Below are 144,179 nucleotides of genomic sequence, written 5' to 3'. Positions count from 1 at the left end.
ACTACACCAGGTTATATTCATGATGTTGCCTAGCCAATGTTTTCAATTACTTACCCCATTAACCTCTCAATAGCTACAAAAATAGCTTGATACTTTTCACTTTTGTAATTTATGTCTCAACCCAGGTCTTCCAACGATGCTGGATCTTTCATGTGTGTTTATGTCTGGAATCGCCTACACAACTTTTCACACATGGGCCCTCTCCTGACCTCTTTCAAACTGATGGCAACTCAGGTCTCACCTTTCGTCTCGTGTGCTTCACACTTTAGTGTCTTTCATGGACTGGATTCTATTTTCTCATCGCCCTGCGTTGTTTCCATCCCTCCCTTATATTCGTTTGCTATACTCACGTTGCAAAGATCCCCATAAAAATAGCGCTTCTGGGTTTTTATTTCAAGGTTCTGAAAACATTGGCTTTCTTTGAAATTCAGAGACATTTAATAATTTTTGGGGCACCAAATCTAAACAAGGAGCCAAACAAAAATAATAACTAAGAAACGTCTGAAATACAGTGTTCAGTAGATTTTGTGAATATATTTGATAACGTATAGATGGATATCTTTTTAATCTTTGTGTTTTCATTTTAATAATTATGAATTCTTTTAAAAATATCTTTGTTATGTTTCTGTACCAAAAAAAGCTACTTAGAGGAAAGGACTTATTGTATTTTATACATATACAGGCCATAGTTCATCACAGAGGGAAACCAAGGCAAAAACTCAAGGTAGGAACCTAAAGCAACAACAGTGAGGCTTCCTAGTTCTCTGACTTGCTCAGGTAGGGGTCTTATGTATTCAAGCTCATCTGCCTAAGGATAGTGCCTCCCACAGTGAACTGGCCCCTGATACATTAATCATTCATCAAAAGAGGCTCTCATAGACCAATCTTATGAAGTCAATTTCCTCTTCCCAGGACACATTAAGGTATGTTGATTTGATAATAAAAGTCAATCAGAACAATGTTCCAAATGGTACTAGGCTGCTAAAGTTGTGACTGATGAGTTAACATAGTACAGGAGGCTTCAGCAATCAGATTAAATACAAGCCAAGCTAAAGATAAATAGTAAATTAGTAATAAAATAAAATAGAATCATACAAATATGGTTCAGTTGATGGAACAAAATGATAGAGGATTGGCATTTGTTCTAAAAGTGATAATGGGTGTGAAGGAGGACCAAAATAAAAATGGGAGATAGATCATCAAAGATAACTTGTGGTGTGATTCTTATAATATTAGACTGATTCAATCTGTTTCTTTCTTAATGGAGAATGGTCAAGCTTATGGTGATAATTTTATTAGCTGATTTTTTTATGAATTAACAAAGAACCTCAAATAAGTCAGTGACTGATAACAACTAATTATTTATTCCATAATTCTAAGGTCCAGTGATTTGGGCTTGGCTTGACTGGATTGTTTTCTGGTCTGCTTATCAACTGTGATCAGTTGCTAGCTTGCCAGGAGAAGTGCATCATCTAGAACAGCAATGACTCAAGAATCTTTTCTCTGTTCTCTACTCCATATGGTCATAGTCTCTCATCTAGGAGGCTAGCGAGGTTATTCTTTTAGAGACTGAAGCATTTTTAAAAATAATATAAGCAAGCACATCCCTTTGATGCTTAGATCTAGAACTATCACAACAGACATCTTCTACTTTTCCTCTTTAGCCAGAAGAAAAGTAAATATTCAAATATAACACAATTTATTAGATGGAGAAGTTGCAAAGTCACTTTTTGAAAGATGTGGATATAACAAAGGATGAATGATTGCTTTCAAACATAATATATAATTAGTTGGAGGGTTTGGAATGATTCAATTCTTACAAACTGAAATAGTAAGACAGACTATAGACTTAATTGAAGTCAAGTGAAGTTTGAGACCATAGAAATTATTGGGATCAAGTGATAGTTGAAGCGTGTGGACCACTAATAAAACTAATTTAACAGGTCAGGAGATATAACATAGAGGTAAATTAGTGTGTGCTGAGTAAAAAATGATACTTGCATTGTTGAGAAAGAAGAACCCCAGGACTCAACAGTGGTGACGTTGTAAAAGGATAAATCTCCAGGTGAAGAGCTAGGATGCTAGGATTGTGCTTCTGACCAACCAGTGGGATAATAACACCATTAATTGGGGTGAAAGAATGAGGAAGGAGACTTGGTTGAGATCTGCTTTGGGTAGACGAGTTGACATGCTAATGATATACCATGTATCTGCATCTAGAAGGAAGTTTGAAATTTGTATCTGGAACTCAGTAATCAAATCAGGGTGAATTTATGTGTCGTTCATATACTGGTAAAAAGTTGTTAGCATGGGAGAGCAAGTAGTACTTATGGAACATGTTTCTCAGACTCCCACCAAGGCAAGCTTTTTATATGGTAAGAACCAAGTTGAAAATAGTTCAGACAATAAGCAAACAATGTGCAGTCCACCTGCTATACTTAGGGGCAGCACGTTTCATTTATTGCTAAGCTCCGTGTCACACAAGAAATTATAATGGAAGTCAGCTAGGAGTAGAGGTTAATAATGAAAAATGATTCTCTTTGAAAAACACCTCTGTGACAGTGTCTGATCAAGGTAATTTTCTAGTGTTGGCTCATGAATTATAACAGCCATCTTCTAAACTGAGTATTCTTTCTTCTCCCACATCCCAGAGGAGCACTCTGAGGTTTGTAGAGTATCTTTCCTCTGAGGATTTTCCAGGCCAGAGTTTATGATGCTGATTTAGAGGCTACTACTGTCTAGAAACCATGGATACCAATATCTAGTAATCTCTGTTTATAATCAAGGCTCTCAGTGTCGTAGAAAACCCATGAATGGTGTGTGTCATATTCAATTTCAGTCCATAAGTTTGGAGAGTGTGTGTTAGATATATTTCTATATATAGATGAGGATGAGATAATAGTCAAGCTGTGTTAAGAATTGAGTTATTGATTTAGATTCTCTCTACTGCTTCAAATGGTGGTTCCACCTGGTTTTATAGTGTGGATATGGTTTATCATTTGAACCATACTGATTAATGATACCTTTGCTTTTGCAGTTACAAGACTGATCTGATATTTTAAGACAAACACTAATAACACTTTCCTTTCTTTTCTTTTTAACATGTAGTGTTCAGATATTATAAGATATTAGGCCACAAAATATTGAGAAAATAAGCTATTGACTTTTATTCTCTGTTAAACAGACTCAGAGACACATTTAAATAGCACAGCTATTTTAAGGTCCTTTACAATTATGATATTTTCTCAACCAAGTCTAAATTTCCATGTTCTTTTAACTTCTTGCCTATTACCATGCTCTCTGTTTATCTTTACTTCCTTCAAATATACTGTTGATTGGATATTTGTGTGTGTGTGTGTGTGTGTGTGTGTGTGTGTGTGTGTAAACTCTTGCTTAAAAGTCATGATAGAATCAAATCCCATTTGGGGTCACTTGTCTCCTTATTTGGAACCTAGATCCATGATTTTTGTAATAAGATGATTGGCTAATTGTGTAAACATGGTCCTTCTCTAGTCCTTCCATCCGTTATTATTCTGATGTGCCAGCTACATGCTGTGAAGATATGAACTGTCCGGTTGCATCGGACATGATTCTTCCTGGGTATAAGCACGTGAGAAACCCAGCCTCTGGGTCTGAACCCTGGCCTTTGCCCTTTGTAATCAGTTGCTTTATTATGTTCTTGACAGTCTTGCTTCCTTGGCCGCCTAAGGCTCTGATTTGTTGGGCAGTGACAAATTCCACCCAATTAAGCCCCATGTATTATTTCTGCCAGTACTTTCAAAATATCACTTCACGTACCAGGTCGTTCTGCCAAGGGCCATGCCACTGGCATGAGATGCACCCTTCCCTTTATGGCAGGTCAGAAGGCCAAGGCCCCACAGTCCATAAGTGTAAGCTAGCAGCAATCCCAGGGACCTGTCAGGCTTCCCAGGATTTCTTATAAGGCTGATGTTTGTGCTTGCCTTTCACTTTGGCAGATCTGAGAATTTCCACCCTTGTTGATCCATCTTCCATAGCCGCAAAGCTGACTGAGACCTCTGGGGTCTCTAAAGTGTGTGGGTGACTCTGGAAAACATTTCTGGTACCAAACAGTGGAAAATGTCCCCTGCCAGGATGGGATCTTTTGGGAAGTGCCTACTTTGATCCAATTAAAAGTGTTTTATTGCTCAGGGTCTGCTACTTGCTGAAGCTTTGCTTTCCTCGGCTCGGCTTTGTTAAGTGAATGTTTATTGTGCTCACTAATCTTTAGCTCTGACAGTCTCCTGGCCAATGGAATCACAAGTTCAAACGATGGACACAAAATACATCGTATTTATTATACTCTTAAGATGTTTTCAATAAAGCAGACAGCATCTGCTTTGCCAAGTGGGTGTCATGACTGTTCCGAGGTTTTGGCTAGTTAGCAGTCTGCCAAGGCAAACATGCTGTCCTCAAGCCCTCTTGTGGGTGTCCTCTACCTCAGCGCCTCCTACACAATTATGTTTGGCTTTTAGAGGAGACAGACCCAAGCCCCTTGGACCAAGGAGAGTAGCTCCATACATTCGTAGTGCCTAAGACAATTTTTGTTCCATGCTTTGAACATTTCCATCTTTCCCTTGAGAGTAATCATCTCGTTTCATAGTCATTGAATAATCACCACATGCCAGGGCTGTGCTGAAAAATTTGTCCAGATCATTATGTTTTGCCTTCAAATCACGGATGAGGTAGGTGTTGCTTTTCCTCCAGTTTTATAGATGATGAACTAAGGCATAGAGAAAGTGATGGGCTTTCTTAAGATTACACAGCTACTAAGTGATGGACTGAGGATACGCGTAGTCTTGACAATCACACGAGACCTTTCCTGGAGCAATGCAAAAACAGACTATAGGTGAAGTTTTGATTACGTGAATGGATAGAGATCATTTGAACTTTTTAGCCAAGGAGCCTGTTTTTGAGACTACCCAAAGAATATTCTGTTTTCATCCTTGAAATGCTTATGAAAAGCCTTTCTAGGCAGAGTGTGTAACACAGTTACAACGTTGGTCCTGCATGCAGTTTTAGTGGCTTTCCTCTCTGCTTCCTTACTTTACACCTTTGGTTACCTGATTCAGCCTTACTCATCCCTGCTTAGGATCTGCTTCCATGAAGTGCACTTTCTGGCTCTCTTACATACATAGTATGGTGTTTTAACTTGGGAAACCGTTGGACAAATCTGTTTCTTCAATCACTTGAAAGATGCCAGCTGGTCATGTCTATAGTAAAACAACTGCCTAGATCCCCAGCTTAGAACGCTACAATGAGTTGACTTATTTGCCAGCTATAGGTATCTGTACACAAGGCAGGGAATCACATGCTACAACCACTTGCAAAGGGAATGGAAGGGAAGTTTGGTGAGGAACACAAGGTATTTCTGTGATCTAGCCTTTGGTTGGATGGGTTTGATATAGAAAATTTCCACTCCCTCCTGAGGAATGTATCTACTATTAATTAACATTTCTGGCACCACCTGTGACAAACTAAGCAACTGTATCAAGGCAGAGATCATTTAGATCTAGCAACAGGATCCCAGTGAAGCATCTCAGAGAACACTGATGCCTTTGAGAGACACCGTCAGGCCTCTCCGCAGTGCCCAAACCACCCGTGGTATTGATAGCACAGAGGGAGCAGCATTGTCTCTGGAGCGGATCACCTTACAGAGGAGCACTGCCCTTCTCCCATGGGCATACCCAAGACACTCTCAGAAGAGCTGCACCATTCGAGCCTCGGAGAAGCACTTTGAAGTTGAGTGACCTCAATAAGATTGTGAGAACAGGAAAAGGTGGAGCTGGTATCCAGATAAGAGAACATCAAACGTCTGTGAAAATCAAGATAAAGAAGAGCCAACTGAGAATGAGGTTTCATATTCATTGAAAAATAGTGTCTTAGATAGTGAATATAGAGAGTGTGCTACTTGAGACAGATGCTACCTATCCTGTTCACTGCAAAAGTAGGTTAACAAGAAGGGAAGAAAGAAGGAAAGGAACGGGAAAGAAGGAAGGAGAAGGATGCAGGGAATGACAAGGAAACTAGAGAACATGGGAGTAAAGGATAGAAGGAAGAGGAGGGGGAGAAAAAGGAATGGAAGAAAGGATGGGGAAGGGAAGAAAGAAGGAGAGTGGGAGAAAGTAAGAAGTAAGGGAGAAAAGAGAGGACCCAGATATTGAGGGAGGGAAGAGAGGCCTTACACAATAGGGGGTTCCAAGCCGCATGCACACTTGCAGAATGCAGCTGCAATAGGAAGATGGTAGAGACAATAGTTTGATATAAACACAGCTGTATTCAGATAGTCCAATGTCTGCTAATGTTTGTCTTTCCTTCTCTCTTTGGTGGGCAGGGAGGCCACTTGCTTTTTGCAAGGTCCTGGGACCTCCCTGGTCTTCTGTTATCAAGGAAGGATATGTTTAGGAATGACAGAAGCATTTAGTTCCACCGTTAACACCCTGGGATGCTGGGGCTTTCAGTGGAAAGTAAGGATTTAAATTGAAGGTTTAAGTATTCCATTAGCGTTTCTTGATCTCTGCCACATAATTAAAAAAAAAAACACTTCTGAATCCTGTGAGTTTCTCCCCTCGTGTTTAAATCACGACTCTGAAATGACGCCTTTGTTTGTGACAGTCTGTGGTGAGTGTTGTGAGAGAACCCTACCTTTCCAAGCCCGGCAGGTAACCCCGGGCTCCCCTCTTCTGAGGATCTTGCGGATGCTCAGCAAATATTGCTTGGTTGCCATGAATTAAAAATATAATAATTATTCTCCCAGAGTTCTAGACATATTTTATAGGCAATAGATCTAAATATACTTAAAAGTGCTGCTATTTAAGAGAAAATCATAATCCTAGAACTGGAAAAGAAGTCTACAAGAAAATGCATTTTAGATTTTGGAGGTGCAAGCAAAGACATGATGAAAAAAAGACTATGAAATAAAGTGGTGAGACTCAGGTAAAGTCTATCTTTTATATTGATATAAGAAATTAAAGTGAGAGACTGGAGTGTCTCCATTTCAAAGAAAAACCAGCAGAGCAGGTGTGTTTTATATCTGTAAAAACTCATGATTTCATAAAACTTCACCCTTTGCTCAAAGTCTTGCTGCTAAGTTTACATTTGTTCAAAATCAAACGTACTATTACAGACCATGTGACAGGCAGTGACAAAGGGGAGAAGTGATGAGACATGACAGTCTAAACGGAATGGGACCTAATGAAGGTCTTTCAGGTTATTGTTTCCTTCCCTGCACAGATTAGTGTCAATGGCACTTGTTCTTTATGCATGGAAGACTGAGCAAATGTGTCTGAAGAGTGAGATTGGAGTCACTGCACAGAGACTTGTAGGACCCGTACTGCAAGGGATGGGCAAAACCAAGTGCTTTGTCTCTGTTTGTTTATCCCTAGAAGATTCATTCTCATTGGTGACCCATAGTTACTTATTTCCAGTGGCTGCAAATAACTTTCTAGTGAGGAGAACATCAACGTTCTCAAGGGTTTTGATTAGGTGGGTCAAAGTGTTGTCAACTAGTACAATAGAAGCGAAAGTGAGCTTAAATAAATAGCACATGTAACTGAAACTCTGCCCTTCAGTAAATCACTGCTGGATGGTCTTACTCGAATCCACAGTTTCTCAAGTTTATAAGCTGTCTGGAGAGACATTGCTTAATATTTATTCAATTACTTTAAGTGGAAATAAACATTTGCTCTTTCAACTTATGAAGATTATTCAACCTGTCTTCCCTTGGCAGTTCTGCATTTAACTACTATGTTTTGGTTTTCTCACTGACCATAAAATTGTCCTAGATAACCTAATATTTTTCATTCATGCTGACTTGTACGTGCTTATCTGGAAGCAGTGGGGACGAAGATCCTTAGATCACAGGTTTCATCAGGGGAATTAAAGTTGTGGTGCCATTCTTACACCATATTTCTGTCAAGGCAGAAAAAAAGTGACAATATAATAATAAAAAAAATACAGTGGTTGACTAAACTCAAAATCAGTAAGAAAATAAAGAAGTGAAGAATTGTGGATTGTCATGATTTTTGCACCATATAAAGTTGTGTTCACATGAAAGAACTACTTGGACCCGAGGCTCATTTTCAGAAGTCACAGAGCAGTGGACTACTAGTTGAATGATTTAGCAAATATTTTTCTGTTTTATAATCATTTTTGTTTTTTAAACTAAAATATAACCAAATTATTTTCTCCTTTCCTTTCTTCCCCTACTCCTCTCATAACTCCCTTGCTGCTTGTCGGAATCATGGCTGCTTTTTCTTTAGTTGTTTTTGTTATGTCTAAACATAAATATGTAAATACAACCTGTACTGTTTATTTAGTATTGCTTATATGAATATGAGCAATTGGTATCTGATAGCCAAATAGGGGGTCTTTATAAGTGTTATAAACAAGAATAAAATTTGTCATATGCTGACACGTATGATGAAAAACTATAAGATAAGGGACTGGAGCATGAGGTAAGTGCTGTTTAAATAGTGTGGTGGGGAATGATTTGTTGTAATCCCTTTGGGCTGAGACCTGATATAGTGAAAAGGGAAGACTGTGAGCATGTGGGGCAAGAGGGAAGGGGAACACTCAAAGATCCAAAGCAGAATGTCAGTAAAAGCAGAAATGCTTCAATGAATGGACTGGATAGAGCAAGAAGATGGCCTAGATTAGGGTCCATGAGGTTTTGGTGTCTGTCTTATGTGGAGCCCTGTGGAATTGTTTGTCAAGTATCCTGGAAGGTCACTGGAGTCACTAAATGACTAGATCTGACACCATCCAAGCGTCAGGCTAAGGGGAAGCTCAGAGCTGTGGTAGTTAATCTTCAAGTCCTCACTACATTTCCAACGGAGTTATAGAAGTGCAGTAGGTTTGGATTTTGGAATAACTATGAGCTGGGAATATACATTTCTGAGTCACCACTGTGAAAATATTGACTACAGCCAAAAGATGCAATCAATTAAGCAATTACATAGAGGAGGCAACAGCCAGCGCTTAGTAAGAGTCGAGTATGGATCGATAAAGTTTAATTTCATGGGATAAATACTTTAAAATATCAACAGGGCTACCGTCCTCTTTCAGTGTTTAAGATATTGTTCCTGTGTCCCTTATTACTTCTTTGTAAGAGAAGAAGAGGGGTATAAAGGTGATTTTTTTTCATGCCTAAAATGTTTATTAAAGGTCTTGTTGTAGAATATGAGGGTCAGGATCACTGTGGTTTGACAAGGATCATAAATTTTAGTGTATATTCTACCAATGCTCTTCTATATGGAAGACAGCCTCTTTTGGGCTGATAAACTATACTTATTTCCTCTGTGTTTTTTCTCCCAGGTAGAACCTTGGTCTGAAGATACTGATTCAGCCTTTAGAATGGTAATCTGGGCTACCCCAGTGATGTATATTCTTTTTCATTCAAACCTGGTTGGTGGAGATGATCACCCTCTTTCCTCCTTCAGCTGGGTGGATCTCTGTGCTTTCTTTGGGAAAATGATTATTTTCTATATTTAAGGAAGGAGTTTTGAAGCATGTCAGGCAAGAATTCAGTCTTTCAGTTGATTATCCACATAAAATTGTGTTTTGGACAATGATTACATATTTGCCATGCTTTCCCCCCTTTTATCTGCAATTCACCATGCTTTTTTATAAGGGGAGTAGCAAGAAGAGGAGGAATAGGCATAGGTGGAAGCAGAATTCTTTATGAAACACTGCTAGTGAGCATGGTGGGTAGTAGCTCAGTGGTAGAGTGCTCGCCTAGCATGTGTAAAGGCCTTGGTTTGATCTTCACTTTTAAAAAACTAAGAGAGAGAGAGAGAGAGAGAGAGAGAGAGAGAGAGAGAGAGAGAAGAACAAAGGGAACCCTGCTACAAATTTGTGGATTCCCAAATACGATGAAACACCTAATGCAATGTGGGTTTTGTAAAAGCCTTTGACTCTTCCTACCTGACTAGACTAGTTCCTCCAGGGCAGGGATGGTGCTTTGGTCGCAGAGGTATTCCCAGTGACTAACATGACCTCTGGAACATGGGAAGCATTCTTCAAAGCTTCCTGAATGAGGATCAGAGGTTGTGCTCATGGCATAATCCATCTACTTGGAAAGTGAGGTGATATCATGTTCGCACAATAGGCTATCTCTTCTTCCTTTTTACATGCTCTGAGATCTCACCTCTTCCCCAATGACCCTTTCATTTTTTATCTCTCTTGAGGTGACAGCATTGTGGTTTTGGTCCGAATAAGACAAGTTCCATCAATGAACCTTCTGTCACTTCTTATGTTATTTAATATTCTCTGAGACTGTGATCCATTGTGAAATTATGTTCTCTACTTGACTGTGTAAACCACTGTAAGCCTGCTGTGTTGTCGCCCCAGCACCCAGAGTTACCTATGGATACTCAGCCCTACACACTCCTGATTACACACTTCTTTTTTTGCTAGAATTAGATGTCCATCTTCTTTCTGCTCACTCAGCCTTTTCTCTTTGGAATGGCCTCCATTCAGTGGACTAATGACTTTCTCAGCACATCTTTCCCAATCAGGACCTGTGTTACCTAGTCTGTGCTTGTCACTTGCTTGTATTGTTTGAAGACACTATTTGGAGGTTTTCAAAGTCTATTCTTTACAAGAGATACCTGGACGGCTGTTTATAATGGATGGATGCTTCTTATTCCCCGGTGTCTGATTCACCGGGTATAGTGCAGAGCCTAAAGGTTTGCATTTATAATAACACTGGTGATGTTGATCCTGGGGCCATATTTTGAAAATCACTGGACAAGTAGTGCTCAGTCCTTACAGTACATTAAAAAAAAACAACTGGGAGAATTTTTAATATAGGCAAGGTTCATTCCCTTTCAGAAGACTTTTAAATTAGAATCCTTGGGTAGAGAAATACAGTATTGTCATACAGCAAAGTAACTGCTCTTTTCTCCCCTGAAATTGGCACAGCCCTATAAATTGGCCATACTGGAGACAACCACATCCTTAAGATAGCTGACGTTTTCATAATGTTAGTAGACTGTATAGTTTGTTTGTTTGTTTTTTTTTTTTGTGAATGATTCCTGAAATGTGACCCCAAACTAGTATCTTTGGCATCTCCTGACCCCACATCAGACAGACCCACAGATCACAGGCATGGCCTTTGTTTGTAGTCTAGCACTCTGTATTTCTCAAGCTTTTCTGGTGATTTTGATGTGCTTTCAGATTTCTGAACCACTACGCCATTGGGTGATATTGTGGTCTGGTCTGAAATGTCCGACTCAGGTTTGCATGCTTAAACACTGGGTTCCTAGATAATAGTTCCGTTTGACAAAGCTGTATAGAACCTCTGGGATGTGAGGCCTAGCTCGAGATGGTAGGTCACTAAGGGTGTGTCTTTGAAGGTTGTTCCTCTGCCCCGATTTTGGTTTTCTTATCCTCTAAGATGTTTGGAGCCTCCACCAGCTGCTGCCTTGAACTCTAATATACTTCCACCATGATGAACTGAGGCCAGGATCCAAAAGAAACCTTTCCTTGTCTAATCTGCTTTGCTCGTATCTTGTCATGGTGATGGGAAAAAGCAAGTATGTGGATTGATAGTTACATAGGGCAGTCTCAAAGCTGTGTAGGACGTTTATTAGGGAGCCTTAAATTTATCAGAGCCCACTCCGCAGATATTTGGATTAAATTGTCCTGGGAGGGCACCTGTAGTTTTTAAAGCACTGTAGTTGGTTTTATGGCTTATCTAGTATTGCAACATGATAGAGATAAGCGTTTTGAAACCAATTAATCCAAGCACTTATAATAGCCTAAGCTCAATTTCCACATGGATGAACAGACCTTCTGGCTGAGCAGAAATTTTATAAATGGACACACCGGTCGCAGTTACCATCACTGAGACATAACTCCTTAGACAGAGGAAAGCGAAGCACATAGTAGTAAACATTGTAGGTAGCTGCTACGACTGGAACATGACAGAGAGTTTGGTGAGTCACAGTGTAGAAAGAGACAGCCATCTGATAGGCTGAATGCAAAAAGGGCCGCCTTTCCCTCCTTGGATCTATGCTCCTTTGCCATAAAGACGCCATGGGTATTTCCTGATCTTTGTGTCTGAGCAGACACTGTGCCTTGATTTTATTGAGAACATTTAGCAGAGGTGACATTTGTGCCAATCACAACAAGGCCTTGTGAGCGCCCTTGTACAATTAAGCTCACTTGGAATCCTATTGATATTAGGAGAAAAAGCTTGATTCTGAAGACCCCATGAAGTAACATATCCCAAATCCACAACTCCTTACCAATCCAACAACTGACATCTACTTGAAATCTGAAGAACCAGCTGGATGGCCTTAGCACATGTTTCTGACTGGCAGAACAAGGAGCCAAATGAGCTGCTTGTTTCAAGTCCTTACATTTTAGGCAGTTCATAAGGTAACCAGGCCTAACTGTTACTGATTAATCTAGGTGCCCTTGAACAGCATGGGAGACAATTAATTTAGTGGTGCCCAACCTTTGGGTTCAAGAAGAAGGCAGGGTTACTGAAATCAGACACCATTAGTGATGTTGAAAGCTTAAAAGTCAAAAACAAGGCTTTAGAATGCATGTTATCCAGCAAGATATTTTTAATAAAAACTGTTTTTATCTCCAGGAAAAGGAAGTATTATGATTCACAGGAAACAGGAAGGACCTAGGTTTCTTCTAGAAAACTTGTGGAGGTGATCAGGACAAAAAATGTTAGTGGGCTGTATAGCTTTCTGAAAATGGTTCCTGAGATGTGGCCCAAACTAGTATCTTTTGCATTAGGCAGACCCACAGGATCACAGGCATGGCTTAGTGTACATCACAGAGCTGGTGTGCGAGTCAGAAGGACTTGATTGGGGTCGTGATGTTTAGTGGGGATAAATATCAGGTGACACAGACTCGCCCATGTCAGTCCTTCAGCGTCCTCTCTTCCTGAAGAGCATGCCCCCCCTGAGAGTAATGGCAGCATTTTTTTCACTGATACCCGTATGGCATATTTACATTTTCTTGTCTTTTTTTTCTCTTCTGATTGAGAGGATCTAAGGCTCCTTTTTGTTTCTCAAGGAATTGTTAAAAGTTCTAACTTGAGAAATACTAAAATAGTAGCAATAAAATTCAGAGTACCTATGCAGAATGATAAATATTTAAAACGAGTAAAGGATTTAGAAATGGAATATCGCTCTCAGTCACACATAGCAAATAAAATACCATTTCTCAGCATCATGTGCCACATACTCTTACAGTTCATCTGATGCAACATCTGATGCAAGCTATTAGCTCATGTAATTGAAAAGAGATGATATTAGTTCTGCCTCGATCAGGACTTCCATTCCTTTATCCCGAGATCTCTTTAAGTTCAACTTTTCTCCTTGTTTTGTCTTTCCCTTTCAGTAGCTTCTCTTTTGGTATCTAGAACAGACTCAAGCCTCTCAATTATACACACCTTGTAAGAGAAGGAAATAGTGTATGAAGGGCTTGTAAGAATAAACCCAGGTCATTTGTCTATTTCTGAATTCATCACTGCGGCTGTAAGAAAATTAGAAGCTTTCGGCTTAGTCCTGGGTCATGTCACTCCTAAAAGACACAATAGCAATGCTTTGAAATAACTCTCTTAAATCAGTAAGAATCCTCCCTTGTACAACAGACAGAACCTTCCCATAAAATGGCTGCTAGTCTTCTCACAACTCCACCAATGGAGCCTTTAGCACACCCAGAGTCTCCCACACAGAGAACAGAGGGCGTTACGTGGCTGGTAGGTGTACAAACAGCAGCTGAGCCACTTTTTATTTTATCTTCAACTCTGAACCACATTCATCCCATGCCTTCACTGCCTTCATGGAGGAAGTCAGACTTTGAGCTGGGCCTTCCAAAGCTGGGCAAAAAGAGGTGATCTTAAAATGCCTTAAGTTATGGGAGTTTTTGCGATCCATGAATGAAAAGCACGATTGTATGTGAACACTGAGAATTAACAGTAAGGGCTGTCCTTTCTTCCATTGGGGGACTTGTGAGGAGACTAGCAGTCATTTTGTGCTACTATCCTGACAATTCAGGGAATTTTTATAAGTAGTGATCTTTGTAAAGGAGGGGTTAAAATGACTTCTTAGACATCGGCAGCCCATCTCTAATAGTGCATGATTGCAAAAGGAGGACAAAGCTACGATTCAGCTGCTAGGTCTTGGTGATGTCATAGACACTTATGACAGCAGTAGAACTTTAAGATTGAATTACCTTCTTTGTACCCACTGAAGGGGCAAGCCTTGCTGTGTAGAACACATTGTGTAAGCTAAACAGTGTTTGGTGGTTTTCACATGGGGCATGGGAAGAAGGGAACTTGATCTGTGAACCCAGAAGATCATGAATCCGATCCACAGAGAGACAATTTAACCCCGCAAATTGCTTTGGTCTCTGATATGTAATTTTCAAATTAAATAAATTAATATGTGCTGACATTTCTCTAACCTAATCTTAAAGTATCACAGCTCGATTAGACTAATGACCAGTCCCAACTCAAGCATTTCACTATGCAACTAATAACAGTTCAGTCCGATATCATAAAATCAGTTAATGATTCAAATGCATTGAAATTTGTAAGTGGAGTGCTTTAAACAGGCAAGGAGAACAAAACAAAGTCTGTTTATTTTCTCTCACCAATGCAACATTTTATAGGAATGTCGGCAATCAAATATTCCAGAACCAGAAGACATAGATAGGTTATCCAGATTAAAATTTGTAAAGTTAAAAGCATCAGGTTGAAACTCAGGGCACTGTGGACAATAGAAAATGAGTAATGTCTTCAAAGCCTAGGAGAAAACAGGTATAGGAGAACAAATTATTAAAATATATTTTGAAAAAATCATTAAAGTTTCACTTATTTGGCATTTAATTTTTACTTAACATGAGATATTTAAGAACTTTCTGTAATTACATTTTTTTTCCCAAAAAAATTCAGGGTGAATAGGAAATGGAAAAGCCACAGGCTGTCTTAATTTATGTGCAGTTACAAAGATATAATGTCTTAATTCATTTGTAGTTATGGAGATCTGATGGACACAACAGTAAAACAAAATGTTTGAATTATAATTCTATAAGTTTTATGCTTAATAAAACACCAAGGCTTACAAAATCCTTTTGGCCAACTGTGCTTATTTATTATAGAGCCAAAGACGAAATTAAACCCATATTGATGATGGTTCAAAGACTCGTCAAAGGGACAGCTGAATCTCTGTCAGGTATATTAAAATGGGAAAATAAACACCTCATTTACCCCATATAAATTCAATTGAAACTTCTTCATGACAGATACCTGATCTTGCTTGCCATTTAATTGTTGCAGGTTCCTCAAGGGCTCAATAATGGCAAAGTCTTAGTGGTGGTGGGAGACCTTATCAATGGTTGGAGACCTCTTACTTCACCTGATTAATTCTTATGTATTATAAATAAAACATGTCCAGTCTGGGAAGATGTATACAATGACATTTTTTATGTTTCAACTATGAAAAGAAAAAATGTCATTTGATTAATTATGCCGCTTGTGAGTCTAGTCTATTTACCATGAAATGCATTTGATGAGCCAGTGTGCCCAGCCCAGATCTGAGAGCAATGCAAAACCTTTTAAACCACAGATACATGCTGTTTCACTCTTACTATTTCTGAGACACTTGCTGCTTCTTATGTAAACTACCATCTAATTTTTTTTTTCACAAAGGTAGATCTGTGGGTTAGGGTAAGTTGAACTGGCTTGTCTACGCTTGGAAAAGAAAAATACCAGCCCCAATAGATGGAACCTGTGGATTCTTCTCCAGTCCACAGGTCTTAACTAGTATGGAAGGAATGCAGAGGTCTTCAAAATGCACTTGGTTGCCTGTTGTTCTTGAGGCATTGACTCAAAACCCATCTCTATTTGAGAGAGGTAAGCCCTAGAAAGTTGTTGCACAGACTAAAGGACATGCAGCCAATTATGTGAGATGAGTTGGTGGTTTGAGTCAAGAACTCAGTTGATCAGAGGCCAACCCACAAACCCTCCAGGACGGTTTTTACCCTTGTTGATAGTATCTCAGAGAGGCTGCTGAGTGGCCATCTGGGACTCGTTCCGTGTGACTCCTGTGGCTCCCTAAAGAAAACTTGCTTCTTGTAGAACTCTGACACTGTCCTAGATGAGAAGAAATGATGATGTTCGCTTCCTTGTCAGTAACATTTACTAAATGTAAGGAACTTTATAAAGCACTTCCTGGTCAGAAAAATTCTAGTCAACTTTAGACAGAATTAGTTCATGCTTTGCTTCACACAGATTATCAAATAGTAAACACAGGAGGGGAAATAAAATTTCACATTCATCCCTAAATGGATACCAATCCTTAGAGAACAGGGAGAGAGAACAATTTCTAGAAAAGTCATTTGGAATTTTTAGAGAAGTAGAAAAATGACGTGAAAATAAAGAAATAAACACTTAATCTCAGAGTTTTTTTATTTGCATTTCTCTGATGACTAAGAATGTTGGACATTTCCTTAAGTGTCTTTCAGCCATTTTAGATTCTTCTGTTGAGAGTTCTCTGTTTAGGTCTGTACTCTATTTTTTTTATTGGATTATGTGTTCTTTTGATCACCAATTTCTTGAGTTCTTTCTTTATTTTGGAGATCAGACTTCTGTCTGATATGGGGTTAATGAAGATGTTTGCTCATTTTGCTATCTTTTTGTCTTGTTGACTGTGTCCTTTGCTTTACAGAAACTTTTCAGTTTTAGGAGGTCCCATTTATTAATTGTTTCTCTCAGTGTCTGTGCTGCTGGGGTTATATTTAGGAAGTGGTTTCCTGTGCCAATGCATTCAAGAGATTCCATCTTACACCTGTAAGAATGGCTAAAGTCAAAAACACTGATGACAACTTATGCTGGAGAGGTTTTAGGGAAAAGGGAAACTTCTGCATTGCTGGTGGAAATGTAAGCTGGTACAGGCCCTTTGGATGTAAGTGTGGATAATTCTAATAAGGAAACAACCTTCAAGACCCAGTTATACTACTTTTGGATATATATCCAAGGGATGCTCAATCATGCCACATGGACATGTACTCAACTATGTTCATAACAGCATTGTTTGTCACAGCCAGAACTTGAAAACAACCTAAATTCCCCTCAACTAAAGAATGAAAAAGGAAAATGTGGTACACTTACACAATGGAGTACTACACAGCAGAAAAAAATAATGACATCTTGAATTTTGCAGGAAAATGGATGGAGCTAGAAAACATTATTTTGAGTGAGGTAACCCAGACCCAGAAAGATAATTATCACATGTACATACTCATAGGTGATTTAAAACATAAAACAAAGGAAACCAGCCTACAAACCACAATCCCAGAGAACTTAGACAACAGCGAGGACACTAAGAGGGAGTTACATAGATCTAATCTACATGGAAAATAAAAAAAGACAAGATCTCCTGAGTAAATTGGGAGCATGGGGACCTTGGGGGAAGGTTGAAGAGGAAAGGGGAGAGGCAGGGAGTAGAGCAGAGAAAAATGTAGAGCTCAATAAAAATCAATATAATAAAAGGAATAAATAAATAAACATTTAATCACAATGAGCCTATAAGTCTTTGATTAATTAATTAATTAATTGCATGGGACCACAATATTCCACCATAATGAGTCTTTCTCTGTCATACCAGCCAGCTCGCAAATAATGACATGGAGACTTATATTAATTATGAATGCTGGCCTTTAGCTGAGGCTTGTCTCAACTACCTCTTATAACTCTAATTAACCCTTTGATATTAATATACGTTCTATTGCATGGCATTACCTTTCTTCCATCTTGTGCCTCCTGTTTCCTTTCTGTCTTCTGGCTCCTCCTACATGCCTAGATTCTTCTTCCTCTTCCTTTCTCTCCCGGGAAATCCTGTCTATACCTTCTGTCTCTCCATTGTTCAGTCTTTTATTGGACCAATCACAGCAATACATCTTCACATGGTGTACAAATACACCACAACATGGCACTGTGCTAGTACAGATGTCAGAGGACAACTTTTCAGGGTTGTTTCTTTCTTTCTACCGTGTATGTTCTAGGGACTGAACTCAGGCCATCATGTTGGACAGCAAAAGCCTTTATTCACTGGGCCATCTTGTTGGTCCATTAATTGATTTTATAAATAAAGAATGTAACATCCCAACATATTAGAAACTGAACTAGGGACTCATTGTTTTGTTTTCTATAAGCATATTTTCATGTTTTTATCCATTGTCCTTAACTTCAATCCCAAATTAGAAATAAAGACAAAGTCACAAATGGTAGTGAATGCTTGTAACAATGATCTGGGAATTTGGGCAGGAGGATTGAAGATCTATTTGCACTACATATTGAGAGAATGTCTTTTCAAAAGGGGGTATTGGGTGGGGGAGTTGGGATGATAGATCAGTGCGTAGGAGCATTTTCTTTGCATGCAAATGGGTCTGAGTTTTAATCTTACTACCCATGTGAAATCATGTATAGTCAGGCTTGTCTGTAATCCCAATATTGGGTGATGGAGACAGGTAGATACTATCAGTCTCATTGAATCAGTAAGCTTCAGGCTCAATGAGAGACCCTGTCTAAAAGAGATAACATGGATAGCAAAAAAGAAAGATACAAGACAACCTTCACTGGCCTACCCATTCATTAGTATATGTACTTATAGTTCCATCCATTTTCCTGCAAAATATAAGCTGTCATTATTTTTTTTTCTGCTGTGTAGTACTCCATTGTGTAAATGTGCCACATTTTTCTTATCCATTCTTCAATCGAGGGGCATTTAGGTTGTTTCCACGTTCTGACTATGACAAACAAAGCTGCTATGAATATAGTTGAGCACATGTCCTTGTGGAACGATTGAGCATCTTTTGGGTAACCCAGACACAGAAAGACAATTATCACATGTACTCATTCCTAAGTGGTTTTTAAACATAAAGCAAAGAAAGGCATCCTACAAACCACAATCACAGAGAACTTAGACAACAATGGAGATACTAAGAGAGACTTACATAGATACAATCTACATGGGAAGTAGAAAGTATAAAAAGACAAGATCTCCTGAGTACATTGGGAACATGGGGACCTTGGGGGAAGATTGAAAGGGGGAGGGGAAAGACAGGGAAAAATTTAGAGCTCAATAAATATCAATAAAAAATAAAAAGTATATATACTTATGCACACATATAAACATACCACACACACATGTGCATATAAGCACCACATGAATGAAAGATCTTTTTATAGATTAAAAAGTATGCAAAACTTTAAATTGTACATTTACACAATTAACTCAGAGCATCAAAATTCATTTAAACTGCTTTGAAGATTAGCCAAAAGACACCGAGAGAAATACAAGACTTTCTGAAGATTGAGTTTTGCTACTTAGAGCTTCCTATCAAGTTCAGAGATTGGACCCCAGTTTATGTACAAATGTAGGAGAGAGGAAGAAAGTTTTATAGAAACTACTGAATCAGGTGAAAATCTACCACAGTGTCTTCAGTCTAAGAAACTATCTTGGGCCTGTCCCCTATGAGGGTCTCTAACAGCTCTTTGAGCATGAAGAACACTATGGAGTTTACTATAGGATTGGGATTTTACAAACTGCAGTATAAACAGAAGAATCAAGAAAGGCTTAGACTTGGCCGGGTGGTGGTGGCTCATGCCTTTAATCCCAGCACTTGGGAGGCAGAGGCAGGCGGATCTCTGTGAGTTCGAGACCAGCCTGGTCTACAAGAGCTAGTTCCAGGACAGGCTCCAAAACCACAGAGAAACCCTGTCTCGAAAAGCCAAAAAAAAAAAAAAAAGTTTAGACTGACACTTACAAACCTTTTGTTTTTAACGTCCCCACGTCCACACGCACACGCACACACACACACACACACACGCACGCACACACACACACACACACACCTTCAGGCTGACATCTGCCTCTCACCTTTTTTCTTCTATCTTAAATCCCCAGTGTTCCTATAAGACTTCATAATACCACATGTCTAAGGCAGACATTTTCTGGGCACTTCCTTCTTTGTTATAAATGCTCCCATCTCCCCTGAGGAAAAGGAACACTTGTACTAATAAAATTCCAGAAGCTTAGAGTAGTTGTGGATGGTTTTAGTATGGTGACTGGCTTCTTGCTTAATTAAAAGTAAGATCCACGAAAACATTAGTAAAGTGAGAAATGTTTTACAGGCAGTAGTGACCTATTAGTCAGAGCTCACTTAGAAACAGCAGGCATGCTGATACCAACAAACTCAGTGAAGGTTTATTTACAAAGGGCTTATTTAGAAAAGCATGGGTGGGGTTGAATAACCACCAGGTATTGTGAGTTGCCTGGAATTTATGATCTATTACTATCCTGGTTTTCTTTTCTCTCTCTCTCTCTCTCTCTCTCTCTCTCTCTCTCTCTCTTTCTTTCTTTGGTTTTTCAAGACAGGGTTTCTCTGTGTAAACAGTCCTGGCTGTCCTGAAACTCACTTTGTAGACCAGCCTGACCTCGAACTCATAGAGATCCACCTGCCTTTGCCTCCCAAGTGCTGTGATTAAAGGCATGTGCCACCACTGCCAGGTTTTATTACTCAATGCCCTCCTGAGTGAAGGAGGAAGAAGAAAGAATGACTACCAGTATCCACGAAGAGTAGACTGTAGAGAAGACTGCCATAGCTTATTTTATAAGGGCTGGAGATAGGGACACTTCTGGGTGTTTTGATTTCTTGTTCCCTAAAGCTTTAGTTGAAGCCAGAGGAAAGGACATTTTTCAAGGGCTTTCCTGTGGCTTTAATATGGTGAATTGTTCCTAAGAGCATCGGGACCCCCAGCTGGCAGCAGTTCCATGGTTAGAGAGCTTGGAAACTCAAGTCATGACTGCAAAATGTAATTCCACCTTTGAAAGATGGTTAGTTTTTAATGCATGAAGGTATTAGGCTGTTTGTAAGTTATCTAATTCCCCATTTTTCTTTCATGGTTACCCTCAGTTTCTACTGCTCTTCTGACAAATTGGATGTTTAAAATACAATGTCACTACCAATGCATAGCTATTAAAGATTCCTTTAAAAAGTCTTAGTGTAAAACAACTCTCCAAACCAGAACAGAACGAAAATCCATTTTATCCTATAACAAGCATTTACTATACATTCATCATGAAGTTAGAAGATGTAATATGTATCATGTTACTTGTGTAGATTGTGTTGTCAGTGTTTACTAACATTTGAATGCAGTACTTGAATTTCATGACTTGGAAATGTAATCCTTAAGCATTAAGATAGGTCTCCAGAGGAAAGAGAAATAGAATAGATAGTCATGGATAGATACTGTGGGGGAGGGGAACAGAACATGAATGGCAGGGTCAACCAGGGAGGGGTAGGAAAAAGGTGATAAGGGTGTGAATACTGGCAGAAACAACTAATACTAAGGACCATTTTAGGGGTAGTGTGGAAATCTAATTCAACAGATGCTTCCATATATATATATATATATATGGTAATCTAAGTGAAATAATAAAATAACAGGGGAGGCAGGGCTCCAACGAGACCTCTCTTGTCACCAAATGAAGCTGCCAGTACATGGGTTACAATAGGTTACATCTAATTGAGTTGCTAGCCAAAGGAGTCCCATGGAAATTCCCAAACAACCCAGGCTGTTTCTCTCTATGAACTGATGGCAAGGTCCGTTGTTGAAGCAAACACCTACATGACTCATAAAGAAGCTGAGTTCCTTTGTGCCTATATAGAGCTTCTACCCCTACATACTAGTGTCTTTGGTATAAGAAGTACTCTTCATACCACCAAAAGAGAAAAGGAAACACCAGCCTAGCTACAAACCCTGTGATCTTCAATAGTGTTCTGCCTAAAAGATATACTAATCCAGAGAAGACACTAAGTTTGTCAGAGAAGCCAAAAAATTTCTGATTTGACTTCAGGCCTACTCTAAGAGACAGAACCCATACCAAACAATTCTTGGGTGACCAAGGGTCAGAAGGGTTGAAGGACACTAAGGAAACATGGCCTTATCAACACAGCAGGATGAGCACACATATGATCTCACAGAGACTAAGGCAGCATGCGCAAAGTCTAAACTGGTCTAGACCAGATGGGGTCCTAGCGCTGAAGGGATACATGAACATATGTGCCCATTCCTAACCCAGAAGCAACCTCCAATTGATAACCACATTTATACAAGTTTAGTACTTTCCAAGGGATTCTCACTGAGGAAACAAGCTACTATGAAGGGTAGGCACATGCGCAACAGTAGATGGTCACCAGAAAATGAACTCAATAGCATCTTTGGAGATTCCTTGTCTCATAAGGTATTGACAGAGCCTTCTCCCTCTCTTTTAAATTTTATCTTTCTTTTTATATATCTTCCCCCAACATGTCCCTTGTGTATATCTTATGCTTCCAGTTTTGTGTTATGGGGTGCATGAGTGTGGCAGTGAGTGGATCTCTATGTCTATATTTCTTGTACTCCTTCCTTTCCTTTCTTTCTTTCTTTCTTTCTTCTTTCTTTCTTTCGGTCATATTCAGATGTGTTAGTTTTTGTTCTCTTGTATTTTATTTTATTATTACCCCTTAGAAGGCTATTTGTTTTCTAATGAGAGACAAGAAGGGAGTGGATCTGAATAGTGTGATTTCTAACTGTTTTCTAAATGCTTATCCTTTATTCTCATGGTAACTGTAACTCTTCAAAGAAATTATTTTTGCTGCAGATAGAAACCATAACAGAAAGTCACAACTTGTGACGGTCACCCTCGTCCTGCAAGGAATGACGTGACTACCGGAGCTCTTCTCACTGCAGTTTATTCCAGGACTTTATTCACTTTCTCTCTCTCTTCTCCTCCCTCCTCTCTCTTTGGGCAAACCTCTCTCTTTCCCTCTCTCTCCTCTTTTTCCTCCCCCCCCCTCTCTCTCCCCGCTCTCTCCTCTCTCAGCCCTTAAGTAGGCATGGGCTGCCAATCCCGGATTGCCAGGTGGGCACTGCCCATAGGTTCACGCATATGCAGGCAGCTGATAATCATTGCGTTATCAGGCAAAAGTCAGACTTTAGCCATAGGAGTTGATTATACATCTCCATCAGGTGTGATTCCACGCAGCTCGCTGCAACAACTGGTCAAAATACAGAGAACAGCTGACTGTGGGGTACACAAGGCATACATCTACAATGCAAGCTCTACGTTGAAAAATCAGGGGATATCATGGTAGAGGGTGCAGAAGGATTACAAGACTGAGAGGATGAGGCATCTGCTGTGATATAGAGCCTTCTGTATATGACAGGGAAGCTGCACCCATGAAATTTCAATTTCACGAGGTTTTAATCAGTTGAGAATCACTGTTCATTGAATGTCAGAAGAAATGGACAAATCCATCCTGTTTTCATATGATATAACTGGTAGCTTCAGGAGCCAGTCGCTGAAGTGCGAAGAAACAGGAGGCACAAGTTTGGGGAGGACAAGGAAGAATAACAGATGGCACTTGGCATGCAGAGGGAGATGTCCGGGATATGAGATAATATGGTCTGGATACAAGATGGGGATTATGGACGGCACTGTGGTCTTCATTTTTCATGGCTATGCCTGAATAGCTGCTATCATGGTAACCCTGAGATATGTATCAAACTTAGCAGTGGCAAGATGCAGTTCAATTGCAAAGTTTCATAGTTTAATTCTCCTTTGGCCAAGGTACAAAGTCTTCTCACACATTTACAGGCTTACAGGGCAATGGAAGGGAAGAAACCATATGGAAGGCAAAAGGGCACATTGCATTCTTTTGGCAAATCAGACCAGGAATGGCACGGAAGTAAAAACATAGAATGGATGAATGATCTAAGATCAGATGTTAGCGCTGGGTATCACAACTCACACATGTAATCCCAGCACTCTGGAAGCTGAAGCAGGAGAACTGTTGTGAGTTAGAGTCTAACCTGGGATAGAGGGCGAGACTGTGTTTCAGAAAACAAAACAAAGCAAAATAAAACAACTCACAAAATCCTACCTGATAATAGAGTGTGCACAGTTTTAAGACAATAGGTCATTATTTACTTTTAAGGAGTTGGGGAAATAATATTAGCTTTTGTGGACCAAATAATGAATATAAATCAGGACAAGGGCTCACTCATTAGAAGACAGAAGTCAAATAAGTAAGTAAATAGATAAATAAATAAATGCATTTATTAGTTAATTTGGAGCATGTATTAGGGAATGTAAGTAGTGGCTAAAAGCCATATTCAAGTACTAGGTAAAGTTCAGAGAACTTGCCAAACATCCAATTGTTAATAAACTGCTTTAGAAATGCAAGATGCAATAATATAGGATGTGCAATGCTCATAGTTGAGCTTGGGTTGTTCTACACAAATGACTACGTGCTGCTGATTCTAATTAGTACCTTGACTGTGAAATAAAATAATCTTAGAAATTTGGCCATTAAGCCAATTCAACTTGATAGGTCAAAGCTTGAGTCTTGCCCATATGTTTCTGTCATGCATTTTAGTTCTCAGTGCTGTGCATTTATGAACTCTCCTTGACTTTCTTTAATCTTATTGTGGGTGAATGACTAATCAACTGGCTTCATAGGCTTACATTTATAATCAAGGATATGTTGCAAAGAAACCACCTGATATGCGATGTTACCAAGAAAGCCAGCTGCTTTTGCTTTGCCGATATCCTTCATAATAACCAAACAAATCATGCCGACGTTAAGGGCCACCATAACCTGTTGTGTAAAGTGTCTATTATTTTGGCAAGCCTATACTAATGTTATTAACATGTGATGTTGTAATGGGCACCACAGAATTCCTCTCAGCTGAATGCTTAATGTTTGTAGCCATGCCAACTGGAAAAACATTCGTTGTCACTACTGCTATAAGATTCCCAGGTGGGGAAAAGGTCAAGGCTTTGATACTAAATAAAAGTGGGATGGGAAATTCCCCAATTCTATCATATGTTCTCACTGGTGATTTTGTGTGTTGTGCTGTGAGTGCAAAATAATTTCAAGAACTATCTATTATTAAAAAGAAAAGATTGATTTCATCTACAAAACACTTTCTATTTGTTTGATGAGGTGTTAAGCAGGTTATTTCAGTATGATAAAAACATAAGGCCTGAAAAATACGTTGTCTAACACTTTAGTGCTCACATGTTCCAAAGAAATTTTCATGTCTTTGTTCAATAGATTCTCTGTTCTGGCTGGTCCACAAGGATAAGATTTTAAAATCCATGCAACTCCCCCATCATATGTCCAAACTGCACTTATCTCAATGATTAATCATTGAAAATGAATGATAAGTTCAGTTTTTCTACCATAGTTGAGGTAACTGTAATAAGTTTAGTGCTGAGAAAGTAAAGCTGTGACATTTTTGAACAGTAAGAAGAAAGGACGGAAGGAAGGAAGGAAGGAAGGAAGAAAGGAAGGAAGGAAATATCCAACCACTACAATATAGAAGAAAATGTTATTAAAACCCATATAACTAAATAATCCAGTAGAAAATACTGATTTATTTTTCTCTGGGATTTAACTGAATTTCTGACAGTTTTAAGTCAGGGATGGCTTTATCTTTAGAACTTCCATTAGAAAACTTCTCTTCTTGAAGTGTATCCATTATGTCAACTTTTTTCTGTTTTTCTGGTGTTATCTGATAGACAATTAATAACCAGGATTGTCTCCAGTTTCTGAAGATGATTGATATTGATTTTTTTTGCTTTTGTGCATGCTCCCAAATGGAGACGTTGTGTTTCTGCTCGTGATTTTTCTTGCTGTTAAAGACTTCTCCCATTCTGCAGCTTTTTCCCCTCCATATATATCTGTATTCTTCCTCCCTCCCTCCTTTCCTTTCTCTTCCCTTCCTCTTTTTCCCCTTACTTCCCATCCTGTTTACTATCAAAAGCTTTGGGGAGTAGATTTATTAGTTACAGAATCACTAAAAATGAACAAGAGGAAAAATTTTCAACTTTCTATAGTCACGTGACACAATGTTATCCAGATCACAGCAAAGAATGGTCACTAGCTGAAGAGTGAAGTGCTGTGAATTGCAAAGACTAGGCTGGGTGCCAGACCATGTGTGTGTGTGTGCTTTCCTCAAAGTGGGTGTCTTAGTGGAGGAGTAACCAATTAACTTCCACCCAGGTGCCTCCTGGGTGGTTGACCTCCTAAGCCCAACTGTTTTTGAAAGATTTTTAATTTTATTTTTGAGATGTTAATATAGTAACATCATTTCTCCCTTCCCTTTCTTCCCTTCACCACCTTTCATATATGGCCTCTCTTTCTCTTTCAAATTCATGGTCTCATTTTTCATTAACTGTTGTTACATTCATAAATATGCATATGTAGATATATATGTACTTCTAAATATAATGCACAGTCTGTATGATGTTACTTTACATGTTTGCAGCATTGACCACTTGGTACTGGACAATCAAATGATATGCTCTTCCTTGGGAAACCTATTTCTCCCGCCTTCAACATTCCTTTGTTGCCTGTAGTGTTGAGGCAAACTTTTAAGGGTAAACAGCAAGTTACATTCCTGGAGCACAGTATTATTTACCAAACAGCTTTGATTTGTTGACCCTTTTCAAGATGATCTCAAAGATAGGAGTCATCACCTTTCCCATTATAGAAATGAGTGAGAAAGTTTTCCTGAGAGCAAGAAAGTAACTGTTTATACTTTAGCTACTCATATTGTATTCTCTCTCTCTCTCTCTCTCTCTCTCTCTCTCTCTCTCACACACACACACACACACACACACACACATACACACACACAAACACACATACAGTCAATGGACTTTTAAGGGAGTAAAAGCTGGCTCTTATGTAATTGCAACATGCAATTACAAAACTAAACATGACAAAATAACCTTCCTGTCTGGCTGAAGCATCTCTTGAAGACTTAGCTTAAAGGAAAGCTTCCACACATGAGTTATTCCATCCAAGGAAACAGCACTCCTTTCACTTAGTACTGAGGAGAGGTATTGTGTGCTAGATCTTAAAGTAGAGAACAGAGGAAACAAGGTTTCCAGAGGTGGTTGTTCATTCCACACGTGGTCTATGTAAAAGATCCTTTGGGGGGATATTAGGTGTATGTGCTCATACTCATGAACATATTTTAAAGCTTTCAACTTGCTTAAATAATTTTCTTTCTACACATGTTTATAAAACATTAAAAATATCCATTTGGAATTTTTTTAAAAGGCAAGCCTAACAGTAGGTGTGCTGCTTGTGCAGATGTTCACTGTCACAGTGGTGTGCACCTGACTTGAGTCTGCCCGCACATAGAAGATGCTCACAATACCACCTGGAGTCCAAGTTCAAGTTAAAGAGTCAGGAAGGTGATATATTTTAAACATGTCCAATTATTAACTACCATGGTATAAATTAGTACCAATTTTTCTCACCAGAATTGTTCTACTCAGTAAATCAGGTAATTTAGCTTGAACAAAAATGTTGCCCACATTAGACTGTAGATATTTTAATTTAAACTGAAAAAAATGAATATTCATGATTACTTTTTGTTGTCCTAATTTAGTCTTTGTTAATAAAACACTGCTTCACATTGATAACTTAAACGAGAGACAGAATTTTGCCCTGCAGTTGCGTGTCTTGGCAATACCTACACACAAAACATCATTTCCCTGCTGCATATAGAAATGACAAGATTATTTTGTTTGAAAAATGGGGAAATAAACTTCTGTTTTGACCTTCTTTTTGTTGTTCCAGCTGTGTGTCATTGACACTGGCATGACTGGCCATGGGAAGGTGTAATGAGGCAAAACCAGGACTGTAGCAATTATTAACCTCCAAATATGCTATGGCAAGGCCAGTACCACACAGAGTGACACCTCTAACCAGCACAGGAAATAGTCTCGTGTCTGAACCACTCGTCTCCTTACAGAGTTTTGATGAATATAGGAGAAATTAATAGCTTTTCAGTATAAAGTGACCTAATGTCATTAATTGGGTGTTTCTCCCAGACCGGCAGTCTGACCCCCACTTTGGTGGTAATTTATTTAGCTGGGAAAGCTTGGGTTCTGTGGAGCATCTGGTTTTCAGTGATATCCTGCTGGTCTTATCCAATTTTCCAGCTGGGAGCATGAGGCACAGGGAGGTCGAATGACTTGCCTAAAGGTCACCGGTAGCTCAACTGGGATTATAACTCAAAATCTTTCTGATTTTCCCATCCTTTGCTCACTGGACCACAAAACTCCCTTGATCTCATCTTCTCAAGCTTGCCTGAGCAGGAAGCAAGTGTAGACGCAGAAAAAAAAAATCTCAAATTAAATGCTGGCCTCCAGCATCTTAAAACAGTTCCTTTGTTCCAACTGTGAAGGGTGTCTTATCATTCTAAGACCTGAACATCTTAGGACTGCTCTGTGTTCTTACAAGTGTCCACATGGTATAGCTGTTTCTTATTGCTCAGATTCTAATTCTGACCAAAAAATACTGGCCTCCAGTGACTTGATGTTTGGGGAGGAAGAAGAAAGCTATTTTGGTATATAATGGGTGATGCTCACTTTGTCCTCAGGTTCATGGTACTTGACCCTACCGAGTACTGTGCTCACCTGACTCATCTTCTCTTAGAACGTTTGTGATTACTCTTCCTTTAGCATAGGAAACTATTGCCCACTGTTTTGTTGATTTTTATCATTGATTTTTAAAGACAGTGATCTTTGTCAGCTCCTGGATACAGCAGTTTTTCTTTACCTGACACTCCCATTTTCCCTTCATTTTATTTTGTCATGATTTTATTTATTTATTTTTTGATATTTTTTGTTTCGTTCTTCTTCTCTGGTTCCCTCAGAGTAGGACTCTAATTTTGTTGTTTTCTAGCGTATTCTAAATAATGTTTGCTATACAAGTTCAATGAACATTTGTTGAAAGAGTGACTATCTACTGATGAGGATATGTTCTCTCTCCCTTTTTGATTATCATTCAAGGAGTTTCAAAGGGGATGCCCATGGGGTAGCAAGGTCGGATGGAGATGACCTTTACCCAGCCAGCCAGATCAGGTGAATTAACCTCAAGGTCAATGGGATGACGGATGACAGCTGTCCCGTCAGGTCGACCTCTCATCCGAAGCTTCCCCCTTGCAACTGGCTTCAGGCTCTTGTGAACAGTACATGGAAAGCAGTTCTGCTATATTTATAGTCAAATGTCATCTTTTATCTAAATTTGCACTGTCTCCTTTCATCACCCACTCTGTACATTTGATATATAATGTCCTATCTTCATTTTTAAAAGCCATATGGTAAGGCTTTCTAGTATGTAGGTTATTGAAGAAAGTATCTCACACTGAAAACTAATTGTCAAGATTTTCTATTAATGAAAAAAAATGTTCTGGAAACCTCCTAGATGAACGACTTTTAGTAATTTTTGCTAAAATGTTTAAGATCATTAGCATCTTAAAATAGTAAGCCTGATTTTTTTTCAAGATTTTCATGATATATCCTCATTTATGGCTTCTGAGAGGGAAATAAAACTTTATGCGTCATAAAGTCCTTATGCTGGTAATTTTATCCCTAAGCTGCTGCATTTTTAACCAGAGTCTAGCCACAATCACATACAAGGACTACAGTGAGACTTTCTGGAGAGCAGCTGCTGAGCTGTTCAGGTGTCCCCTTCACCTACTAGACATTCAGTTGATGTCTACCTGCAGGTCCTGTGGCAGAGACCTTCCATACACAGTTACTTTTTTGTTCCAGTCATGAACTCCCTTTACAAGCAACATCTATAGAGACGGTGCCAACCATTAAGAAAATTATAGAAAACGTGGTGTTATGATCCATGTGGAGGGGTTGAAAAGGCAGCTGGCAATGAATTTAGAGAGAGAACAGATAGACCCCCTTTTTATTGAGCAAAGGGTTCCTAGGTACATGTTCAGATTAATGGGTGCAAGGAGGTCAGCATGCTGACTAAAGGCACCCATGAAACTATCATTGGGCCTCTTTTTGTTTCTACAAAATAGCTGTTTCATTCTTTTATTGATTCAAGTTGACCTGGCTATCCTGACTAAGATATACCCAGACCCGAGATACAGAAAAATCTGATTTTTTTCTATTACCCTTGTCTCTGAGCTCCTGTGATAATCCATAGTTATTTGGTGGAGTGAAATTAAACCCCAAATCCATGTTTGAGTAAAACAAAGCACCAAAATATTAGAACTGAAATCAACACAGCCATTGACTTTTTTCTTTATTTGCAGAATCCAAGACTGATTCCTTAGAAGCACTTGCCTGATGGCTAGCTGCATCCCCCTTTTAAAAAACCTAATGGAGAACAATGGATTCTTGAGTGATCTAGTCATATTGGCAACCAACCATCACTTTCTTTTATCATGGAGAAAGAAATAGGTCACACTCAGACTTTTCATAGAGGAGGAACTCTGGTTTCTTAAGTTTCAGTTTCTAGTATTGTTAATTGGATATCAAAGTTAGTAATTTTTCTCTGAGAGATAAGCCTGTGATATTTTCTAATTGTTTCATAAACTGTACTTTTGGAGAATGAACTGATAATTTCTCATATAACTCACAACTATCCCTTCCAGTTAGATCAATAACATTGAAGACCAATTTTCTCTTACTGATCATGTTGGTATGAGCCAGAATCTCAGACTGAAAAAAAGGGTTTTGAGAAAAGTTACTGAAAGACAGCCAGGTCATGACATGAAGTGTGTATAGATGGCCAACAACTCATTGAAGATACTTTGAAACACAGTGTCAGGAGGATACCCTGGGAGTAGCTTTTAGAGGTAAGCAGTGTGACTCCTTGAGACATCTTTAATGTTATTAACCTGTAAAGAAATAAACTTTTAGGCAGGCATGGTGGTACAAACTTGTAATCCCAGCTCCTTGTGAGACTAAGGACAAGAGAATCACAAGTTCAAGGAGAACCTGGACAACTGAACGCAGTTATGGATCAAGTAAAAGGAAGAAAAGAAAATGACTGTGAATGTCACTAAGTGGTGACAGCAGTTGCTCAGCACCCATGAGGTGCTGGCCAAAACAAACCGAAACATCTAAAATAAAAACAAAGACAGTTTTTAATTCTATTAAGAACAGTTTTAGAGTCACATCAATATTTGAAAATTATTCATGGATATAATTAAAATTAAAAAAATATAAGATTAAAGTTCCTGCTTGTTTGACTCTTCATTTATTTATTAATTAATCTATCAATATTTATCAATTGCCTACTCTGTGTCACTGTGTGAGATATGGTATTATTTTTCTTATTGCAAGTGGTAGGACCAGAAATTATTTGGAGATTGTATTCTCTCTCTCTCTCTCTCTCTCTCTCTCTCTCTCTCTCTCTCTCTTTTGAAAAACAAGCAACAGTTGTGATACAGGCATTGTTTTATATTGAATATTTTTCTAAAATTTATTTGGAGGATCTACCCTCACGAATGGGATTAACATCCTCAGAAAATGGGGAGAATCATCTTTTTGAGTCACTTTGTTCTTCTGCCTACTGTCCTGTAAGGACACTATTAATATTTTTCATGGGAAGTGGAACAAAGAACTACATTAGCAGACTCCAGGCCTTCATTAGACACCAAACCTACTAGAATCTAGACCTGGGGCTTCTCAGTTTCTTGAATTGTGAGGACTTTCTAATTCATAAATTAGTCAGTCTCAGGTAATTTGCTGCACCAGAATAGGCAGACTAAACAGTTTTAATTAGAATTTTGATTTGTATTGTACTACTTTACTAGTTCCAAATTTGGAATTTAATAAATATAATGACCCCAATGAATAATCACCTTTTCTAGGGTGTGTGTGTGTAGGGCGGGGGGGGGAGAAACAAGTAATGAGTCCCAATATGTTTGTAAATACTGATATTTCATCTTGCTTTAAATTCTCATGTGAGAAGTATTTGGGGAATCTAATTTATCTCTTTTCACAAATGATGTGAATATTAATTATGGATAATGATCCTTCACTTCCCGGAGAGCTTAAAATGCTGAGAAAGCAAGTGTGAGAGCAAAAGGGAGAAAGAGAGCGGGAGAGTGAGGGGGGACTCAGAAGGGGGTAGCAAAATGGGGTGGGTAAACTCAAAGTCACTGGGGAATAGAATTTCTCTAGCACCAGTCACAATACACATGTTTGTTAAAAAGCAAGAGGCGGGGAAGACATGCATGCCTGGCGTTGAAGAAAAGCCTGTTTGTGTCCCACACACTGGAGAAATTGTTCAAGAACAGTCCATCGATGTGAAAATATGACCCATGTCATTTTGCCAGGGTAGTTAAGACACTGAGAAGCTGAGTAAGGCCTGATTGGATAAATTCATGGTCTTGGTGGTGTACATACTTCATAGTGTCCAGTTTTTCTAAGATACACAAAAAAATGTCAGTGGAAATAAGGTTACAGAGTGCCACATGCGTGGGCGAGACAAGGTCTCCATAGGGTGGGAACCAGGCGGATCCAGACATGGCCCATTCTTTTAGTTTCTTCCCCAATTTTAGTGGTCCAAATGAGAAACAAAGGATAAATGCCCAGCATTAGTAGAAGGGAAAGAACTGTGGTATTTAGAGATGGGGAGGAGGGGAAGGTTATTGACTGGCACTGAACCGAGTTTCTCCTTCTCTTTTGCTATTGTCATATTCATCTTTCACAAACTGCCAGTGTGTCTAGAGCTAAAACCACAATATCTGTTGTGGGGGTGAGGGGCGCTGGGTTTTTCAAGGAGATCCAAGGATGTGAAGTCCGAAGGTAGGAAGTGACTATTCAAAGATATGCAAGACATATTGAATAATAGGTAAGATTCCTTTCCTTTTAACATGTTGAGAAAGTTGCATGGAACTTGAAGACAGTCTACACCAACCTCAAAAGACTGACTAAGAAATGAACACAGTAACGCATCCTTTGGCTGCTGTGGATTAAGCAATTAATTCAATGTCACTGTTAACATTCTAAAACTTGCTTTGATGATTATTGCTTTGCTAGCTTTTTCCATTGCCCCAAGCACTCATGTTCATGACAACGATGGAGCAATTGTTTAATTCATTCAAAAAACACTAGCAGAGTCTTAATAATTTTTGAAAAAGTCCTTTAGTCTCTTTGACCCTCCATTTCCTAATCATAAAATTGATAGCATGACATGATAAGCTGATTACTAAATTTTGTTCTTTACACTGTGTGGTGTTTTCCATCTCCAAAAGTTCAGTGAAAGGTTCTCGCAATTTGGTTGCCGTTTTTGAAATTTTTTATCCATAAAAGAAAATAAAAGCAACAAAGTAGTCTCTTTATGGACTTTCTGTAATATCATCTGAATATATAGGCAGGATATGGGTTTTACCTTACTAATTGTGACCTATATTCAGGCCCAAATCAATAATCTTAATTTATCAAGGTCTCACTTTCTTTCTTTTCTTTTTTTGTCTTAAATCAGTGAAGCAGTTAGACAGCATGAAGCTTGTATTGAGCCTAAGTGGTCCATTCGATTTTACGTTGCAAAATCTCACTAATTGAAGACAGTCTTTTGATGGATGCTTTAAGAGATACCCTTCTCTGCCTTTCCTGAGGCCCCATGAGCATGTTACTTAGGTTAAACAGCTTAGAAATATCTAGTCACAAAGGATGCTTCCTCTACCAAAACGAGATATGGTGTTTAGATCAAACAAGCAGGTACAGAACCAGGGACTCTGAATAAAACAGTGGGAACCGGAACTTCTTAGAATGATGACAGTGACAAGCAACTCTTGAGACACTGGTGTCATCCCACTGATGCGTTATAAAGCAGTCACTATTTCTACCATTGGCAGCGTTAGCTCGTGGATCGGTCAGAACTGCTGGGTTGTCATAAGGAAACATGTGTTTCAAAAATGAATTAAAGGAAAAGTTGACCTCAGGTTACTCGGGTCTGTCAATGAGGTCAGGGGAAGGAAGGTTCAAAACCTAGTAGGACAAAGGTCAGTCTGACAGTGGCTGCAAAAGTTCACAAGTCGGCATTATAAATAATATGTGTAGGAAATGAGTGTTTACGCCTCTCTAATGTTAGCAAACTGGACGGATAAGATGTCTTCCTTTTGACGCGAAAAACATCTAAATGTGCGATGCTATTTTAAACAATGAACGGCTGTTTCATCTTGAACAAAAAAGAACAAAGAAATCACCACAAGGCTACATGGCATATATCGTACTTTCCGGTGTGTGAGAGAGTATGTGTGTTCCCTCTTCTCTTTTAACTTAGGGTAATTGAAATGTCATTTTATCCTAGGATGTTTTCTTTTCCAACCATGGATGTGAAAAGTTAAAATACTGAAGAATTTCCTTTTCATTATTTTGAACAAAAACAAGTTTTCGTGAGTGTTTTCTTTGTTAATCCAACAGAGATTAATGACTGGAATGTTCAATTCTGAGCTGTGGGGAAAAATTATGATGATCCATGAGTAATATATTTTAGAGAAGACTAAAGTTAAGAGCTTAGCTTGATCTGGAGAACAGTTGTAAACATACAAGGGAGCCCAGTCACTGACTGAAGATTTCAGTTATGCAATTATTGCCAGGAAGTGATAGAATTAAATAAAAATTAGCTACTCAACTTTAGATTTTGAAGGAACTAAAGTTCTGATTTTTAGATAAAATTATTGGAAACTTAGTTAGAGAGACTTTTGTATTAATCTATAAAACAATTTGTCTTTGCATTTTATATTAGAGGTCTAGGGCTGTAGCAGGCAGACGTTAAGTTAACAAATCAAACAGACATATTTAGAAGTTTAGGTGTTTACTCACCTGTTTATAAAAGGTTGAGATGGAAATTTGTGACTTTAAGAATATCTTTATTCTTTGAAAATTTCATACACAGATTCAATATTTTCTGATAACAACTACTGTGTCTTCTTTAGATATCATTGGCTATATAGTTACAAAACTTACGTCTGAAATTTTATATTGCTCTTGATCTTTCTTTTAACCTGATACATACTTTTATTAAGCTTTTTAATGAAGATTAATTCATTTGATTTTTTTAAAATTAAAGGTAGATTTTTTTTTAAATTAAGAAAAAGACATTCTTAACTAGAAACTATTCCTTTTTCCCCAGAAACAGAGTCAAGGATAGTAATGTTGTTAAAACGTTGAAGAAAAAAATGAAGGAAAAGGGAAAAAATGCACAATATATATATTTTAAATCCTGATGTAGTTGTAGATAATAAATTATCCTGTCAACCTTTGGAACACAGGTTCAACTCCAATTGCTTTAATGGCCACAAATGTTTCCTTAGACAATTCCGGATTTCTGGGTACAGAAAGAATGTCAGGGATCCTTAGGGCAGGCTTGGGAGCCCCTCACCCAGAAGGTGGTCTTGGGCCATAATCACACTCTGTTGATAGGATCTGGCAGTTAAAATAGATGGAGGGCAGCCTGTCATTTTGTCTATTTAAATAAGTCACTTGTGATTAAGGGTGAGTGGCAAGTTTTCTTTCTCTTGTACCTTAGAGTCCTTAACTCACATCTACGTCTCTTGGTGTTTCTTTTCTGGGCATTTCCCCTCTCCTTTTGCATGGCCTTTCATAGGGAAAATATTTGTGTTCCCTCTACCTTTTCCCACTTGGACACATGTAGTAGGCAATTTAGCTCCTTCATAGAAACTAATGGAAATTTATGGAGCAAACATGGCCCTCGAGGCTGAGGCTTTTTGCTTCACAAGATAATTTGCAACATTTGGAAAGTAGAAAGAGTCTCCACCATTTCTTCCTTGCTTAGGAAAGTCACCGTATCTGCTCTCTGCAACAAGCACACTGGTATTTCTGTATTGGCTCAGGTCCCTTGATATCTTGTCTTATTTTAAGCCTAATTTGTAAATTTTTTGTCCAATAATCTTATACAGACATGCACACGGGTTGCTGTTGAGTGTATTTTTCATAAAGGCGTGTTCACTCTGTCACTGGGTGGGGTTAGTGGTATAGAATTAGAATTTACATGTGTCAGCTGCTTTGCTGAAAGTACTTGTCCAAAGATTCTTCTCGGATTCTTTCCCGCTATTTGTGCTTTGAAGGAAAGGCTTGCAAAGGGGCATCACCACGTTACGTGCAAGTGAAACAGAAGCTTTGAAAAGAGTCTCTTCTTGGGGCCTCTCTTGTGTTCTCTGTCTGCTCTTGTCTTTTGTCCAGATGCAGTCTGATGACAATTAGTTCAGGTGCCTTCTGAGTTTCTTGCTTTTTGCCCTACAGGAAGAACCTCAAGGGGTACACCATGGGTGTCCCCTCAGCAACAAGGGACAAGAAGTTTGCATTCTCTGAGCAGGACATGCTAAAACTCAAATAATGCTCTTCAATATTTCTTAATGAGTTTGAGCAGGGGCCAGTGTGGTGATCCAAAGGTGTGGTTTTGGTCTCCTTCTTGGCGTGGTTTCCTCAAATAAACATTTCCCACCCAGGCTCTTGATTTGCGCTCTGCATTCTGTATCAAACCACCACAAAGCAAAACTCTTTTTTTTTTTTTGATTTTTCGAGACAGGGTTTCTCCGTAGCTTTTGGTTCCTGTCCTGGAACTAGCTCTTGTAGAGCAGGCTGGCCTCGAACTCACAGAGATCCGACTGCCTCTGCCTCCCAAGTGCTGGGATTAAAGGCGTGCACCACCGCCCGGCAAAGCAAAACTCTTAAGAGATCTTTCTTCTAACACAACTTCATGAAGATTACCATGCTTGTTTAGGTGTCGTCAGTTCTTTCTCTCCTAGATGTAGTTGGTTTGCCATACTGGAAACAAAATGTTCTTAGATCCAGGGCTGAAGAGATGGCTCAGCAGTTAAGAGCATTGGCTACTATTCTAGAGGATCAAGGTTTAATTCCCAGTACTCACAGAGGGACTAACAACCATCTGCTAACTCCAGCTCAGGAAATCTTATGCCCTCTTCTGGCTTCCAAGGGCTCCTCCACGTTTGCGGTACAGAGACAACACATGCAGGCAAAACACCTCTGCACATTAAAGGAAAACAAAATAAATCTTTAAAAATATTTCCCTACCTTCTGTTTTATGCCCACCCATTTTCTAGAGCTCAGGGATACATTATTGGATAGGATGCTTCTACTCGTCATTAAGTGTCTAAGGTCAAGTGGGGTCATTTGTATGGAGTATTAGAGTGAGGAACTATACTACATACATGTTAGATAATGAATCTATGGGTTAATATTCTTGTACTAAGGGAGTTATACAGTTTGATGTTGAAAAATGATGGAGGGTGAAAGTTAGTATATTTTAACCTTATTAAACCAAGAGATGAAAGTACAGGAAAGTTAGTAGCCATGTCCATGTGATTTCAGTCTAATTAAATTTAGTCCTAAGCTCATTGTTTGTAGTTAATAAACTTTGGCTACATAGATAGGATGTAAATGTACCATTGTTATTGTTACAAAAAATTAATTTAATAATATTGCATAAATATAAATCTATTTGTACTTATTTACAATTATATATATGCAAAACAATAAAAAATAACAAACAGGTACAACTTTCTCTTAAGAAGCTTTTGGGGGTCGAGTGGGAGAGCATATGGAGCATGCACAGGCAAGCTTTCCTGAAAGGTTTTACTAGAGAGCTAATGCAGAGAACAGTTGAGTTGATGGAGGTGGGCTAGTGAGGAGATGGAGGAAAAATAACATGTGTTCTCTTGCCAGCATAGAAACTGGAGTGTGTGAGACCATAGTCCATGCTAAGGAGCATTTGAGCATACCCTTGACACGCTTGGACCAGTGGGATGTAGGGAAGTCATTCTTTCTCCCAAAGCCTTTCTACTACTGTCTTATATCATCATCATTACTGTTGTTATTATTGGAGATAGGGTCTTGCCATGTAGCCCAAACTGACCTTGACAGAATCCTCTTACCTTCTGATGTAGTAAAATTTCCATGTGTGAGTGTGTGTGTATGTGTGTGTGTGTGTGTGTGTGTGTGTGTGTGTGTGCGTGCGCGCATGTACAGCAGATGCACATGAGTATGTGGATGTGAATGCAAGTGAATTAAACAAACGCCAAAGCAAAATGGTGGATGTCTTTTTCTGCTGCTCTCTCCTTTATTGCCTTGAGATAAGAGCTTTCACTGAACGTGAAGCTCACCATTTTAGTTAAGCTAGCTGGTCAAAGAGTTCTGGGAATCTGGGTATTTCTATTCATCACATACGGCCCTGATTGTTATTTCACAGGAATGCTGGACATTTGAACCCAGGGCTTCATGACTACAGAATAAACTAAGTATTCTTAGTGACTGAGCCATCTGGTCAGCCCTAAACTTTACATTTTGTTGTGAGAGCCTAGAGATTTTGCTGAGAGGAAGATTTAAGTTTTATATACTATATTAAGATATCTTATATTAAAGCAGTTCTTACTCCCAATCTTAGGATTTCAAAATATATACTGTTCATATCAGCATCAAACAGCAAAGTTAGAATTTTAATTCCTTATATGCCCCTTTTTATTTTTTATCAGTGCCTAATCTAGTCTTAATACAGATCTATCCCGAACAACAAAATGTTTTACATGACAAAACAGAAGTCATGATATTTTTGATTGTGTTTCATGTTTTTCTTAGAAAGACTTAGGTGGAGAGGGTTTTCACATTATAACCCACACAAATCCCAAGTGTGACAAACAAGGTTTTATTAGATAAAATGCATAGCACTGACTGCCTCTCTCAAAACATCACATCTCCTTGTGAATACTTTATAAGAAGACAGAATGCATTAGTTCTTTAGTGTTAGGATTCGAGACCTTTTAATGCGGAGACAATATTGCCATGAGTTTCAGGCAGCCTAGATTTCAAAGCAAGAGTTCAAGCTAGGTTCAGCTACAACGTGAGGCACTGTTTTGAGAGCAAAGAAGGAAAAGATGACACAAAGATATATAATCATTTTGTTTTGTAGATGCACATTCTTCTAAGGTCCCCAGAATTAATTGATTACAGACACAAGCAGACAGATTTGTAAGGAACATCCGAAAGTGAAATAGCCTTTCTGGTTAATGTGCTTTCTGTCAGCATGTTGTTATTTTAATTATCATGACCTTAAAAGGATAAAACATAATTTTTCACATTTGTGATTTGTTTTATAGTACATAAAACCTTTTTATGAATTTTATGTAGAATTATCTTCACGTGTCAGAGGCTAAGGTATTTACCTAAAAATACCTAGAGCTATGAAGAAAGCATTTAACTCAAGTGTTTTGTAAACAAATGATAGTGGTGCCTAATTCCATCCTTTCACTGTTGTTCTCAAAACATACCAGTCCCCTTTTCTTCTTTCCCCTTCAAACAGAACAGAGGTTACTCTAGATAGAGAGCTGAGATTACAAAGGGGATTTAATTTAAGCAATACAAAGTGATCTTGAGGCAAGAAACTTCCCTGAAATTTTATATTTTGAAAAAAAATAATCTTTCAGAAACAACTTAATTATGACACAGCATGGTTTTAAAAAGAAAATTTTAGCAGCTTTTAATTTATTATGTGCAAAAAGCACATATCAGAAAAATTCTCTATTTCAGCTCAAGTTCTTTGTAAAAAGAAGTCAATCGTCTGTACTATTTCTTATATGTACACACATAGAGGGGGGGAAACAACTTGACAATTTCTTATGATGAAGAACAGATTAGTTTGCCACTTGGGGATGTAGTTATACTCAGGGATTTAAAAAAGCCAGAGTCTCTAAAGACTGTAATTGGAGCATTGCATTGATCTCTCATTGCATATTTGTATTTTAAAATAAGAAAAATATGTTTAGGCAAGGCATGCAAATCTTAAATAGGTGGTTTTACATGTGCAAACTTTATTTTTTAACCCAAGATTTTCAAAGCATTTTAAGGGGCAGATTTACTATTTTGCAGCTGACAATCGCCACATGGTTAAAACTTCCTAAATTACCTAAAGTAGCTTAGACATCAGATCTCGCTGGAAAATACATTGAATCTTACTATCACTCTGACATGTTATGAGAATGAGAGAGGTCGAAGGGATTGGTACTAAGAGGGAAGTTCTAACACGATGATTGAATGGCTTGCTCATCTGACAGAAAAAAAAACATTAATAAAATCTGAAAAGGTGTGTTAGATCTTACCATAATTGGCAATTGAAAGAAAGAAAAAGGCTAAATATAGGGACTGAGAATTAAACAACATAAAAATAGGTTTGACCTGCCATATGGAAGCCATTAAAGTTTAGAGGTTAAAAAAGCCAAGGAGGATAAAAATCAAATCAAATATTATTACATATTAAGTACACTGCCTAGAAACATAGTTGGTAAATTCTGTGTGGGTTTCATCTCCCATCCAGAACAATTATCCATAAGAAAATCTAAAAAGGAGTGATCATTTCCCAGCCTAGCAAAGAACATTTCCTGGGATAGGTAATTTTGGTTCCAATCCAAAGTCTCCTTTGATTTAAACCGTATCTTTCATGCTATTGACAGGATGTGTGCTTCTTTCCTAAGGGATAAACAGCGTGTTTAAATTGCTCTAAGAAGACTATGCAAAGGAGGAGATTCACAACCAACTATACGATTTCCTCAATTTTTATTGTTAGTCCAGTAAGGTCAAAAAGAGTTATTACCATCGCCATCAAGGGCGCTTATAATTATTGGCCTTTTATGTCCTTCTAGTGTCTTCCATTTCTTGTGGGCCTCGTTGCGTACAGGTACGGGAGGAACCTTACTTTCACTCTCTGAGGTTTTTGACACCTAAGTTTTCAATGCGGGGGTCTGAAGATGTGAACTGTAACAGAACAGTGTCACTTGGGCAGGAGCACAGGTGTTATGTCAGCTATTGAGACCTGGGTCAGAAACCAGGCTCTGCCAAGTGTCAGCTTTATGACCACGGACAAGGAGTTTATTTATCTATCCTCCAGAGCTCCATGGGTCTTGTCTGCAAAGTGGAAATAATGGCCTCTTGGCATTTATATTGGCTATTGTAAGAATCTTATGTAGACACATGTATAGAACCTTCAGACAGACAGCATCTTGGCATACAACAACTGCCTAATAGATGAGAGTAATTACTGATATTGATGTATTAACTTAATCCTATAAGGGGTTTCAAACTACACACACTTAGGATATTAGTAGACAGCTATTAGAAAGTTCTCCTAAAAGCAGGAAACTTCGTATATAAGAATTGTGTTTTTCTAGTTTATATTTACTTCATTCAAATGTCAGCAGTGTTTCTTGATTTCTCTTCTGATTTTAGGCAGGAATTCTAAAAGTGAGCATAAAAATAAATTCTTTATAAGAAGTTGATTATAAAGCAAATTCCTCATGAGAAATGTTGGTTCATTTCTTGAGAATGTTCCCCTGCTGTGCTCGTAAAATCTGTTATATCCTGAGTGTTTACTGCCTGCGAATATGGAAGCTCTCACAGTCTCTCTCAGTCCACTCTCCTGCATGGAGCCATCTTTTCAAGTGAATGTACGGGACTCACCTGACATCTGTCACATCTAATAATTTTACCTCCCCGTTTTCCCTTTTCAACTTTGAGGGGCTATTTTTCCTCTTTATATTGCCCTCCCACGTCTATGATAATGACAGATACCACTGCCCTTTTCCTGGTGTTTTAGAACATGTCTCTCCTGGTTTTGTGGTAAGTATGATGGTGGCTTCTTGTTAAAGAGAATTTACTGGTACAAGTAAGGAGGGAATCCTTTCTTCCATTGTTAGGCTACTGAGCACGTTTACAAGAAAATACCTTGATTCTGCCACTGTAAGCTATATTACTGTCTGCCCATTCTCTTTTTGACATGAATTTCCATAATTGTACTTTCTGTCATTTTGAAATAGCAGACAGTGTTCATGTTTTGTTTTGTATCTTTAGCCAATAGTTCTCTGCCTTGCTGGTGAGTTGGAAACCCATTTAACCAAGCTTATAATGTAATTGTGATCATTGTAGATTTGAATAATGGGTTGTGATCACAAGAGTCTTAAGCTCATTGAAAATTGTTCTTTGGAGAATATGATTAGTGACAAGAACTAATAACCACCCACTATATGTGAAATTTAATGTTTCGATCTATGCCAACATGTAAAGATATTTTGACTCATTTTCATATTTATGTTAATACCATTTTCTTCTTTATCCCCCCATACTTGTTTTGGGCCTTTGTCTTTTACCATGAAGCAAATTACATTCTGGGGATGGAGAGATGGCTCTGTGACTAAGAATACTTATTGCTATTCTAGAGGACCTGGATTCGGTTCTTAGTATCAACATGTTAACTCAAAGCCATTTGAAACTCTAACCTTTTCTTATAACCTCGAAGGGCACAAGGCACACATATATACATGCAAAAAAATACCCTCAAAAAAACAAAAGACACTCATATGTATAGAATCTTTTTAAATTATAAAAATTGCATTTTATTCCTAAAATTCAAACCTCTCCATAGAGCATGCCCATGGCAACACTGCTGAATCGTCTTGGAGAAAAGCTGGTTTCTATGCTTCTTTTTTATGTTCCAATGAGACTACAACTGTGCGAAATCCAGAATCATATTTCCTAGAAATCTAAATTTGTAAAAGGAAGCTAGTATCTTTCAGTTTCTCTCTTACTCATTTTACAGGGACATGTGTCTGCATTATCTAACATTGTTGCATAGATATATGGAACAATTCAAACATATGATTTTTTTTTCTGTGAGCAGATCTGTGAATATGTGTGCAGTGTTTGGGACACACTGGAAAAGAAATAGATGGAGCCCCCGTCTTTGTGAAGCTCCCTGTTTTAAAGGAACATGATGTGGGATGTTTCATTTTTGCCCGAGGAAATTAAGACAAATGAAAGGGCTGAGGGAAAAAAGTCAAAATATATTTTATAGCTGTGTATAAATTCAAACATGAAAGCAGTTACTCACCCATATTAAAGGCTGGAAAAGGTCCTCTGGCCTGGCATTAGAAGAAGAAATTGTATGTCTTAATTATCTTGTGGGCCTTATTAAAACTGTGAGCCTGTTCCTCTCTGCCATGTGTGCTGAGAACCATTTCTCACAGCCCAATAAATAATAATGGCATAATCATTGAGAGATGGACACTTAGAAGTTTCATGAGAAAAGATCTCAGGGGAAGGGCTATCTATACTTCGGTCAAGGCTTCCTTCTCCTTGCCTTCCAACAAAGTCGGCTGTGTGAGCAGACAGTATTCTACCTCTTTCAGAGGTGGATTGGAAAGTTTAAATGCTTGTGTTGCAGTTACATATGAGTGATGACAGAAACAGCTCAGGAATATCTGACTTTATTTTGTAAACTGTCCAATTATCTTTGAATGTGAATGCATTGTGAAGATGTTTAAATAAGCCAGCTAGAGCCACGTGGAGGATAGGCATGGGCAAATGTTTGCTTAACAGATTAGAAGGAATCAAGAATTATTAAGCATAAGTTCTTATCTTGTAGATATGAAGAGAATGATAGACACATGAAGGGGAAAAGCCACTCTCTGCACTCTTACATTACTCATTGTATAACATGTGCTTGTGTGATGGAGACTTTATAGAGCACGTGTCACCTGCCATTCAGCAGTGAACGGGTTCTACTGAGCAGAGGGAGACAATGCCCGAAACAGCCATACCTTTGATACCTTAGAAGCCAGCCCCAAACCAGGATACTTACACTAAATAACCACAGACCACCCACTCTCAATGTTTCCCTGGATAGAATGCAGTCAACTTGTAGTTTGGAACAGTAAGAAATTATATTTTTATTCTCACTTCAATCAGGGTATTTGTTTCAGTAATGGATGTAGATATCAATGAGACATAGATTTTCATAATGAATGACAGTCATTGCAATATCTTACAATATTACAGTAATTATCTAAGTTTAATAAGTACATAATAATTCATTGATATATTATATAGCACCATGAATCTTATTTTAAAATTATTTTCATAGAAATTTATTTATTTACATCCTTAAGCATTTTATTTCTAGCTTTTCATAACATTCTGAGAAGTTCCATAAGCTTCAATAGATCACCAAAGGTCTCACAACATAGAAAGATTTGCAAACCCCAGTTAATAGTACCTCTTAAATTAGATTTCATTTCTAGATTATTCTTATTTATATCCAGATAGGTACCTCTAAAGTTAGTTAACAATGTTATTTTCTTAATTAAAGTTATGATTCTTGTAAACATTGGTGTCTATTGTAGCCTTTATTTTAAACAGATTAAATTGGCATTTTTTGTAGCAAATTTTACAACTACTCCTTCCAATATAAATATAATGTTGGCTTCTCTGGTGAGATGGACATTAGTTGTAAATAACGAATCATAAATATAGATATCCAGGTGTGCTTCAAAAGCTATAGATTTGCTACAGCTTTATTTTCTGACTTTCTCAAATATTGATGATGACCTGATGAAGCAAAGAGGTTATACAACACTAAATGTGGAAAAAATACATACATTTTATAGTTTGTATTTAACAGACCATGAAATTTTGGCTATTGTTGAATCATGCCTACATCATGCGTTGATTGTAAAGTATCTTAATATCGCATAGGTACAGGCTGTTATTTGATCCAGAATTTTTTTTCTTAATTTAAAACACAATGAAGAAGGCTAGGAAATTGTTGACATGAATTTTGATTTAGTCTTAGCTAATAATAGGTAGCATGTTATGAATTTAAAAGTAAAGTCTTAAAAATGAAGAACACATTCTCAACCGCCAGATCTGTACTGATTTACAATTGTCTTGTCTTAACGTAGGTTTATCTAGGCTTATGGAGAATGTCATGGTCTGGGAAATATATAATACAGCACAAACGAAAATAAAACACTCCAGCCAAGCAACACTCACACTCGGAACACTGCTCACTTCTAACTCCTGGTGATGAGTGAAGGTTGAGGGTTTCACACAAATTTCCCAGAGTAAATAAGGCAAAGTGTAGCTGCCAGGGCTTCGACTCTCTAAATCTTGATTTGCAAAAAAACTCACAAGGGCTTTTGTCTTCTGTCCTTGCTGATGGTCTTCTTAACATGCAGAATCGGTGGCACAGTGGTGGCCAAAGAATCACACGTCATTCATGATTATTTATGGCTTCTCAACCACATTGTAAGTTACAAGCAATTATTTTTCTGTCTCCTCAATGTAATTGCACAGTAATCTTTAGGGACGCTTAACTACAGTGACCATTTCCCTGCAGATGTTTCCACTGAATTATGTAACTTGCTACGACTATGTGAGAGTTCGGGGCTCTTTTAAGACGTAGTCTGGTGCTCTCTCTGTGAGCACCAAGTGTCTAAGTGTAAAGGTTTTCTACAGGTTGATTTCCAACTGAGATGTGATGTTGGACCACCAAACAAACTCTCTAATATCCTAACCTCAGTCGATGGCCCTTAATTTCCTTTTCTCCCCTTATAAAATATCTGTGAAAGAAAAGGAATAAAAGATTTTTAAAGATTTGATTATTTTTTATTTTCTATATGCGTGCTTGCCTCCATAATATATATTTGTGCCATCTGTGAGCCTGGTGCCCATGGAAGCCAGAAGTGAGCGTCGGATCCCTTGGAACTAGCTGGTTGTATGCTGCAACATGGCTTTGTAAGAACATCTGTGCCCTTCAATGTGGGGTGTCTTTCTAGACCTGAGGCAAAACTGTCAGTGTCAGAAATCTTCTAGAACAGCCAAGAGTCTTCTCTTTGTTTTGAAGATCAGACCTTTGTCAGTTGCGGGGTTGGTGAAGATCTTCTCCCAGTCAGTGGGTTGCCTTTTTGTCTTAGTGACAGTGTGCTTTGCTTTACAGAAGTTTCTCAGTCTCAGGAGGTCCCATTTATTCAATGATGCCCTTAGTGTCTGTGCTGCTGGGGTTATACGTAGGAAGTAGTCTCCTGTGCCCATGTGTTGTAGAGTCCTTCCCACTTTCTCTTCTATCAGGTTCAGTGTGTTCAGACTGATATTGAGGTCTCTAATCCATTTGGACTTGAGTTTTGTGCAAGCTGAACATAGCAGACAATGAGGACTACTGAGAACTCAAGAACAATGGCACTGGGCTTTGATCCTACTGCACGTACCTGCTTTGTGGGAGCCTAGGCAGTTTGGATGCTCACCTTACTAGACCTGGATGGAGGTGGGTGGTCCTTGGACTTCCCACAGGGCAGGGAACCCTGATTGCTCTTCGGGCTGACGAGGGAGGGGGACTTGACTGGGGGAGGGGGAGGGAAATGGGAGGTGGTGGTGGGGAGGAGGCAGAAATCTTTAATAAATAGATAAATTGATTAAAAAAAAGAGTCGTCTATTTGCCACTTTTAGGATCTATCCATCTAATAAAACCCCTAAGTAAAAATTTTACAGCTTTGTATTAATATGTGTACTTAAAGAAAACAATGATTTGGTTTACCTTAAGAAAACTCAAAACAAACATTACAAGTTTATTTTTTATAGCAAGGCACAATCAAATATGAATATGTCATGTTAAGGGCATAAGCTACTATAGGGTTTTGTTATCAAATCTAGAAAGAAACAATTTTACTTCTCTGTTTATCTGATGCTGTCTAAATGACTTTTCTGTTGCTACGATGAAAGGCCATGTTCAAATGCCTTGTGATAAAGAGAGTCCTTTTGGGCTTATGGTCCTAAAGGGTGAATGTACATGGTGGCAGGAACAGGTAGCAGACAGCAGGCATGGCAGCTAGATCAGTAAACTGGGAGTTCCCATCTTGAATTACTAGCATACAGAAGAGGGCATGAAGTGAAAGTGGTGTGTCTTAAACTCACAAAGCCTACCTCCAGAGATAAACTTCTGCCAAGAAGGCCACACCTCCTAAACCACCCCAGAAGGTGCCATCAATTGGGAACTGTTCCAATGCCTGAGACTATGGGGGGCATTTCTCATTCAAAGAACCACAGATACTCTCTGAGATAGTCTGTAGTGTCATGGTATGTCCAAGTGGGAGACAGAGAATTTTTTGGAAAAAGCACTTTTAAAACATGAACAGTCTGATATATAAGGGAGCAAAGATGAAATGGGTGTGGGTCATTTGCCGTGTCTCACTGGCCAGTGTCCTGATGAGAGAGTCATGGTTTGTGATTGTTACTCTTTGACTTGGCTTCCTATGCAGCTTCATGGATCCTGATGTGCCACTGTGGGTCTTCATCCTTCTTGTGGGATGTCTTTTTCACTCTTCCTGTAAGCCAAATGAATTTGTTTATAATGAGAAGATCTTCAAACAAGCCTGGGGGAAGCCCGGGGGATTATAACAAAAGCATGATAACATATTGAGTCATATAAACTAAAGGTGAAATTCTTCCTTGATTAGCTTCCAGTGTGAATGTCAAGTAAGTATGTGGTTGCATAGTTCATTGTAGGCCTTCCTCATGAATGTGCAGTTTTGGGAATTATGTCTATGTGTAAAATGAGTTTCTAATACATTTTGAAACTAGTCTTTTCCCCAAAGACGAATATTTTGAAAATTTGTCTTTCAAATGAGTTATTATTTTGCAGTGGGGTATTTTTCTATATTACTATCATATATTAATATTTTTCTATTTATCAATATGCCTTTCTTTGGAAAATTCTTAATGACTTGTTCCTCTAGAGATGAATAGATATAAGTAGGTATGAAGGTGAATAAATGGTTAGACATGCAGTTATAATTAAAGGCCTTTCTTGAGTTTCGTTGCAGTATATTTACAGGGCCATCTCTTCTAAACTGGCTACTATTTTTATACATCATATCAACCATCTATCTATGGATTAATTTTAAATTTAGGAACAATTATCAAAGAATTCTCTGAACTAGCTGATGGCTCCACATATAAGATAGCATTTAAGCTCCTTTAATTTTTACCTATTCTCAATATTCCCCAGTCAGTCATTGTCATTCATTTGTCTGTAATTTTTTGATATGTAATATTTTAACCAACCACAAAGTCATTCACTATGGAGCTTGGGTTGCTTCTGTCAAACACAGTTTCATTTGTCTCATTCTGGACTCATCACAGTGACATATATGGGATATAGACTAGAGTCATATTCTATGATTAAGGGAATGCTGGATTGTGTACTTTAGGCTTGGATGTTAAGCTCAGTTTTTAGGTGGAGATGGTTTGGGGGTTGATGAAATACTGTGAGATTCACATCTCTTCTTTAATGCCAATGCAGTTCAGGGATCTTCAGTCAAGTAAACTGGTACTTTAGATGTCTCTGCTTTTGTATTGCATGGTAAGGAAAGGCAAGAGTGCCCCCTCCCATGAAGGAAATCAAGTATGTTCTAATTAGATAAGAGACAATGCTTTGTACTTAGATTCATACCACAAGGAACTGAGTTAAATGCAGAATATTTCTCTCCTTGCAAGTATATTAGTCTCTGGGTAGATTTATAGAATTTATCAAATTGTCAACAGATAAAAAAAGATATTTTTAAGTATTCAACTGTTACCAATACTGAAAACCATAGCTCTACAGTTCTTCTAACACAGTCAAATGTTTGTCTGCTTACCTACTGCATACTCATTCAAAACATTATTAAAACATTTCAGTTATAGTAACTTTAATTCAATGTAGTTTGTATTCTTGACTTAAATGTGCAGGGTATTTGTTTTGCTTTTAACTCGTATTTTAGGTATTCATTTGACATTCCAAGGCCTTAATTCAGGATGTGAGTTTGAGTTAATTCCAATAACCATAACCAAAGTAATAATAAATCAATTGAAGATATTTCATAGACAATAAGAGGCAGGGGCATGTCTTATCCCAGGTATCTAGTGGGAGGAGGGTGGGGTAATGAGAGGAGAACCAGGGTCTAGAGTCCCAGAATCTAGGGGCCGGTTGATTCTTATAGCAAGCACCAGCGAACACTTGCACACGCAGTATTTGAAATATAGCCAGCTTGAATTGAAATGCACTAACCGTGATGATTAATGCGAACTCAGAATGTAAACTAGCTAATTAATAATGTTTTAAAAAAGTATTCTTTGTTGGAACTATATTTTCTATGCAATGGCATAAATAGAATCTATTATTAAAAAGTAATCTATCTGCTTGGGATTACTTTCTTGACAACCTGAAAAACCACAGGTCATTCACATCTTACCCCTATTGGACAGCACAGGTCTGGGAGTTAAGGGGCTTGGTTTTACTGGAAGTCCTTCTTTCTCTTGCCAGTGCTGTTTGGCTCTGGATGAGACATTTGATCATGAAAGTCCTCAGTTTCTTCATCTGTGAAATGGGGATAATAACACTTCCCACTTGCTGACGTCATAGGGAGCCTCTATAAGAATTAATGACCCAGAGCTTGTAAAATGCCAAGTTATTTGGATCTTCTGTAGTGAAACTAATTTTTTTTCCTCTTAATTTCCCTAGGGACCGGACTCTGTGAATAAACAAATAGAGGGCATGGGAAAACACCCACACACTCACATACTTTTGCCCAATTTTCCCTTTGGTGAGTTTATAGCAGCTACAAACAACAGAGGGAAAAAGGCATCATGAACTCAAAAATGCCAAACACACCCGCTGCCAGGCTCAGCTAAACTTTGCACGGCTTAATCTAAAACACCAAAAGTCCGCAGTGTGTTGGCAATGGACGGTGATTGTTAAAGGTATAGTAGTTCTTTAATCTGTGGAATTTCGTTCTCATGTTGAAATGTTCACTGAAAAAAAAAATGTTTTTCATAAGTAACTACTGATCATTACTGAGCATTTAATTCTTTTTCTATTTCATGTGTACTTTTTGATTCCATATATATAGTCTTAGTTACAATAAATTGTGTAAACTATATTCATAAAGACATCCTGAAAAAGTTTGCTTTAAACTCCAGGGAGGTGTAAACTTCACTTCAGAAACAAACATATAAACAAATTTTAAAAAAACTATTAATTTACTAGCAAATGAACCAAGATGAATCTATGAGTGAAGCTGAGAAGAGGACCCAGGATAGGTTAGTTAAAACCATCCTAACGCCTGCTTCCTAAGCTTGATGCATTTATTTCTTTTGCATTTTCTTTTCTTTTCTTTCTCTTTCCTCCTCCTTTATTTTTTTTCAACATGGAACATTGTGTTGCCAAGTGGACCCGGGTTCTTCCTGGAACACAGGAAGCACAGAGCATGTTCATCCTCTGAAGCAGCAGCCCCTTGACCCACTGGAGTCGGTGCCCTCATGCTGGGTGCTCTAGGTTTTCCTGTTCTGTTGGAAGTCTTGTTTGCTGTCTAAATATGAGGTTACTGGAACCCCTGCAAGCCTAAACCTGAATCTATATCCATGATTGTCATATCCTTTATTAGGAGGCACACATTTGTAACATCGTGATATACTTTTTGGGGAACAAATCAAGGTCAACAATTATATTTATGTATCTATCACTGGCACATGGCTGCAATTTCTCTCAGAGAATAACAGCATGGGACAGCAGAATTACATTGATTGTATGTGTATGTGGGGAGCTATTTTTAGTATAAAACTAGAATTATAGCTTGAAGTCATATAACTAGACTGTGATAATTGTTTGTCCTAGCCAAACTGCTAAGAAGAGGTAATTTGTGTCCACTGTTTTCTAGCAGGCTGGAAATAAAACTCCAAAGCCTGGGGAAGTTAAGTGATTCCTTTGAGCTCTATAGGTTCCTGACAACACAAATTTGGGGTACAGTACTGGATTTACATGGGAAAGAAAGCATTAATTATCTAAGGACATTAGAAGAGCAGTGATTTCATACAGGAAAGGGTAGCTATTGGCTGAGACATCCTTTGTCTAAATAAACCTTGGGCTGAAAAATGTCTTAGAGCATTTAAAATGGAGTCAGTGTCTTACCGAATGTGGACGCAATGGAGGTTAAGCAGTGTCCATAAGCACCTTGTATTGGAGTAGGCTAGAGGCTCAGGGTTTGATCAGCATGCTTCTAGAACCATAAGCTTCACTGTCTGGCAAGCAGAGCCTGGGGATAATCAAGCCTTGAAGAGGAAGCTTAGGTCACTGCCATTGTCAGAGATCTTCATTGTGCTCATGGAACAGCACAGTGACATCAAAGATTCCAAAATACTACATCAAATGAGCCAAAAAAGGTGTCAAAGACGTAAACATATTTGAGTTCTGTGGCATTCCAGCTTGGGTTTTGCAGATAGCTGGGGAGATACAGGGAATATATGTGTCACCAATTTTATATCAGCTTCTGTGGTGAAGCAACCAAGGTGTATACAAAATTGAATAGTAGAAATAGAAAGAACAGGAATACCTCAGTTTCTATGAGTCTGAGGGTTGTTGAGGACAAAACTAATCTACATATACACTGATGTTTATAAATGTAAATATTACAAGGTATTTTGGCAAGTGTTCATTAGCAAGACATATAGCAGTAGCTTCTTTATACATTTTATTTTTTTGAAAATTATTTTCATTTATTTATTTATTTATTTATTTATTTGAGATTTCTGCCTCCTCCCCGCCACTGCCTCCCATTTCCCTCCACCTCCCCCAATTAATTCCCCCTCCCTCATCAGCCCAAAGAGCAGTCAGGGTTCCCTGCCCTGTGGGAAGTCCAAGGACCTCCCACCTCTTTCCAGTCTACTAAGGTGAGCATCCAAACAGCCTAGGCTCCCACAAAGCTAGTACTTGCAGTAGGATCAAAACCTAGTGCCGTTGTTCTTGACTTCTCAGTAGTCCTCATTGTCCTCTATGTTCAGCGAGTCTGGTTTTGACCCATGTTTTTTCAGACCCAGTCCAGCTGTCCTTGGTGAGAACCCGATAGAACATCCCCATTGTCTCAGTGTGTGGGTGCACCCCTCGCGGTCCTGAGTTCCTTGCTTGTGCTCTCTCTCCTTCTGCTCCTGATTTGGACCTTGAGATTTCAGTCCAGTGCTCCAATGTGGGACTCTATCTCTGTCTCCTTTCATCGCCTGATGAAGGTTAATATCCAGCAGGATGACTATATGTTTTTCTTTGGGTTCACCTTCTTATTTAGCTTCTCTAGGATCATGAATTATAGGCTCAATGTCCTTTGTTTATGGCTAGAAACCAATTATGAGTGAGTACATTCCATGTTCCTCTTTTTGGGTCTGGCTTACCTCACTCAGGATAATGTTTTCTATTTCCGTCCATTTGCATGCAAAATTCAAGAAGTCATTGTTTTTTACTGCTGAGTAGTACTCTAATATGTATATATTCCATACTTTCTTCATCCATTCTTCCACTGAAGGGCGTCTAGGTTGTTTCCAGGTTCTGGCTATTACAAACAATGCTGCTATGAACATAGTTGAATAAACACCTGAAATAGGTATTGATTTGGAATATAGTTTAAGAAATACTCCTAAAGGACCAGTCACTACGGATGGTTCTGGAATATGCATAGAATAATGTGTGTGCAGCTAAGTATAAATGTTGGCTAATGATGAAGATAATTCCTGATAATTGGACAGATTTTTTTAAAAGATTTATTTGTTTTATTTTTAGACCCGAGTTTGGTCTATCTGCATGTACACCTGCATGCCATTGGATTTCTGGAAGAGCGGCTAGTACTCTTAACTGCTGAACCATTTCTCCAGCCCAATAATTAAAAAAAATACTGCATAGAGTACAGTCTTTCTGTTCTCTCCTTTTTCTGGTTTAACTGCCACAGATCAGTAAAATCTGACCATGATAGGACAAGGGACACTTATACATCTCTGGTCTTCTTTCTGATAGTGAAAAAAGAAGATCCGGTGGATCTACAGGATCAGAATAGAGGTGCCAGGGACTAGGAAACTAATAGAATTCTCTCCCTCTCTCTCCCTCTCTCTTCCTCTCTGTCTTTCTCCCCTTTTTCTCTTGTTCGGTATGGGAAAAGTTGGAACTTGTTTAAAACTGTTCATTTCATTGAAAAATATTCTAAAAGGCATTAATTCAAACAAGTGAGTTCAAGAGAACTCAGTTTTCACTCTTGATTGCTTCATACTTTCTATGATGTAAATCAACTAAATACTAAAGATGGGTAAATGAAGTGAGGAATAGAAAGTGTTAGAAAGAACAAGAAAGGCCATTAAGAACACCACATACTCAGTCCAGGCTGGAGAGATGACTTGGCAGTTAAGAGTTCTTCCAGAGGACCCAAGTTTGGTTCTCAGATCCTACACTCACAAGAAAACTTAAGAATAATAAAACTTAAAGATAATAAAATAAGTGTTTAAAACTACTTAAAACTCACGGATTAAACAGCTATAACTATTTGGAGGAATCTTGTCCTGGTAATCTGTTGGGTTCCTTTCAAACACTTATTGTGTATGAAGGTATATGCTTTTCTAAATATAAAAACGGTTAAAGTTCCCCAGTTGAATAAGCTTCTCCAAACACTGTAATAAAGATCTGTTTACTTACTCTGTAGACTGGTCTTGCAAATTTTGTAAACACCTTTTCTCTACACTTTAAATGACATTCATTATTTGAATGTTAACAATATAAACATAAAATAATTCTTTAAAATAGTTGAGGGGCACAAATTTATTCGTAGAGATCCACCTGCCTCTGCCTCCCGAGTGCTGGGATTAAAGGCTTGCACCATCACCACCGGGCGACAAGCCTATTCTTGAACCTTGCATGTGAAATGGTCCTGTGATGAATTAATCTTTTAATGGGATTGATATGTAAACAAACTGGCTTAGATATCACGGGTACTATGTGTCATCTAAAAAATTCTTGGAAAAGTTAGAGAGGATTTTTCTTAATAAAGACTAGTATTTGAGCTGATGTTTCAAGAGTGAACAGCAAATGCTTCAAGAAGAGAAGAGGGGGAAAACCTGTGTGAAAGAACAGAAGTTAAGTCATCTGTTAGTTGTCAGGATGTGGATGCCAGCCAGTGTGTATGCAGCATAAAACTGAGGAGGGAGAGAAACAAAAGCTGAGTTCTACAATAAGTATGGCTAGACTCCAAAATGAGCATATTCCAAGGGTTTAAGTGAAAGTACTGAATTGCAAGCATAAGACATGGCATCCCAGGGAGGAACTACAAATAGGAGTGGAGATATTTGAAAAAGGATGCTGATGTAATGAATGGGTAGAATAAGTCCACTGGGATTGGGAAACCAACCTGACAGTTTCTAAAGCGTTGCTGTCACAGTAACAGAAGATTCTACAGCACCAAGCTCTTCTGAAAGTGGTCCACACATCTGAACCATCCGGGAGCTTGCTGTAAGCACAGGATCTCAAGGTCCCTGCATATTTATCATCTTGGACATTCAGGACATCACAGTCAACATTCTTCAAGTCCTCTACGAAATTCTCTGTAAACTAACACTTGAGAAGCCTGAACCTGGAACTTTAGTTGGTATTTTGTTTGTTTGTTTGTTTGTTTTTATTTTGGTATTTTGCTGGTCTGGCTGATAGCATGTCACAGATATCCTTCTCTGTCATCCAGAATTCTAGAACTCTGGAATTTAGGCACCCTCGCTCCAATTTCTTAAGTGGAATTTGGGATCCAAATTCAGATTCTCTTGGCTGTTCAGGAAAAGCTCTAATAACTGAAGCATTTCTCCTCCCTGTTATAATTTTTCATAGTAAATTTATTCACTTATATCTCTATATTTTATTATTTTGATTTTTTAACTTCCTTTATTTTTTAAAAATATGTCTGCAATTTATTTTAGAAATAATGGACTAACTCTGACTCTAAGTTCATATGTTCTTCCCCCAAAAGCCGGTTCCTTCTGCTTATTTACCTACAACTCATAATTTTATGAATGCTACGGCCTTGACCATATGCTAAATTCTTATAAGCACTACCTGCCCTTTACTCTGACAGATAGTCAGTTAACAATTTTTCTATTCATTTCATTTCATGTGTGTGTATATGGTGTGCATATCTTGTATGTGTGTGAGGGCATGTGTGTGCATGTGCACATGTGTGCGTGTGAATGTTTAAAACTGATGTCAGAAATCATCTTTTATCACTCTTCCACTTCATTCATGGAAGCAGGATCTCTCAGTCAAACCCAGAGAAGATCATCAGTATGACTCATTTTGTTAACCCACTTCTTCTGGATGACCTTGTCTTCATCTTTCTTGGCTTGAATTATAGGCAGGCCATCATACCAACTAGACTTTCCCCTTGGTCCTGGGATCAGTACTCACAGTTTCCCAGCTCCATTTTAACCACGTCAACATCTTTCCATTCTATAGTTCTTTTTTTTTATTGAGAAAAGGAAAAAAAAGTTTCAGCCTCCTCCCAGCCTCCCATTTCCCTCCCCCTCCACCCACCCTTCTTCCCTTCCCCCCACTCCTCTCCCCCTCCCTCTCCAGTCCAAAGAGCAGTCAGGGTTCCCTGCCCTGTGGAAAGTCCAAGGTCCTCCCCCCTCCGTCCAGGTCTAGGAAGGTGAACATCCAAACTGGCTAGGCTCCCACACAGCCAGAACATGAAGTAGGATCAAAACTCCGTCGAATTGTTTAAAGAATTATTCTTTAAAATTGCCACGCATGTGCATATTTTGATCATATTCTTTTGCACCCCTGCCTCTTTTTATCTCCCTCCAGCCGTCCCTATTCCCCACCTAAGTAACTTTACGTGTTCCCTTTTGATTGTTAACAATATCTGAGTCAATTAGCACTGTCCATACATGATCCATCAGGGCACCCACAACCTACAAGTGGTCATGGCCCCCAAAGAGTGGGATTATCCCTTCTCATCAGCTACCGAGTACCAACATCTATACCTCTAAAGGGAAGACTTCAGGGTCTTTTCACTCATCCAGGCTGAAATTTTAATTGCCTTGCTATTTGAGTTAATGTGTTCATCGGATGTGTCATGTTCTGAAGTCAACATTTCATGGCCTTCTTCCTCATCTGCCAGATCTTAGGTTCTTTCCACCTCTCTGTCATGATTTTCTTTGAGGCTTAGATAAATTGTGATTAATACAGTTGATTCAATCACCACAAAACATTCTTAATTTCTTATTCTTGAAATTTTGGCTAGTTATGAACCTGTGCATTAACCACTATAAAATAAGTTTTCTCTGACCAAAATAGACAGCAATAAAATCTATGGGAACAAACATGATATTTCAAGGGAAATTTGACAGCAAGAACATTTAGTAAAACAGTAGCAGTAGGTTTTCTTATAGGGCTTATGACATCCCCAATTATGGCTGTTCACTGATGTTTATAGTAACACAGGTCAATTCACTTCAGGTTTAAAAATATAATGAAAGAAAGGCTAGCTATATGTGTGTGTTGATCTTCAGTAGTGACTGTCAATATAGAGAGTAGTGAACTCATAAAATAAGATTATGGCTAAAACTTATAACTCTCAATACCAGCCACACAGAGGAAAATATAATGTCAAAACTCTTACAACTTTGTCCTCTCCTGAATGTTGAACATGCCTTCACTGAGAGAAGAAAAGTGATTTAAACAAAAAGAAAAAAGCAAACCAATGAAGCTTTTCAGACAGGCAAGTTATGGCACAGAAAAGTAACAACAACAAAGACAAAATATCCAGGACAACATGCCCCTTTCCTGACAAATGACTAATCCTATAGCAATGACTCATAATGAAGGAGGATGGCCTGGAAGAACTTCCTTATAAACAATCCAAAAGAATTATTATAACTTTATTTAAATAACTCAAAGTAGATACCAATATACTTTAAGAGAACAAAAGCAAAGCACTGAATGAAGAAAAAACATTAACCCAAGATGTGGAAATAGAATTCAATAAATAAAGAAAACTGCTGAAGAAAACTCAAACTGAAATTATGATAGAAATAAAAAAGAAAAAACTTAATAAGCCAAAATAAAAGCACAGCAGAGTTTTTACTGATGATGGTGGTACAAGTATTAGAATACCAACACTTGGGAGGCAGAGGAAGGATGGTGTTTGAGTTTGAGGTCAACCTGATCTAGAGAACATGTTCCAAGAGAGCCAGGGCTACACAGACATACCCTGTCTCAATAAACTATAAACAAACAAATAAACAAATATTACACACTCAGCAGAAATCTTCATCAATAAAATGGATTAGGTAGAAAATAGTGTGTCAGGTCTAGAAGACAAAGTAGGGGAAATGGATCCCTTAAAAAAAGTCAACAGTAAATTGAAAAATGAAGCAAGAGAGAATTGTGGGATACCACTAAAAAAAAACATAACCTTTAAATCTTAGGTATAGTAAAGTTAAATTAAAACTCTTTCCTAAAAGCATAGAAAATACTTTCCTTTATTGCATATACGAAAATATCCCAAATTGAAAAGAATACCTATCCAGGCACAAGAGGCCTTCAGAAGAACAAACAGACATGACCAAAATAGAATGCAATTCTAATAGGAATGCTTATGCTACTATGTTACTAGATAAAAAGAAAAAAAAACAGAAATTTCACATTAAGAAATTAATGATATACCTGATGGCCTTGGCAAAATAAGAACAAACTGAAACCCAAAGCAGTAGATAGGAAGAAATAACCAAATTAGGGCAGAGATTAATGAAATACAAATAAGCAATGAATAAACCAAGAAAATGGTGAAATAAAAAGTTGGTTCTTTGAAAAGATAAAGTGATTGACAAACCCTTAAATAATTAAACAAAGGGGAACGATCCAAATCAACATAATTAGAAATGAAAATGTAAACATTAAAACAGGTGCCAAAGAAATCCAGAAAAATCACAAGAATATATTTCAATTTTTTCCCATGTAACTAAACTGGAAAATTTAAAAGAAATGGATAATTTTTTTTTTTGGATTTTTCGAGACAGGGTTTCTCTGTAGCTTAATAAATTTCTATATACAGCATAAAATAGATAAATTATGGACAATTTCAGGGTAGGATTCAGTATTTTCAGTGATTCTCAGACAATGACCCAAACCTCATCCTACTGTGAGGAGACTGGACTGCTAGATCTTTGGGTAATTTTATTACTCACCAAAGTTTGGGACTACTGCTTGAAAATGTTGTGGAGATGAGTTACTTTTGTCTAATTCTGTGTCGTAATTTGAGTAATAAAGTTTGGTCCCAAGTGACCTCCAAGTATACTGTATTGTATCTTATCTGGATGTAATAAACAAATTGTAAACTAGTTAAGAGCATTTACCCTTGAAGTCAAGCAACTGAAAGCCAGGTAATTATAGCTGCTAACCCTCAGTTAATACTAGGCAGAAGCCTGCCAAAATAGGCTCACATAACCCAAACATGCAACCATACCAACAGATAATCTCAGCGCATCATTTCCTGTTTTCTGGTTATAAATACAGATTACCATGTTGGAGGCCAGCATTGTGAGGCATCTATGTTTTGAAATTCTGTACCATTTGAGAACTATTCTTGCACAAACAAACTGTGTTAAATTTAACTAGCCTAGGGTTTATTTATTTTTCCCACCAGTGCTTCCAGATTTCATTTTTTTTTTTTTGTAGTTCCTAAGAACTCCTTAATGTAGTTGGATTGGTGAGACCAGCATTCAGATGATTTAGGAGCTAGACATACACAGAAACACCCTATTCACCTTAGTTGGTGGGGTAATAATGAAAGACATGATGGTTCTTGTACAGAATTACCTACTTATGCATCAGTTTTTTTATCTCTTCATATTAATAACTTCCCCAAGTTATTCTAACAGTTTTCTTACTTTGAAGTAACAAGCAATTGCACACCAAAGAATTGTATTAAGTGGTTTTTATTTGCTTCTGATGCTTATGTGTTAAAAGATGAATACAATTTGAACTTGCATCTATGTTCTAAATTTTTTTAATTCAAATTGTCTTAAACACAGGGATGAAACACTGTCTATCCTGATCCCGTAGCTCAGCGGGTTTCTATCAAATCTATGTTTACTTCCAATGATTACTGTATAGTGTACACAAGATATTTGATTTAAATTCTTATTTATGTGCTAATGGCTAGCATTTTCTTTGCTTCTTTTATAAACTATTCTATAGGAGAAAATTTAATTGCTATAAGCAGGCATTGATTTAGCTTTGTAGGTGTGTGCATGTGTGTTTATGTTTGTGAGTATGTGTTTAAGTATGTGTGTATATATGTATATTCATGCATGTATGTGTATGCACATGGTTGTATGTATGTGTGCATGTATGTGTTTGGGGGTATATATTTCTTTGTGAATATGTGAATATGTGTCTGTGTTTGTGTGTATATATGTGTGTTTATGTGAGAGAGCAAATCCAAACTCTTACACATACTACATAGCTGCTTTACATAGCAAACCCTGCAGAATACTTTTAAACCATATATATATCTGAAGGGAAAAAATTAACCCATCTGTTTCTGATTTCTTTCCATGAACCTAATAAAAGTGCCATTTTAAAGGGCCATTTAATAACCTCCGAAATCCTTTGAGAATTTTTAAATGAGAAAGTTAAAAAGACCTTTGAACCAAATATTGATAGTAAATAAAACATAAATATTAGGTTCTGTACTTTGGATCTTAGAAACCAGGGTAATAACTAACATCTAAACATAAGGCAGTGCTGGAGCTAGGAAACCGCTTTACCCAGCTTCTGGAGGATGGCCAGGCCCTGCCTCATCACTATATGGCATCTGCAGTGGTTATTTTCAGACAGAGTTTCTCATCATCTAACCATTATCTTAGGTTTTTAATGGAAGCATTCCTTCTTCTTCTCTAGCATGTCTTGCATTCACAATAAAATCTTCTGCAGAGTCACCCTATCACACACACACACACACACACACACACACACACACACTTACCTCCCTCTGTGTTAGCATTTTGAAATTTTGCTACAAAGAGGGGGCCATTTAGGGGTTGGTTTGCTAGTATATAGAAAGGCAAATGTAGAATTCCTAAATTTACAATCATATTGAGAATGTGAATAAAAGACAGAGTCATCCCTTGTGTTTCTGAAGTGTGGTAGATGGCTTTGAGATAGAGAGACTCTGATGATCAATGGTGGCGTGATTAAGGCTGGGGAGAGCTGACCCAACCACTGACCATCTGATGATGGCTCTGTGCCTTGGCCTGTCGTCGTAGTATTTCACTCTCAAGCTGCACAAGTAGCTCTGAAGCTGCTATAGCAAAGTGAGCATCCAGTGTGCCTTCAACAACACTGCTCTGTTTGATGTTGATATCCTTCATCTCAGAAATCTGTGCAGCTTCATGGTGATCTCGGGCTGAAAGCACGGAATTCATGAATTCTTGACTTATGAACGCTAGTCTGTGCAAAAGCATCATTTTTGAATCATAAAATTGGATTTTATTCAATTGAAAGAACATTTCATAGGTGGCAGGTACAACTTAATTTTATTAGTTTTATCTATCATCTATCTATCTATCTGTCTACTATCTATCTATTTTTTTGTGAGAAAGAGTTTCTCTGTGCAACAGCTCTGGCTATCCTTGAACTTGCTTTGCAGTTAAGGCTGGTCTTGAACTTATAGAGATCCACCTGCTTCTGCCCCTCAAGTGTTACAATTAAAGATGAGTGCTACCACCACCACCATCAGGCTTTATTTTTTAATGTTTAATTTTTAAATTTATAGTTATTTTTAAGTTTTATTGAGAATAGTTTCTTCTTTCATACAAAACATCCTGACCACAGTCCCCCCTACCCTCACTCCTCCTTCTTCCCTCCTGCTCCCTCCCACATCTCCTTCCCTCCCAGATACACTCCCCATATATTTTCTCTTCAGAAAAGAGCAAGGCTCCAAGAAACAACAGCCAAACAGGATAAAATAAGATACAACAGACATGGCAAAAGCCTTCCTATCAAGGCTGGACAAGGCAATACAATAAGCAGGAAAATGTTCCAAGAGAAGGCAAAAGAGAGAAACACCTACTCCCACTGTTAGGAATCCCACAAAAACACAAAGCTACCAGCTGTAACATATATGCAGAGGATCTGGTGCAGACCCAGGCAGGTCCCGTGTTTCCTGCTTCAATCTCTGTAAACCCATGGTAGTCCTGCTTTGTTGATTTGGTGGGCCAGTTTTTCCTGGTATCCTTCATTCCTTCTGATTCCTAACGTCTTACCTGACCCTCTTCCGCAGGGCTCCAATTTAGACTCTCTTTCTGCTCAGTATCTGGCTGTGGTTCTCTGCACCCACTCCCATCTCTGCTTCTGGAGGAGGCATCTCTGATGATGACTGAACCCAACACACGATCTGTGAGTACAGCAGAAAATCATTAGGAACCATTTCACTGATCCTTTGAATAATAATGTTTGGTTCTGGTGGGTACAATTTTAACTGGACATCTGCTATCATTTATACCTAAATTATGCAGTGTTTCAGAAATTAACATTTTCTATTATAATGACAAAATTCATGATTTGTGCCTTGATGTGCTTCTGATAAATAAGACTATATTTTGACTTTCTAGACAGAAATTCTTCCTTAGAGCCCTAGTAATTCAGTAGTCCAATATGCACTGTAGTCATTTTATTATTCTAAACGTTTTTTAGTGAATAAAATATCTTAGTTGAACGAGGAAGGACACTGAAAATATACATCACTCTCTTGTCATTATTCATTACATCACATTGCTTGAAAGACAGTAAACAGCAAAATGATGTATTCAGATAATAGTGTTAAGGCTGAAGCCAAGGAGTAAACCAACTACTCTTGATGATGATATATTACAATTCCAGGAGGTGTTTGATGGACTGACACATTTACTTCATTGTTTTCCTCTGAGTATAAAGACACAGTATGGATGCTGGGAACTGAAACAAAGACTTCTGCAAGAGCCCGGCAGTGGTGCGCACACCTTTAATCCCAGCACTCGGGAGGCAGAGACAGGCTGATCTCTGTGAGTTCGAGGCCAGCCTGGTCTACAAGAGCTAGTTCCAGGACAGGAACCAAAAGCTACGGAGAAACCCTGTCTCGAAAAATCAAAAAAAAAAAAAAAAAAAAAGACTTCTGCAAGGACAGTAAACACTTTAACCACTAAACCATATCTTCAGTCCCTATTTTACTTTTAAAAAGTGATAAGCACTTGTGTGTGTGCGGGGGCGAGGTTTGTGGGTGTGTGGGTGTGTATGTATGTGGGAATGTTTACGTAGCTGAAAAGTAAGATACTTGATAATTTAATTGACTGGTCAGGTGTTAAACCAGTATTGCCTCCCCCCAAAGCATTAACTTTTACTGTAAATGAAAAATCAATTCAATTAGTATTTATTGGGTATCAACCATGTGAGAAGCTCGGCGCTGAATTTTAGGCTACGCTTGTAAACAGAGGTCCTTTGAACTTCAGTATTTTTAGTCTGAAAAGAGGGAAAGAGGAAACACGACAAGTAGGATAAACACAGAAGATAAAGTCTAGATGAGAAAAATTAAGTAGGAAGGGACAATAGGTTCTGTGGGAGAAGGATTACAATTTCAGATACCAGGGTCAAGGGAACACCCAGAGAAGACATTTGGGTGAGGGCGTGAGGAAGGGACGGGAGAAAATATTCAAAGAAGCAACTGGCGCAATGCTGAACTGTTGACAAAGCAGGGGGGAAAAACGCAACAAGAGCAGGCGGTGGGGGCAAGCAGGTCACATTCATTCTTGAGAGGACTTTGACTTTTATTCTGAAAGGAGGAAGCAGCTTTTGGAAGTGCTGTAATAGCGAACTGCTGTTATTATCGATGATTTAAAGCAATCACTACAATTGCAGTGTTGAAATTGAACTGCAGGTAGGTAGGGACGACAGAAATGAAAACAGTTATGAACCAATTGCAATAATTCTGATTGGGAGAATATGGATGAAACTAGGAAGAAGACCAAGGCCCCAATAGCATGCATGTGGCACATTAAATTTTTTGAGAACTGAAGTTTACTTTTTTAATACAAAGTTAATTACAAAGTGTTGGTGGAATGCAGAGGAAACACAAGGGATATTATAGTAATCCAGGGTGAGTCACTCTTACTCTCATAATACTCAAAGGGTCAGAGAAGACAGGCAGAAGGTATGTAGAAAAGTTCCCTGGAGATGAGCAGGGACACAGCTGTCTCAGATGACTTCACAGAGTGAGCACAAACACTTGACACCACAACTTCAACCATTTCCTCCTTCCATCCCAACTTCAGTCAGTCAGACCCCTTGACCAAACCCAAGCAGGAGCCAGAGGCAAGAGTATCATGACGTTTGTTCAATGGTCAGCTTTTTCTTTCCTCCTTTCTCCATTTTTCTTCCACTTGGGTGAAAAGCATATGCTTTTCACACTTCAGGGCAGGCTCCATGCTCAACAAACTCCAGGATTTATGCTCTTTTTTTTTGTGTGTGTGTGTGTCTGGGGGGGGGGGGGGGCTTTTAATTTTGTTTTGTTTTGTTTTGGGCATTTTTAAACTTATTGATTCTTTGTTTTAATATCTTTTTGGTTTTTTTCTTGGTGGATTTTTTTTTTAAGAGACAGAGTTTCTCTGGTAGCCCTGACAGTCCTGAACTCTCTCTCTGAAGAACAGGCTGGCCTTGAACTTACAGAGACCCACTTGCCTCTGCCTACTCTGCCTGGTGGAAGTGTTTTTGAGAGAGATAATGTAAAGTTAGGTTCATAGAGAGATAGAATGGATCTGGAATGGTTTGGGGGAAGAGTATGATCAAAATAAACTGTATGGAAAAAAAAGCTTAAATCAAGCAGAAAACATGGATGGAAAAGACCTGTATCAGACAGCACAGAAAGGACAGTTTTTGCTTCTGTTTCCAGTCATGTCCTGAAATTTGTAATCATAGTTGCCTTCTACAGATCCCTACTGTTTTCCCTTACACTTGGCTAACAGCATACTTTAGTTTTCTTTGTCACATAGGATGACCCTAAACTTTACTGTGTGAGTGTAGACCTGCAGCGGTCTTGTATAATGAAGGTTGTCACAGGTTTTTACTGGGTAGTGATGTAAGGTCAGAGAGATGCTATCGTGTGCTGCAGGAGATGAGTATGCAATCCAATTGCACCCACTGTACAGTAACATCTCATTTGATTCCAGGTGATCAGGTGAAGTCAATCACCTTGGATACTTTGGAGCTCCATTTTCTGCTTGATTTTTTAATACAAAAAATCAACTGACTGGGGTGTAGTTTCTGTTGTAATTCATTGCATTCTGTTTCTTGCATGCATTCTCTAAATAGTGAGACTTCTAAGGATACTGAACCTTAGGTTGTGGGGATGAGAAGTAAACTTTTTCAACTGATTTATTGGATATCAGAACTGTTTAAATAAAATACAAAATGTGTTAACCAGATGCTGAAGTCATATTTCATCTACGATATAGCTTTCATAAAGTCAACTACTTCTGTGTGACAGGCCATATGGTGATTCCATGGGAATGAACACATTGTCCTCTGATCCTTGCTGCAAGATGAATGTCCTCATTGAAAGCAATGTCTTTCACAATGTCATGACAACATATAAACGGAGACTGCTCTTTTATTCCTGGCCACCCAGACCTGAATAATCACACAGAAACTATATTAATAAAAACAATGGTTGACCAATAGCTTAGGCATATTCTTGGCTAACTCTTATATCTTAAATTAACTCATTTCTATTACTCTGTGTATCACTACGAGGTTGTGGCATACCAGTAAGGTTCCAAGGTTCTGCATCTTTCTCCTTCTAGTAGCTACATGGCTCTGTTTGACTCTGCCTACTCTCCTTATATATCTCTTCCAGTCTTGCTATTTTCTGCCCTGCCATAGGTCAAAGCAGCCTCTTTATTAACCAATGATAATAAAACATATTGATAGCATACAGAGGGGAAATCCCACAATAGCAACAGATATGTTGCATAGCAATTCCACAATTGCTGGTATGTGCAGTTTTGCACGACTGTCAAAGCAAGTCAGCATCCTGAATATATGTGTATTCCTTTGAGGTTATATTTCTTGCACAAGGAGCCAATAGGCTTCAGGCTGAGTTCTCCTGGGAAATAGTGGACTGTTAGATTATTTGCATTTGTTTTTGATGTGGACCATACCTCGCATGACAGTACACAGGTATGTTTTGGTGAGAAAAATCATAACTATTGTGTCGGTTTTCCATTTGCACCTACCTATGATCTAACAGCAACATTTAAGTAGAATCTGGCTATCAGAAAAAAAAAGACATTTCTTCACTCCAGTTCCCTTAGACTCAGCAGCTCTTCTATGGGTTAATCAACTATCTGTTGGGGAATAGGTCCAAATAATAAGGGAGCTTATCCGAAGCCTTAATTACTTGGAATTCTTCCTAGTAGTTTGAGTCCATTGAAAATGGGTGATGTGAGTAAATGGTTCAACACATCACATTTAAAGATTCAATATTTTACCTTCAAAAGTCAAAGAAATTTCTCAAATATTGCTTGTCTCATTGAGATGAGTAGTCATAAGTTGAAGAATTTTGACCCTTATTTTAAAGAATGTGAGGGTTTTCTTAGTCTGTGAACAAGAGATTCCTTTCTTGGTAGAAAATGAAAGAAGATATTTACTAGATCAAAATTACATATCAGGTATTAGACTTCATGTCATATTACTGCAATAGATATTTACTATTCAATAATTTATGTTTTTCCCAACTTTTTATTTAATGGTCTATTATTCCTGACTACCATCTACTTGTCAGATATAAATTAAGCTTTTTTATTAGAAGGTGTTATCTCTGTGTTTCAGATGATTTGGTAGTTGAATACCTCCGTGATATTTTTTGGAATATGGTAGATATTTTGGTTTATTCATTTACTAATTTTTCATTTTTTGTTTGTTTTTTGAAGGGTTTGGAATTTCAATGAAATTGGAAATATCAAGTGTTGTAGCTTTATCTATAATCTAACTTACAAAATTTTTCTCACACCACGCCTCAGGATTTTAACTCAGTATTATCATTGTCTTAGCATGGATGGTTTTGTTGGGTTAAACATTTAAAAGGCAAGGGAGCACTTCATTCCTTCTAACCCTCAGTCATATCTGCCTTGTGACCAAGAAAGATCAAGGATCCCTTTGTATCTATGATAAGAGTTTTCAGATTCCTTGGCTGTCCTTAACTCTATGTACATAATTTTAAATTTCATTTCCCATGTTCCTCTAGGGGCACATGAAGAGAAGAGAATGAACAGTTCTCATACTCACTAGCATTGGCACAGTGGTAGACCATACAAAGCTTCCTTCTCAATGCCTTGCCTTACACATGCTCTTCAGTCTACTTGAAAGCGAATGATTGGGAAGCTCTGGATGTCCCTTGTCCCATTTCCTCACTTCATACATGGTTAAATCTTTCAGGTTTTTAGGGGTAGTTACTGTCACTCATGTCATCAATCAGCAAACAGGTGACAGAGCAGGGCAATTAAAGAAAGGGCTGTTACCAAAGTAAATGTTTACAAAACTATAGTGGGGCATACGAGAACTCTGAATGGTAGTTGTCATAACTTACTGTTAACATCAGCAGAGTCATTCTCTAGGACAGAATAACAGGGAGTGAGGGTTTTCTAGCACCCGGAAAGAGAAATTTCTATCAAGGCAGCTGAACTGAGAAAAATGTGGTACATTAGCTTAAGAGGACTAGAGTATGGGAGTATATATAACACAAAGAAATAGGCAGAATGGGAAAAGCAAAGAAATTTTTTTTTGCTTTAATTCTTTAATAATTGTAGGACAATTTTAAGTTGTCATTCATCAAATTGCAGAAGGATTTTATGTAATAAAAGTGAGACAATTTTATTTCTTCTGTTTTAGACCATTAAGTTTGCACATTTGATTTAATTTTTCAAAGTGGAAGGTTTCAGCTTAGTATCACACAAATGAGATGGATGAAGAATGGGTTTATATTTCCCATAGTTTGCTATTATGGGTACGAAATTCAGGTCTCATTCTAAGGGATGATCCAAGTACTTAAGTTTCTAGTCACTCTCCAGTATACACAACCTCCTAGAAAATATTAAATGTAGCGTCTACCATTCATGAGGAATAATAATACACCTTTTGGTCTTGCTGTTACTCTTTTCTGGCTTATTTTATATTGACCTGAAAAGAACATATCTTGACCCTCTGGAACATATGTCATATGAGTTTTGATTAAAAGGGTAGGTAACTAAGAAGGAATTTGTTTTCACAATAGGCCATAGTGAGGTCTAGTTCTGTTTCCCAAAAGATGTGGTTGTATGGGTTTCAGCCATTGGGCAAGGAAAAGGCTCCATTGAGAGACATGTGTGGGTAAACAGAAGATGCAGCTTATTGACTTTGTAATACGTGTAAGAGCTGCTGTAACCCTGGTGTCTGGTCATAGTTTTCCGAATAATAATTTTATCTTCCATATCAAAATAGTTAATGAGATAAAGTTTATTTAATTGTAACCTTCTGTGTTGGGGGTAACGTGCTGGGGCTTTTATACATGTATCTTTTACAAAGTCTAGCAATATCATTTGAACTATGTTTTCTAGATGAACAAACTGATTTGTGGGAAGTTTAAATAACTTACTCAAAGCCATAAAACTAGTGAATCATCTAGGTGTAAATTCAGAAAAATCATCTCCCTGACTACTACAAAATAGTCCACATGATCAGTCATTTTCCTTACAGCTTTGTGTCCTTTCGAGTATCTTCTACAGTTTACTCCAGAAATGCATTCACCATCCTCAGTCTAAGGACCTTCCCTTTTGGGCTTGTGTGACTCGTCTGACGATTGCGAATAGAAGTGAGCCATTGAGAAGCTCCCCACAGTGAAGAAGCACTCCTGTTCATTAAGACCAAACTAAAACCTCATTATGCTTCCATTCAGTTAGTCTGATAGTTGAGGCTAAAATGCTGTCTGCCAAGAAATAACACAGACTCATTCCCTATCTCGCACAATGCACATTTCTTTTTCTGTTGTGTGGCTCTAAAGAAGCATGCAGGTATGTTTTCGTTGGAGACATCTTTTGACAAAATTCTCTTGGTAAATCCCCTAATCTTTATATTCTTCAAGGCAGTCATGTGAAAGCTAAAACCATCTTATGCAGGCGTCTGGCTGCATTCTGATAACTGTTTCTACTGTGAGAAATTCCATCTGAAGTGCCAACAACTGGAAACATCAGCTCAAAGGGGGAAAGCTTGCTGGGTGCAAATCTCTTTTCAAGAATGTAAAATAAGATGTGTTTTGTGGTTGAGAATCAGGAGCATTGATCTGAAAATATGCCTGCACTGCAGAAGAACTGACTGAGGACACTTTTGATAAATGACTCTTTTTAATTTCTACTCAATTCAAAGGGTTCTGGGTAAAATCTATGGAAGGAAATTCATGCAGGAAAGAGGGTGGGGATGGAAAATAAAAGTTCAGGCTTAACTCCCAGTCTATGGATAAGAAGGAATTTGAATATTAATGCACAACCTTGAGAATGAAACGCTCTGACCAGCAACCTTAAGAATTGGCAGCTGGCTAGGGACTGATAAGGAATGCTGGGTGGGGGGGCAGATCCTGGGAGTGACTTGTTCCCAGGCAGGCCTCTCATCTCTGGCTGGCATTAGAAAGAATTACAAAGCATGATTCAGAATCTAATTTTGTCAGCTGGCGATTGGCTCCCACGAGGCTCTGGCCTCACAATGTTCTATTAAGTAATGGGAATTGGGCTGGGCTCTTATTCTCTGCTGCATGCCTGCCACCCCGTTTTCCTTCACAGCTCGGCCCATGTCACCCATATGTGCAGAGGGGTGCTGCTGTTTACGCTTACATTACAAAAGAGATCTGTAAATATTTCAGCAGAGTCTGGAAGCGAAGCGCCTGGGATACCAGCATCACAATGGCTTTGAATTTTTATTTTCATTTTTTGAGTCAGTTCGTACTGAACATATCACCTTGTCAGGATGGGCAAATTACAGATGAGAACAGGGACATTTAAATTAAACCCCATCTACTTTCTTAACCCTGTTTATGATGGGCTTTTACATACAGGCTTTTATTACAGGCAAAGGACAAACTTCTATGCAGAGAAGCCAGGTAAACACAAAGAGAGAGAGAAATCATTTGGTTTATGTTAACTTCACAGAAACAGCACTGAATGAAAACTGACTTTTAACACACTTTTTTTTCTGATGTGTTTGAACGAATGCCTGATATGTATCAAAACATCTGTTTGTCCTATATAAAATGATGGATATCATCAGTGATGAAATTCATTTTTTTAAAGCTAGTAATTTTCACTTCTACAAAAGGTGGCATTATGAGTTCAGAGGGCCTACAATATGGATTTCATTATCCTCTTACATAACTCAACAGGAGTTAGTTTCTCAAAGAGTTATGAAACATGACCATTTCCCCTCTGTTTTAAGACTTTGGGAACTTTGTTATTCTCTCTGGTTTCCAGAATGTACAGAAAATATAATTAATGAACAACGGTAATGTATTCACTGGACAGAATCTAAAGCTGAAAAGAAAACATTTCAAAGAATATTTGTTTTGCCAAAATAAAATCACAAAGTCTATTCTTGTCCATGGGAGCAAGTTCCCTCAGAGAGTTTTGAGGACTCCCCAGTAGAAAGATCTGCAATCTTCTCTGTTAGCCTTTCCTGGTCTCCTGGCTCGGCCTGTGTCAGGTAGAAAATGGCAGCAGCCTCTTGCTGATGAAAAAGTCTCATAAAGGCGATCAGAAGACCCAGCTCTGGTTTTGTTCTGGCATTGACTAGCCCTAGCAAAGCGAGTGTGCAATCACACTCTGGACCAATCTTCTCATTGTAGGCATAAGAGGGATGGGTTGTTCAGAAGGCAAACAGTCACCTGGCAGGCAGTGTGCTGTGATATTTCAGATGGCCTGTGGGGTTTCTTAAAACTTGTATTTGGCTTATTTAACATATCTCAGTTTTCTACAGTCCTTGGCTTTTCAATTTTCTCTGACTGTGTGTGTGTGTGTGTGTGTGTGTGTGTGTGTGTATACACATGGATATCAGTCAGCTCTTGTCACATGAGAAACAACCGTAACACTTCTGCTTAACTGTTGTAAACATAGGTTTGATGATTATTAGCTTAGTTTAGCATCGTAGGGTCGGTAATTTGATGAACATAGTTAGACAAACCTGTTGGTCTTGCCTAGGCTCATTTATTTGTGGTCAGCTGTCATTAGCAACGCAACTGTGTTTCTAGGCCTGAACATCTGTCCCCTAGGGCAATAGACATTTCCAAGCAAACTCATTCTTTAGAATATTAGCTTGATCATCCTATGGCAGCCCCTGGGTCTTTGCGCTATTGTTGTGATAACTGAACAGCATTACTTCTCTTGTATTCTGTCACCCAAGGCAAGTGACAAGGATGGATTGTGAGTCAAAGTGTGGAAACAGACTCCAGCTCCGGAAGGGACAATTAAATAGTATTTTCCTTTTCTGTTCTAATCTACTATATTCTATCTATCATCAGCCCTTATTCTTGAAGTCTTGTCTTATGTGACATTAAATTCATTCCTTGGTTTCTGAAAGGGAAGACAAGCCTACACAGAATAAACAAATGAACACTTCTATACTAGAGGCATGACTGCGGCACTCAACAATTTGTCTCAAAATATAATCATTTTAAAGAACCACTGGCAAGTTAATATCACACTGACCACAATTCACCAGATATTTGGACACTTCTGTCCCAAGTGACTAGATCATTGTGCAATAAACTGCAGGCAGCTTCTGAATTTGAGTTATGCTCTTGTTATATAATGGCCCTTCTATGCAATGGTGGTTAGCATGAGGACAGAGGATGTTGACCCAGACGATATAAGCCACAACTCTGTGCCTGTATGTCCCCAAAGACAAAACAAAACCTGAATCATTTTCAAGGTTTGAAACTCATTTCTAGACTTTTTTTTTTTGTTTGGCTTTTCTCTAACTACTCATAGTTGGAAGTATGATTTGTGAGACATTCCCTTTAGATAGGAAAGTTGACTAACCATCTCCTGTTTGCACATAAGAGGAATCCAGAGCAGCTATTGATATTCTGTGGGACATAAGTCCAGAGGAAAATAAGAACTTTATGGTAAAATAAAGTAGAAAAAGAATGTGTGAAACAGCATGAAGAGTCCCACAAATGCCTGAAATTCCAGAGTTACAAGCAGTTAACAGCAGTCAAATGAAAGCAACGAGATGTTATTTACCTTCTCCACTTCCTATAACGACAATTGCACTATCCCTGAATGGAGCTAAGTAAGTACATTAGAGTTGTCTGGAGATGAGATTTAGAAAGGTGTGGTTTAACAACCTCTCCAGGTGATTCTGACATCTTTAAATTGAAACATCGGCACTTACAGAGGCCTGGGAGTTATTTCAGGGTTTTGGAAATTGAGAATAATTTAATTTACAATAGCATCGAAATATCTAAGATTTCTGGCTTTATAAAACTCATGCATAGGAAGGAAAATTTCAAGATAAAGGCAAGAGGACAAGGATCTTTATAGCAACTTTGACATACATACAAAACCCCCAAACTAATAGAAGTATAACAAAATTATTGAAAGAATTTTTTTAATATTAGGGAAGAAGATTTAAAATATCACTTGATTTTACTTGATAAGGGAAAGTTCAATAATTATTTTCTCTGGAAAAAATAAGAAGAACCAAGGCACACAGAAATCTGCAAATATGACTCCATTTCCATAAAGTATTAATGAGAGGTATGGATTTTTTTGTACTTGAAGAGGAAGAGGAGAGACAGGGAGGATACAAATACAGAAGACAAAGTACCCACTTTAGAAGAGAGTCTAACATAGAAAGCAAAAGTAAAATAAGGCAATAAAATAACAAGATAAACATACAGGACTAAAAGGTGAACAGACAAGACTGTATTGCTATAAAATGACAGGGCTGGAGTTCAAAGACAATTTCACCCCCAAACCATCTGTATCTGCCTGACGTTACATGATTACTTAACCCCATGCCGTCTTGAATGATTATTTTAAATTCTCATTATATTTTGGATTTTTTCCTATCATCTTATATTTCATAGTTGCCCACGAAACACATCTATTTGAAGAACAGAGACGCAGCACAGATACAGCGTGTTTCAGCAGGCAGAGTTAACTCTTTTACTTATGGTTAGGACATCTTGAAAGGGTCCTTTCTGCCACCGCGTTCAAATTCCAACAGTTTTGTTCAACACAGTTGAATCTCAGGTATTATCTCAGTAGCCCTTGTGGGTCCCCACTCAGTTTTAGAGTTTTAGTCACTGCAGCAGGCCCTGGTCTCATGAAACATCTTCTTCAACGACCCCTTCATGTCTTTCATGAGAAGTCGTCCTCTGTCTCTTCCTTGGTCCTGCTTATAGGTCAACACTTAGTTTCATTTTGTTTTGGTGCAATTTGATTTAGGTTATCAAATGCTGTGTCAGGAGACTCTAACCTCCCTTGTTCACCCCACAAAACCTTTCTTATACTTTGCACATAGGAGGAGTCTTTCAAATGTTAGTCTGTGCTTCAAACTTTTGCTCTGTGTAAATAGGAATATTTACTACAAGTCAGTGGCAGCCTTCATGTCACTCGTCTTGATAGCATCTGAAGACCAGATGTTCTGAATGGAATTAATTAGAGTCTCTCCATGATTCCATTTCTCTTGCTGTATTTTCTGTCCTAGTTACTGACAAAAATATCAATTCATGTCTAAAACCGTCTGAATTTAAATCATTATTATTTTTACCTCCTACGGTTAATTGGCTACTTGAAGTTTAATATATGTTTCCGTGGCCACTCAGTGACAATTTCTGAATCTTTTTCATCCTTTCCAATTGCAGAGGTTTTTCTTCTTATCCTGGTGCTCTGTGCTTTCGTCCTGGTACCTCTTCCTTCTCACTCATAAAGCTTTTTGTGCTCCAAATCGTCTGCAGAGTTGACCTTGGCGAGTGTCATTTCTTTATGTTCTTTTTAAAAACCACTGACAATGAGAATGTCATTTGATGGCTATTAAATCCCTTTGCTTTTCCTCCATCTGCCTCACCTTTGTTCTATCCCCCAGACTCCCAAAGACACAGTTAAGAACTTGCAAGCATTCTCCTTCTATTTCCTGTTTTGGCCTAGTTTAAAATTCTTTCTCTCTGTATCTTTGCTAACCTTTATGTATCAGGGAAGACACATGACAGTATACCCTCTATTGTCATCATTATTTCTGTTAAAGACTAAGATCAAATACTTAGTTTCTCTATAACTTTGCCTTGATCTCCCAATGAATAGTAATAAATAATTTCTCATCTTTAATTTTGCTAACAAATCTCCATTAAAAATTTAATGGTTTATATTACAGTTAACTGTTTCCTTATCTTTCTTTTCAACTCATTTGCATATTTTACCTGAAGCTCATACTTGCCCTACACGTCACTCACATATTCCAGCATGGTAATAGCTTCTTCTAAGTATCAGAAAACAAAAGGTTTCTCTTACATAATTGTGCTCAGGAAGTAATATAATAAAGAATTGATATTATCCCATTTCTTACTTCAGCCCATAGTGGCAAACATAGCTGTGTGATTTATTATTGAATATGTTTATTAAGTGACATGTATATACATGTGAACACATTTTTTAAAAAAATATTAATAGAGGTCAGTGTTTATTTTCAGTCCCTTTAGTGAAACTGTCATTTTCAAGTTTTTAAACTGATTATACTTTTCAAGTCCTATGTTTCTAAATTACACATAAATGTAATAATTATTGAACATGTGAAATGAATGACTTTATCCACTTTATACATTAAATGTTGAATTGCAATTATTTTTATTGTACTAATATTTAGTTCCTTTGAATAGAGAGGACTGTGAACTGAGGTCAAACCATAGAGCCTTGTCTGTTAGCATCAGCTGACTCTCAGGGCAGTGCTGGTGACTATGCTAGCTTCTGGCTTTATCCCTCTGAGATACCTGACTTCTTAGCAGGCACAGATGTGATACTGAATCTTGCAATTGATAAAATATACTTGAATTCTCTGCTTTCCTCCAAAGTTTTCAGTTAGTGCCTCTTTTAAACCATGGTCTAAGATTAATTTCTTGTTCTTGCATTTACTTAGTGCAATAAAGTTCCAGTAGACTTTGGCAAACACCACATATAACCCTACTTTTACTTCCATTCATTCAGCAGCAGAGTTTTAGAAATATCACTCTCATCTCCTACTTGGAGATAGATGGACATTCATGTAATATAGACATGAACATTTTTTTAAAGTTTCTCAGCAAAGTCTCATGGCCTTTTAATTATCAGGAAAAACTACCCGAGAATTTACTACCTCTTTAACAGAAGACTTGTTCAAAATAGAGTTTGCTATCTCTTGCCATCCTTGCTACCCAGAAGGGAAACAGTGTGAAGCAAACAGAAGCTATGTGTGCCCTCGACCTGTGCATTTAGTCCGAAGAAGGCAGTCAAAGATTTTAAGATGCTCACGGGGTTTCTCATCCTACACGGGAAAGAAATGTACAAAAAGAGACAGAACAAAGGAAGCAAAAGTCCCTGCAATCTGGTTCTAGATGGTTTGTTCCAAGAAAGAACCAAGTACCTTTTATGATTAAAGTGTAGAGGCAGGTAATGCTTCCTATGATTAACAAGTTGCTGTCATCATCAGCATCATTGTGTCTGAGCCATGTAGGTCCAGCCTAGGCATGACTCACAATGAGATCATCAGTGTGGGCCAGGGGGTTCTGGCAAAGACAAAGGCTGAGGCCAGTCAGGGAAGTGGCAAGGAAAGTTGGCATTTGAGTCAACTCTAATCTCTACAGAATCTGAACTGGGGAAAACCCAGCCTGTCTCCAAGTCCAATGTTAAACAAGTCAAATATTGAGTAGTTTAAAATCTTGATTGAATAAAGGGGTTCTTATACAAGTTTGAAAGTGAGAAGAAAAAAAAGAATAAAATAAAATAACCCAACACTTAAGCTGAAGCTATTTCTGGGTCTTCATCAGGTATAGCTTCAGAGAGTGATGATTTTTATCTGGTATGTCTTTGTCTACCGCTCTGTGGGTTTGGTGAGCTAAAGAGAGACAGACGTTACTCAGAATGAGACAGGAAACTGTCTTCTAGCAACAAAGCTTTATTTCAAATGTCTTCTTTGCTCTCATTTCTTAAATAAAGATTCAAAAAAAAATCTTAGGATATCCATAGACATACTACAAATGTTTTCCAGATCCAGAGAGAAAGATTTGGGGTTCTTCTGTTCCTATAAGAAAGACATGGGCTAGAAGGAGTCTCACAGATCAAAGGTAGCAAACAGCTGCCTAACTTTCTGACGCCTAGATTTGAATCTCTCCTTTCAGAATTAAAGCATTTAAACTCTTTTAAATTATTGTTTGTTATTGATAAGTCACATGTTACAAGCAAAACACTATCATTTTTTTTGTGTGAGTTCATTGCATACAAAACACAGCCAAGGACATGCTGTTTTATCTTCTTTTTGTATTTGCAGTACCTGCTTATATAAGATGATAGCTCTACAATTAGCTGAAACAAAACAATTCAGTTAATTTTAAATTACTTCCCCCATGGACATAGAGAAGAATAAAAGTGTTCTAATGGGATACAAAAGGAAAGAAGTTCTTTGCACCTGGAGTCTTGTGTGAATCATAGAAAAAATATTAATTTGACTCATTTGAAAAGCTTTACTCTGCACTGAGTGGAAAATTACTTCTCTATATACTGTCTCAGACTTGTTACCCTTGAGTCTGATGGTTTATTTTTCCTTCTTGTCTTCTCCAAATGTAGTTTTAAAATGCATTTTGATGTCCGGTATGACGTAATATGGAGGGCCGAGGCATAAATCAAGAAGCCAGCATTTGTGCTTTATTTTGGCCATGGATTTGCTATGTGGTTTTCATTCTAATCACATAATCTTCATAGGCGTCAAGATCAGCACCTAAAGGAATCTACAGGGGATTGAACACAGGGATGTCTAAACTCGCGTTGGCATGAACATTAGGCAAAAGCCTTTAGTCCGTGTTGGCATGCATTTTACATTGGCCATCCGAAGTTTCGATGGGATATGCTTCAAAACAGCCATGTGTAAGAAAAGCCTGCATAATGCTCTTTCTTCCCCCAAATCAAGCTGTTTTCAGATTCGCTTGCAGTTATAAATGAAGAGCCTGCACTACAGAGGCAGGTGTGTTCTGTTGGAAAAGCAGCTCCATAAGGCCACCCTTTAAATCAGGCAGCTTCACCTGGCTTTGAACTTGACAGCCCTGCAAACAAAACAATGCTTCCAAACTGTTCCAAGTGACAGAATGTGCTGCCATCCTCGATAGGCTGGTGTGTGAATCTCTATTTCTATTTTCCTTTTATTGGAAGTGACATGTAGTATGTCTGCATTAAATTAAATCTGGCCCACATGGAGCTCTTTTGCCCAGAAAATGCGAGAACATGGGTAGTTGGCAAGTGTAAGGTAAATATAGACCCTCTGATGGTTCTCGGGTGCTGTGAAGCTTATGCAAAGCCGCAGACCAGCGCTGCACACATCATTCACAAGGGACAAGGCTATGATAGAGTAGTCCAAGCCATCCAAGAGACGTGCAATTGAACTTTATGCTAATTCTCCTATTGCCAATTTTATTCAGGTCCTTGTATCTAATTGTGTTAACTTTTATGGGCCCTTTCACATCTTTCCATTTCTTTTTGGTTACTATGGAAAGACTTGGCTCACTAGTCTGGGTGGAGAAAGACATGATGGCAGTCAGTCTTGAGTTTAAAATGCATGCTGGCTCTGAAAAAAATGGGATTCAAAATGAGTCTCGGCTCATTGGAATATATTCAACAGTTTAAGCAAAACTATAGTGACCTATCTCATAGATCGACAGACCACGAACTTCAAGACAAGTTAGTGCTTTGTGTTACAATATACTTATGACTCCTGGCAGTTGAAAATGTGATTAGTTTTATTTTGTGCAAGACTTAGTAAACTCTGTAATGACATGACATATTGAAACATAATTTGATTTAAGATTTATTGTTCTGAGTTCATATTGCTGTCTTGGAAGCTCCTCAACTTATACATGCTGCTCCCTGATATGTGAGGCTTACCCAGGAGAAGAAACAACACTTACAATGTGTTGGGCACTTTACCAGGTCTTGGCAGTATAAATTTAGCTTAAAGTTGACTGAACTTCTAGGAGATATCGTGATATGATGTTATTTGTCATCTATGAATTTCCAGGAAATAGTTGTGATTTGCATTCACAATGAAATGTACTCCTCATGCTGGCTCCCAAGATCTCCCTTGATCTAGGCTCTCCCTGCTGTTCAACGTTATCTCACACCCAGATCATTGGTATCTTTTTAAGTTTTCTTCTTTTTGCTCCTTTGTTTTGCTTTATTTTATTTCTTTCAGTGCTAGAGATTAGGCCTTGTGCCAAGCAGGAACTCTGCCACTTGGCTAAACTCTAGCATTACACTTGTGTTTGGGGGGTAGGATCTTCCTAATTTTCCGAAGTAGTTCTCACACCTGTTAGCATACCCCCTAAACGTCTAGAGTAGATGAGGTTCTAGAATTGTACCACCGCACCTGACCTTTTGTTACTGTATCTTTCTTGGCCTGCCTTTTTGTCTGTTTGTTTGTCATTTTTTTGAGACAGATTCTCTCTCTCTAGCTAAGCCTGGGTTTGAATTTCCCATGCTCTTGTGGTGGGATCTCTGTTACTAAGGTGGCAGGTACACAATAAATCATGTGACCTTGTTTGCTTGCTCCAACATCAGCTACATGGTTGTTTACATTTCCTCCCTCTCTCCCTTCTTCCCTCCCTCCCTTCCTCCCTCCCTCCCTCCCTCCCTCCTTCCCTCCCTCCCTCCCTAATTTTTATTTTATTTTTTTTGCTTTTATTGATTCTTCATGGATTTTGCCTCATGCATTCCAATCCCACTAATCTCTCTATCTCCTTGTGTCTGCCCTCGGCCCTTACAACCTTCCCCTCAAATCAAAACCAAACTTAAAATAAAAACCCAAAACCAAACAAACCAAAGAAACAAAACAAAAGAAGAAGAAGAATCTTTTTCTGGAAGCTGTAGTGTAGCCCATCGAGACCCACAGTCTACCCTCTCGTCCATTATTCTTTCACAAGGTTTTGGTCTGGCTTTAGGCTTCTGGTTTCTGCTACACCATGGATAATGACTCTTACTGGAGCTTCTCTTCGATATCCTGTTGTCCTGTGTCAACTGTTTTGGGATCTATAAATTCATTGCCTCCATGTGCTCCAACTGTTCATAGATTCAGTGGAAACTTGTCTGGGTCAGCTCATAGTCCTGGTTCTGGGCCTGAGTAGTAGCTGCATTAGTTGGCTCACTGGCTTTTCCTCAACTTCAGTCAACTGGCACGTGCTCCAAAACCACCTCAGCACGCTCATCCACTGCAGCTTACAGCAAGGAGCAGGGCCAGGTCTTCTGCTCTGGAACCCTCAGCTCTGGGTCCCCCTCACTCTTATGGGCAAAGCCAGTTCTATTGTTTTGTCCAGGCAAGTGCAGGGCTAGATTGCTGTAGGGGACATATCGAGGAGGGAGGGTCAGTTCTCTGGCTCTCATAGACTCAGGGGTGGCTTGCCTGTGCCCCTGACAACAGGGTCAGTCTAGTAAGCTGCCGAGGCAGGGTGCAGGGCCTGTTCTCCTTTTGGCTCATGTTAGCACTGTGGTCATTGCTGTGCTGAGCCAGCCCTACCCTTCACTGGCCCTGGGATGGCTGACTGGCTTTGCCCCTCTCTGGATACTACACCAGGCCAACTGGCCCTACCCCTCAGGGAGGAGCTTACATCCTCCCTAACACTTGAGAAATATGGTACCACCCCTGACCATAGACAAGCATCATCTCACTTGGGAAGCACACTAGAGCTGACCCTGGAGTGGGGGACACAGGTGAGTAGACCCTGAAGGCATGAGAGTAGGCGAGTTGACCCAACTCCTCTTCTCGGGCATGTTGTGGCATGGGCAAAAGAACGATGGTCTCCCTCCACTCACCCATTACTAGCAGAGACAGGCAAGAGAGCTGGCCCTGGCGTCACAAGAGTGAGAGAGCTAGCCCTGACTTCCACTGGCAGCAGTGCATTAGAAAGCAGCCTCTGCTTCCCATCTGGGAAACACAATGGAGCTGACCTGGTTATTGAGTTCACAGGTGAGTCAGCCCTGAGGGATTGAGAGCAGCCTAGCTGACCTTGGTCACCTGCGTCTGCCATACAGTGGCATGGGCAAGGGAAAGACACCACCCAACTTTAGCACCTTGCTACCTGTGGCAGGCTAGAGAGCTTGCCCAGGGTCACCAGTGAGAGAGCTAGCCCTGCCCCACATCATTTACTTTTTTTTTTTTAAAAAAAAAAACAGGAGTTATTTCTTTCCCATTTTTTTTTAAAAAGTGGATCCTTCTCACATATTATGTATCAGAGTATTTCTCTAGAAGTCATTCTGTTTTTCTGCTCTTTTTTCCTGAGCTGAGTCATTTCCATCCTCCAGGTAGCCACCTAAATAACACATTATGTGAGTTTCCTATATTGTGTTCTATAAGTATAAATATAGTGAAACAAAAGGAAACTGAGGAAGTCAATAGTCAGGTAATGCTTTGGGAAGGTGTGACCTAGAGTAGGAGCAGCCCTTGAGTTCAGTGCTAATTCTGGTTGTGGAAGATGCCAAGACTCACCAGCAAGGCAAATCATCTGGGGAGAGAGATGGTATGGCCTCATTGTTAAGAAGCTGGACAGAGCCAGGCGGTGTAGGCACATGCCTTTAATCCCAGGACTGGAGAGGTAGAAGCAGATGGATCTCTGTGAGTTAGAGGCCAGCCTGGTCTACAAGAGCTAGTTCCAGGACAGGCCCCAAAGCTACAGAGAAACCCTGTCTCGAAAAACAAAAGCAAAAACAAAAACAAAAACAAAAACAAAACAAAAAAGAAGCTGGACAGGAGGTAAGTGTTTATATTTGACCTAGAGATGGGAGAAGGAAGAGCAATGTGACGAAAGCACCAGTTAAGGTAGATTAAGCTGATGGTATTGGGGATTGGCATAAGGGCTAGGATGCTTGACTTAGTAAGGCCATCATGGAGCCTTCTCTGTGATCCAGGCATGAGGTGACCTGGGCTAGGCAAGGCTGATGACAGCTAAGATGGAAGGGGTGTGGATTTCAAAGGCAGCTTGTCAAGAATTGGTGATGGACAAGAGAGAAAGGATTAAGATGACAAATGAGTCAACGATGCCCCCAAGGTTTTGTGTGCCTGGAAGGCTGGTAGGTGGGGAAGGAAGAGAGGCCACGCCCTTGCCACACTTACCTGTTGGTATCTGAGTTGAGGCAACTTGCATGGGAATAGAATTGCACTGGAGGAAGTGGAAAACGGGGCAGTTTTGCCTTGAAAGAAGATGCGACTGCAATGTGGTGATTGGCACCACTCTCCCAGAAGTCAAGAGATGTCTTTGCAGAGCCCCACTCCCTCCCAAGTCAGCATGGAGACAGACTGAAACCACAATGTCTGGCCTTAGAATGTATACACAAGGGCCAGCAGGCTCACTGTGCTCGTCTGTTTCTTGACTTCCTTTTTCTGTGAGAAGATAACACAAGTTTTGCTGACCATGAGAGAGATAAAGAGAGGTCACATTTTAGAATTCGCTTGCTACAATTTTTTTCTTTCTCTTAAATATATTGGGCTTATAAAACCCTAAGTGTGCTTTTCCCCCAAGAACTTCTCTTGTTTTTTAAACCCATATGTATTTTGAAGTCAATTTAACTCATATGTTTCTGATTAATTTATGCTTAGCTCATCAAAATGTTGTTTTAAGAAGAAAAGCTCATAATAAAAACAGAGTCATGCTTCAGCAGCCACTGATGAAATCAACTCCAGAAGACTGTAGCTTAGTCAGAAACTCAGACAGACTAAGGGCACCAGCGCTTCCCTGTAGCTCTTTTAAAACTAAATGTGCTCAGCTCCATGAGAAAAAGCCATTTCAGTTTTCTGATGTGCGTTATTTGTTCGTTGGATGCACTGGTTTGTTATTTCAATTAGCTGTCATTCCTTTACTAAGCTGTTTAGTTTTTCAGTTGTTTTTCAGGTTTCTCATAGAATTAAGAGGTGAGGAGGCTAGGTTATGGCAGAGAAGGATTAGTGTCCATGGACAAGAGGCATGTGTCAATTTGTCTCTGCAGAATGGACAATAGGAGTTTGACAGTGGTCTATAGATTTACCTCCTTGGTCCATAAAGGTATAAATAGAATATGTATACATATTGTAAGTATAAAAGTGTGGTGTCCATCTCTTCCATTGCGATCAAGATTTAGAAACAAAATAATCCTTTAATAAGGCATTGTTGGAGGAAGTTAATATAACAGTAAGAATGCTGAAAGTCACATGGAATCACATTATTAAATACTTATCTAAAAATTTATAAATCACTCAGTTCTATATAGATACATGTAATTTTGTGCCTAAATATATAAATATAGATTAAAAAATATCTTCCACCTAATAACTGCCCCCACCCTCCCGCAGTAAAAGGCTTGAGAAGCTCTATTGAGTTTTTGGTCATGGTTGCCCAATAGACTTCTCAAATCTACAGACCACTGATATTGCCTTTGGTTTCCTCTGCAAGGTGGAAAGTAAGTCCCTATTGTTGAAGACTCCTTGCACTCAGACACAGTATCCAGAGCCCTTTGAACTGGAATGGGGGTGATTCCTCTTCCCTGAGGTCCAGCTTCTACGGCACCAGAAGGCACCACACAAGCTTCCAAAGGAGGGAGATAACCAAGTGTCCTATCCAACTATAATACCCATGAACTACAACAATAACCAGAATGGCACAATAATTCTAAGGATGCATTAGTGGCACTTATACCTTGGCAGCAACCAACAGCTTTCCAATTGAGAATAAAACCTGATCAATAAGAGGAAAACCATGCCTGCCATTAAAAGCTCAGCCTACTACTCTGAAGTCATGGATATTGGTGGAGAACCTACAACACCACTTTCTATAACAGCATAATCCTTAACAGCAATCTAAGCATTTATCCACCGGTATGTATAACCTTTACCCTTTGTCAAAAAAAAAAAAAACTTTACTTTGCTACAGGTAAAGACTATACAAAAAAAAAAAAAACTACAACCAATAAAAATTTCAAGTTGTAGAGCTCAGTCTCAATGGATACATCTTAAAACACTCCCATATCTAAGGCTTAGGGAACAGAATGGAAGAAAGGGCAGAAAGATTATAAGAGCCAGAGATCAGGGAGCTTATTGTGAGATTGTTTTCTCCAGTAGTAACAGAAGCTGCATGCACAGCCATTTCACCAATACAGCTGCCTAAGCATGAGCTGAAAAAGTACAAGAGCAATAGATAGGCTAATGCAGACAGGAGAAAGCCCAAGAGGTCTCAACCATACACAAAGAACTATTAGCAACTAGGGAATTTCGAGTGAGAGAAGTAGTCTTTATTTTGAGAGTGAGCAAAATTGTCTTTTCCAGGAAAAGCACAACAATTAGTCATCTAATATCATATATGAATAGCGTTATTTGTATGTATGTTTTCACAACTGATTATTATCTCATATATATATATATATACATATATATATTTATATACATGAGATATACACTCACAAGTGTGTAAATTTGAAAGAGAGGAAGGAGTGATATAAGGGAAGAGAGAAACAATGTAATTATATTATAATTGCCCACAAAAATTTGAAAAATTAAAAAAAAAGCAGTGTACACCATCACACCCAGCATGTAGTTCTACTTTTAAGGCTAATTTTATAGAGCCAACACTTAAAATGTTAATGTCTTTTCTTGAAGTAATAAGGGTGGCGGCGGGGCTGGCTAGGCTAATTCTCACATATTAATTTAGCCCATTTCTAATCATCTGTGTGTAGCACCCCAAGGTGCGCTTACCGGGAAGATTCTAGCCTATGTCCATCCTGGGTCGGATCTTCATCCCGGGAGCAGGGCATGGTGTGTCTCTCAGGCGTCTGCTCCTGAGAGCAGAGCTGTTGTGACTCTGACCTCACTTCCTCTTCCTCCCAGCATTTTGTTCTGTTTATTCCACCCACAGGGCCAAGCAGTTTCTTTATTGGCCAATGACCTTCCTCCATCATTTCCCCTTTTTCGGTTTAAACAAAAAAAAAAAAAAAGGCTTTAACTTTAACATAGCAAAATTACATATAACAAAACAGTTATCAAGTAAAAGTTACAATAATCTTTATCATAACTAAGGAAAACTATAACTATAACTAACTATTCTTAACTCCATCAAAGACTCCAGAAAGATACAATACTACCTAAGCAAACAAGAAAAAAGCAACTTTTAAAACTCTAGAATTGACAGAGATATCTCGCTGCCTGGACAGTCACCCAAAGTTCCTCTGTACTGTTGGGGCATCCATCTTCAGCCTTTAGGCCCATGGTATCCAGCAGACATTTCCATAAAGCAGGAAAATTCAAAGTCAGTTCAGTCACTATCTGTTGTGTCCTGCAGAATGTCTCGCAGACTCTTTCATGAATCAGGAACCCCGAAAGATCATCTCACCTTAGGCAAGTTCAGTAGTCCTCTCTCTGCGGGTTCTCTGTGTCCAGTTTATGCAATAGTCCAGGCAAGAGCAGTTTCTTGCCCAAATGGCTATCAAACTCCGTAACGAGCATCTTTGATGCCCATTTTCCTCTTGAAGTTGATTGGTGCTGCCAGGAGCAGAGTGTCTCATTGTCATGAAAAGTCCTAAGTTATTAAAACATTTAAAATGCCATATTCTATAATCTTTGAAAGACATGAAGAATGTCTATCTAAAATATATCTCTATATATCTAGAAAATCTAACTAACATGACTACAAGCTTTACTATTATCGATGATTATCCATTAACAACCTATATATATATTACATTTTTGAATGAACTACACAATCACAATACCTTAATCAAAATCAGAAAAACTTATACAAAATTGACCTTAAATCTCTATCAATAAAGCAAAATCTATACTAATGTAAATTATTCATATCTATATCATATCCCCCTTTAAATGTAAAAGGATGTTTATAAACCATATTTGGGAACATGGGCGCAGTTTTTTCTCTCCAAACTGCTTCCTGCTGAATGGGGGCGTCGTTAATTAGGTCTTTCATGGTATAACCTGTGTGCTAGTTTCATCTCAGTTGGCAGTTGAGCGAAGCAATTTTCTGAAGGTGTTCACACTAACCCTTCAGGAGGGCGTGGTCCATCATACCAAATCGGAATAGAAGAAATGAACAGCGTCTCATCCTCTGTGAAAACAAAATAAGAAACTCCTTTCCAAAGTGTCATATCCTTAGATCCAAATTTAAAATATCTATGTTGGATTAGTTCAGCATTATTTATAAACAAATATCTTTTAGTAGCTTTTGCTCTTTCCTCAGCATTCAAATAATTCAAAGAGAGCATAATAGCATACAGTATCAAAATTCTCTGTGTATTTTCCATCTTTGTGCAGCTTTGTTTTAACCTCTATTTCGTTTATTTTTACTTTTAACTTTTTGCTTTTTGAGACAGGTTCTCTGTATCTTTGACCTGAAGTAACTCTGTAGACAAGGCTGTCTTTGAACTCTCAGAGATCCGCCTGTCTCTGCCTCCTAGGCATTGGGATTAAAGGCGTGTGCTACCACACCTGGAAGTCACAGAGGTCTATCTCCCTCTGCCTACCAAGTGTTGGGATTAAAGGTGTGTACCACACACAACAACTCTCTTCCTTTTTTTTTGTTTTTTTACTTTAAGAACTTCAACTTTTAGTCTGCATATATTTTTAACATACTTTAAACCATTTAGAAATTTTCTTTGTCTTTGAATCTCTCTTTACTGTATATCTCTCTTTTTCTGATCACATGAGTCTTTAATTTACCAAGCAATCTCAGTAGGACTAAAGGCGTGGCTTTGCCAGCTAGATCCAGTCCATTTCTTAGCTTTCCAGCCTCATGGCTGAGGTACCGGCCAGAGCCGCATTCAGTGCCACAAGCCTACAGGGTTTCAATGTCCCTGTCAGCAGGCGAGCTTAAGCAGCCTGTGCTTGCAAACCACATGAACTGCCTATGTAAAAGAGTCAGAGTTTGCCCTGGCAGGACAGCCCAGAAAGCCGGCATTTTTAAAAGGCGCAGCTTTTTTCCTGCTACGGCTGAAAACCGAAAAGCATGCGTTCAGCTTTTCGTCAACACCGTTTAAGTGTTTCGTGGCAGGACCTCTTAATGAGCTGCAGGCTTTGCAGCTAAAGCTGAGTCAGGAAACCTCTCTTAGATGAGGCGCTTGCTTGCCTCTAGCAAGCAGAGTAGAACCGAGAAATTGCTGCTACCAAGAAACCAGGCACAATGCTTTCCTTTTGTTCTAGAATTACTTCCCAAGCTGTCTCAGGCTTTATGTGGAAGCAGTTGTCCACGTGGGCGCCATATGAAGTAATTGGGGCGGCAGCGGGGCTGCGTCCCCAACACCCGAGCCGCCTGCCCGGCTAGCTTATGCCCCGAAATAATTACACGGAAACTGTATTCTTTTAATCACTGCTTGGCCCATTCTCTTCTAGGCTAATTCTCACATATTAATTTAGCCCATTTCTAATCATCTGTGTGTAGCACCCCAAGGTGCGCTTACCGGGAAGATTCTAGCCTATGTCCATCCTGGGTCGGATCTTCATCCCGGGAGCAGGGCATGGTGTGTCTCTCAGGCGTCTGCTCCTGAGAGCAGAGCTGTTGTGACTCTGACCTCACTTCCTCTTCCTCCCAGCATTTTGTTCTGTTTACTCCACCCACAGGGCCAAGCAGTTTCTTTATTGGCCAATGACCTTCCTCCATCATTTTCTTCTTTAAAAAATCATTATGATTATTTTAAACAAACACTTCAGGAAAATCTTCTGAGGTAGGAACTATTGTGTGCATTCCAGAGGCAGAATTTAGATAGCAGTTTCTTTTCAGGGCCAAAATGCTGCCTGGACATTATAAACCACTTCCATTAACATGCAATTTTGTCTGTTTCCTTTGAGAAGCTCAGTAATATCACCAATAGATTAAAATCACTAATGATAGCTCTGTAGGCATTTCTTCTTTCTAGTCATTATTATTTCTCCTACCTGTTCCTTTAGGGTTGACTTTAGTTCATGTTTATATTTGATTTCCCATAAGCTTAGATACCCATATTTTAAACCATATTTTCAAACACTTTAATTTAAATGGTCAATGTAATTAAAGGTAATTATGCCCCAAAGAGAATGTAACTTCATTTCTCACTTTCACCTGTCTCTTTCTCCTCTGGGTCCTTAGTCCTTCTATGACTAATGGCGCTGTCATCTACCTGATGATTCAAGCTTGTGTACATGGTGCCAGCCAGGACTCTTCCTTCTGCTCATAGCCCACATCTAATTGTTCATCAGTTCTGTCTCAGAGAATTTCACATGCTTTCTATTTTCTTTACTTTGGGAAGGCAAGAATTTCCCAGTTACTGTGACCTTTTCTAATTTTAATACTATCTAATAAAATATTGTTTCTGCCACTGCCTCCTTGAAAAAATGCAAATATGCCCATTTTTCTCAGGTGATTATAACTGTGAATATACTCTGCTGCTTGTAGGATGACGTTGAATGACCATACACTGTTCAGCATCACTGATCATCATGGTACTTCATGGACATTTGCTTCCCAAAGTCCATGTTCATCCTCGTTCACTCTTTGACACTGCTTTCCTATTGTGTATCTGTAACTCTTTACTGTCCAGGAGCACTTCCTAAAATATCAAGTCCTTCTTAAAAATTAATCCTGCTTGCCTTGCCTATTCCAACATGGCAGAGCTGCTCATTGCTTCCCTTCTAAGAGCCATGCATACTACCCCATCTCTAGGCACACAGCCAGCCCAAGTTGCCATCAAGCAAGCCACAGTACACTTCTCACAAACCCCATCCAAATACTAGGTCTCCTGAAAGAGTCAGAGGTAGCCCAGGCAGCATGGCCCAGGAAGCCTGTATTTCAAAACTGTGTGGGAAGACCTCTCTTAAAGGAGCTACAGCATGCTACCAGCAAACAGCAAGAAGCTGTGTTAAACTCTGTATTTTTTGTGTCTAGAATTCCTTCCCAAGCCCTCTCAGGTTTTAAGTGGAATTTAGTCAACCATGTTGGGTTTGTAGGAGGAAGGCCACTAGTTAGTTCCCGACTGCCCAGACCCCCAAAATGACCACATAGGAACTGTATTGATTAAATCACTGCATGGCCCTTTAGTTCTAGCTTCTTATTGGCCAACACATATACTAATTTAACCCATTTCTATTAATATGTGTATTGCCATGTGGCTGTTGCTTACCAGGTAAAGTTCACAACATCTGTCTCCGGCAGATCCATGGCTTCTCTCTGACTCTGCCCTCTTTCTCCCAGCATACAGTCTAGCTTTTCCTGCCTAGTTCTGATCTGCCCTTGCCATAGGCTAAAACAGTTCTTTATTCATGAACCCATAAAAGTAACACATAGACAGAAAGGACCTCCCACAGCCAATCATTCAAAGTGACAAGCTTTTTGAAGGAAAGTTTATTATCTCCCCTTCTTACTTTTGAATTTAACTTAGAACAAGAACAATTGGCATCTGCACACAGAAAGTAGGCAAGCAACATTTGTTGAAGCAAAGTTAAAAGTTAAAAGGTTTACTATCTCTATTTTCAAGCCAGTTTTTCTTCTAAATTTAAAATGCTCTTAGTTTTCTTTTATCTTTTATGGTTTTAAATTTTTATGCAATTTGTGTTTACTTCTTTTTAATTTTTAATTGGAAAATAGATTCTTCTCTCATACAATACATCCCAACCACATTTATCCCTTCCTTCACTCTTCCCAAGAAACTCCCCAAATTTCCCTCTCCCCCAAATTAACTCCTCCCTTTTTCTTCTTCAGAAAAGAGCAGGCCTCCAAAATGACAGTCAAATTGGACAAAATAAGATAAAATAAGACAAGGCAAAAGCCCTCATATGAAGTCTGGACAAGGAAACCCAATGGGAGGAAAAAAGTCCCAAGAGCAGGCAAAAGAGTCAAAGATAAGCCTGCTCCCACTGTTAGGGATTCCACAAAATACCAAGCTAACAGCTGTAACATACTATGCAGAGGACCTGTTGTATACCCAGGCAGGCTCCTTGCTTGTGCTTCAGTCTCTTTGAGCCCATGTGAGCCCTGCTTAGATGATTTGGTGGCCACATATTCCTGGTATCCTCCATCCTCTCTGACTCTGCTTCATTCTACCACAAGGACACTTGCTCAATTATGTTCATTGTGGTTTTATTCATAATAGCCAGAAACTAGAAACATCCTAGATGTCCCTCAAATAAAGAATGGATAAAGAAAACATGCCACATTTGCATGTTGGAGTACTGCTCAAATGTTTAAAAAAATAACTTCATGAAATTTTCAGGGAAATGGATGCAACAAGGAAAAACATTATCCTGAGTATGCCCTCGAGTGTTCTTGATTACTGATTGAATTCCTGTCTTTGCTTTGATAATTTCCTAACATTTAACAGAGGTAATATCTGTAGTGAACCTCTCATAAATGCTATTCCAGTAGTCCTCCATTTTTTTCACAAGTAAATGGTGATCAGAAAAATAGTTGCTGAGGGTCAGACAGCTGGCTATCATGGAGAACCAGAGAGAAGTATGTTGCCATTTGTTCTAGCTAGTTATAATAAACAAAATACAATCAATTTGCACCTTGATTTCATTTGTAAAATAAAAGGCTTTTCCATTTTTCTGTGGCTTAAAGCCATTTCTCTGTCTTCTACAGCTAACAAATGCGCATCCTGTTGGTCTCCTTTTGACTCAGAAGAAGAGTGAAATGGTGAGGGGAGAGAGCTTCTGTGTCATTTAAATGGGAGAATGAGAACATTAACAAAAGGATGACGTGGGCTGTGCTTTCTGAGTACATTTTTTCCACAGTAATAAAATGATCAGGGCTGCACATCATCAGAGTTTGGTCTTTCTTTGGGATTTCTGTGTTTATTTTAACCAACACTTTTCGAAAGTATGTTGCTCCTCCCTAAAGATGTAAAGTCTCCCCATTTATTAAATCTTCTTGGCTGTGCTGAGTACTGTAGCATCCACATTCTCATATGTAAAATATTTCCTAATCATAGTAAACGTTTCACATCTGCTCTGAATAAATGGATCAAATCCAAGAAATTGAAGCATTCATAGAGGATCGTTGGTCCTCAGCCAGCCTTAACTCTGTTGAGGACTACAGTGAAATGACCTTCTTTTCCTTCCTACTTTCATTTCCCAAGTTTGTTTTATATATTTATTATTATAATTTTTTGTTACTTGATGACACCTCTCTATACTGCATACACACCCCTCTATGCTAATATTTAGGAACTGAGCCAGAGTTCTAGTTATGTTTTTGGTCCTGTCTATTCTTTCCACACCCATTGGAAAGCCAAGAACAGCTCTGTGTGACTTCCATTTGCTCCTTGGCTTCCCTAGACTCACTTTTACCACATGGAAATTCTTTGCACATTATAATCAAACTTAACTCCAACACTTAATAAACACTCAAGGAGTGATTTGCAAAGATCCAGAAAATATTAATTTATTGTTCTACTCATTGATTGGAATTATTTTCTGTAGCAGTCTCAACCACATAGTCTTTTTTTTCTCTTGTGTTTTGGCTAACCTATCAGGGCAAATGAGAAGAGACTCTTTGTCTGTCTCCAGAGTGAAGAGGAATGGAGTTGTCCCAGAGATTATTATTCACATTGGAAATGATCTTCATTGTGCTTTGATTGGGAGCCAACTCTCTGTACTTGTTGGAAGCTAAAGTTCAAATAACACTGCATCCCTTAGGGTATGAACCATTCTCATTTCTATCACCTGGTTTCCAGGCAAACTTCTAAGTGACAAAGTGAGAACATTACTGATAAAGACTGGATGGAATGATGTCTTGGCACAGAATGGAAGATTTTCAAACAGAATGAAATTGGTGGCAAGTGAAAGAATGTCTTAGGGGGCTCAAATTATATAATTCAAAACATTAAGTCAAGAAAAAGGATGTACCAGTTTGGGTCTTAAAAGATCCAAGGAAGTTTTGGCTCTAGGCATGGCAGGAGCCGAAGTCTGAAACAAAAGCAGCAGGATTCAGTCTCCCATGCTTACCTGTTTTCTTCCCTGTTGGCACCGTTTTCTCAGAGATTGTTCTTCTAGAGGCAGATGGATTCTAGCACCTCTGTGTGTACTATCTCATGCTTTAATCAATTTCAGTATAGTGTTTAATTCATGAATTCTCAACAAAACTAATAAGATTCACATTAGTGGGACTGCCCTTAATCACATGTTCTTGAACTAGTAAAAGTGGTTTGTGTGGAAGATTCTAATTGGCCAGACTTGAAACAAACTGCTTTTCCAAGCTTGATGGAATAAGATGAGGACTGAGATTATTTTACACAATATTCTCAAAATTCTATTACCTTAAAAACATAGAGAAGCTGGGCCTGGTAATACGAGCCTGTGATTCTTAGGTACTTGTGAGACAGGCAGGAGAAACACAAGTTCAAGGCATCCTGGGAAACTTGATAATACATTGTCTCCAAATTAATAAAACAAACCAAACCTGGATATATCTCAGTGTTGGGGAGTTTGTCAAGGATACAGCAAGTCCTAGATTCATTCCCCAGTACTACAAAATGGGGGGACCATATGCTTTGCATAAAATTCCAATTAATACCCACTGAGATCTCATCACTCTACTGATGTATATTAAAATTTAAAACCTACAAGCCATATAGGAAAAGAACATGAATAAGAGCACCCTGGCAAAAGACTGTAATCTGTTTATAAGACTGTCGCTACCGGATAAAAACCTGATAGCTTCATAGTAAGACTGTGGAACATTAGAGACACTTGGAAGGAGATGCTTGGAAGAAAATAGAAACAACTCTGTTCATAGATAGATTTGGGAGAAACTTAGCCCTATGCACAATCAGAGGTAGAGTTTGCCATTACCTGTGACAACAAAGAAAAATAATGACTTGTTATTTATCATGAAATAAAACCACCTTGGTTTCCTCTTTTTATTTTTAGTTTTGCAGAAGGCATACCTGGGGATTTCCAACAGGATTTAAGGTGAGCCAAGCAACTGCTAATGTGTTTCCTGAGACTAGGTAGAAATAAGACACATGGCCTACTTCTACTCAGGGCATCAGGAAATGGTATGCTGGTAATGGGAGGCTATCCTAGGGCAGTCCCTTGGGAGAGAAGGACGATAGTCACAGTACAATTCACTTCCTTTTAATCCTCTAGATTTTCTATCAATGAACGGCATGAATAAAATAGATTAGAAATTTAAAATAAAATAGATTAGAAACCATACGGTCATATGATCCAGAAGAGGCATATCCACGTTGAATGACAATGTGTTTAGATTGTGTTTCAAGTTATGTTGCTTGAGTTTACATTGTTATCCCAGAACTTCAAGCAAGTGATGAACTTACTGTGTCTGTGAACCTAGGGATTTTTAGCTACAACCAGAAAGACGGTCTTTTCTTTACTTCCTAGTTCACTTTAGACTTCCTGTTTCTAGAACTTTGGACAATTTTGCCATATCTGTTCCCAAGAGCAAGCTCACTCACAGGCAGCCAGAAGATCCTACTTTCCTTGAAAGACTAACTGAATGGGACAGCAGGAAATTGGACAAGATGACCCCGCTAAATGATCTAAAAGAAGCAGATCTGAGTGAACTGAAATGGAACCTGTAGTCATTGTTGCAAGTGCTCATTGGTAAGAGGAGCCCTGTCTATAAACAAAACTGTCGTACCAGAGGCTTTATGAAGAAATGGGGGTGCTCCTTCCTATGTCATGTCTTTGGATGGGGTGAGGAACTGCTGAGTTTCACCAATATGCTTTCTTCTCTCCTTCAATCCTTTCTTTGGCTTCGTCCAAGCTTGTTCCCAACTGCTTACTTCGTTACTTTTTCCTTGGATTATTTTATTTCTGCCTTGGTTCTCTGAGTTAAGGAAATGCTTCTCTTTTCTGGAAAGCTGTAGACTCCCTTGCTGGCTCATTCTAGGCAATTTGTCTTTGAAAACACTCAGCTTCATTTTGTGTTGTGTATGAGCACATTGTGTAGGGGCTTCCACGTGTGTTTATGCCTGTGAGAACTGGAAAGGACAACATCCGGTATTAGTCTTTGTGATGCTGCATGTCTTGGATTTTTAAATAGTTTCTTACTAGCCCAGGAAGGACCAATTAGAACAGACCAAGAGACATGCAGAAAAACCCCAGAATCTGCTTATCTTCTTGTTCCCAGCACTGGGTAGCAAGATGAAGACTCTAATCAATCTTTCTGCTTCTCTGTCTCTCTTTCTAAATCTCTCTCTCTCTCTCTCTCTCTCTCTATATATATATATATATATATATATATATAATATAAATTATATATATATATAATTTGGAGGTCTATTTGACCTCCATGGCTAACAAGGTAAGACAAATTATTCCTAGCACACTGTGATGAAGAGTGGAAGCATTGTTGCCCTATTATAAAGTAACTCAATTTTAATACATATTCTCTCTCTCCCTCCTCTCTCTCTCTCTCTCTCTCTCTCTCTCTCTCTCTCTCTCTCTCTGGTATAAATATAGATATGGATGGTTCTTTAGTTGTAGATTTTCATAAGATTTCCATGTGACTTTTTCAATAGAAGCTTGAGTCCTATTTTTCCCTCCTTATACTCACTTTGCCCTGCCTTCCCACCCAATTTAATCCTTCCTGTTCTATTATTCCCATTTAACTCTTTCCACCATTGTGTTCTGTCTCCCCACCTTTGAAAGCCCGTTTTACCACTGACATGCACAATCCCTTACTAATTTTTTAATCTCTATAGATAATCCAAACAAAACACATGTTTGAAGACTTGAAGCTAACATCCACAAATGAGAGAAACATATGGGATTTGTCCTTTTGGTTCTGGGTTACCTCACTCAGAATGACTTCTTTTTCTAGCTCCATAAAATGCTTTTTTATGTTTAATAATATTCATTTGTGTAAATATATCACATTTCACCATTCATTTATCAGTTGATGGACATTTGGTTTCTTTTTCTTAAGTATTATAAATAGAACAGCAAGAAGATGAGCATAAATAAGTCGGTATCTCTATCACAGGTTATAGAATCTTTCGGGTATATGCCCAACAGGAGTATAACTGAATCATATGGAATATCTACATCTATATTTTTGAGAAACCTCCAACTCATAATTGTTGCACTCATACTAGAAATGAATAATTCTTCCCTTTTGTCCATATCCATGCCAGCAATATATGCTATCATTAAAAAAAATAGCCATTCTGACAGTTGTAAGGTGAACTCTCAGAGGAAATTTAATTTCCATTTTATCAATGGTTAAGGATGTTTAACATTTTCTTAAGCATTTCTCAGCCATTTGTATTTCATATTTTGAGAAATTTCTACTTAATTCCATGCCCCATTTCTAATTGGGTTGTTTCCTTGATGTTTTGTTTTTTAAGTTTCTGAATTATGTGTATATTCTGTATACTAATCTTAAGTCAAATGCATAGCTAGTCAATCTTTATCACATTCTTTAGGATACCTCTTTACAGGAATTGTGCTGTCCTATGCTGTACAGAAGCATTTTATTTCATTTATATATTGTTGATATTAATGCCTGTGCTTTCAGGGCAATGTTCAAAAAGTCATTTTCTATGACAATGAGTTTAAATGTATTCTCTATTTTTTTAATCTATCACACAATTACCAGGTCTTATGTTGAAGTATGTAATTCATTCAGAGTTGAGTTTTATTCAGGATGAGAGATTCAGATCCATTTCATTTTTCTTCACATTCTTATCCATATTATTATTGAATAAATACTATCTTTTGTTGAAGATGCTGTCCTTTAGCCATTGTGTGGTTTTTGCCTCTTTGTTAAAAATCAGGTGGTTGTAGGAGCTTTCATGTGGGTCATCCATTCTATCCCATTGAGCACTATTACCTAACTATTGTTCCTATAGCAGAAATGAACACGAATAGGCAAATTACTCTCTAGTAACACAGAGTCCTTTGAGTAATTCTCAGGGAGTAGAATGGCTTACACATAGAGTAGTTCTAGTTGTGGCTTTCTGAGAGAACATCACACTGATCTCCATAGTTACTACACGACTTTGAACTTCTACTAGCAGTGAATAAAGGTTCCATTTCCCCCATGTCCATACTCACATTAGTTGTCAGTTGATTTCTTGATGATAATCATTTGGGTTGGGGTGAGAGGGAATATAAAATTAGTTTTTATCTTTTATTTCCATGATGGCTAATGGTGTTGCCCACATTAAAAACAACATTTGTTAGCCATTTATATTTCTTCTCTTATAAATTATCTATCCATATCTGTAGCCCATTTTTGGATTGTTTATTCTCTGGATATCTGAGGGTTTTTTGTTCACTGTATTTTCTAGATATTAATCTTTTGTTAGATGTGTATCTGGAATGTTTTTAGACTCCCCTTTTATGCATATAGCATTTGCTTTGCTGGACAGAAACTTTTTAGTTACGACTGCACATTTGCCAATTTTTGGTTTTATTTTTTGAGCTATCAGAATCTAATTAGGAAAATGCTTACCTGTGCTTTTACATTGCAGCATATTTCCTATCTTCCCTTACAGCTGCTTCAGAATTTCATGTTTTATGTTGAGGTCTAATTTCTTCCTTAATATTCAGGAGTAAAAAATATGAGTAAAGGAAGTAAGAGTACTATAAAATATCCCTGAGGATTATTTTACTTGGGTTATAGAAATGAACAAGTAAATGAAAAATGAAAAGTAAGGAAAAGGCACACTGTGTCTATTACAATATTCTATACCTCTGGGCTTCATTTTCATAGAGAAAAAAAGACTCATTACAGAAACACTACACCTAGGTCCCAGTTATCAGCAGAGTTAAGTTTTTCCTTTAGTGTCAGTGTCTCAGGATTGACAGCTGACATCCTTATGTTTGTCCTCCTGATGCTGCTAAAATTGTATCATGGTGATGTTGTCAACCCTGGCCTGTTTGGAAACAGTGAAAGAGATGGAACTTCAAATCTCCTTTGAATATTCATTTCTTTGTTTCAGTGTGAACTGGCTGGAATATTCCAGAACTCTCTTATAGGAGACACAGTATTCTTTCCTAGTGACCAAATGCTGCCATTCAATGAGAAGATGCTTTATTCATTGACATTCCATGTAAGTTGTATGAAGTAGCTTGGGAATGTTCAAGTCTCTGAGTTCAAAGCTATGAAGTTATACTGGTTGGTCCAAATCATAGTTATTTCATCAGTCTATTTTGTCATCACGGGTAAATCCATAAACACTTTTGTATTTTAATTTCCTCTCAGTCATCAAAGAAGATACTAGTGTTTTCTTGGCAAAGTTGTTAAAGGTGAAGCCCTACTATGTCCTCTGAAGTCCAGGACTGTATTTGCAGTGTTTAGCAGGGTCTCAGAGAAAAGCTAGGGAAAACTTTCTTAGATATTTCTCTTGAAGATGTCTTTTATTGTCCCCAAATGTCTTACATATGGTTTCTTAATAGCTTTCTGGAGCCAAGTGAAATTGGTGACTGTTTATAAATATTAGTCATCAGATTAGGCTAGAGCTCACAAGTAACTGATAAAGTTTGTCATGTTAACTTGTCTGTCATTCAGATTGATGGGGAGAAGTTTCAGCTAATTAACAAGTATAAGTCCTTCTTCATTACTTAAAATTAGAACCAGAGCCCAGAAGCCAAGAAATGTGAGATGTTGTTGCAATTGTCAACATTATTTTTTATTAACAGGCATGGCATATTGGCATTCCAGTAGCCGATAAATCAACTGCCACTAGAATAAAACAGGGACACATGTTCCATGCATGCCTAGTCTACTGACTTTACTAATTGCCAAGAGTAGAGCTTTTAAGCCAACAGTGCTAAAATCACCATCTCTCATTTTTTGTAAGAGTGAAAACACCAATTTTAAATATCTTGAAACATTTCTGCGTACTACTTTTTATTTCCATTAGTATATTTTCTACAGTATTTTAGGCCATAAATCATGCATCTCATTTTGTCCTGCATGGTGAGAACAAGATGGGAACTTGTGTTAATTAAAAGAAAAAATTTACCAGGTAAGAAAATCACTGTACAAAAAGTAGCATAAAAGCATTAACCAATACTCCAGATTTAGAAGCCATCTTGTTTCTTTGCTAATGTTTACAGCATGATATAATCAATTGCCATCTATTTGATATATTTCTTACTCTACATGGGCTAAAGTTCTGTTGTTTAATCCTAGTATTTTCTGACAAAATTCAAAATAGATGGATATTTAGTTGCCTGATTGATGTGCTTTCTTTTCGTTTTTTTTTTTTTTTTTTTTTTTTTTTTTTTTTTTTTAAAGAGAGGTGTTTTAAAGTAAATTCTCTTAAATCATCTTCCCATATTTGCTAACAGCAATAGTAAAGTCAAAGGTGAGTCTGGATAGATGCTTGTAATGTAAGATTACTAAAAAGACCAAGTCACAGCTTTGGGGTCCAAATTTCTTGGGAGAGATAACATTCATTTCCAATTTCTTTGCTTCATGAGCAAACAAATCTTTTACATATACTTACCATTAGAAACCATTATCGCAGGTCAGTTCTCATGCTTTGGTTTTCCTGTTTTGCTTTTTTTCAATATGTAAAACTCCTTGAGATAAAAATCTTCTCCCCTGCTTCATTATTTGGAGCATTTTCCAAGACTCGCTGACCACTCCATATTTTCAGGCTTGAGTGAGATGGATAGAATGGATAGAGGGCTCTGCCAAGGGCAATGATCTACTGTGTAAATATCATGTCTTTAAGGAAAGGGGTGTTTGGTTTTTTGCTCAGATAATGTTAAGAATTTCAGAAGCTATGTATCTCTCTATTAAAGGAGATATGGACTTGGAAGTCCTTCAGACATAACGTTGAACCTGAGTCTCTGATTTTGGAAAATTACTTTACCCTATTAACACAATTTCCCATCTGTGAAATGGAGGCCTAGTCCAGTGTTTCCTATAGGCATCCATTGGAATGATACAAGCATTCTGTCAGGGCTGGCACACAGTAGGCACGCTGTGTCTCTTCAAGGAGGGCTCCTTTTAGAAATCTCAAGTGAATTCTGTAATGCTTGTGTGCACACAAAATGAAAAACAGAAAAGATTTCTTCTCACCCGTGGGTGGGGTGTTGCTCCTCTATATTCTAATTCTTTTTCCTAGGAGAAGGGCGTCTTGAATGTGGTGGGAAAGGCCAGCCCACATGGCTGAAAGTCATGGAACACAAGATACGCTTTATTATATGGCTTTTTTCTGTACCACAGATGTGCACACAGATGTGGTCATCACCAGAGATAACTAGTTTACAAGCACTCCCTGGAAACTGCTCAGAGTTCTTAGTAGAAAAGTGATTTTTCAGCCAAGTCCTGCACTGAAGCTCAGCTCATGATTAAAACATTTCCAACTGTTCCACACTGAAAAGAATTAGAAAGGAAAAATGACCAGCCAGGGTGCAGGACTCGAGGTCACCTAGAAGGCTAAATTCTCGTAAAACAAAAATCTGACTTTCTTTCCTTCCCTCCTTTCCTACTCTCTTACTCCCTTGTATTTCTTCTGTTTGTTTCCTCTTTCTTTTCTTCTCTTATTCCCCTCTCTTTCTTTATTCCCAATAGAAAGCCAACACATTATGTTAAGAACATACTGTGGACTGTCCTGTTTGTAACTAATGCATTATCATGATCAGGTGCATGTGTTGACGATATTCTGGAAACATCTAAGTTTTTTCTCCAAAGAAATTTCGTTGGCCCAGTGGGGGATATTTGCCCAGTAGGTCGTATTTTCACTCCACTCCAGGGCAGATTACTGCCAAGGACTGAGTGACAGGAAAATATAAAAGTTGAATCAATCATCTCATGGTAAAGAGACAGTTCAGGGGAATAGACTTCAGGTAAAAGTCATGAAAAGCCTAGACTCAGACATACTATCTGCTATTTGTAATTTTATGGCTTTCCCAAGTGGAGTAGTCCTCATCATTAATGATATGTACCCCACATACACATGCATCTATGATATATATATATATATATATATATATATATATATATATATGTTATATATATATATATGAAACATATGTGTCTGTATATAGTGCTTGGCTCTAAAAGTGGGGTCTGAAGAAGGGATTCAGGTAAATTTGATCCATTGTGTTTGAGCTCTCAGGAGAAATAGGAGTGAAGGAAACCTGGAGCCGTGGAATGAGTGAGGCGCAGATACTACCTCTCTAAAAATAGAATTTTGCATCATCCCATGAAGAGATCTAGAGAGTAACTTACACCCCAGTGTTGTTCTTACCTTGAGATGGTAACTCTATATTCTTCCTATCAGTCAGTCCTTGGCAGCAATCTTCCCCAGAGTAGAACGAGACTACGACTTACAAGACAATATCCTTCATTTCTCTGGAGAAGGAATGATATAGGAGTCCCCTCTGTGTTCTGTGGTTGCCATTAATGAATAAAGAGACTGCCTTGTCCTGTTGATTGGGCAGAACTTAGGTAGGTGGGTAGGACTGGACTGAATGCTGGGAGAACAAAAGGGTGAAGTGAGGGGATGCCATGGATCCACAGCTGGAGATAGATGTGCTGAAAATTTGCTGGTAGGGCACGAACTCATAGTGATACACAGATTAATGGAGATGGGTTAAATTAATATGTAAGAGTTAGCCAACAAGAAGTTAGAGCTAATGGACCAAGCAGTGATTTAATTAATATAGTTGCTGTGTGGTTATTTTTGTTCTGGGCGGCCAGGAGGAACAAGTGGGCCCCCTCCATGCAACAGAGGAAGTACTATGAATTGTTCTCTTCTGTTCCTTCAAATGGCAGAAGAATCTTTTTCTATTCTGATGGAACTTCAAGATTATACTTATTTTCTTTAGCATAACAATGATATTGCTTTCCTATTTTTCATGGTACCATTCAAATCAGAAAAAGTAAAATGTAAATTAGTTCTCATAAAAATACATCACAGTATCCCTCTCTCTGAGGACTGACTTTCATGGAACCAGAATCTATCATACAAGCTTCCAAAGGAAGGAGGTAATGGTCGTACCTAGTTATGACACCTATGAACCACATCAACTACCAACATGGCACAATAGCTCTAAGGGTGTGGTAGCAGGATACATAGCTTTGGTGGTAACCAACAGCTTGCTAATTAGACTTAAGACCCAATCTACAGGAGATAGAGCATTCCAGGTACTAGAAATCTAGATAACTATTTAATGCTAGTGAAATCATGGTTATTGGAGGAGAATCTATAGCCACTAATTTACCAAACAAGTGTTACTCCTCATATTAATCTGTAAACACTTAAACACTTATCCTTATACCCACAAATAAGTCTAGTCTTTACCTCTCATGAAGGAAACCTTTCTTTGAAACAGATGGAGGCAATTACAGAAATCCACAACCAACGAAAAACTGAGTGGTGGAGCCCGGTTCCAGTGAATTATCTACAAAACAGTCCTACATCTAAGGCTCAGAGAACACTGTGGGAGAAGGAACAGAAAGATTTTAAGAGCCAGGAGGCTCACAGAGTTTGCTAGGAGACTGTGTGTCTTAGTAAGCTACTCCCATGACTCACCAACATGAATGTCTACATGTGAATTGAAAAGAAGGGCACTGATAAACATGAAAGAGTGAAGGGGAAAAGTCTACAAAGACTCAACCCTCACAAACATCTATAGGCAACTGGGGAAAGTTAAAAACAGAAAAAATAAAGGCCTTCCATAGGGAAGAGCATACCAATTATTTGGTCTGGGGTCAAATGGTCTGCAGTGGCATTATATGGACTAAACAGATTATATTTGAGAATATGTATGTTTATACATACACATATATGCATTTCTTGATATTTGTTTTAAAGTATGTTATCAATTTGGAGTAGGGAGATTTATGTGGAAGGGTTTGGAAGGGAGAAAGGGAAGAGAGCAGTGTCATAATAAAATTATAATTTCAAAAATAAATGAGTAAAAATTTAAAAAACATACATCATGTGTACCTCATTAATTTTTATCTGTTCAAGTCTAGAGAGACACAGTATTTTTATCAGACTTATAGAAAATGTAAGTGATTATGTGGACAGTTAATACTTAATATTGAGATTGTACTTCATTCCAGTTATTTTTGGTATGCCTTTTTTATTTGTAAACATTTTATCTTCTTTTTTCTGGATCATAGATGGTAGTTGACCTTTAAAATTATTAAACTGTTAGGTTAGATAATGGTCTGATTTGCCTTAGTGCATTGACTTATTCACAAAAACAGTATTTTTACTAGCTAATCAAATATTCTTTTGATTCACAATTACTTTGGCAAAATGGCCATTGTCTTCTGGATGTTAGATAACTACAATGTTAGCTTTTACATTGTTGTTATTCCTGAATAAGAAACACTCCTAACTATCTCTGCCTTGTTCTTACATAAGTGAAATGAGTTAACACTAAAGTAATGCTCAAGAAATCAAAATGATGACAAAGCCAAGAGCATGAAATGACTAAGGCTTTGTTGCTTGTGGCTTGAGGGGGTGGGAGGTGCCGCCCTCTGAGGTGTCTGAGTGGGTCACCCAACAGACTTGCCAAGGGCTGGGAGGGAGAGAAAAATAAGTTGGATTGCTTTTCTCTTGGGATAAAGCCCAGAGTTACGTGGTCTGTAGTGATGAGAACTGGGTGGGCATACAATTAAAAGGAAAAAAAAAAGATGAGTTGAAGTAGAATAGGCATAGAGAAGATAGTAAGCTAAAAGTAATGACTCTTTGGTGGGCTCTGCAATGTACATTCCTCACCTTTATAAAGAGGTAGCATCTCCTTTTCTAATTAACTTTACTATAAGATACATAAAATATCTATATCACAGCAAGGCATAAATACTGAATAATACCTATGTTAATTTTGGTGAAAAGATATTAGTAGAAACAAAATTATATGGTAATCAATTTTGTATATGATTTACTCTCAACACATAAACATTTTTCTTTGCTCTCTACTCTGAATATTATGATAAGGTACTGGAAATGGAGAGGATAAAAGTTTCTAATTCAAACCACAGGTAAACCTTATTTTGGTTCTTTCCTCCAGCACTACATATTATTTGACTCTAAAAGTATACTATATTGTCAGTCAAAAAACTGACCCCCATAAATTGAAGTTCATTCTACTGACATTCATCAGAACAGGGCTCTGATTCTTGACAATGCATATGTGATACTGCATACATAGATATCGCACTGGGCATTAGAAGAGCCACTAGCTTTCTCAACTTTCCCTCTTTATTCCTCCAGTATTTTCTATACCCTTCAGCCAACACACTTTATCTGTAGTCAATGGATAATCCTTGTCTTTCACCTGATTAAAACCATTGGCTACTTTTATGACTAAACTGTGTTCCCCAAATTCTTATGTCAAAATACCTTAAGCGCAGCAACTTATTTTGCAATTAGGTCATTGCAGGTATGCTTAATGAGAAGAGATCATTAATACAGGTTCTAATCTAATATGACTGATCTTCTTACAAGAAGAAAGTTTCACACACAGTGACACATTTAAGGAGAATTCCATGTGAACATGAAGATGACAAGTCTGGGAGAGGAACATATCTTTCTCCCCTATCTCCTAGAAGGGATGATCCTTACCAGAACATTGTTTTCAGACTTCTACCTCTATAATTACAAAACAATTAATTTTTGTTGCTTAAGTTACTCAAATCTGTGGGCTTCTATTACATTGAACTAACAACGTAATATACATACTTTTCCATTATAATTAGATGCCCAACATCTTATATTCTGGAAAAGGAGTAGAATGTAAAACAAAGAGCAAATATAACCTAATCTAAGAACAATAAGATTTTTGGAATTATGAATGAGCTGAGAAAAAATACACTGAGTAGAGTAACTATTGTAATCTTGCATGTCGGGAATTGTTGCATTTACACAATACAGGAAGGAATCTTACCAGGTGCCAGGAATTGCTGAGTATTTAGACTGGAATTAAATTGACATATTACCTGTTCTCAGGGAGCTTACACTGAAGCAGGCAACTGATTACCCAAGCTGTTAATTACAGTAAGAGCTAAGAGTATGAGTTGATGTCTTTAAAAAGAAGAAAGAAAGGAGAACTGATTCAAGGACTCAAACAATCAGGGAGGGCTTTGAGGAAATCATGGTAAACTTCTGTGTAAATGATAAGTCAGCAAAGGGAAACAAGTACTAAGAGAAGTGACTGCAATGTAAAATGGATAGAAGATATTAAGATTCGAGTGCCGAAAGGATTGTGACATTATCCAGAATCCGGAAGACGAAAGTGTAGGCAGAGCAGGAAAAGTGAGGTAGAACGAAGCGTTGATGGGGCGGAGCCTAGAAGAGTCAAGGAAAAGTGAGGTAGAACGAAGCGTTGATGGGGCAGAGCCTAGAAGAGTCAAGGAAAAGTGAGGTAGAACGAAGCGTTGATGGGGCAGAGCCTAGAAGAGTCAAGGAAAAGTGAGGTAGAACGAAGCGTTGATGGGGCGGAGCCTAGAAGAGTCAAGGAAAAGTGAGGTAGAACGAAGCGTTGATGGGGCAGAGCCTAGAAGAGTCAAGGAAAAGTGAGGTAGAACGAAGCGTTGATGGGGCAGAGCCTAGAAGAGTCAAGGAAAAGTGAGGTAGAACGAAGCGTTGATGGGGCGGAGCCTAGAAGAGTCAAATGTTGCAAGCATTGATATCATCAGAGTTACAAATTCATTCTGAATAATAGTGAAAAACTGATGTGAAGAGAACATTTGGTAAAATATGGGTGATGGAAAGGAATCAATAGACTTAATATAAATCTACTGATGGGACACAGTTGATAAAGTAAGATGGATAGCATGGGGGCAGGAGATAGAGATGTGACGTCAAGGTGGACTATAGTTTTTAAGTCAGGCTACCTGGATGGAATGTGTTATTCATAGACATAAGAAGTGTTAAGCCATTTTTGTGAATTCTATGAGAAGAAACTGGTATTCAGTTCTGCCTGTTGAATTTGAAGTAATTGTGAGATGATAGGCATCACGTGAGCCCTCAAGCTCACTTGTCAAGAGTTCTGGACCATCAGAGATACAAGTTTGTACATGATGTGATAGGGTTAGAAAGTAACTTGAGCTTTAACAACAGATGAGCTCATCTAGCAAGGCCTCTGTACAATAAAGGCTTCTACCCTTCCAAGTTTGGCTGCAGGAAGATGGAGCAGCACAATGAAAAGGAGTGGCGGCAGAAAAAGGAGTGGGCCCGGGAGGATGTGTTGTCATGAGAGCCCGAGACACAAGAGTTCAGGAAAGAGGCAAATCATGGCTAATAACCTTTAAACAACTAATGTGGGGTAATTTCTGGAGAAGACTCTGAGTGTTGGCTGCATTGGTGCTCAGTAGGAACTCCTGTGGGGTCTGGAGTGGAGAATTGAAAATGAGATGGAGAAGGTACTATGCATCTTGCCCTATCCCTTTAATGGCTATGTCCATATACCAGAGGATGTTTAATTATGAACACCTATACCTAAAAATAATTTTATTTATTTATTTATTTATTTATTTATTAACTTTTTTTTATTGAGAAAAGAAAAAAAAAACAAATTTCCTCCTCCTCCCAGCCTCCCATTTCCCTCCCCCTCCTCCCACCCTTCTCCCCCTCCCCCCACTCCTCTCTCCCTCCCTCTCCAGCCCAAAGAGCAGTCAGATTTCCCTGCCCTGTGGTAAGTCCTAGGTCCTCCCCCCTCCGTGCATTTCTAGGAAGGTGAACATCCAAACAGGCTAGGCTCCCACAAAGCCAGCACATTACGTAGGTTCAAAACCCCGTGCCATTGTCCTTGGGTTCTCATCAGCCCTCATTGTTTGCCATGCTCAGAGAGTCCAGTTTTATCCCATGGTTTTTCAGTCACAGTTCAGCTGGCCTTGGTGAGCTCCCAATAGATCAGCTCCACTGTCTCAGTGGGTGGGTGCTCCCCTCGTGGTCCCGACTTCTTTGCTCATGTTCTCCCTCCTTCTGCTCCTCATTGGGACCTTGGGAGCTCAGTCCAGTGCTCCAGTGTGGGTCTCTGTCTCTGTCTCCATCCATCACCAGATGAAGGTTCTATGATGATATGCAAGATATTCGTCAGTATTGCTCTAGGATAGGGTCATTTCAGGTTCCCCATCCTCAGCTGCCCAAGGAACTAACTGGGGACCTCGGCTTGGGTATCTGGGAGCCACTCTAGGTTCAAGTCTCTTGCCAACCCTAAGGTGGCTCCCTTAACTAAGAACCGTGCTTCCGTGCTCCCCCATCCAATCTTCCTTCATCCCAATCCTCCCCCTTCCCCAAGCTCCCCCCATTCTCCCTCTCTCCCCCTCTCTCCCCATCTCCCCTTACCCCCATCCCACCCCACCCCCAAGATCTCAATTTTCTCCCCGGCAATTTTGTCTACTTCCCATAGCCAAGAGGGCAACTATATGCTTTTCCTTTGGTTCACCTTCTTACTTAGCTTCTTTGGGATCACCAAGTGTAGACTCCGTGACCCTTGTTTATGGCTAGAAACCAATTATGAGTGAGTACATCCCATGTTCATCTTTTTGGGTCTGGGATACCTCACTCAGGATAGTGTTTTCTATTTCCATCCATTTACATGCAAAATTTGAGAAGTCATTGTTTTTTAACGCAGCATAGTACTCTAATGTGTAGATATTCCACACTTTCTTCATCCATTCTTCCATTGAAGGGCATCTAGGTTGTTTCCAGGTTCTGGCTATTACAAATAATACTGCTATGAACATAGTTGAACAAATTCTCTTGTCATGTGATAGGGCATCTCTTGGGTATATTCCCAGGAGTGGTATTGCTGGGTCCAGGGGTAATAATTTTATAGTATTTTTTTTTTGTTTTACTACCCTTTAGTCTAAGCATAGTTTGAGTGACAGTAAGAAGTGTACCCAGAAGTAGCTCTCAAACAATGGCTGTCAGGGACTTGGAAGCTAAATACCCCAGACCCTTGGCTCTCAGATGACAGAACAGAAAATAATATCTCATATAATCTCTTAGAGTCATCGACTGGCTTGGTAATAGAATTATCACGAACTTTCTCCGCTTCCCTAGCTTAACTCCACAACTTCCTCAGCATTTTGCAGAATCGCCTATGACACCACTACCTTTCTGTCCTTTCCTCAGAATCTGCTTCTGGAGAGCAAGAAATTTGTAAAAGATTAGGCAAGATGAGGCAATAAATGCATATTATAGAGGATAGCTGAATATGTGTATCAGGAGAACAACGTTACAAAATTATGAAACATACTAGGCCTGTGTGAATATTGGTGAGGGATATAGGGGAATGGAAAGAATGGATTTTATAGAAATCTCTGTGCACAAATATATGCAATTTCCCCCTGATACTGTTGGTTAAAAGGAGAGAAAAGTAAAATATAAAAATTAAGAAAATATAGTAGAGTTTACATTAAAAAACCTCAGGAAGCCACATACTGGATGTAACAGAAGTACAAAAGTTTCATCTCAAAAAGAATGAAGCAGGCTCCATAGTTCTTGGAGCTAAGTATGCATAAGAATTCCCAACATCTGTAGAATTCACTTAGTCACTGCAGGACATATTTTCCCTCCAGATGTGCAGGCTGAAGAGTCAGTTGTCAGTCAAATATAGTTGTACTCTTTTCTCAGCAATTATTTTAAGGAATGCATTTGAATAAAATGCATTTTTGGCATCATTTTTCAGAATGGGTGATGATTTATGGTTTTCTTGCAGGGACAAGATGGCTCTGGGCATGAGTCATGACTGTATGCTGGGAAGGTTCCGATGGGAACCTTTTTCTTGCAGGCTGATCCCTACCTTACATGGACTTGAGGCCGTGCATGGCTTTTATTAACTTGAGGACGTTGCTTGTTAAGGCGTAGGATTCATCTTTTCCTTCACAGCACAAGCCGTGCTCATGGTTCACACGCACCTGATTCAGAATCTGCGCTGGGGACTCTGAGTGGTTTGGGAATAGTGATTTGGAAAGTCTCTGATTAATTGTTAGCTATGATGGGATGATGTATTCCCTGGTGCAGCTGGGAAGTGGGCTAGTCCTCTGCAGGGGAGCAGATTAAAATGGAAGACAAAGTTCTGATTCTGTGGTACAAGTTAAGTGCAAATAAAGTTTGTCCCTGGGCCAATAAAGCTACAAACAGTAGCACTGATCTATGCTTCTCTTGGTTGCAAAAATAGAAGAGTGAATGAATGAATGAATAAATGAATAAAATGCAGTTTTATATACTGTCTTCAGATGTAAATTTTCCTTGAGAAAAATCCCTGGTCCACAGCAGATGTTCTTGGGGAAAAAAAGCAAAGAATGCTGAGGTCTTTCATAGGCCAGGGTGAACGAACTGTAAAACTGATGCCTGAAATTTTCCAGGTTAAAAATGTTGCTGCCATTGTTCTTGGCTCTGGTTTTCAAAATATATTCTGTAACACTGCTTGAAAGATGTTAATATGCATACAAATCATCTGGAGGCTTTGCTATACTACAGATTCCTCTTCAGTAGTTTGTGGCTGGACTAGAGACTGATTTTTTTCTTTCTTTCTCTTGTGGTCCCAGGAGGTTGAAGATTCTGATCAGTCTTGATCACAGACTACTTTAGATCAGGTGATCAGAGGCAAGTCCTGGAAGATGCTACCTGTGACAGTGATTCTCTGGTCTTTTTAGTTTGAGAAGAACATAATTTAAAACATTTGCATCTTATCTTCCCATTCTTAATTCTACTTGTGAATAAGTTGACAGTCCATGAAGGATCTGTAGTGATACAGGCTGGTTGCAAATTAATTGGTTATATAATATGGCATCTCTTTCCTTGCCCAAAGGATTTCTCTATTTTCTTTTGTTTTTAACAATATTTTCTCATTTTACATATCAATCCCAGTTTCCACTCTCTCTCCTTCTCCCACTCCCCTAACCTTCCACCCTCCCCACTCCCTATCCACTTCTCAGAGAGGGTGAGGCTTCCCATTGAGAGTCAACAAAGTCTGGCTCATCACTTTGAGGCAGGACCAAGCGCCTCCCCCCCCCCATCTAGTCTGAGCAAGGTATCCCTCCATAAAGTATTCAACATTTCTTAACAGCCTTGAGGGGTTGATTTATATAAAAGAATAGGATAATGTGTGGTATCCACTCCAACAATTATTCATATATTTAAGCAGACACAAGAAGGACCTTAGAATATGTTCAGCCCTCTTTATAGTGATTCTTACAGAGATGGATTCTCACCCATCTCTGGTGAATACCACATTTTCCCCGAATGAGCAAGGTTCTAATTGGAACAGTCAAGAGTCTTCTTAGAATAATAACTAGAGCTTCTGTATTCCAAACATTCCAAACACCAGTTGGCTCTAAATTTTGCTAGTAGTTTAGCTACTAGTAGACTTCTGTTGAAAAGCTAGTTAGTAAAATTACTATGTATTTATAGCCGTGCAGGTGAATATAATCCAAACACATTTTGTGGATTTCTCAAGGAATTAATAAAACTACTTTTTAGAAAGGTGCTATGTAGGAAAGCATACTCTTCAAACATTCAAAATTGTTTGCCATGTTTACTTGTCTAATGTGTCTATGTAGCAATTTTTTTTTTCCTCCTAAGTGCTGGGATTAAAGGCATGTGCTACCGTGGCCTGGCTTGAATAAATCATATATATATATATATATATATATATATATATATATATATATTGAGAAAAGGAAAAAAAAAGTTTCAGCCTCCCTCCTCCCAGCCTCCCATTTCCCTCCCCCTCCTCCCACCCTTCTTCCCCTCCCCCCACTCCTCTCCCCCTCCCTCTCCAGTCCAAAGAGTAACAGTTCCTTAATGAGTTCTCACGAAGCTTCCATTTCAGAAGTGATTGCTCTTTGAGTTGTCGATAAGCATCTTTATTTTAATCAGCATTCTCAGGTCTTACCAAGGCAAGTGTTCTGAGGGCTCAAAAGTGTAATGGAACAATCAACAACTGGGCTTTCCAAATATGAATCTTGCGAGTCCTATTTTAGTATCCCATTCTGGCTTTGAATGAAGAATAAATGTGGTCGCATGAGAAAGTCACTGGTATTGAAAATATTGTCGTTAGTGAAAGCAAAAAAGCACTTTAGAGGCTTATTGGCAGAGAAGCTCAACTTTGCTCCTATAATTGAAGGAATAGGCTTAACAAAATAGAACACTTCTTAACATGTTTTGCTATAAGGGTAAATACACATTTGCTCTTTCATAAGACTTGTATTGTCATCATCACTTTAAACATGTAAGCTTATGTAAAAATTTCCAGAAATTGTTAACTTGATCTTCTAAGTCATTTGTGGTTTATGTACATGTAGATGTAATACCATTCTCCCGGGGGTATTTATGCTATGGTTTGAGAAATATAACATTATAACTTGATTAGGTTTTTTAAAAAAGAATAAACTCCCTTTATGCCTTTTTCTAAGAAATAAAAGTATTTCTTACAGAAATTTTTATATTGAGGTATTTTATAATGAGAGTTCTGCTATTTTTACTATTAAAATTTTAACATGATTGTTGAAATTAGAGCAAAATTAAACACTGAAATATGATTAATTCTATTAGACTAGTTGTTAGTAAACATAGCTAAATATGATTAATTCTATTAGACTAGTTGTTAGTAAACATTGCTAAAATTTCCAAACATGTATGTAAAATTTCATGTTTAAGGTAATTTCACATTATTTGTTATTTAAAACAAAGAAACTTACATTATTCAAATTAATAGAATGTAAATTACTGTGTTTCATATTTGACATAAATTCTCCTGACCACTGATAGCCTCTTAAATTTTTTTAAAATAAGAAGTACTCATCAACATTATTATTTTTTAGTTCATTCATTCTCTTTGAGAATTACCATCTTAATATTCTCGCACAATTCTATCTACTCTATGGAATCTCAGATGTTTTATGGAAGTATTCTGGTATCTGTACATAGTGGTTGTTTTTCTACACACCTTCTGTGGCTTCAGCCCTGTTGTTCCACAGGATACTGTGAGATCCAAACCATTGCTACCTTAAAGACTGGAAACTGAGGCTTAAGACATCTAATAACTTGTCCAGTGTCAACCAAGCAGGAAGCAAAACTGGCTTTGGAATTTGTTCTTCAAATGATCAGTTCCACAATGGCTTCCCTTGGAATCTGGTCATCACCTTTCAATCACTGGAAGACATAAGAGAAGTATGAAAAGCCTCATTTGTCACAGCCTGTGGCTCTGCCATCTGTTCAAATGGAAAAGTACTTGTCTAAATAATACTAAATAAAAGGTAGGCATAAGAGAGCAAAAGAAAACATGTTTGTTTTAAGAAAACAACATGTCAGAGTTTGCCAAAGTGCTGATTAAATACTTCTCTTTTGTTCTAAGATATTTGGGTTGGTCTTAAAATGAGATATAGAGATGACTTTAGCGCAAAGGAATCTTTTTTTTAAAAAAAAATCCAATTTGTTAACTAAAGAATCTTATTTTAATAGGAATGACGTCTGCACGAGTATTGCATACACAGATAAGTTTCTCATCAACAAAGCACATTTTCCCCATGACTAAGTGATGTCCTGGACTGAAAACTAAATGACATTCACAGAATATTATGGCAACCCAGATAACAAAGAAAGCAAAATGGTGGAACCACAACCAACAGCAAATATTCCATTAATCTGCTTGTTGTATCACATTATATCAGACATCTACTTTGATTTTTAATCTCTTAATTGTCCCCTTCCTTTGTTGATTAAATGCCAAGTTGTGGGCCATTTAGAGTGGCATTCCAGTGGGAGCTATTTAAGTTAAACTGACAGTATAATCTACAGTCTATCTGCCTCTCTCTCTCTCTGTCTCTCTCTCTCAGACACACACACACACACAGAATCAAGAACAACAATTGTTATAAGCATAGTCATAGCATTAGTACTTGTTAAATAATTCCTGAAGAAAAAGAAGGGCGGTGTTTCGTCCAGATCACCTTCACTGTATTCACTAATGACACACACTGACTACTGACCGACCATTGTGCAATAGAAGCCACCTTTTCTTCTTTGAAATGGTAAAACCCATGGAAAGACCACTGTGTCCACAAGACATGGACTGTTCCTTGCTGAGGACTTTGCAAATGTTCTCTGCTGCACACTTTATGTATCATAGTGTAGGACGTCTGGAAGATTCACATGAAGAGTCTCTGGCATAAGTGTGTGATAGAGAGCTAACATTAGCTTCTCTCATTTACTATGAATGATAAGCAATTCCTAAAATATTCATGAAACATTTATTTGTTCCAGTTTTATTATGTATTCATTATCTAATTAGAAATAAGCACCTCAAAGAGAAATTGTATGAAATGCAACATCGTAGTAATTTAGAGAAAAACATTACACCATGGAGCTTACTCTCCTTCACAGGCAACTTCTTCTCTGTTCCTAGAGGAACTGCAAACTTTGACCTAAAGAAAATGTTAAAACAAACCCTGCTCATATCCAGCTGGTTGCCAGCGAGAGGGCCCACAGCCTGAGCACAGGAACTGAACACAGGAAATTCAATATTTGTTTTGCACTGTAAGGATATTAGAGCCATAAAGAGTTTTAAAATTTTTGATTATTAGAGATTCAAACAATGTTTATATACAAGATACCAGTGTATATGACACTGCGAGCTGGCCCAGTGCCCACCTATATACATACAGCTCCCATTGTGTGCAGCAGACAGTGGCCATTGGGCTTTGACTTTTATAAATTGAATTAACAAATGTTTAATATGAACCAGCTTTAACAAATAGCTTGGCCAGATTTAAGAGGAAGTTTTTATTGTTAGTAGTGTTTTGCTTTTATTTTTTTAATTCATTCTTACTGATAATTGTTGACAGAACCAGATAAACATTAACTCTTCATCTCGCCTGCAAAAGTTATTTATATCTATTTTATTTATTGGTTGATTTTACATAAGTCTGGATTATCCTCCCCAATCACTCATTTACACACTCATTTGCCTTCAAACACTGGACTCAGATATAGGAGTCCTCGGCTTCGCAGATGGAGGTCCTAAAGAGTGCATAACACTTAATCTACTCAGTATCGTCTCCTTGCCAGTAGAACGTTCTGAAAGACTTGAGAAGAAATGGCTGGTACCACAGGTCTGTGTGTGTCTGTTACATACTTGATTTAAGGCAGCCCTTCCCTGAGAGCTGTGAGAAACTAAGTTATTGCTCTATTCTCACTTTTTAGTTGTGCAGATGCTCACCATAGTTTCCAGAATTTGGGTGACTTCATGGATATTTAAAAATTCATTTCTTAATCCCTGAGGCCTTAGAAGGGAAGTAATTACCTTATATGTACATTAAGGAACTCTATGGGAAAGTTGGTTTTGAAAATGTTAATTGATATATATCAAACTCTTCATTACAAAATTGATAACTTTATTTTTAATACAGCAATTCTCTGGAAAACACCATTGATGATGCATTATTTTCATATGTATTTTCAAGTCAGTCATTGTTAGTAATGGTTTCTTAAATCTTCTAGCAGTTTAGGGTTGCCAGATAAAATAGAGTATACATTTGCATTTTGAGAAGTTATGACTTTTTGTATAAAAGGCACAGGACACACTTAAAGCTTTAGTCTTTGGTTTTAAAATGTAGATTTATTTGGGTATCTTGTGTTTTTATTTGCTAAATCTGGTAACTTTAAGTGCCTAGATATCACAATTTATGCTGCTCTCCTTCCAGCCATTGCCTGGCCTGAATTAGGCTCTTTAATACCATAAAATCTTAAGTCCTAAAACATCAGAAGAGAATAAAGTTTTTTTTATGTCAGGTTCAAAGCTGTTCAAATATATTTTATATAGTATTCTTGGATCCTATTTTATAGAATACAGGTTATACTTTGCAATACTGATGTTGGCCATCGGCTATCTTACTTGTCATTTCATTGGTCTTTGATCAAATAAATGCCATGGTTATTGTACAAAAAAATAAAGCCCTATGTCCGGAGACCAGTGTTCTAGTTTTTCCTTCTATTCTTCCTCTGCTTCTCAGTGTTGTCATCTGTGACTGGGAGTGCTCATGTGACTGGGAGTGCTCCTGTGACTGGGAGGAGTGCTCCTGTGACTGGGAGGAGTGCTCCTGTGACTGGGAGGAGTGCTCCTGTGACTGGGAGTGCTCCTGTGACTGGGAGGAGTGCTCCTGTGACTGGGAGGAGTGCTCCTGTGACTGGGGGGAGTGCTCCTGTGACTGGGAGGAGTGCTCCTGTGACTGGGGGGAGTGCTCCCGTGACTGGGAGTGCTCCTGTGACTGGGAGTGCTCCTGTGACTGGGGGAGTGCTCCTGTGACTGGGGGGAGTGCTCCTGTGACTGGGAGTGCTCCTGTGACTGGGGGAGTGCTCCTGTGACTGGGAGGAGTGCTCCTGTGACTGGGAGTGCTCCTGTGACTGGGGGGAGTGCTCCTGTGACTGGGAGTGCTCCTGTGACTGGGAGGAGTGCTCCTGTGACTGGGGGGAGTGCTCCTGTGACTGGGAGGAGTGCTCCTGTGACTGGGGGGAGTGCTCCTGTGACTGGGAGGAGTGCTCCTGTGACTGGGAGGAGTGCTCCTGTGACTGGGAGTGCTCCTGTGACTGGGGGGAGTGCTCCTGTGACTGGCATTCACTGCATTCAAGGCAAACCATAGGAACTCTCCTGCCACTGGGCAGGGATGCAGCCATTCTAAAAGCACTGTGAAAGTCAGTATTTGTGTTTAGGCTGTGTCCAAAAAGTTAATAATAAAGCACTAATTTCTTCTAAAACTAGGTGAAAATGCCACGGAGAGAGTAATTTGACCCCTTACTTACTAGTTATTGGACTATCTCTTTCTACCTGAACCTCATTGAGGTTCTGTCAGTATCACAGCCAGCTGGACAAGCCTTATGCCAGCACTGAACACTCCAAGGACTTCTTGAGACACTACATAAAAATTACAGACAATTGCCTTGTCTCCAAGAGGCACAGCCCCAGCCTTTGCTCTTTGAAGCAATTTATAGTTGACATTTTTTTTTTAGCCATCCCAAATCTAGATGCCCTGTGTCTACCTTTGCTGGAGAGGGAATATTTTTTTTTTCATTGTTAAGGAACTACTATGACTAGTGATAAGGATCAGGGATGTCACTGATCCAAAGCACAACATTTAATGACTGTGATTAGCGCTAAGAGTAAAGGGTGTGAGTGATTGTCTTAACCAAGTGGTTGTGATTGGATACTCCTAAAAGACTGTGATTGGTTCAGATAAATGACAGAGTTTTCCAAAGCCTCCGACTCCTATTCACACAGGCTTCTTATATTTACCGAAAGAGTCAGGTAGGAAATTCTCTCCTGCGCTACCTATACCAGTGCAATATTTGATTGGAGGAAAACTTCTCTCCAGGGTGACCTCCATTGCTTTCTTTCAGCACCTGGGATTTAGCAAGCAACAGAAAGATCACAAGAGCAAATGGATTGGCATTTAAAAAAGTGAAAGCTTTGAACCGAAATGAAGATGCTGAAGGCATTACATGGGTCAAATATGTCTCAGCACTGTCTGGGTCTCATGCTACTTGGCTTTCGATCCTGTCTTTCCAAACAGCCATCAATCACTCATTACCAGTTGGCAGGTTTTGAGTTACCCAACTTCTAAAAATCCTGTCTGCCTGACATCCTACCTGCAGTCAACACCTGTGACTGATTGATCCTGATCTATCACTGCCCAGGTTTTGAAGCAGCAGGAAGAAAGAAAATAAAGACTATTAGAAAGCAGAGAGGTGATTAAAAATATAAGAAGCCAAAGAAGAGATTCCAAAGGCCAAAGACCTCATTACATAAGATCTACACAAAGGCAGCAACCCTGGTTGAGACAAAGGTCCTCATACCCTAGATCCACATGAAGACTCTAATACTTGGAGGCTATTCCTTGCTGCTCTCTCCACATGCCTGCTGCTGCTGCTACTGTTGCTGCTAGCACCTGCCAAATACTGAGGAAGCAAGAACTGCCAGAGTTCACCATTTGGTGAGTTCACCATCTTGCTTACTTATTATTTCTCTCCAGACAGAGCAAGAAAGCCTTCAGCTAGCTGACTGGTAGCACATTAGTGACCCCAAATCTTTCCCTTCCTTGCATCAATACTCTTTGACATATAAGGTGATGGAGCTGATTGTTTCCTCCTTGGTTCTGACTATATTCCTCCGGACTGGTATTAGCCAATAAGATGTTGAAAATCAACTCTGCTTGTGTGTTTCCATTCCTAATGACACAACTCTGCCTATGCTATGAGAACATGCCCTGGCTAGCATGGAATGGAAGAATGAGGTGGAGAAGAACGTTCAACTTCTGTGCATTCCTATCTCTCACGTAGGAGAAGAAATAATCAGATTGACAGGTTTTTATTTCCCCCCAAGAATCCTTACTCATTATTTATGTATAGATATTGGCAAAGGTTCAAGAAAACATATTTTATGCATGTATGTAGCAGTCTTAACAGAATTCTGATCTAGCACTAGGATTCTAAGCATACCAAAGACCTATAGGTAAATTTTATTTTTGTGTTGCCTCACCCCTTTAAAATTAAAAAAAAAATAAAGAGAAACAGTGAAACAAGAAGAAGAAAAAAAAAACGAAGGACATCTACTGAAGCCTACGTGAACCACATGGCAAGAGTTTTGTGACTACTGATCTTGAATATTGTGAGAGTGTTAGGATGTTTGGTATGTGGGCATGGTCCTGACCTAGGCTGGGAATGGTACTGTACTCCTAAATTCTTCACTGAGATTTGCTCTATGCGATCATCAATGGAAATAGCATGATTGTGTCTCTGGGCCATGCTTGACAGAATGCAGAATCATCCTCTTAGGTCCCATGTTACCAACTGGACTTTACTTGACAGTGATTTATAAGCAAATAATCTGATTTGTTTATTCCAGATTAACTAAAAAGATAGAGTTTTCCAGATCACATTAGCTGGTGTCTAATGACTCCTTTTGTTTCTGAATAGCTAAGTACTGTGAGGAAGAGGAGGAAAGGAAGGGTTAGAGGTGTTTTATTTCAGGCCTGAAGATTTCCAATTTCTTCATACACTTTTAAACAAGCAAATACACTCAGCTGTTACTGAAGGCTGTAACTGTCCTCAGATAAATCCTGCAAAGTATGGCAGGTCAGAATTTTTAATCAACCTTCGACAAAAGTTCAGAAACTTGTGCTAGTAAAAGAAATATAATCATTTCACTTTCTAAACACTCCTAGTCTCAAAGGCACCAGAACTCTGTAATGAAAGCAGATAAAACTGATGTGAATTTTTTTTCAGCTTTTATGTTTGGAAGGCATTCCTCGATATAATAGGTATGTGGGAAAAATTATGTTGACAGCACAACAATCCATGCACTTCCTAACATGACTAGTCATGTACTGTACTTCAGTCCAAACAATGGAGTTATTGTTCAGAAGGGAAAACAAGGAATTTGTTGAAGGCGAAAAGGTGAAGCTGTTGTATAACTTGATTTTGTTTTCGCGGGCTGAATGCTATTTTCTCATCATCTTAAAAAGTGCACTTAAAAGACGTGTCTAAAGTGTCTCACTTTTAGCAAAAGTGAGAATTCCTTTAAGTTTTCTCACTTTTTCTTTAACATACTTATTTAGATTTTTATGGCTCTGCTTTCTCATTAAGTAAGGGAGGAAGGATGGTTGGTTTCACCACCGGATTTTTTCGAAGTTGCTAGAATTGTAGGGTGCTGGCTAGACATCCTTCAAAGATGACAGACCAATCAGTGTTGGAATGAATGAAGCTGGTGGGAAATATACTTTATGGTTCAAAAAGGGACTTTTAGCAGCCTGGTTCTTTGAATGCTCTCCTTTCTTTATTTGATATCACCATTTGTTTTTATCAGCTCTTGTCCCGTGAGCTATAGAGTAGGGAAGAAAGAAGAAAGAAATCAATACATTGAGAGAGAAAACACAGTTGGGTAGCTCTGCGCAATGCCTATTTCCATACTTCTGAAATCCACACATCTATTTAGTTCTATAATGAATGTTTGCATATTTGTAAAGTGGAATTTGGAGTCTTCCTTGATCTTCCAATAGATACTATTAATGTAATGTTTAGAATTTTAGCTTAATTTATTTTATATAGTGTCATAATATACTATTCAGGCTGATATTGATCTGAATGTCCCTGCCTCAGGCTCACTAGTGGTAGAGTTACAAGCTTGTACCACCACATGAAGTTTAGAGATTTCTTAAAGCCATGTCCTGGCCTGAGGAGACACCTCAGTTCATAAAGTAGCTACCTCACAAACATGGGGACTTAGTTTGGATACCTGGTATGCGCATAAAAAGCTGGGTGTGGTGAACAGCTTTCGCCCTAGCACTGTGGAAAGAGGAGAGTCCTTGGAGCTGTCTGGCCAGCTAATCTAGATGAACTGCTGAACTCCAGGTCAGTGAATATAAGACGTTCTCAGAACATAAATTAGAAACAAAATGAGTAAGATTTTTAACATTGATTTCTAGCCTCCATGGACACATGGACATACATGTATCTTGTACCTACATACACTTGCATATACATGAACACATACATAGAAACATGCCACATACACTCATACTTCCTTTCTTGATTAAAATGCAATTTAAATTCGGTTGATAGTTTCGTGAAGTTTCTAGACTAAGGGCCTATTTTCTTTTCTTTTTTGTTTGACCTTTAAAGCAGGAAAAACAAAGAAATGGTAATTTATCATTTCTCTAAGTATAATGGGAAATAATGGTTTGTAAAGACTCCAGAAAGGAAACCCTCTGGACATATACCTATTTATGAAAATCCTATTAATAAGCTTCTTTTGAACATCCTGCGCTAGGTGTCCACTCTTCTATCTCAGCAGAAGATAGTAAAACAGTTAAAAAGATTTAGGCAAGTTCTCAACTAGTAGGGATCAGATTCCCAGCCTCTTCTATTCTGTCTCAGAAGCTTTTGTGGGCGCCATGGTCAGACTGGATACTTCTTCCTACATTTGTTTATGGGTTCCTCCCAAGTATTTGGATCTCTCTGGTTTCCACTGAATGTCTGCGGCTGAGAACAACCATGTGAGCAAAAATAGTCCTGGGGCAAAACAAACTCAGACAGGCAGTAGTGAGCAGGGAGCTGCAGCCTGGAATATCTGCATCGTCATCAGTCAGTGTTAAAAGGAGGTCAGGGGATGTTTCTGGATTGGAGGCATAAGCAGGATATGGAATTTTGGAAGGCTTCGTTGTATTGATATCCATGTGATTTGGAGGTTTTTGCTCATAGCTCTTGCTGCTAACTCTTAGTGCCAGAGTAAATAATCATGGTCAGGGGGAAAAAAGCCCTCTGGAGCTCATTTAAAGGAAACTGAAAGGAGGGATTTTTCCTGCCAAGCTGGGCTTCGCCTTTGAACCCACAATTGAAAGAGATGGAGACAGAGTCAGATGAGCTGCAGTCTGGTAGACGGTTTACGGAGGAGGAGTTGCCATTTTGAATTTCACATTATGGTCTCAATTACTTATCCAATTATTGCCATATCATTTGGTGTTTGCTATGTGTTCCTCATGGAATGATATTAGTTTATCTTCCCTATGTAATACATAGGTACCTGCTATTCCTGGCATTGGTTTATATATGGGAAAACTGATATATAGTAGGGATGGTAGTTAATCATCTTGACTGTATTTGGAATTACATAAGGAATCCACATTTGGGTGTTTCTGTGAGGATGAGACAGGTTGCTTGAAGAGAAAGACTTATCCTGTATGTAGGGTGTGCCATTCTGCAGACTGAAGTCTCAGACTAAATAAAAAAGAGAAAGTGAACTGAGGATTAGCATTTGCCTCTCTGCATCCTGACTTTGGACTGACTGGATGGGATTAGATGCGTCATACTCTGGCTACCATGCTTTCCCTGCCAAGGTAGACTGCATCCTTGTGTTCACTAGTTTTATCAGTGACACAAGTCAGAATCATTTGGGAATAAAGAACTTCAGTTGAGAAAAATCCTCACCAGCCTGGCCCTTTGGTAAGCCTATGGTGAATTTTCTTGAGCTTGTTTGATATGGGAGGGCCAACTCACTGTGAGTGGGGCCATCCCTGGACCGGTGTCCTGGGTTCTATAAGAAAGCAGGTTGAGCAAGTCCTGAGGGGCAAGCCAGTAAGTTCACTGCTCCATGGTATCGGCATCAGCTCTGCCTCCAAGTTGCTGCCCTGTTTGAGCTCTGATCCTGACTTCTGTCATCAATGCAGCTGCAAGCTGTGAGCTGAAATAAACCATGAATTCATCCCGAAGTTGTTTACTTTTATCACAGCAAAAGACACCCCTCAAATGATGGCATAAGACAAATCCTCAAATCCTTATTTCCTTAAGTTGCTTTTGCCAGATTTTCACAAGAGCCAATGAGAAAAGGGAAAGTATGAAGGGCAAGAAGAAACAAAGAGAGGATAATTATGATGTTGACTGTAGTAAACTTGATACTCGGATACATCTTTCCTTGTTGAGATTTGTCTTTTGTCCTCACTAGCTAGCTGTTTGTATTATGCAAATTACAACCCATTATATTAGTTACTGTCACAGAGACAATTTTTAACAATCTCTGGATTTATATCAGAGAATCAGTCAATAGAATGATTCATCACTGAATCACTATTATTATATTATTATTATGGGTTATTATAGGAAGTCAGTCCTCTCTGTTAACACTATTACCTATTAGAACAGAAGACCAAGAGTCAGTCTCACCACAATATATAATACCCTGCTGCTATTTACAAGTAAAAAATTTTAAATAACTTTTTATTCATAAAAATGATTTCTGAGACTGAAGATGTTTCAGTGGTTTGCAAATGTACTTGTCTCTAAGCCTCCCAAACAGAATTCTATGCTTGGGACCCAGAGAGTAGAAGGATATCATTGATTGCTCTAAGTGGCTTCTGACACCTACAGAAACATGTTGGTAGATGGACCTTTGTGTCGCCTTCCCCCATGATGAACTTAAATCAAATTTGCTATCATAATATTTTATTTTAAAATAATGATAATGATTTCTGAGTTAGAGACTTGGCCAGAAGGAACAGAATAATATTGCATGTCATATTTTCTATACATAAAATTTAGGTACGTATTTGAACTTAGTAATATCTTGGAGGTTAGACAGTGGGATGAAGATGTGAGTAGAGAGAAGAGGCACAGCCCAGTCTACTAGTTATGTTTGTTCACTCTGCTGTCATCAAACAGTGCTACATTTTGGCCTTGACACTGACTTTTGCCTGGTGGGATTAAATTACCTAAAAATGATCCAGTCTCTTCACTGTAAAAAGGAAATTAAGAAGTCTGCCTGACCTAGTTATGAGGTTCGTGATAGGTATTTAAGAAATGTTAAATCATTTTTACTTCATAAAATGTTTGGTAAACACCTTTTATTTATTCTTAAAGGCATGGCATTCAAGAAATACTAATATTGCCAGTTTTAGCTTGGGCGCCATTGCTGAATAAAGCATTCTAGCAATGCAAGGTTTTCTAAGGTCTGTAGATTTAAATTTTTACACAGTTGGAACCATCTTAAGGCTGTTTTGTGATTTATAAATAAAAAATATAGTTTTTAGCATCTTCTTTCTTTTTCCCAAAATGTATCACCCAAACTTCTACATCTTCTTTCTATCATGGGACATACATTGACTTCTTTTTATACCAGAAGTTGGAACTACTTGGCAGCCAGCACAAGTATTTCCTCCCAAGCCTGTATCTTTCATTCCTTTGTAGACCCTCTTGTCACAGCCTTGCTACAACTACACTATAGCTTCTTTTTCTCTTGGACACTCTAATTCGCCTCCAGTCCAGATGTGCTTGCATAGTATTGAGAAGTTCTTGTTTTTCAATAGTATAAACAATATAAGCATGTAAGTATTTGAACAGTCCCTGCTATCAGAGTTTCTCTCTATCTTACACTAATTTTAGGTTTCCTCTGCTCTTTCCCCAAAGCACTGGGCCAGTCTAAGCTCTTGGATATCTAGTCTTCTTTAGACCTAAGGTCTCCACCTTGCTAAGAAGTAGACATGCAACATTTTCAATCTGAGGTTAGTGCTTTTATCTGCTAAGGATCTCAATAAACAAGACATTCTAAGTTAGTGGGTCAGTAAAGGTCCTGGAATTCTGTAGTTTCAACAAACTGGCATTGCTGGTGCTGCTTTGAATAAAAAGCCTGCAGATGTCTGCAAGACTCTCTCAGTTCTTCTCTCTGCCTTTCATCTTCATTTTCCCAGCCACCCCTACTACCATAGCTCTTCCTAGAAACAATGCTGGCTATTTACCATTAACGACCCCTTATAGCTTTTAGAAAAACTCCAAACATGTGTACCCAGTACTTAAGGCACCTTATTTAAAATCCTGGTAGATATTTTCCCAAATTCTCTTGGACTTCTTGTAGCATTAACTACCCCTCTCTCTGTAGCATACCATATTGTGCCTTTGATCACCCTTTCATCCATTTGCTTTCTTGAATGTTTGGTATTTGAGTATCCCTTGCTCTAAAGAATGCAACCCCATAGTCCAGCCTGAGAATGGAACCCAGGGTATTAATTATCAATCCTCACTAAATGCCAAAACATGTGACCTCTTTGGGACACTGCTTTGGTGTCTAATTCTAGGGTGTGTAGACACAGGAATATAATGTATAGCTCATTTGAGGGTGGGGTAAGGGAGGTGGATATACTGATCTATTAAGGTGCCATTATTATCAATTATTATTATCAATAATTATTATTCAAGTATTGATCTATTCAGATTCAAAATAGAGAAAACAGGATTCAGCATCAGTATTAACCTTTAAGAAGTAAACAGCAGCTTAAAGACTATTGTCAGTCTTCCTTACTTGAAGGCAATATTGCATAAAGTGTTTCTGTGAAGTCCTCATGTGCTTGTTCTCATAGCATGGATCTAAGAGCAATCAATGTAGTGTCTAAGTGTTAGTGCCTGAAGGCTGTGATTATACCGAGTGTGACACCTTTGTGGCTCTGTGGTGCTGTTTGCACGAGAGTTTTCAATCTCTTTATCTTTGAGGAGTCCGTAGAACCAATATGTCCACTACAATTAGTTTAAATTATTGACTTAGCTGTGTTTATAAAAATTGAAACTCATAATCATATTAAAGCATCAGTTATTTGCATTGGGCCTAGTTATTATATTAATAATTCTGAATCATTGGGTGACTGGTTCCTAATCATTTCTTCTGGTGAATTCATAATGACAGTATCCACTATCTAGATTAGGAAGTCAAGGATTAAATAAGCTTTTCTTTTCCAATACACTTTAGATAAATTCTTGGGAAGATAGAGTCTTATAATTCAGAATTTGGTATATAGACTTTTAAAACAAAGTCAATAGTGGTTCTGAAAATCTTATTTCAATATCTAGTTCCATGACTGGTATATGATCTTGACTGCTGATTTCATCTTTCTGAATGTCAGTTTTCTCAGTCATAATATGCTAAAACTAGAAGAAATGTGTTCAACCAGAAACATGTATGCGAATCTACGTTGCAGTGGGAAATGGGATGGAAACACAGATACTCCCTGATTTATGATGTAGTCATGACCTGATAAGCCCATCTTAAACTGAAAATATGATAGTTGAAAATGTATTGAATACACCCAAAAATCTACAACTTTGTGCACTTTTGAGTATCTGTAGTCTACTCTTGTGATTGTGGGATTGGTTGGGAAGTGTGACTTGTTGTCTGGTCCCAGTATCATTGCATAAAACTAGCCTAGGGAAAGTGAAAATTCAATTTGAAGTATGATTCTACAAAATCCATGTAGATTTTGTACCATAGTAAGACTGAAAATATCATATGTCAAATAATCCATAAAACTGATCATTTTATGATTGTATGTGTCTATAAAGATGCAGGGGCTCATGACTTATGGGTGTAGATGAGAAAACATGGAATGGTAACATGAGTTTCATGTACTCCTTGTTCATTTCATTTCAAACATGGGGAATTCTCTCACCTCAGAAGCGTCTTTCCCATCATTCACCTAATGAGCCCAACCACTCTGTCTCTTGTGCTCTCACTTTTGCTTACTTTCTCTTTCCTAGCTATCAATTTTCCTGTTTCTCCTGTAAGACTTAAGCTCAGGAGTTACTTCACATGATTAATTCTGACTTGGCAGAGGATACATTAACCATACCCTTAAATTTTATGTTAGTGTTCTATATGATGCCTATTTGTCTGTGTATAAGTCCACTAGGTAAACTGCTTGAGGCAAGATTGTATGTGTGTGTGTGTGTTTCTTTGTTTGTGGCAAAGCTGTGTATTTCTTGATCATAAAGAAAAATAGAATTTTCTCTCCATTGTAACCATTACTCAAGTAGAAAGAGGTTTGACATGATGATCTATTCTTGAATCATAGATGTCCTTTCCCTGTCTCTCATTACATCGTCTAAGTTTTTATCTAGAGCATTGTCTAAATATAATTGACTCTTATGTGATCCTTTTTATTCTGTTTTGATTTTCATTCCTTTTACACTGTTTAAGGATATCTGCCAAATGCTGCATGATATCTTAAAAGGTTATAGTTGAAAGGCTTTATTAGAAATACATAACACCCACAAATAAGAAACTATTTATTGGATGGTTGTAGCCATTCAAATGGGCAAATGTGATACAGTGCAATAGTAATATTTTGGGTAAAACTGGACAATTTTTGTGAATATGGTTATTTGCTACTAATTTTTTGTTATATAATTGTGTGGAGATGATCATGGCAAGAAAGAATGGAGAAAGCCTCCCATAGAGGTACAGTGGATCAGGATTAGTCTTTTCTTACCAGACTTCTGTCAGAATCATCTATAAATTTAAAAAGCACCCAGATACCAAGACATTATAGCCCATTTTTCTGACTTGAGAGGGTGTGGTGATGAGCCACAATAGTGTAGTAGTTAAAAGTCTTCCACAGGAGGAATTTAAAAAAAGCCAGGCTTGGGAGTATCTGGAGCCAACATAAGACAATTAGGAAATATTTATCCCAACAATTTTGTGATTCTCTTAAGGGGCTATTGCTTTTGAATATTTACCCTCAAACCTCAATTACCTTAGCTCCTGAGAATATTTCTTGATTTTAGGCCTGTTTGTGTAAGCTAATAGATTTTAGTGAACACAGAAAGAATGCATTAATTAAAATCAACCATTTAATTGGAGCAGAAACACCAACAATCTATTGGTGATTGTCGACAGATTGGAGTAAAGGGATCTGAGCCAGTTCATATTCTATATGTTGAACCAACAGGGAGTAAATGAGTTGATCGTTAAAAGTGCTATAACAGGTGGATGTATTCATAGAGTCTCTCAGAAGGTCTGGAAAACAAGGAGACTGTGTGGTCTAGAAAAGGAGGGATCAAGACCTTGGATCTCCTCCCAGAATTTCTACTAACCACATGTGTGACCTTGGGCCAATCATTTAACCTTCTGAGGTTAGTTTTCTTATCTGCAAATGCGTGGCTATGTTAACTATTCTCAGAGTCTGCTCTTAACTTAAAACTTTCTATTTTATTATAACATATGTGATTTCCTTATAGCTCTAAAATGTCGAAGGAGGCAGTGTTTCTCCAGGAGCTGAGTGAACCAGAACAAAACCTTTGCTGTTGTATTTCCTGCCGAATCTCATTGATCAATGACAGATCATCTGTATAGCTTCACAACTGCTTCCTACTGTCATCTCCAAGAAGCTTCCTGCTAACACTAAGTACCAAATTTAAGTACTTAGTATTTGATTGTCAGCATTCAGATATGAAAGTTACTTTCAAATTACTCGAAATAATGGATTTTCCAATTCAGTTGCATAAGCTACTCCTTTCATAACTATTTAATGAATAACATACGGAGGAGCACAAAAATTTTACATTTATTTTAATTAATTTTTCCAGGTGAACCCACCCAGTGAACACTTCCATGGAATTAGGGTCCGAATCCATAACCAGACTATTATGAGTTGGAGATCGACCTGAGCACATTTATTTCAATTCTGTTCTACTCCTTCAGTGATAAATGACTACCCATACTAGTAATGCTACAGACTATTTTTTGCTTTTTGTTTCTCTTCATTTAAACAACATTATATTTGGAATCTACTCATATGGTAATATGAGTGGAAACTGTTCAATCTTAGCTCTGTAATCTTCTGTACATGTATAAATAATTTAATGCTGATTACCATTTGTCTACTTCCATGCTCTTGCAAATAACACTTTTATGAACATGCTTATTCATGCTTTTTGTTGACTTATATTTTGGTCACGTATTTCTAAGAGTGGTATTGTAGAGTCATGAGGTACAGCCCATCATCCTGCATACTTCAAAATATGACCTATTGTTTTAGGGTTGGGGACACAGCCTTGCTTCTAGGATTAGAATTGTATTAAGAATTCATGGATACATGCCTGAGCTACAAATTCATTTTCTGCAAAGGTCAACTTCAGCTGATGTTAAAACACAATTTTGTTCACTGAACACTAATTCTTTAGTGACAGAGAGAGAGAGAGAGAGAGAGAGTTCACATTACCCTTAGTAGGAGCAACAGCATCTCAAATATCACCAGGAGTTTGAAATGGAATGCTTTATAGAAAATAAAAAGTAAAATAAAGAACAGCATGTCCTGTTAACAACCCCATGTGAAGTTATCTGGTATTTGGCATGGTGTGACTGTGCTTTATTTTGAGTTTAACAGAGGATGAAGATACCTAGAGCAAGGGCCTCTCAGATGTTAATCACTGCCATTAATCCTGAGACTCAGTATATAAAAAACTCTATGGTTTTTTCCTTCCCAAGCTTTCCCGAGGATCCAATTTTAGGCCTCTCAGAAAAGGCACCTGATCATTATTTCCTCCACATTTGGGTGGGGGAATTCTGACCCAAATTACAACTCCAATGCCTTTGTGCTACTGTACCTGAGGTTTGTTTCTGCCAGAGGTCACATCCACCTTATTAGCCAGTGGTTTGTCAGCTCTTAAGTGGATGGAGCCACTTTAGGCAGTACATTGCGCTTAGATTAATAGAAGATCCTGACAAAGTCTGATGGGGAATGGGTGGAGTTCTTTAAGAAAGTGAAAAATCCCTACTTGCTATCTAGAATTAATTATAATCTGAGAAGGCTGATGGGAGTCAACCTACTACTTTTCCTGGGGACTTACGAAACTATTTCCCTCCCTTTGTTTATACAGGGTCTCCCATACCTTTTTTGTTTTTTTTTTTGTTTGTTTGTTTTTTTGTTTTTGTTTTTGTTTTTCGAGACAAGGTTTCTCTGTGGTTTTGGAGCCTGTCCTGGAACTAGCTCTTGTAGACCAGGCTGGTCTCGAACTCACAGAGATCTGCCTGCCTCTGCCTCCCAAGTGCTGGGATTAAAGGCGTGCGCCACCACCGCCCAGCTTCCCATACCTTTTTGTAGTAATAAGGGCGGCGTGGGGCTGCGTCCCCAACACCCCAGCCTCCTGCTCGGCTAGCTTATGCCCGAAATAACAACACACAAACTGTATTCATTTAAACAATGCTTGGCCCATTCTCTTCAAAGCTAATTCTCACATATTAATTTAGCCCATTCCTAATCATCTGTGTATGGCACCCCAAGGAGCGCTTACCAGGAAGATTCTAGCCTATGTCCATCCTGGGTCGGAGCTTCATCCTGGGAGCGGGGCATGGCGTCTCTCTCAGGTGTCTGCTCCCGAGAGGACAGAGGTCGAGTCTGACCTCACTTCCTCTTCCTCCCAGCGTCCTGTTCTGTTTACTCCACCTACCTATGTCCTAACCAATAAAATGGGCCAAGGCAGTTCCTTTATTAGCCAATGACCTTCCTCCATCACCTTTTCTTATCCATCATTTGAAGGCATGTGTCTTACTGAGACTCTATTTTCATGAGAAAGTGGAGGGAAGAAAGGAAAGCTGGTAGGAGACACTAAACAACATATTGCTCTGCTTGGTCCTATGGAAGTCCTAGAATAGAAGTTGTACTATTCTTGGGAAATCCTGCATTTTGTACCCATTCCCTGTTCATGTAATTTTGTCACTAGTTGTAGGCTGTCCAGGAACGATCTCAGAGGGAACAAGCTGCCACTCAGAAAAGTATACTTGTTCAGAAAAATGGGATCTAAGAGCCAGTGGCTGCAGGTAGAGGAGGGAATGGATGTCAGTATAAGAAATAATGGAACTGGTTATTTCCTGTGAGCTATTCTGGCCAGGTAGAAATAAAAGTATCGATTTTATGCAAACTGGGATTAATTGATTTATTTTAGAGAATTGGAGATAAAAAGATCATTTTTCAATGGAAAAATAATGAATAAAATTTAGAGTGAGAAATTGGGGTTCAATCTAAAGATCTGAAAAGCAAAACAGGCTACCACTGGCTTTTCCTTAGCCTCAGTCTAAACTGGCAATCCTGCCTTCATGAAACCTCAGAATGAGACTGTGACTGAGTGTAGATGGATGGCTGACCCCTCCTGTCTTCCTCCTTCTCTGGCTACTTCTCCTTCACCTCCTTCTCCCAGTTATCTCCTTCTATATATTTCTCTCTGCCTGCCAGCCCCGCCTATTCTTGCTCCTGCCTCACTATTGGCCAATTAGTTCTTTATTAGACCATCAGGCGCTCTAAATAAGCAAAGTATCACAGCTTCGCAGAGTTAAACAAGTGCAATATAAACAAAAGTAACACGCCTTAACATATTATTCCCAACACTTACTATATTTGGGGGACTGAGAATTCTGCATAGTGGAGAACACCTACCACAAAGATGGGTTCTACATTCATCCTCTAGCTTTCCTGAGACTTGCAATCTTCATACACTTTTTTCTATCTGATGGATTTTCCAGTTTTGTCCAATGTTAAACAATTTCCCATAAAAGAGGTTGATGTCCAAAATAGGAGTAGCTTTGAGTTTCTCTTCTAAATATAGTAATACCAAGTGTTCTTATTTTACAGTCTACATTCAGCATGTGGGCTCCACTCTTTGAATAATATCTTTTATTCTTTCCTGTATTTAATAAACAATATTCTTGATATTCACAATAAATCTTTAAACAAACATATATCACCCCTTATTGGTTTATAGTTCAGCAAGGGGAACAATTCCATTCAATAAATGAAACAAAGAAGAAATCAGTGCAGAAAATTAAGGAGGTGATTATTTGTGTTTCTTATTACTTATTGATGGTTTTCAGATGATATGGTATTTTGAATGTTGGTCTGGATTTGCACTGTCTCCTTTTTGGAGCAGAATTTCTTTTCTTCTCATTACCTATTCCCTTCTGTTATCTTCCAACAACAAAAAAGGACAAACACAGACAGTGTTGGAGGGAATAGTTATTATGTTTCATACATCTTTTATCTGATTCTATATGCTTCAGTGAACACAGGAACAAAGAACCAAAGGTCACTTATGACTTCTTTACTGTCTCTTTAAAGAAACATTTCTGAAATATAATCACACTTTTTTTTCATTCTTATTGGGGAGGGCAGACTCTAATGAGCCTATATAATGCAAAGTTTAAGAATCCCTGTCTGCAGAATTCAGAGCATGGAATGCCTTCTCCTACCTAATCATGTACTCTCACTGTGATGTGATAGCGCAGACCTCAGTCTCTTCTTGTGGGTCTCTGCTCAGACTATTGATTTATTCAATCTTGTATTTACCATAAGAAATATACTAATTAAGAAATAACAAAAATTATTAATTAATTAAAAATAATTAAAATAAAAAATTTATTAAAAAAATAACAAAAACAAAGGAATATTCTCTCAATGGACAGCAAGAGTTACTTTGTAGATAAGGACTTTTTCCCCAAAGTTTTCAGACATATTTGGAACTAGAAACAAGTTTTATTGCACTTGTAATTCCTTAGAGGGAATTTTTATTACTTTAGTTAAATGTAAGTTACTTCTACTTGAATTCTAAAGAAATTTCTTCGAGATAGGTTTTGTTGAACTATGTATGTAAATCAGAATTGTATGAATCAAATCCTATAAACAATGTAAACGGTTCACTTCATAGGAAATGTAACTTCTCTATAAACAATTTTTTTAATAAGTAGTGTTCAACTGATGGAATTTCAAGTTTTAAAATTGGACTTCTCCTTTTAGATTGAAATTAAAACAAATAGGCCAACAAGGAGATCAGATTACCAATAGCACTTAAAAATTAGTTAGCATAGTTTAAAGCATTATGCTTAATTTATACAATCAATTGATAAAAATGTGTACTCTGAAAACACTCTTGTGTTTGTCAGCATTCACAGGAAAGTTAGAAGATGACAAATACAGTAGCCCCACGGCAGCTCAGGGGCCTTGGCGTCTGAGACCCCTGGTTCTCTAGACCTGGAAGCTCTCTGGAACTCTTCCAGTGGTCATGACATGTAGTTTCATTCTCGGGTTCTTTATACCCTCTGTTTTTCAACCTCTGGGCTTCTTCTACATCTGTAGCCACCTCGTTCCTTTCCTGATGATTCTCTTGAACTGCTCAGCTGTCTTTTCTTCACCCACTAAGAAGGTAACCACCTTGCTGCTTTTGCAGCTCAGCCTACTAAGCACTCAGCTGTGCCTTTTCTTCAACCATCTCCTAACTGACTGCCTTGTTGCTTTCATAGTTTAGCTGGTCAACTGCAACATTATTCTGTTGATTCTTCCATCATAGTTGCTCTGTTTCTTCTGTTGCTTCTTTCTGCATGCTACTTTCAGAACCTATGGTACTAAGGTGGACCAACAGTAGAATACCTGGTAGGCAAACAGGTTTGTCTCACAACACTCTTAGCACTATCTTTCTATTCTGCTAAAACCCAGAAAATGTGCTCGCCTCTGACCTAGGTGGAAATGATTGGTGTGATTATTGTTAACCACACTTGTAACAGAAAAATGGTCATACAAACTGCTTTGAATAGCACTGCCTAAGGCTAAACCTTTCAGGAGCTGAAGCAATCAACTATAATGTGTGGTGAAATCAGTTGGTGCTGGCCTAAGGGTAATCCAGCTGGCTGCTTATGGCATCCACATCAGAAAATGACTATACAACAGTCAATGAGGGTGTCAAATTGCCCCATCCCTCAACATCTTTGCTTTTGTCCAAGAAAATGAAAAGGAAATGAAGAGTGTCAATAAGATCTCAAAGAACTTAGCAGTGACACTTAGTGATTTTAAGCAAATGTTAATCATATTCTTTCCAGTGTAAGGAACCACAGCATCGAAAAACTTTATGAAACTGATACTCAATTTAGAATTTTTAAAAATATTATCTCATTGCTAAACAGGTAGCATTTAGTTAAGTAACTTTTAAAAACATTCCCTGGCAAGACTACCTTCTGCAATTTATAAATATTTCTGGATGGCAAAAAAAAATGGAAATAGAAATAAATTTAATTTAAAGGTACAATTAAAACACAGTATGATACTGCCTTGAATGTGTGTCTCTGTGTGTGTCAAGTGTCAAAGTAGCTTGCTCTGGTTCACAAAGCACAGAAGAGGAAGTTCTCTGTATTTTTTAACTGATTTGAGCTGAAATGAAATCTGAATCTGGCTGTCTACTTTTTTTATGCTGTCTCCATCTGATGAGTTTGCAAATATCCCGTAAAAAGATCAGCGTGTGATTCTGATCCTATAGCTCTAGGGCATCACATCCACAAGCACCCTAATGGCTTGACCTACATGAATGAAGGAGTGGTTTCAATTCTTTCCAAAGCTGTAGTTTGTGCAGCTGTGGACACTCCTTCAAGAATATAAGAAAAAGGACCAAGCATATTAAAAATAACATCAGATTTCTATTCACTCTGCCAAACAAATGTGACTGCGTCTCCAAGTGCTATATGAAGCTATAAGAAATATGACTTGCTGTCCTAAAAAAATGATTGGCAATCATGATGCTTCTTAGAATTGATCTTTTTTTTTTTATTTTATGAAGGAAAGAGAAATGTTTCACTGAGGTTTTCCAAGTTTTAAGAATGATTGTTTGGTCACTAAGAACTCTTAACCCTCTTGTGGTGGGCCCGGGTTTGATTACCAACACCCATATTAATCAGCTCACAACTGCTTGTCACTCCAGTTCAGGAAGATCCAGCATCCTCTTCTGACCTCCTCAGGAATCTTCACACATGTAGTGTCCACATTGTAGTGCCCATACCATTCGTTGCACACACATACATGTAAAATAATCCTTTTTTAGATGTTAAGAATGAAAAATCGATAATTTCTTGCTAATGTTTTTTAGAAGTAAACAGACTAACAGGAGGTATATCAAACCAATTATAGGTAGAAAATAGATGCCCAGTGCCAGCTGAAGAGAGACTGTTCCACGTTAATTCAGCTTATAATTTCCACTCTGACCCGTCTCTGGTGACACTCAACTACTTGAGGGTTCAACCATGAAATCCACACATGGAACAAAGTCCCTTGTTGTTTTAACTTCAGCACAGTGGCTGCACCTTAATCTACTGCTGTTTCCACCAACAATTACAACTCTATGGTTACCAGCCTGCTTCTCTCAGGCCACAACGTGGTAGGAATTCTGCTCTCCCAGGCACTGGTGCTCTTGCTGCTGCTAAAGGTAGCTTTAACTAAATGTATCATTCTGTTTATGGATAAGACTCGAGATTCAAAGGCTGGGGTGAAAACCTGTGAGTTCAGAGAGGCTGAGTAGCTATTAGTTAACACTCTCTCCCTGTTGGCATCCAGATAAGTCCCTTCTTCCACTTCACTAAGCCAGAGAAACCTGAGCAACTCCAAACCCTACCCAACTACTTCCTGTGTCTCTCTTTCCCAGATGCCCTCTGATGCTCTATGACTACTTTCCGTCAACTAGTTGCTAATGCAGCCTCCTGACCCAAGGTTAATTTTATTTCATTAACACAAATGCAAACTTGGGGTTCACAGTGTGATCGAATATCCCCAACAGCTCCTCAATGCAGTTCAGGCACATAGAAAAGAAGTGCAAATAACATTTCCACAGAGAATGTTCTCAACATTGGGAACTAAAAAAATAAATAAATAAATAAATAAATAAATAAATAAATAAATAAAATTGCATTTTATAGTAATAGAAAGATTTTAAAATAAATATCCCAGTAAATTAGTACCACATGAAACTGATTATAGGAATAAATAAAGTTTTTCTTATGGGTTCTTATTTAGGAAATCCAGATAGTTTTATACCTTTCTTCCTACTTTAATTTTTTTCCCAGAAGAGACGTTTTGATATAATAAGACATAGTTATTGCCTAGCCAGACTGCACCGTGGGTTTCTATACCATGCAGGGTGGCTGACTTCAAGGATGAGTTTCCAGATCCCTTTAGCTGCTAGTTTCTGTGCTTGTTTCTCTCCTGCTTGCACCATTATCTCACTGTGACCATGAAAACCTGATTTGCTCATCAAAGAGGTAAGATGGAATACCCAGGAGACCAAGAAAGAACGTGTGCAAACAGCACAGCTCAATTTGTGTCCTACCTTGGAGCATGTACTCTAAAGATTTCCACAACTCCTTTTCAGAACTCAGCTGCTATTGTCCAAAGTACTTTACTTGATTAAAAACAGCCATGCTGTTTGGGGAGTTTTGTTTTGTTTTCTTCTTGTGAGTTATTCTCTTCTCTGCCACCCTAGTTGTTTCCTAATCACTTCTAAAAAACATTTACTCTTGATTCTTTGTTTCAGGTTCTATTTCCAAATCTATAGCTGGGGAAATTCTGAAGAATTTGGAATAGAAACACTTAGGAGATTGATTGCCATCCCTAAGAAGAGCTAATAAAGTCCCCCCACCAAGGGAAAGTCATCACTTTGAGGTATATTTCTAATGCTTGTGTATATTTGTTTTTGGAGTATCATTGCCATGGAAAGTCTCCAAGAGTGTATAGAATTATATGCATCCCAATTCTGTCATAATTAATGAATACTTGCTTAGGTCCCAAGCTAGCTATGCTCAGCAACCAGCCAAAATTTGATCTCACAGCAGCTCAGATGAGTGCAGTTTAATCTTAAAATGCCACTAGGATAACTTCTGACATCCAGTATTTTTGGCTAATTTGTTTTAATAAGAAACATTCATTTGTCTTTTATCTTCTTTCCTTTCTTCCTAAAAAAAAGGACCTGTTTTAGTGTACTTTACCAATAATCACAGTAGTGTTTTCCTCTATGAAAAGTATACTTTCTTAAAATACTTGATGTTTCCTTAAAATACAGTTTTAAAAACTCCATATTAAGACTGATAAACCAGAATCTCCGGAATACAGAAATTCTCATTTTCAGTTGCTCAAATGAGTTTTTTTTTTCCCTCTCATGCTACTTTTACTTGGTTCTTCACAGATATTTTTTTCACTTTTCCTTTCTTCTAATCTCAGGGCTAAGTCAAATCAGATTGTCCCATTCTTTTGACAATCTAAAGGAAACATATTTGCATGTACACCCTTTAGAACTCTATTTACTCAAGCCTACACTTAGCAGAAAATAATAAGCTTAATAAGATGCCTGAATTCCTATAATAAAAATGAAACAATAAAAGCATAGAAATATGAGGAAGAAATTACACCCATTAAATGCATCCAGCCATCAGGCCCGATGAGTGATAGGATGGCTGCCTATTCAAGTTGGAAATTTTACACATGATCGAAGCTTTATTTAGTCTAATGGAATGTGCTTCCTGAATTTGGCTTCTAACTAAACCCGAGTACAATAGCGAGTATTATGTGATTGGACTGACCTCTTCCCATCTCTAAGTCATTGTGATTCTGGCTTACACTGCCTCTTTTTCCCAGGTAGCCACCAGGGCACTTTTTCTCTCTGGTTTAGCTATTTATTCAGGCTGCTACAGGAGCCCTTTGGCTGTAAACACCAGAGGTTCCTCTCCAGCTTCTGTTAAACCGTATAAAGTTATCGATTAGATTACACTTTATCTTGTATATAAGAGACTCATGCTTGGTGATTTGGGGAAATAAAATGAAAGTCACAGGAGATATCACTAGCAGCTAAGATTAATGAGGAATTTTGCTGCTACACAGTGACAGAGCCATGCCACAGTCAGTGTAGTAGAAAAGTAAACATAATCCTCAAATGGTTTTGTAAGAAGTATCTAATAGTTGCAATTTTCAGAAAAAAAAATGACATTTGTGGAGCCTCAGAATGTCATGTATGTTCTTGCACCTACTTACCTTTATTTGGACATATAAAAATAGAACTAGTAATGGGAAAATTAATTATAATTCAGGGCTTCCAAATATTCTTGATCTAATCATTTCTTGTGTTCATGCATTGCTTAGCTACTGAGTATAAACTGTGGCATAACCAGAAAATCAATAATAAAATGCGCAGATATCCAAAACATAATTTCACTATTCTCATCTGGATTGTCTTATTTTGGATTGTCCTTATATTTATCAAGTTGATATTCAAATATCAAAATCTTCAAAGTATATGAATTCATCAAAGGCATGTTGCCATTGGGAAATATACACTCCATTCCCAGACAGGCTCCGAAGTTGGTGAAATGTCTAATGTGATTGTAACAGCCCATTAAAGATGGGCAGCCAGAGAGGAGTTATGAAGTAGCCCATATATCATAGCCCTTCAGAATTTTCAGGAAACTTCCTATGTCCCACTTTTTACAAAAATTTCAAATATTTTTGACAGATCTTGCTTTTCTAAGACTTCTCCTTAGGCATTATGTCTCCTAGTTTGTCCCCACCTAACAGGGACCGTCTCGGCCTTCCCTCAATAGAAGAAAGCCCTATGTTTCGTTGAAGTTGTCTCTCTCTGAGCTTTTAATGTGAGCTTATTCTGGGCCGCTGGCCTGATTCTGAATTCTAGGAAGTGTGCTGTTATCAGATAATAATCTCGAATTCATACCAACCTACAAAAGACATTGTTTGTAATAACTAATACCACATCTCAAGTTTCTCCTGTTCTGGAACTAAGAATGGAGGCAGACTCTCATCAGACAATCCCAAGAGGAATGTGAGATGCAGTCCTGGAACTTAGCAAGAAACTCTATCGGACATCAGCCTTGGTGGTGGTGGTCCTCACTCTGTTTGACACTGTGGAGCTAACAAAGATGGTCTGGTTTGAACTGCCTTCCATCCATGTCCCAGTAATGGCCCTAGACTTGTTGACATGTTCCCAACATCCTCTCCCCCCAGATTTCTTTATCCTCAAGAATGGAGATGATTATAATCTTAATTTTCAGGTCCCTCACAAAAAGTATGATGGCTGAATTTGGTATAGTTTTTTTTTTTTTCAGGGTAACCACTGACAGGCAGCAAAAGTTTCTTCAACACCCTTTGGTGATACAGATTAGCTGCTCTTCAGGGTTGTTCTAAAGATGCCATAAGTGCACGTACCTGGCCACATTAGACAACTTCTTATTTCACGCAAATTCTCCAACCAAGCTCCATCTTTCCTGAACCTACACCCTTTCTGTCTTGAACAGAAAGGAATGAATATCTATTCTTAGAAATTTGTTACTATAAGAAAGAACTAAAGAAGCCATCAATTTGCTGAAAGCCAGTTTGATTGCCCTTTGCTTTATGAGCATTGAGTCCACAGAAAGTATCTTGGGGATCTTAAAACGAGCCATCTATGAATATCTATTAAATCAAAGCAATTTAATTCTTTCTTTTTTCCTTACTGTAGTGTAAAGTATTGAGTCCAAAGATTTTTTACATGCTATTTTTTTTGTTTTGGGTTTTTTTTGTTTGCTTTTTTGTTTTTGTTTTTGTTTTTTCAAGACAGGGTTTCTCTGTGGTTTTTGGAGCCTGTCCTGGAACTAGCTCTGTAGACCAGGCTGGCCTCAAACTCACAGAGATCGACCTGCCTCTGCCTCCCGAGTGCTGGGATTAAAGGCGTGCGCCACCACCGCCTGGCTGCTTTTGGTTTTTTGAGACAGGTTTTTATTTTTGGTTTTTTGAGACAGGGTTTTTCTTTATTGCTTTGGAGTTTGTCCTGGAACTAGCTCTTGTAGACCAGGCTGTCCTTGAACTCACAGAGATCCACCTGCCTCTGCCTCCCGAGTGATGGGATTAAAGGTATGCACCTCCACCACCTGGCTAAACCTCACTATTTTTACTAAGTATATGTAACAACTCCTGAGTTAGTTACTTTTCTCAACAGTTGAACCAAACACTTGACATAAAGCAACTTGTGATTTGAGAAAGAGGACTTACTTTAACTCACACCGTGTGAGGTGACAGGTTGTCCCACCCAGGCTGGGAATTCAGTCAGTTACATTTTCGATGATCAGAAGAATAAAGTGTTAGGGCTGGTTTTAACATTTGCTTAGGCTGTATGCTTACACTACACCTGTTTGTCCCTTCCCTCACTCACACACCCTTGGCAATCCCTGATCTTTCTGCCAAATCTATTATTTTGACATCTGCATTTTATCATATTAATATGAGCTCATAAACTATAGCCTGTCTACCCTGGTTTCTTTTAAAACCATTTATTTATTTATTTATTTATTTATTTATTTTCATTTTGTGTGTATGCATGTTTTGTATGCATGCATGTCTGTGCCTTTAAGTGTTTGCAGTGCCTGTGGAGGTCAGAAGAAGACACTGAGAGTGGACAGTACAGTAGTTGTGAGCTGCCATGAGAATGCTGGGAATTAAATCTGGGTCTTCTGTCAAAGCAGCCTGTCCCCTGAACTGTGGTGCTGTCTCCTCATCCCTAGATGGGTTTCTTCCACTTAGCAATGTGCTTTCAAGCTTCTCATTCCTTTCTACTGCCGAGAGTCGTCAACAACTTTTTTTTATCCCTTCACCTCCTGACAGACATGCTAGCTGATTTCCATGTGAGATAATTAAGAAAAAGCTTCTATAAACACGTACTTGCAGGTTTGTTTCATAAGGGTATGTTTTCAATTCAATGAAATAAATTGCCATGAGAAAAAGCACTGGTACAAAACTGTCCAATTCTCTCTTCCAAAATAGTCACGATAGTTTTCATTCCTATTACCAGTGAACCAAAGATTCTATTGGTCCACAGAAATTGACATTGTTGGTTTTTGAAACTATCAATTAATTAATTCATGTATATTCCTGGGTACATGCATGCTATGATGTACATTTGTAGGTTAGAGACCACTTTGAGGGAATTGGTCTTTTACTTCCATTACATGGGTTCCAGGAATCAAACTCAGGCCATAGGGCTTGGTAGCACACATCTTACAGTCTGGCCCACTGTCAAATTTAAAAAGAAATGATTTCTAGTCATTCAAGGAAATGTATCACTTATTTCATCATTTACACTTTTGTTTCCCCAGAGGACATTTAATAATCAGTCCACTGTATTTCACATTTATGAAAAGTAGTTTTGAAGAATTTTTAATGAATGGCTTTTCTATAGGTAATTTTTAATATTGTTTCCAGCATATGGGTTATTCTCCATGTGATAAGGATGATATTTCTGTTGTTACTTTCATGTCTTCTGTATCAGATATAGTGTATGTTCCCAATAAGTTTCCTTAAGGGAGGCAATACACGAGCCTAGATTCATTGTTAGTCACCTCCAGGATAAGCTCTTTAAATGTGAAATCTTTTTTTTTTTTGCTTTATCTTATATTGAATTTTCAACTGAAAAGTGACCTTTATCTATGGGCACCTACATGTTTCCCTCTCTGAAGTTTTGGAAGAATATTTGCAAACAAACTGTTATTCATGAATTCTGTCAAAACACCCAGATGACATTAAAATGCTTGGTGACACTTCTGTTTTGTGAAGGTTTCCCCTTCTCATTTCTACCCTCCCTTTCACAGTCTTTTGTAATGACCCATATTGTCTACCCCATTCAGCACCATTTGCTGCTATAACAACAATAGCTTGCATTAATATTTAGGCATATTTCTGGAACTCTCCATGAGATATGGGCAATCCCAGGAAGAAAACAGAGTGAACAGGAGACAGAGAAATCTCTGAGTTTCATGTATATTATTGGTTTTTTATTTGTTTTTGTTTCCTTTGTATATATTTTATTTTTAAACATAATAATCCCAGTTTTCCCATCCAACCACTTTCCTGCTCCCCCAACCTTCCCCTCATTCCACTCCCAATCTTATCCTCAGAGAAGGTAAGGCCTCCCATGGGGAGTCAAAGAATTCTGTCACATCACCATGTTGAGGCAGGACCAAGGTCCTCTCCCCCTGCTCTTCCTTATGTCTAGCCTGAGCAAGGAAACTCTTCATAGCAAATGGGCTTCAAAAAGCCAGATTATTCATTAGGGATAGTTCCAGGTCCTGCTGCCAGTGGTCTCAGAAACTGCCCAAGCCACCCACTGTCACCTTTCTTCAGAGGGCCTACATCAGTCCTATGCAGATTCCCTAGTTGTTGGTCTGGAGTCAGTGAGCTCCCACTGGTTCGGTTCCACTGTTTCTGTGGGTTTTGTAAATCCTGGTCTCTGGACCAGTTATTGGATGAAGGTTTCAGGAGATGCTGTCTATTTTCCCCTTTTAGTCGAATCCATGTATGTCTCTCTTAGGGTCCTCTTTGTTACCTAGGTTCTCTGGGGTTGTAGACTGTAACATGGCTATCCTTTGCTTTAAGCCTAATATCTACTTATGAGTGAGTACCTACCATATTTGTCTTTTATTATTTTATTTTATTTGTATATAATTTATGCACTTCATGTGAAGTAAATTTATTCAGGGAAAAATAAATATTCTTATGTGTTTTCATGCTTTTCAAGTTATTCGAACTAGAAGGTGTATGTTTTCTGTATGAAATTTATCTTACCACATTTTCAGCATGTTTTTCATCAGATATGCACAATTGTTTTAAACATTTTCATCGAAATGAATCATTAATTTGCTCTGCAAATCATTAAATTTTATTAAACAACCAGTCATCTCTCAATCATCTACTTCAATAATTGCTTATTTGAACTAGTTTGTCCTCACTCAGTTGCATTGTTTGTACCAACAGAAGTACTTTAAAATAAAAACAAATCAAAACTCTGTAACAATGGGACAATAGTGCTCAGATTACTGGGGGAAATACTTTTATTAATACCTCTACGTGTGAAAATATGCTACATTGCAATACAAAATTGTTTTGGTTTCCATCACCATGGAATGCCACAGACACCAAGACTCCAGCTAACACACTAATGGTCTTGTTTGCACAAAGAATCTTGGTCACCATGCTTATGTACCACTTAAGAACGCAGAGACACAAGACAAGACCTCCTCATCTCAGTTACAGTTTATTTATTTAAAAAATGAAAATGAGAATACCAGTTTCATTTTGCCTCGGCCTCAGCATTACGAGAGTATAATCAAATAGAAATTGTATATGTGTCTTACAATATTGTAGTTGATATATGTACTATTGTACATTAATTCAGTCAGTCTAATTAACATGTTTCATATCTCATACATTGATCAGTGATTTTTGGTACTAGTGTTTAAGGTCTCTCAACATTTTCGGTTGCAAAATATATTATCTACCCTAGTCACTATGCTGTGGGCATTTCTCCAGAGTCTCTCGAATTAAAGCTCTCTGTGTCCTTTGGTGAGTTCCATGACTTTCTTAGTGCAATGCAGTCAGACTCTAATATTGGCCAATGAAACAGGAGACACTTGTAGAAGTAATGTGCAGTATTCAAATTTTATTGTGGCAAAATAAGTCATATATGGAGTAAGGGTGTTTTTTATGGTTCTGATGACTGTGTGCATTCAAAGATACATTTAATTTCACAGTTATTAAGGTAGAGAGTTATGGGTTATCAAATCTAATATACTATAGGCAAATACCTAATCACTATATTGTGGTTTCATTAAGGGAGGCTGCGAACCTCTGCGCCTGGGGCTCAGTGTAATCATGTTGATCACAGAGTGGGAGCGGGCTTGCTGTTTGAGAAGAATGATGGCGGTTGTTTCCCAAACCCATCAGTCTAACACTCACTCCAACATTGTGACCAGCCCTATTAAAGTTATATCAACTATTGAAACTCTATTCCCAAACCATACTGTTTGATTTCCTAATTTAAAAAAAAATCAGCATTTTCCATTAATCTAAGTATCTGAAGCAATCTAAGTATCTGCAAAGCAAAGTTTTATCTTTAAATATTGGTTGTTTTATAGTAAGTATTTAGGCTCTGCATCTCTGAAGAATATTTTATAACTCCAGACCTTATGCTACTCAGTGCCCCTAACCTCCACATCCTTAGCTTCTCTCTAACCCACCAAAGCTAGCCCAGGTTCCACATCCAATGCCCAGCAGGGTGGGGCCACACCCCCTGCAAAATAATCAATCTTCCGCCTTACCTGCCACACGCATAGGTCCCTTCTGAGCCATATCCAATCTTTCCATCCAGCCAGACCGCCCACTTTCTTCTCCAAGATCTAGCTGAGTTAGTCTCCCTGACTTCTCCATCCATGCCATCTCCCCCAACCCCCAGCCTGATTTAACCCAGATCCTACATGCCTTTTCCTGGCTTAGTCTGGCCTCCCCTACCTGTGCCACTAGTGATCTCTGGTCTTCTGCCAGGACTCTTCCTACCTATTCCCAAAGGGATACCTCCTATTCCACCTTTCTAACCAGCCAAATCTACCCCCATGTTCCTGGCTGGGATCAGGAAACAGCCTGCCCACCAGCCCAGTCTTTTCTGTCCACTTGAGTTCATTCCACCCAATTCATTTAAAACCTTTAGGTCCAGTCTTTGCAAACAGCCTCTCTTCACTCCCAACCTGCTATGTCCACATCAGATTTAGAAAGAACAAAAGGAGTCCACGTGCGTAGATTCCATCCCCCAAATCCTAACTACATTAAAGATCAAGCCAATATCTTCTCTTCAAAAATCACAAGTTTTATAGAAATGCTTCAGTGATAATTTCCGACAAGAACTCCAAGACACAGTATTTTATAAATAATCATAAGCTTCATCACAGAATTCCAGTTTAAAGAAGTCTCTCTCTCTCTCTCTCTCTCTCTCTCTCTCTCTCCTCTCTGTTCTTCTCCCTCTCTCTGTTCCTCACCCCCCTCCTCTCTGTTCTTCTCCCTCTCTCTGTTCCTCTCCCTCTCTCTCTCTCTCCTCTCTGTTATTCTCCCTCTCCCTCTCTTTCTCTCCTCTCTGTTCTTCTCCCTCTCTCTGTTCCTCTCCCTCCCTCTCACCTCTCTGTTCTTCTCCCTCTCTCTGTTCCTCTCTCTCTCTCTCTCTCTCTCTCTCTCTCTCTCTCTCTCTCACACACACACACACACACACACACACACACACATGCACACAAGATCAATGAACAAAATTAACAAGACAGAATTGGAGAATAATTACCTGAGTAATGCTCAAGAAAACATAAACACAAGACTGGTGAAAATGATGGAGGCAGAGCTTCAGAATCAAATTTGTAAGGAGATAGAAACATTGAAGAAATAAAACTGAAATGAAGATGGAAATGAAAAATGCAATAACTCACCTAGAAACCTCAAATGAAAGCCTTACAAGTAGAATGAATTCAGCAGATGACAAAATATCAGGACCCAAAGAAAAGTAGAGGATCTGGACCAAATAATCATAGGATATGAAAAAACCAAAACAAAGCAAACAAAAAAGAGAAAATGTGAAACATGATGGGGAATAAACAAATCTTCAAATCATAGGCAGAGACAAGGTAGAAGAATCCTAAGTCAATAACATAGACCAGATATTCAACAAGTTTATAAAAGGAAACTTCCCCCAAATAAGGAAAGACTCCCATACCTAAAGGACACAGAACATCAGCATCAGATCAACAAGACCAGAAAAGAAAATCTCACAGCATATCTGTCTTTAAACACTAAATACACATAAACAATGAAAGGTACAGAACCAAACAACAACAACAAACATATCTCAAGTCATATATAAAGGAGAAGCCATCAGTACAATATCTGATTTCTCTATAGAAACTTAAATGCCAGAAAAACCTTGAAAAAAGTATTCAAGGCCTAAAAGACCGTGATATGATAGCCAGCCCGATAGGCACCACCTTATAGTAAAAGGATGAGCAAAAATTACTCCAATCAAATGGGATCAGAAAGCTGCTTAAGCAGCATGTGAGAAAGCAGACTTCAAACTAAAACTAATCAAAGGAGAATAAGAAGAGCTCATGATTCAAATCTAGGGATGTTAATGAAGAAGATGTTACTATTCATAAACATATATGCACCAAGCTCCAGGCCACTAATTTCATTCAAATAAATGTACTACTGGATTTAAAGACAGGCATTGATATCAATTCATTAATAGTAGGTGATTTCAATACTCCATTTTCTCCAATACATCTACACACACACACATACACACACACACACACACACACACACACACACATACACACACACACCAAAATTAACTGACATCCAATAAATTTAACAGTTATCTACAGAATGTCCCACCCAAACACCAAATAACACACATTCTACTCATAGAAGATAGTTTTTCTAAAATAGACCACATCCTAGGACACAAAACAAATCTTTACAAATTCAAAAAGATTGTAATAATACATTATATTCTATCTGACCACAGTGCAATAAAACTTAAAACTGACAGAAAGCAAATTGATAGTAAATACAGAAACTCAGAAAATAAACAACTCATTACTGAATGATAAGTGGCTCAAAGAAAAAAAAAACACTTGAATGCATTGGCACAAGGAACCACTTCCTAAATATAACCCCAGCAGCACGGACACCGAGAGAAACAATTAATAAATGTGGCCTCCTGAAACTGAAAAGCTTCTGTAAATCAAAGGACACAGTCAACTAAACAAAATGACAGCCTATAGAATGGGAAAAGATCTTCACTAACCCCACATCAGACAGAGGTCTGAACTCCCAAATATACAAAGAACTCAAGAAATTGGTCATCAAAAGAACAAATAATCCAATAAAAAAATGGAGTACAGACCTAAATAGAGAACTCCTTAGTCATCAGAGAAATTCAAATCAAAACAACTCTGATTCCATCTTATACCTGTAAGAATGGCCAAGATAAAAAACACTGATGACAACTTTTGCTGGAGAGGTTGGGGGGAAAGGAAACACTCCTGCATTGTTGGTGGGAAAACAAGCTGGTACATACAGCTTTTTTGGATATCAGTGGATGATTTCTCAGAAAATTAGGAAACAACCTTCCTCAAGACCCAGTGATACCACTTTTGGGTATATATCCAAAGGATGCTCAATCGTGCCACAAGGAACTGTGCTCGACTATGCTCATAGCAGCATTGGTTGTGATAGCCAGAACCTGAAATCAACCTAAATGCCCCTCGACCAAAGAATGGATAAGGAAAATGTGGTACATTTACACAATGGAGTACTACACAGCAGAAAAAATAACAACATCTTGAATTTTTCAGGCAAATGGATGGAGTTAGAAAACATCATTTTGATGTTTGTACTCACTCATAAGTGGTTTTTAAATATAAAGCAAAGAAAACCAGCCCATGAATCACAGTTCCAGAGAATTAGACAACAATGAGGACCCCAAGAGAGACATACATAGATCTAGTCTACATGAGAAGTAGAAAAAAAAATCTCCTGAGTAAATTGGGAGCATGGGGACTCGGGAGAGGGTTCAAGGGGAAGGGAGAGGCAGGGAGGGGAGCAGAGAAAATGTAGAAGTCAGTAAAAATAAAACAAAGAGATAGAATTCAGTATTTTAAATGGAAAATAAAGAAAAAAGTCAAGAAAGAAATAAACAATATTCTGGGACTAAACAAAAGCACAACACAACAAAATCTCTAGGACACAATTGGGAACAGTCCTGCAAGGCAAACTAGAACTCTAAGCGCATTCATCAGAAAGTGCACAATTAAATAACTTAATAATGCAGCTGAAAAACTGGGAAAAAACAAAAACAAACTAAACCCAAATCCAGTCAATGGCCAGAAGTGATAAAAGTCAGAGCAGAAATCAATGATATAGAAACAAGAAATCAATACAACAACGAATCAACAAATCTAAAGGGTATTTCTTTGAGAATGCAAAAAAGATAAACAGGCTGTTGGCCCAACTAACCAAAAGAGAGGACCCAAATTAACAGGATAAAAAATGAAAAAGAAAACATTACAACAGACACTAAAGAAATCCAGATATTTAAGAAACCTGTATGCCATTAAGCTGTAAAACATTAAAAATTAAGATAAATTTCTAGATTCAGTCAAATCACCAAAATTAACTAAAGAAGAAATCAACAACAAAAATCAGACCCATAACAAATGAGGAGGAGACTGAAGAAGTAATAAAAACCCTTCCAGGCCAAAAACAAACAAACAAACAAACAAACAAACGTCCAGGACCAGACGGTTTTGCAGCAGATTTCTACCAGAATTGTGCTGCTTCTTAAATTATTTGAAAAACTATAACATAAATATATGCATGTAACGGCAATTAATAAAAAAGAAAGATGCCATGAATTTGAAAGAGAGAAACAAGGAGGTATCTGGGAGGGTTTAGAGGGTGAAAAGAAAGGAAGGAAGAAAGGAAGGAAGGAAAGAAGTCAGACAGTATATATAGTATCGTCTCAATAACAGCATTTTTGTATTAATCTTTCTTTTAATTTTGGTTAAAGTATAAAATTGTCATGGTTTGTTGTTTTATTGACCTAATCATTTCACTCTTCTTCCCCCACCCTGCCTTTTCTCCTTCCTCTTCCTCATTTTTCAGACAGACATGGTTTTGGTTCTCAAATGCAAGACCTCTCTTCCTCAGCCTCACAAATGCTAGAGTTACAGGTGTGTGTGATTAGGTCCATCTTAAGCTTTGGATTATAAAGAAAGTTGTAACTCTCTGGATCTCTTTGTGGGTTGCTGTGTCTCTACCTTTTCCATGGAGGAGACACTGTGCTCAGACTCACAGTTCTAATCCAATGAGTTGATTTCACCTGTTAAAGTGGGCAAAATAACTCACACCATGTTGAAGGTTTGAATCACGTATGAGCCTATCATTGCCGTTTTCTTCTTTCTAGGCAAAGATGAATCTCAGAGAATCACAGTTTCATCTTCTTGGATTCTCAGTTGAATAACACATGTTGAACAGTCCAGTGTAGGGATCACAGCCACATGCAAGACAAAGGAGAAATGAATTTTCAAAAGCCTTTACATAAGCTGTTAAATCTCTTGCTTACAGAATCTGTTAGCCATTGAGGGACAACTTGGTAAATACTGACTAGCATATTTAGAAGGCATCTGAACACAATAAGAAAAATGCCGTGAGAATTATGATAGTCAAAAACTTTCTCAAGTTAGATTTCATTTCTGTTTTTTCCTTTTTTTCTCTTTTAAGCAACCAAATCCTGTCAAATCCTGAAACCTATTCCATTAAAAACAATAACAATTTTATAGCGTTTGACTTAATATGTATTTTTCTTGTATCCTATGTTAATTTTATGTGTATACATGTGTGTAACAATGCATATGCAATGGTGAACACCTGGAGATCCGAGGACACCTTGTAGAAGTTGGTTCTTTCCATTATGTGGGTTCTGAGG

This window comes from Microtus oregoni, unplaced genomic scaffold (genome assembly GCF_018167655.1).
Source record: "Microtus oregoni isolate MIOR12 unplaced genomic scaffold, Mior012 000020F_ref0000438, whole genome shotgun sequence".
NCBI classification, from domain to species: Eukaryota; Metazoa; Chordata; class Mammalia; order Rodentia; family Cricetidae; genus Microtus; species Microtus oregoni.
The sequence above is the reverse complement of the archived record's forward strand: the minus strand, read 5'-3'. Positions refer to the sequence as shown.